Here is a 144,179-nt window from a genome sequence, read left to right as displayed (position 1 = left end):
GCGCTCGGCGAGTGCTCCGAGCCTTTGATCAAAGCCAGCTGCGCGGCAGGCCGGGTCCGGCTGCTCCGCGCCAGTCGCCCCACGCACTCCCGGTGCGCCACGTTCCTTGGTGTTTTGGGAACTTCTGGGAGGGTTTTGAGCTCAAATGAGCTCAACAGTGGTTTTTCTCCACCTCCAGGGAGGTGAGTTAGCCCGTTCCCATCTGCTCCCAGCTGACCCCTTTCCCCCAGGGAAATGATCCAGGTTGAGAAAATAATAGCTAGAGGAGCAAAGGGATTTTTCGCAGGGCTGGATCACGCCAGGGATCTGGTTCGCAACGCACCCTGCAGACTGTTTTGTCACCCAGGGAGGGTCGGCGGGGTAGGGGGGCACCGCATCTCAGCTTACATCCCTCTGAATTTTCTTACCCATAAATTCAGCCGTCGCCTGGCACCGTGCTGCTGAGCCGTGTTGCTTTGGCCGTGGGCTGCCAAGAGTGAAGCTGAGCAGACCTGGTTTCTCCCCTGCCCACCCAGGGGTGCCAGGCATGTGCTGTCCCCGAGAAACAAGGGCTTGTTAAAGGCCGTATAAAGGATTATATGGGAACAGCCCATTCCCACCCGGTCAAACCTCAGGGTATATGCAATGGTGCGACCAGGGGATAACGTTCATTTTAGCCGTTAACGTCAAACTCCTCTCTCTGCTGTGCTGCAATGTCAGGGCCTGTTAGAGCTGTGAGGACATCTCTGCCTGTGTATTAACAACAGATCTGTCAACTAATCTTTTTAACATTATATTTTCCAGCTTTTCTCGTCTTTTCTTCTCTACAACCTTATCGGGACCGCTTTTTTGCCCTATCATTTTTTATACATTTTAACCTCAACTATTTTTCTTTCACCTGTTATAAAACAACCGTAGCCTTAGGGTAGACAAAGAGAATGATCTGGCTTTTTGGATACAGGTCTGATCTACCCTAGGTGATTCCTGCAGGCTGATAGGAGAAAAAATTGTCCAAGGCTGGAAAACACCAGCATTTTCTGCAGAAACCTTTTTGAAAGTGGCAATGGCAATAACTCAAAGAAGTGGTTAGGAGTTTACAAGATCTCGGAAAAAATTACCTCCTTTTAGTAAGTGTTAATTATATGACTAATTAAATAGAGAGGCGGCTGAAACACTCTTCTAGTCATAACCTGTGTGCTTACAGGCTGGTCCTTGCGTGACAGAGAAAACAGGGAATGAATCCTGTTTGGTCTTCATGGCAGGAAGTGGCTACTAAACCAACTCTAACTTCTAATTTATTTATCGGGAGAGCTGTAAGGAACAGTTTTAAAATTGACCAACATCTCTGCTACTTAAAAAAAAAACAACAACAACAACAAAAACCCAGCCATTCAGTAAAACATATTTGGAACAGCCCAGGTTTTAGGAAAGAGATATAAAAGGCCACTGTGTTTATATTTTTCAGCAATGGTATGTTGGCTTCTTTTTTTAAGTGACGACGAAGAAAAAAACATTATGTTAAATCTCTTATCTTCACACAAAGTGGTTACGGCTATCATAAAACACACACATTGTGTCATTTCAAAACACAAATGGGCCCACTATCAAACATTCTCCAGATTACCTCTTTTTTCTCTCTCTTTTTTTTTTTTTTAATAATTTTGTAGACATTAATAAAGTTCAGTGAACTAAACTGAGGTGCTCTGCTCCTCCAGCCGGGTCTTAATGACATCCTTCTGGAGAAGCACAGAGAGGGTGGTAGCCTGGTCTGCGCTCCCTGTGCCCCGCAAGGGTGCCTGGTTTGACCTTGCCCCGGGCAAAACCACAGCCAGGGCCCTGTAGAAATGATGGCACACGCGGCAGGCATGGGGCCGCGATGCAAATAGCTGGGGTCAACACAGGACTCCTGACCCAGCACCTCTGCTGAGCTGCGGGCTACTTGTTGGACCTCACCATGCCTTGGGTCAGTAAAACAGGCCAACAAATGTCCTTCTACCAAAGATCTTCTCCGCCCTACCAGACTAGACTGCAAACGCTTCAGGCCCGGGTCTTCAGGACAAAGCAGAGTTTTGCACAATCCCAGGACTATCTGAGAAGGGGAATTTGCATGAACTCCCCATGCTTTCACGCACCCAGCTGCCAAAGCCAGGCTTGAGGGCTGGCTGCTTTCCATCCACCTGGGAAGGACCTGCTGTTTGAGGGCAGGGCGTAACGTGCTGAGCCGATTCCAGCCAGAAAGCATCAGATGGATCCGACACCAGGGAAGCCCAGCCAAAAATAAGCTCTAAATATAACAAATATGGAGGGGGAGTGGAAAACAAACAGTGCCTGTGAAGGTGTGCTGTGTCTCCTTAGGTTACTTGGAAGAGATGGCAACACAGCTGCAGGCTGACTTGATCCGTTGCATACGCCACAATTCGAGAATAAAGTGCTCCGGAGGCAGCCGGGAGGGTTGTTTTGGCAAGGCTAAGTGCTTCTGACAGGCACTCTTAATGACACCAGTGCCATCAGATACCTGCTGGCCACCTGATGAAAGGGAAGGACGCATCGTTTCCTCAGAGCATCTAGTGCTTCGCTTTGGCACCGCTGCCATGGAAAAAAGCAGATGCTGGAGAGCAGATTCACCTCTTGGTAAGCAAGGTCTTTGCCAAGAGGGCCAGCACTGAACACACAGCACCCTTCCAGCAAGTTTCCCTTGGAAAGATCATGTATTCCAGAGACTTCATCTGTCCCAGATTGCCTCCCAGAGGAGCTGGAGACCTGTTTGGCTACGAGGCTTCTGTGATCTCCAGAGAGCTGCGCTTGCCCATGGTGCATGCTGTGGTCCCCTGTTGGTTTTTCCTCCCACATCCTGCTGAGCCGGACAGAGCAAATTGCCGTATGACTCAAACAACCCCAAGATGTTTGATCCAAAGGATTGTGTTGTGCCTGCCAAAGCTACAGGTGGATTTCCCAGCCGTCCTTTGCAGTGGTTTCCACCTCCTCCCTTTTCCCTCTCCTGCTTGTTACCTTTTAAGGCTCGGCAGCTCGAGGCGGCTGGAAAGAGGCCTTGGTGAGGGGCCGTGACAATGGGTATTGTTGAAAGGGGAAGTGTCGGAAGGGAAAGCAGCAATGCCATTACACGGAGCCCGGCGTGCTCGCCGCAGCACCCGCCAACGGCAGCAGGTGCAGAGACAGGCTGCGTGGAGAACCATAAAAAAGGAGAGTCTGGTGAGGACGGAAGAAAAGGGTCAAGTTTGGAAAAAAACGAGGCTCTGCGGGGAGCTTCTTGCAGCCTGCACGAATATAAGGAGCAGGGGGAACAGGGTGAGAGCCATGGAGGGAGAATGGCCAAGTGTGGGCAGCACACACGTGCAGGTCTCTTTTTGCCTGGCCATCCTGCGCTATATTGGCCTTGGCCTTTCCAACCAGCACCAGGCGAACCTCTAATTAGCGATAGGCTAAGCTCTAATGCTTTAAGGAAGCCTCAAATATTAGGCTCATGGATTATATTTTGAAGATATCTCTGTCTAGAGTTGGCCAAATGAGAACATTCTGGACCAGGAATAGAGACCAGAGAAAGTCAGACACAGTTACTGAACAGAGCTGGCCAGCGTATGCCCTGAACTGCAGCGCCTGGTGGGCACGCACGCCCAGCCACCCACCACCGACACCTGCACCCCCTGCCCCGAGGAAGACCACGGACAGGGCAACCTGGGGCTGGTGCGATCATGGGCATCCAGGACCCAAATCCATGGGAAAGCAAGATTTGCATTTACAACAGCATCTAACCAGTGCCCTGACTGCATCCTCAGGGTTGTGCTTAGCTGTAGCAAAGTTGGAGGGGTGTTAACGAGCCACAGGGACATCTTAGAGATGCAAATGGAGACTGTGAAACCACATTTTGGTAAGGGAGAGGTACCTCTTTCTGCAGCGATGGGAGCTCAGGGGACGCCAGGAGCTGACCCCAAAGGTTGTACCCACCGGCTGCTCAGTCCCCAGGAGCCAGTTGCGGGATGCTGCTGCATTGAACGTGCCCTGGGCAAACTGCAGCCTCTCTATTTCTCCTCCTCCCACCACTGTTTGTGCTCTCGCTCTTCCAGACCCCTCATTAAACACGAGACATTGAGCACTGGTGGCATAAGGGAGTAAACGAATAATAGACGCTTGAATATTTGACATACAAAAGCTTAGAAGTAACGCAGAGTCTAAAACCAAGGGATGTCACTTCAAAACTGAATGCACAATTTCAGAGAAATTTCAGAAAGCATTTATTACTACTAGTGCACTGAAAACGATGGATTTAACAAGCTCGTGCAACCAGCGTGCTGAAAACAGCCCTTGCCGGAGCCCGTGAGTCACCCGCTCGGCGCGGACACCAGCCCACGGCTCACAGCCCGGTGCCTTCCCTGAGCGCCAGCAGGCAAACAAATGCCCCAAACAAAACAAAACACTGATAAAACTTTCGCAAGGCAAAAAAGTAAGGACCTTTCAGCAGCTATAACTAATCTATTTCCACTGTCACGCTGTATTACTTCAGAGACAAAGTGCAATTTTTTTTTTTTTTTTTTTTACTGTTAATTAACATTTGTTCGCACACAAAATGCAGAACTCGATGCCAACCGGACATACCTAGATATAGCCTAATATTAGATTTCACAAAAGCATTCATCCTGTCTGAACAAATATCCTCCATACAATATTAACCTTAAAATCTTTGCACAGTCTATGCTAACAGATGTTCGTTCTCCGCGGCACAGCTCTGCAGCGTTTCCCAGGACGAAGCAAACGCTCGACATCTACAACCGTACCTACACTCCAATTAACGGGGGACACCGGCATTGACAGCAAAGCACAATGTTATTTTAGGAAGCTTTACATAAAACTCGTTTTTGAATTTAAACCAGATCAATCATTATTTGTCTCTACCAGAGACTTCACATAAGGTTTCTTCCTTCAGCTTTACTGTAACGCAAAGTTACTCATTTTTTGCTGCAGCCAGAGACAAAGTCTGGCTTTTAATAGCTGAGAAAATTTGCAAAATTTTGAGCAAAAAAATTTGAGCAAAATTTCCGAATTTTGTTTGGATTCAGTAAACCCGTTAACTCTACAGGAGCTGGACAAGCAACTCACAGTGAGCAGCTCAGGCACCGAATGAACCCTTTTTTTCTCCTTTTGCTGAAATTGCCTGATAACAAACAGTGATTTTTGTACCTATTTGCCTGCTAAAGGTTATACGCAAGCAAATTCCAAACAGGGGGTGACCCATGCACTGGCTGCCAGCCTGCTGCACAAGATTAGCAATTTAATCTATGCAATTTGTCACCTAATTTTTTGTCTTCTTTTTCCCTTGTCCTCCCACGGAGGATCCACGATCCCCTGAACGATACGCTCATGAAATCACAAATCACAGCCCACTTCCGGCTCACTGAGCCCCTCACTTCCAAGGATCTTTGCTCCATGTTTCCCTCTCTCCACGTCCTGGATGCACTCTCCTGGCCTTGGGGCCAGTGAGGACCAGAGAAATCAACATTAACATCCCACGCGGGATCCTGCCGGTGCACTTCAGGGCCAAAACTGGGGCGTTGAGGCAGGGTAGGAGGCAAGGCTCAAGGGCAAGGAAAACTCTTGGCTCTTTGCAAGAAAACTCTTGGCTCTTTGTGGGTTAATTTTCATGGCCGGTTGGCATAGAGGGTTATGAATTTTGGCAGAAGCACGGAATAATTTTCTGGTTTTTGTTGAGCACAAGTCATACCAGCCTGAATGTAAGGAGGTCACTTGCAACAGCCAGAGCTTTACAAGGTAATCTGTGCCTCATTCCTTCTCCTCTTCTTTGTTTTTCTGCAAAGCCTGAGGAGTTTGGGCAAAAAGGTGGTGAAATTATACCCCTGTTAGCCCTCCCACCTTGTGCAAGCAGGGTGATGCAGGAGGCGGATTTGAAGGGCACCTGCAAGATCCTGCTGGAGAGTTACACCAAACTGCCCCCTACTCAGAGAAGAAATTCATATTTCAGCTGCCCTCTCTGTATGAGACTAGCCCCAGATGTTCCCACCTGGGAGCACTTCTTGGGGGCAAGCGCAGGGGAAGGTCTCTTGTGCTGCTACGAATGCAGAAATCTCAGCTGGGCCATGGGATGAAGAGTGCCTGTATCACACACCAAAAGCTCCCAAAGCCAAGACTTCCCACTTCAAATCCTGTCAAAACACAGACAGAGTGGATGCATCCAATTTATTCTCAATGGATTTTGCAGATTTTAATTCTGCTTTGCTTCTTTCCTGGAAGCAAAGGCAGAAGTCTCCAAGCTGCCAGATTGCTAAAACCTCTGATAAAGATTTGATCCTCAATGTGGGCTATGATTTTTTGCCTGTTGTCTGCTGATGTCTTCACCTGTGTCATCCACTTGCAACAAGCAAGACTGTTGCTGTGAACAGGAAAGGACGCTGTGAACAAAACCTTTTACAAGGGATTAAATTTCATCTAAAAGCATGTAATTCTACATAGCCAGAAGCAGTTTCTAATCTTCATATATAGGAACTTACAAGGCAAGGAATTCAAAGCCACCGGATTAAATGAAAAATGTGAATGAAAAGCTACATGCTGATACTCAGCTGACCCAGGCAAGTTACTGTACATTTTTCAAAGTTTTAAATTACCACTAATGGAAAACGTAGGGAGCAAGTGTGAGGTGCCCCTCTACATCATTACTTTAAAAAAAAGAAGGCCAAAACAATGAATGCATATTTACAGAGACGCCCACAACGCTTTCCAACACAGTTGGCCTCACTTTGCTCTTACTGTATAGATCAGCAGGTACCATCTGATCAGATTAAGACCAGCTGTTCGTTTCTAGTAAAGGAATTTCCGAAAAGGTAAAATATAATTCAGGCTTAGAAACCTAGATGCTTTGTAAGAATAAAACCTCTGCTTGTGACTGGTAAAGGTAGAGAAAAAGACATTATAAAGCATTTAAGAGCTTTGGTTTCAATTATTTTATATTAAAGGATAGGTAAGCCTAAATTGCTCAAACTCTTTAAAAAAATAAAAGGGATTGTAAATAAAATTGGAAACAGAGACACAACAACCAAGTTCCCACAGGTGCATTTTCTTACTGTGGAAATACCCGTGTGACTTTCCAGGTTCCCATCATGGAAGGGGAGACAGCAGATTCTGAAGTTACCCCTTTTGCTTTTGGGCTTCACCACAGAAAAAGTAACCTCTTGTCTGTTTAGACTGTCTGAGTATCCCAATGTCCCTCTGCACGTCTCACACCAAAGCGAAGGTTCCTGCTGCCCGCCGGGGTTTATCGCGAGATCAAAGCTTTGGGCCACTCACAATAAAACAAGAGGGTAAAGCCCAAAGAATCAAAGAAACAAAGGAAAGGTTTAAGAGATAAGGATCAGCCTCAGATATGATATTTCATCCAGATCAGATCCAGTGCAGAAGTTCAATACGAAGTTCATAAGACAAAAATACAAAGAGATCAGCTTTAAGGTTTTGTTGTTCTGCATCTCCCTATCTTCCCAGCATTATTCCCATCTTCCAGGCAACAAGGATTTCCCCCTTTGCTAAGGGCAACCATATCCTTTAGCTCATCTTTTCCTCAAGGCTTTGTAGCCACTCAAATATGCATTTTAGGCATTTCTAGTATCTTCACGGAGCCCTAAACAAACACCTCCAGACGCATCTCGCAAACAAGGTGTGAAGCTGCGCTGTAACCAGCAAAACAGGAAACACACTCCCTTCCTTGGAAAAGGAGACATCTGCATGCTGAAGCTCATTAGGAACAAGGTGGATTAAAGACAAAACCCAACCCAGTGTGCTGAAATGTCCACAGTTAAGTCTTTTAAAGACAAGGGAAAATGTAAGGCAAAAATTCTCCATCTTCAGATTTCTCCTTTGAAAATCTGGTGCATGCTATGCTAGCTTGTAAGGATCCAGAGGTAATTTTTCTTGGCTTACCGGGGGATTCTTGGAAATTATTTGGCTGCAAGAGTCTGTTTATCAACAATTTAAGGACAGGAGGGTGAACGGTGGAGATGTAGTGCAGGTGTTTCAAGGTGGGGAATGGAACTGGGAACAGAAATGCCATTGCTCTCTGGCAAGACAAACTCTTGGCATTGTCTCCCTTGGGAACACCTCCTTGAGATGACGCAAAAATATTATCACTGAGTCTCAATGAACTTCAGACAAGGTTATGGAGATTGCCAAACGAATAGTGCTGTACTTCAAAAAACCCTATAGCCCTTATTTATATTTATAAAAATACATAAAATACCATATATTCTTTATAATGCTGCAGGCACTTACTTTTTTTCAGCTCTGTTTTCGCTTCAGCCAGGTCCCCACCTCCTTCTTGCAGACACTGGCAGGTTCACCAAAGTGCAGCCAGAGCCACCTCGCGTCCCTAGGGACAGACAGATGCTTCTGGCATGCGACTCTCCTGCGACTTCCACAAACTGGAGAGCAGAGCACTGAACTGCCTTGCAGGAGATGAGGTTTCCACCCGAACTCTGCTCTAGTAAAGCCCAGTCTTGCAGCTTCACTCCCCTGTGTTCACTTTCATCACCTCCCTGTTCACTGTTCAAATGGACTAACACAAATATTCCCTTTGAAAGACCTGGGCTCCCTGCTGAACCAAGTTCTCTCCCAAGCAAGGATGGGCACCCACCCCATCTCTGGTGAAGAACAAGAGGGGTGAGATATCAGTGTGAGCCCGTCAAGAAGTTGCAAAGGGAATTGAACTCAGGAAGGGGGGGGGGATCTTCCTGCAATCGGACAAAACTTAAAAGTTTGGATAATAAAGGAGAAAGTGGGAAAACCCAGCAGTCTAAGCCTGAGGTTGAAGGAAAACCTTCCTGTGCTGAACATGGTCTGAGCCCCTGCTCCTGCTCAGGTCAACAGGAGCCCTTCCCTCTGCAAAGACCGTTGCAGAGAGCAGGATCGCCAGGTGCTCACCAGGCACCAACTTCCTCTCAGTCTGGTGGAGTCATCATCTAGCCCACTGGTGGCAGGGATGGCATTTTCTGCCTCCTCAGGGATGCTGTGGATGGAGTAGAAGCCCCCATCCAGCCAATGGATGTCCTACCTACATCACAGAGCCTGCGTCTCATCACCCCTCGAGGCCCACAGAGCTCCTGGAGGAAATGTTGATGTGGGGACCTGAGTGGAAGGAGAAATGTCAGCCGGATGAATATGTGTGGAGGCAGTCTGCCTTTGACAGTTCTTTCCTTGGAGTCATGAGTGGGATACCTGTGGGTCTCATGGGGTTTGAAGAGGTTATCTGTCCCCAGCAGGACTTTCTCAGCTCTAACTTCTACCCAGAAAGCAGCAGGTAGCCCCAAGCATCATCAGGCTGCAAGAGCCACACATCTCTGTCAAGATGTGGCAGCCACTCTCCTAGTGGCTTAACAGTCTCTGCATCTGCTGAGGAACAGCAACTAAATTAAAGGGCATACCTGGCACACAGCAGAGACAAGGCCAAAACCAGTCACAGGTGAACGTAGATGTTGAACTGCTGGACAGGAAACCAGTCCTCCAGGAGATAAGAGGTGCTCTGCTGTTTCTCACTTCCACAAGACGGTTCCCCATGTTTCCTAGAGACTCGTGTGTTACAGCGTGTAGAACTGACCGTGGCATTGCACATACTCACAATACATTATTATAAATTTCACTGCTGAAACCTTCTTGATGTCACAGCACTGACCTGTCTCCAGTAAGAGATATTTTCTATCCAGGTTTCAGTAAATCTGTTTTTTTAAGCTGCTCTTCCCCAGGGCAGAACATCCCTCCAAGGGATGTTCACCCGCAAGCTGCCATCAGGGCTCTATTATTTTCATCCGGTTGTGAATCTATGATAGAGAAACACTCTCTAACCTTGTTAAGCATAAAATCAGAGCCACCAAGCAGGTGCAATAAAGGAGGACCCAAACGGATCAAGGAAAGATTGCGAGGGGTGATGGGCACCACTCTCTATGCCCAGTGTGGTGCAGAAGTAATTGCTTCCACTGGTTCATCGGGAGGGCTATACAGCACCTCACTGCTCCAAAGCCACAGGGGAGAAAAGTTTGGGAAAGGAGTTTTTCAAAATTGCAAAGGAAAAAAAAAAAAGAAACAATTCTTCTTAAATCTGGTGAGTGTTGTAGTCTTGTAATTAAAGCCAATTAAATACATGCTACAGCTAGAGTTAATGTGTCAGGACATAAAACAGCCTCAATTTACTTACAGAGACACTTTTGGCACCAAGAGGTGGAAGTACATCAGCAGGCTTTAATTAATCCAAAGCAAGCTGCAGCCTTGCAGTGAAGGTCAACCTGATGGCACTTAGCAAAAGATCCATTTTCCAAACCAGCAGGGCCACGCCATGCTTTCCCAGGCACTAGGGTGGATCTGGAGGAAGCCAGCTGCTGTCTTCCCACTAAAAGTCTACCAGAGAAGACTCTGGGCCTATGACTCCTGCTCTCTCCAAAGGGGCTGGATTGCACTCATGGAGAGAACATGCTGAATGAGAAACCACGTGGCTAGGCTAGCACTTTCTGTTTTGAAAGCAACTTGCAAATAAATCAAACACAGTCCCCTGGCACGCAAAACCCCAAGAGAATTAAAGACAGATTGAAACATGAATGCTCACCCTACCGCTGTTTGTCTGTTGCAGCGCAAGCAGCTCCAGAGGCTTTATTTTGGCCATAGGGAACAATGGCTTCCTGTCAAGACCATGTACAAATCTACCTACTGTGGGGTTTTTTTTCATTTTGCCTCCAGAGATCACACACCTTCTGCAGCTTCTTTACAAGTTGTCTCATAAGGTGCTTTCACAACAGCAGCACCACGGATACATTAGTCAGCAAGAGTCAAGCATAATGCCAGTCACATAAATCTTCCAGTGATTACAAGACCTCATTCAGCCTCCCCGTGAGATAAAACAACCACTGCATCATGGCATCAGGATGATTTTTTTTCCTTTCCAACAAATCAAGCCTGCAAAATAAGTGCAAAGTGCTAGTCACTGACGCGGCTTCCATGTAGTCATGCCTGAGGTGCTCCAAGGATTTTGGTCCATATACGTGACAAGAACATCTTTGAATGGATTAAATGGGGAGATGTGGGGCTGGGGTGCAGGGAGACTCCATATCTGGCACTCGGGCCTCAGATTTGTTCATCCATTCCCTCAGAGCCAAATAGGAACCTATGAATGTCTGAAAGGCTCCCGTTGAGCTTGGCTGGGTTTGGGTCAAGGGCCGCGCTCAAATTCAAGCTGCAAACGTTTCCCAGTGAAAATTGCCTCATGCATTTCTGGTTGCACGTCCACTTGCTCCTTATCACTCCTTTTGCACCACCACTGAGCTGCAGGAGAGGGAAAACATGGTGCATTTTCCATGAGGAAACCGGCAGGAGGGATGAATGAGATGGACCATGCAGGGGAGCGGGACGCCGCATGGCCCCGTAGGGAAGTGGGACCGCAGCTGGCACTGGACACAACATGGTTACGTGGCTGAAATTCAATTAATCACCTCATTGCCACCATTAGACAAAGAATAAAACCCTTAAGAGGAGACCTCTATCAGAAGTAAAAATAACCGGTACATCAACATACCAATTATTATGACTATTATTATTCATTACTATAATTAATCAGGGCAATTCCTCAGTGGCAGATCCTATTGCAAGACAAAGAAGAAAAAAAAGAGAAGATGAAAGAAATAAATGCTCACATTTGCTTATGTATTAACTAGTCTTAAAGCTTTGATCTGAGGAAAATGCCAAAAGGAGAAACTCAAATGTCTGTTTCTACTGAGGGTCTTGTCACAGCGATATCACACTTGCTGAGTTTTAAAAAAAGCCTCAGAGCATCAGGTAGGCTTGAATAAAAGCCAGAATTTCTGTCCTCTGGACAATTCTGATATTGTGTCGTCTGTTTAGATGTTTGGCTAAAATTTAAAAGAGTTAAAATAACACCAAAAATGTAGAATGAGAAGTTTGGGGAAATTTTTGTATGCATGTCCACACTTTCAAATGAAAATAAAATTTTTAATTTTGAAATGAAACAATGCAGGCTTTCAGGATTTTTGAAAGATGAAGCAATACTTTTTACAGTTTTTTGTTTGACAAAAACCCCATCTTTTTCCAGAGAAAATGCTTATCACAAAAACTGCAACTGGGTCCATTCAACTGTGATTTGGGCCCCAAACAATAGAGTGAAACAGGTTCCTTATTCACAGTCCCATGGAGTTCACGGAAGTGACCAAAGCAGCATTTGTAGGCACATATGTGTAGCTCCTAAGTGATTTCAACCTTTTCAGCCAAGCAATACCAGCCTAGCCCGTCCATTCCTTTCTTTCTCTCAAAGAAACCATTTTAAGCATCGCTTTTTCCCAAAAATAACTTTGGACATTTATCCCTTCCTATTTGTCATTCTTCGGGGAGAGATGAGGGAGTTGGGTTCATCATGAGAAGGGGAAGGAACTCCATATGCTGAGAGCACAATGCCGTCTGCGTCGCAGGGTCATAGCCAGGCGAGCGCAGCCAAGCGGCAGCCTCTTTTGCAAGCCCTCTTACTGCAAACGCATTTTGACAAATTCCCATTGCTGGTTGCCCCATAAGTCTGGAATGTGCAAAGGAGCCAAATAGCCAGATTTCACTGCCTGATATGTTCTTCCCCTGCCAAGCATTATAAAAATGAAGTAATGGGTACCCTGCATTCATTGTGCGAGGCTCTCAGCCTTTCCTCTCTCCCCATAAGCAACGGAAAGTTGTTTGAATTCAACGGGCAAATCGCTTCCTTTTGAAAGCTCTTCCTTCTCCAAACACATTACTGCGCTACTGGAAACCGTTCAATTTAGCTAAGTCATTAAGTTAAGTCATCTGAGTACGTTTTTTGCAGTAAGAGGAGGCTGCATGGTGGGCTGGTTTTGGAGAACAGTTGTGTGTGAACCTCCCCAGGGGAAGCAGATGCTGAGGACATGCTGCTATCTAGCTAGTTTTTATGCAGAAAACTAGCTTCCAAGTGCTATTAGGGCCGTTTCATCCTAGCTGGGTGGTATAAAGCCATTTCTGCACCAGCCTTCTGCCCAGGCTCATCCCAGACACCCGGCATAGATGTCTCTCTACTGCCTGGTACAGAGCAGAACAGCTCTAAATTATGCCAGAGCAATGATGAGTAAAACACAGCGGCGGGTCGCAGTGGCTTTGCTCCCATCTGCAGTGTGAGTTTCTCGGCCCATGATTCAACAGCAGGCATTGTTTCTAGAAGAGACAGGCCTGATTTGGCCATGAGGGCAGCATCAAAACAGTATTGGATGAGGGCCCCATAACTGAAGCGAGTCCTTTTGTTCTCAGTATGAAGTTATTCAAACTGGTATTAAATTATCAGAATTTTGCAGAGAAGCTGAAGCACCTTCCCAGCCAGATGTTTGCACTATACATGCATGTGCTTGTGCTCGCTTACCTGATGCACGAAAATATACCCCAGACAAGATGCTCAGTAGAGTCAATATACTACAGTCTAAATAGCAGCCTTAATTACCACCTCACCTGTCCCCAAAGCAAGACATTTCCAGGAATTTCATGCATGTGTAGTACAGCTATGTTCGTTGAATAAACAGGAAACCCTTAGATCTGACGATGTTGCTCAAGAAAAGGACAGAAACAAAAATTCCACTTATTGGAGCATCCTTCCCAAGTTTGCTTCCCACACAACCTTTTGGGACAGCACGTTTGCATCAGTTTCTTCAATCACTTCTTCTATCACTAGGGCAATTCTTCAAGTGACCTCCCCTGGGTCCCGCAGAGGAGAGCTTTGGGGGTGGGAGGAAAGGGGGGTGTAATAACTCAGATCTTGATCTGTTGAGCAAACGCAAGGCAGCGAGCAGTGAGATTTCAGCTCGTGGCATGATTTAACTGGTTTGCCTGGAAAGACAGTTGCTCATCCTTTCATCCTACTCCTTCTTTCTAAACGCAACGTGATCAAGTTTCTCCCCAGGTAGGGTCCTAGCACAAGGCTGTACGCCACATAAGTCCTTAAAATGTGATATTATCAGGTCTGAAATGGCAAGTACAGGATTAGTATCATGGGGACTGGCACCCCAGGCCAGAAAGGCTTTGTGTTGCTTCTTGAATGGTTGGGAATGATCAGTGTGACATTAGTCTCCTTCAGGAGGTCTCTCAGGTCAACACAGGAGAGGACTTCAGCTCTCTGGTGCTTTCTATAAAACCTTATTTCCTGGTGTCTTGTGATTATTTAGAATTTCCCGCTTTTTGTAATGAGAAAGTCATTTGGCTTTTTTATTTAACTTCTGCCATAGAGAAAAAAAAGTAAATGCAACCAGACAAGCGTCCTGCAGACATAGAACCTGGCAGCCACCAAATAAAAAACCAAAGTCCACACATAGTACTTCCTAAAAGCTCATATTTTTTAAACCTACCTTGTGTCTTTAAAGGCTTGATTTCAAAAGCTTCAATTTGTCCGTATTGGCCACTTTGTATTTTTCACAGCACGTCAAGTATTTTTTCCTTTTCCCACGTATTCGCAGGGTAGGTGGGTAACACCAGCACCATCAGATTCAATTCACGCGAGGCAAATCGAAGGCCTCGTCTGCTCCTGTCCCAGGTGGATGGTGAGGTGGCTCATAGGGGTTTTCCATCCCTCTCTGCTGGGGATGCCGTGTCGGAGGAGAGCACTTCCACCTCCAGCGTCAGCCTCCACCAGCTGACAAAAACCTTCACCCTGAACTCAAGGGGGAGGAAACAACTACAGGCAAAGGAGAGAAAAATCAGTAAGCGGCTATAAACTGACTTCTGAGAGCTGCATGAGTGCTTTTGCCAGTAAGTAGCGCAGCACGGAAGACCTTACCAGGCTCTGCTTCCAAGGCATCTGCATTTAAAGCCCCGATATCTGGCGCTTTATCAAAGCACCGAGTTCTGCTTTCTCTTGGCCCTGAGCCTTTTACTATGGCCTGGTCCCCTGGTCCTCCCATGACACTTACCCCACGAACAGAGACGATGGCAAAATACCCAGTGGGGCACTTTTTTCCATCAGTGTTTGAACAACATTGACGTTTTCACTCTAAAAACCTCCATCTTCACCAAAAAAATCCTTCCGCACCTCCAAAGTCTCAATGAAAACAGGTGGAAGAAGAAACCTTGCATATAAAAGCTGAATGCAAAGGAGGAAATCTCTGCTGCCCCACTCCATACTGATGCATGCTGCAGCAGGTCAGGTCGGACGCACTGGGGAGCCTACCGAGAGCTGAGTTTGCTCCTCGTTGTGCTAATGGTGACAACAAGACCCCACTCTGGCCAGTGGAGCAGTGACAACATGAAACAGGAGCAGCGGATGGAGAATCACAGAGCACAGGCCCAGAAGAAAAGCTGAGAGCTGGCAGGGCCACGCGTAAGAGGCACAAGCATCAGAGAGGCTGAATATGCAGCTGCCCAGGAGCAGAGGAAATTTTCCCAATCCCAGCTGTGAGCAGTTTAGCTTTCCCATGGCATCAATATTCAGCTCACCCAGACTGCATCCCAATGAGTTGTAGCAATCCTGAAGGCTCTCACTCCTTCTCTTCTGCACGGTCACTCCTTGGGCACCAAAGCAGGGACACAGCTGCTGCAGGACTAACTCATGCCTGGAGCAGAGCACATCGCAAGGGAGCTGCTCGGTCATGAAAAGGGACAAACCTGTAGCTGGAGTCCAGCCTTCAGCCCCAAAGAGGTTGCAGAGCAACTGCACCACTCCCCATCGAGAAGCCTCGTGCATGCCATGCACCCAAGGAAACCAGAACATAGGGTGGCAAGACTGTTTGGAAACACTAACAGCTCATTACTGATCATCTGTTTAAAAAAACCCATAAATGTATACACACACATTCCCAAACAGCACATTTACCCCCAGCTAATGGCACTGAGTGGAAGCTGGACCAATCTGTGACTAAGGACTTCAGTGAACTTCCAGCCCTCCCTCATTTACAGTTTTCGTGCACAGGCTCCTCCTGACCTCTTCAAATCCCATCCCAGTTATAGCCTCCCACTTACCCTTCAACAATCCTTTGAACAAATCCTGCTTGATGGGGATCGCTGCTACGGGTGCAGATAAAAGCAATGATGTTGATGGAGGAAAAGTACAGTCTGCACAAGGTTCTGGAGAAGGGTGAGAAAGCAAAGCACTTGTGGGCTGCTGGAGGCTGAAGTGTGAGAGCAAATGTGTCACCCGTCAGGATGCTCAGAGCCTGGGCACCAGCTCAGCCCTCTGGGGAGATCCAGAGATCTTGCAAAGAGAAGCTCCAAAGTAGAGTGAAGCTTTCCACACCGAACAGAGGGATAGCCATGAAATCCCTGTGGGACATCTAAGCGTCTGGGACTTCTCCTCACTTGGATGTAGGGGAACTTTTGCTGAGGAGACTGACATTCCTAACTCCTCTGCTAAGAGATAGCCCATTTGAGATGCCCCCACACCACCGCGTGTTGGAGGACAGAAGTCCAAGGAGGACCTGCATGAGATACAGAATTTTCTTGAGTCAAAGGAAGTACTTTCAGCCAGTGCCTCAACAGATGTAGTCACTGCAGAGCCAGTGACTTCACTGGCGTTGGGACAGTTTTACATCAGTAGAGCATTTGACCTTTTTCCCTTGGGGAAAAAAAATGCCATTGCTCCAAATGTATTCAAGAGAGCCTCAGATCTCTCTGGAGAGAAAGAGCTAGATCTCTCCTGGCTTCTTGTAGCATCCCTAGGCTGCTGCTGAAGATAATAATTTTCTCTTTGGATTTGTGAAAGTGTAAGACCACTTCTGGACACAGGAGCAGGGTATGTGTCATATGGATATTCCTCCTAGCACAGGGAAATGAAGGAAATTAACCTGTTAAATCTGTCTGGGCTCTTTGCTCCTCCTGAATCTGACCTCTAAACACATCTTCCTCCTGTGGGTGCCTGACCCACATCCAACCTCACCAGCTCCCTGACCCAAACAGATCGCTTTCTACCACCAAAACAATTTGACAGTAAATCAAGCAGAGGCAGTGGTTTCTGTGCAAGTCATTGCTGCCTTTTCAATTCCATGCCACCAGGTGCAATAACAGGTGGGGCTGGTCTTGTTTTTTAGGATGCTGGAGTTTGGGGGTGGAGGAGAGGAGTTGGAGAGTATGTTTTGGGTTTTGGATTTTCTTTTCCTCAGTTGTGGGCTTAATGCGGGGCTCATCTACTAATCATTAAATAATTGCCCTGTGGTTTGAAATTGTTTTTAGTGAGAAAGGACTAAATGATCTTATAATGTCCTGGAACTGTCAACATGATATATGGGGCTGTATTCAGCATAAATTATAGGCAGTTTCCATGCCACAAAAGCCACACAAGTTCATGGATCCAGCCAAAATATTAAGCAGAAAGTTCTGCCAGGCCGCAGAGCCCATTTTGCCAAGACACGCAGGTGTACTTTGCTGAGAGCTGCCCCACCAGGGACCCTGGCAACTCCACATCTCCTCCCAGCCAGGCTCGCTCACGCTGCGTCCCCTGAGCCAAAACTTCATATGGTCTCACCAACTATGAAGGGATTTTCAAAGTGTTTCCAGCTCCAAGATGCCATGTCCTTTCATCTGCAGGTGCTGCAGATGGAGCCCTTTGCAGGCACTTTTGGAGAGGTGTCCACCACCTGCATGCTGTGCTCATAGACAGCCAGGGACACCCTGGACATCTCTGGAGCTTTTGCAGTTGTGGTGACCCAAAGCTGTCTGTTTCCTTCATGCTTTTGTGCTGTTGTTCACAAGGCAGCATCTCCCTGGAACTGTCCAAACTGTCAAGTGAGTAGGTAGTTTGGAGGCAGCAAGCAACGCTGGTCACGCTTTTGGTCTTGGATAAGGTTGTCCAGCTCATGTGCCTGGCCAAGCCAAGGCCCCAGCTGAGGCCACAGCTGCCCTCCCCAAAACACTGCTGCAGATTGTGGATGTGATTTCCTCAATCCTGAACACCACCAAATTTCCCAAGAGCTCAGGGGCTACGAACTGCCTGTGTGAGCCCATTCCTCTCCTCCCGGAAATGAGGAACTGCCCCAAAGGACATACAGAGCAGTAATGAGTGACCGCGGGCAGGTGATGCTGTCTTGTTGTGCTGCTTCTCGACACAAAAGTCTACTTCAGACCAGCTTGGAGAAATAGTGACCAAACGCTTGTGCACTTGTGGGTGCACAAGTGCGGTTTGGTTCTCCTCTTGGCCCAGCTGGTGGGCGCATGATATGGCCTAGCTGAGCTCTATGGCCAGTGGATCAGCATCCCTGGAGCCCAGGGCAGCTGGTGGCTCTATAAGACATCATCTCCTGCTCCACAGACACCCTAAGACAGTACGAGAGTGAGAATCCAGCCCAGGGAGGAGCAAAGACATGCTCTGGATGGGAGGTCCATGGAGCAGTCATGCTTGTGGAGAAGGCTTTTCCTCGCCCATTCGCTACTGATTTTAGTCTCACAAGCTGAGCTCCCTTCCCATCACAGCCCAGCACCAGTCTGCTAGCACCTTCTCCCAGCAGTGGGCTCAGACTCAGCCAACTCATCACATCTCCTACTCAGGCCAGAGCTTCCTAAATCCCCTCAGCTCCACACTGGCCACCCTGTTTGGCTCTGTGCCCTGGTGCACACATATGCACCCCTTCTCCAAGTCCCCCTTTGGATCAAATCGCTCTGCTGCTCCATCACTTCCCTCTTCTGAGCATGCTGCAGGGGCGGTGGACTCCAGACCTGGACCGAAGCCCTGTGATTTGGAGGTGTCTCACACCAAAAGTGCCCAGTAGATGGGGAAAGGGATCCTGCAGCCACTGAGCTTCAGGGGCCACAGGGGCACAATGGAGTCCCAACAGCCTTTCACGGCCAAGTTGTCCACCAAGTTGTGGTTCCTCCAGGTGGGGATGGAGGATTTAGGAGTATTTCATGGGTGACTTCTGCACTGCTTTGTCTGGCTGTGCTTTTTCCAGGGGGCAAAGGGAAGACTCTCATGTCATCATGCATTAACAAGATCAGGAAATACTTATTCCATCCCTGCTCCTGCTTTTGCTGAGTCTGAACGGAGTTGTTCAGAACAAGATAAGAAGCCATCAGCAACGGATGTGTGCTCAAGGCCTTGGGCTCCATGCAAAACATCCTGTTGGCCTCTGTTGTGGAGTAACAGGGCATAAACATGCAGTGCGTTGGAGCGGATGTTAAGTGAACACCGTCCCATTTCTGCAACCGCCACATCAGAGACCTCTTTTAGGATATAAAACTCTTTGTCCTGCAGTCTCTTTGGGGTCCCCATAGCCTTAATCACTGGATGGGCAGAGCTTGGCAGCTAGAGTCTTTTGGAAGAATTAACTCTGAAATAGAGACAATCCTCCTACTGCAACACCAATGACAGGGAGGGGAGGAACCAATCCGGAAGGCACAGGGACACAATAGACTCTTGTAGGTGTCCCATTTTGCTTCACGGATGACACTTTCCTATATAAAACACTTACCAGCCCTTTGCTTTTTCCCTGGAGATATTCAAAACCCGTCTGGATGTGATCCTGGGCAATATGCTCTAGGTGACCCTGCTTGAGCAGGGAGGTTGGACTAGATGATCTCCAGAGGTGCCTTCCAACCTAAACCATTCTGTGATTCTGTGATTCTGTGCTTTAGCACTATGAATCATCAGCAGCCTTTTCCATTTACTCTCCCGGCCTCTGGATCAGGCCCAAACCGATCACATCTGAGCCCAAAAAGAATACATCCACTTGTGTTTCATTTACTTTTATGGGAGCGTTAACACACTTCAGTCACATAAAACCTTCACCTTCAAAAGGGAAAGGCAGAAAGAAAAGCCTACCACATAAAGCATGCGGCTTAGCCCCAGTTACACACTGAGCGACACTGACCGGAGAGGAGCTGAGCCGGTGCAGGATGATTTCTTTGCATGGAGCTTCAAACCGCCAGGAGCAAGCAAGGGAGGCTAAGCAGCACAACGACAGGATGCGGGAGCAACGCCAGAGCCGTTGCACCCTGGCTGGGCCGTCCGGAGATGCTGCTACCGCTACAGCCACAAACATCACCACTAGCCTGCAGTTGCAGACAGGCATCATGGACTCATCTGTGGGGTCTGTCTTTGGTGGTTTTGTGGGGGGTTTTTTGGTTTTGAGGTTTTTTTTTTTTTTTTTTTTTTTTGCAGAAGATGCTCCTAACCAGAACCAGATTTGATTCCCAAATAGCCCCAAACTCCTTAAAAGCTTACAAATCTTCTACACCTGTGTTTGCTCATTCCTACTACTCAGCCCTGTCCTGGGAAGGATGGTGTTTATTCCGCTCCTCCACAGTTATTTACAGTGGGGTTTTCAGATGGAGATGCAGTGCATATTTGTCTAATGGCAACATGGCAGTGAACTTAATTCTCCTCATTAACAGTCATCAACTTAATGGGAAGCCATAAAAGATTTTTTAAATAATGGGTGCTCGAGAGAGGTTCTTTATCATCACATCATTACTATCAGTACATTTAGTGCATTCCTGGCCTGCAAGTGGGGAAACTGAGGCAAGAGGCCGCTAACTGACATGCCCAGGACCACACAGACAGAAGTGGGAACAAAACGCAGACCTCCTCGCTCCCTTCCACCTGCCCTGCTGCCCCAAGGCGACACGAGCTATCTTATTATTATAAGCCATTATTCAACCCACAGTGAACGCAACTTGTGAAGCGTGCCGTATAACGCTAGCTGTTACCAGTACCCAAGGGAGTTGCTGCAGGGCCCCCTCACCCCCTCCATCAGCCACCTCCAAGCCTCTCTGCCTGGCTGGGGATAGCACCAGCCCTGTCCTGTGTCCCTTCCTTTCTGGAAGGGGCATTTCTGCCACCATTCTGCTCATCAGAACCACTTTTGCATGAGGGTCACTGCTCCTCTCCTGCATCGGCAGCAGGAGCAAAGCTGCTCTTCTTTCAATCACAGCACAGCTGTGGTGGCATCTGGGAATGAAGGTCCACCCCGAGCACGTCTGGGAAGGTCTGAACCAACTTATCGTGAATGCGGTAATCAGAAACCTACTCAATATTTTAGCCTTGTCCTTAACATCTCTAGGGGAAGTCATCACTTTGTCTGACCTCGGTTCTGTCACTTGGGCTGTCTGAGTTGTTTCGTGATCAGCATATACTCCAGGCCTTTGTTTTGTGCCATGTCCAGAAGATGAGCTTCTCAGCTCACCACACAGCCCTTCTCACTGTGCTTTGCTGCTTGTACCATCAAATTTTGCTCCCAAATTGCATCCTGTCCCTGAGGCATATGTCGGTCTGTCTTGACTGATAGCATTAGTTAATTAAATTAAAAGTGTCTTTGCAAATGATCCTAGGGGACTGCCTTTTACTGGGAAACTGTCCAACTATATCAACTATCTTTCAAGGAACGCTGCAGTGATTATTTTTAGTACTTTTAAATAGCAAAACAAAAAGCAACTACTTAATCTATACGCCTTAAATCTCTCAAAATGATATCGAGAAATACCTATTACTGCTCCCCCAACGCCAGAAGCAGAAAGGATTGGCGTGTTTCATGGAACGTCTTGCTCAATGTCTCGTCCAGACCAGATTGTGACCTGAATGCCTTTGGATAAGAGTTTCAGTGAGCGCAATGCTGTGCTGGGATTGAGCTATTTTATTGAGATGCCCAAGCAGAGACCAATATCCCAGCAAGAAACTCTCCTCTATGACCAACTCATCAACATGGGGCCCCTCCATAGCTGATCCAGTGCACAGTCTCCCACCAACCCCCAGCCACACGAGCAGTCAGCACAGCATCGAGCGGCACGGAGACCTCATGGGTCCATGGGGCTTCCACCGACGTCACACCCGACCCACAGCGTCAGCCATTCGCCCCCTCACTCCTTCAGAGGGATTTTGCCTAGCTTGAGGAACATTTCACCTCTGCTCACCCCATATCCCACCGCGAAAGCTGCAGACTCTCTTCGCAGCGCCCTCACACAAAAAGTAGCAGGTTCACCAGAGTGATTGAGGTCAAAGCTGCAGCGGGTGACAGCAGTGTGGCTGGCAGGATGCCACATGGCATCTTCATCCCGTTGTGTGGGACCCAAGAGCTGCAAGATCCAAGGCAAAGGGCTGAGCTGCAGCTCCATCCCCCTTGTCTGCCGGTGGCAAGCACTCACTGTAGATTTCCACAACACACAGCAGGCATTCAGCAGGTAGGCAGCATATTTGAAGTACACACAGCACTGCAGCCATGTCCCCACCATGTACTCAGGATTGAAGGAGGGTTTAGGAGGAGACAGACTCGAAAACGCAGGGGAAACAAGGATACGAATGACTCCTCACTGAGATCCCCAGTCCTTCTTCCACTGAGATAATGGGTTCGTGAGGCATCTGAGTGGAGTGTTTGCTTCCACTAATTTAGTGCGCTGGTAAAAGTTAGGCATCCAGGGTCTCCCCTGGGTGGGAACAGGGCCTCAGCGTGGGGTGTGTTGGAGAGCAGGAGCAGCCCCTCTCCGAGCCCTCATGCATGTGCCTGGGCTGTCCAGCACTCAGCTGCCTTCACGCAGGCCTCCCCCAGCAAGGTGTATAATCAATTTACCATGTCTTAGCTAATCTTGGCATGGAGGATTTTACTTACTTTGGTATTAAATAGCAGGTGTGCATTACAGTGCAGACAAAATGAACAAAGCCAATAAAAGCAATGCAAAATGCCTACCGTCTTCCATATAATCTAATATGTAAAACAGTGCAGCCTGTTTCAAGCAATTACTTCATAACATCTGATCTCACGTTCCTGGAGGGAGAGGTGAGGGACAGGTGGATTATTGGGAAAAGCATTTGCTTTTTGCCTGCGAGACTCAGACTGAGCTGAGCCTTCAGCTTTCAGTGACAAGAAGCCTGTGGTCTCCATTCAACCGTAAGGCGTAATTCACGTTACCGAATGCATTCCCGAGGTGTGAGATTATCTAATCAGGAAGAGGCCAGAGCTAAAACATGCAGGAACTCAGAAGGGCTTTAAATCCCTGCCATAAAACCAACACAAAGGGAATTATCTGAGGCAGGTGCAGAAAGTCTGCTCCAGCCAGAACCCATCCCACACCATCACCTCCATGTGCAACTGGCATGGACGTCGACATGGGCTGGAGAGGGGAGTCTTTACAGATGCATTTTTGCAGTTGCTGCTTTCCTCAGCAGGTCAACTAGCTTCCTAAGGAGTCTTATCAGCATCCTCTCTCCTCTACGTCTGTTGCCTGAACCCTGCTAAACTCCTGGGGATGGACAGCTGGAAATGGCACTGAGGAGGGTGACCACCAGCAAGGAACAGCTTCCACAACAGGAAAGATTGAAGCTGAAGTCCTCTTCAGCCTGGCAAGAGCACAGCAGAGGAAGAATGTGATAGATGTGGGGGAGCAGGGGAGATGTGGTCCCTGCTATGGAGGAGGAGAGTAGCAAGCAGCTGTTCACCATGTCCAAAAATACAAGAGCTGCTAGGCAGGCGATTAGGTGATAGCTTCAAAACAAATAAAAGGAAATACTTAAAAAGGAATATATAGCTAAGCTGTGGAACTCACTGGCACAGGACATTGCTGATGTGAAAAATTTTATAAGTTTTATAAAGTTTCAATTCAAGAAATTTATGGAAGTAAAATTCATGTTGGCCTATTAAATACAGCAACATTAATTCTGGCTCAGGAGACCTTGACATATAAATGGCTGGAGGCTGGTGGGTTACACTGAAAAACATCATTATACGCTTGCCCTGCTCCTACATTCTCCCCGCAGCAACTTTGGAGATAGGGGACAGCACTATATGGACCTCCGGAGAAAATTAATACAAACATTTTTATGAATGTAGAATAGCATCAACATTTTGCCTGTCTACACTGTGCTAAAACTGTGAGCCAACCTCTCCTCCGGGAACTATGGTCTCCCTGGATCTGCACACTGTTGCCCTCTGTGACCTCCAGGAAAAGGGGGATCAGACCAAGAGTGGTAAAGAAAGTCTGCATCATAAACACGTCATGTGCCAGCACCTGAATGAATGGAAACCTGGAAGGAATGCTGAAGACATAAATACAGCCAGTGTGCTAAAGTGTACCAAAGGCAGGTGATCACATCCAAACGGGTCCAGGTCTGTCCGTCACGTAAGAAGAGATCAGAAACGTAGGGATGGATGTGAGTAAAGCTCTCCTTGCCTCTCTGACATCACTGGAGAGGCAGTACATCATGGCCTCTTTCTAGGGTGAAACTCCACTGGTGATGGCCTTCGGTTGCTCAAAGCTTCCAGACAGGTCTTGTGATCTCCCCTCCAAGCACACGTCCAGGAGTGGGGGGACGATTCCTTCATTAGACATGTGCAAGTCTCTCCCCTCAACTCTGCTCATACCACTCAGGCACTGGTGTCAGAGCAGCAGCTCCCCAAAGCATCCAAGGGTCCTGGGAGGCCACAAGAAGGGTCTGCAGGGTCAGTGGAGCCATGACCTCCTCAAAGCTCTTATTGTTTAAAACACGGCGCCAAGGCATAAGCATGATGCAGGGCATGAAAAACGCTAAGTGCTGACAGCATGCAGAACAGCACGGGACTCCAAGTTAGGTCAAATTTTGAACAGACTTTGCAGAACCTGAGTCCCAGCACATTCAGTCATCTGCTGGGTGGAACGAACAACCCATTCCACAAGTGACTGACCCAACAGAGCCAGAGTTTGCGGTGGCTTTGTGCCTCCTTTGGCTCTTCTAAGGCACAAGCTGTTATTGAAAATTTTCCCCTTTACAACTGCTTTTGTCTGGGCGGATCCTCCGACGTCATTCAAATAAGAAGCAGGTCTGAGGTGCCTTTTGGCCAGCAGAGCTTTTACCTTATTTTAAAGGTAGAGGTTTGTCCTCTACCTGGCTGGATCTCCCTGGCATGTTTTCAACACACTTTCCAAACAGCCTCAGGTTTTTGTGACTGCAAACCCTCAGTCACATTCAGCTAAAACCAGCCAGCTAGGTCTGAAAGTAAGGGAGAGGGAAAGGAGAACAGCAGAGGCAGTCACACAGAGTCATAAGAAGCCAGGTAAAAATAATATATTAGAAATCCTGTTTAAACCTTACAAACCAGAACATGGGATCCATAAAGAGAAGGAAATATCCAGTTTCTGGATCATTTCTGATACTCCCTACCACTATCCGCCTGCCCAAAGAATGACAGACACTGTAACCTCCTCTGTCTTTACATTACACGGGAATGTACCACTCTTTTGAGATTGTGATGGATCTTCAGAAGGACAGACCCAAGAACAAAGGACAGTTTTGTTGCTGAGTCACAAGACAGGGACATAGGTGGACAGACAGCACTTCTGGCTCTGCTAGCTCTCAGTTTGTGACTGCAACCAAGTCTCTGCACCTCTGTGTCCGAGATCCTCATTTAGACGGAGGCAATATCTCCTCGTACCTGCCTAGGTCCTGCTATTCCAGACAGGGTCATGTTTTATTACCTAGCACAGGGGAGGACCCTCAGGCCTGCTGTCATGCAATGAAACCCCAGAGTAGAGAGAACAAAGCATCTCTCAATGCCAATATCCAACAGTTTTTCAGGCCATCACAGCTAGGCTGTGCTAATCGTTGTAGTAGGAGAGGCGTTTGCCAGAGGTGTCCTAGTGCAGCCATCGACACAAGAAGGGCCTCCGTCTTCCTTTGCTGGCTCCGTAGCAAAGCCTCTGTGTTCCTCCCAGAATAGCAGCGTGCAAACCTCGGTGCTTCTCTTCCAAACCAATTTGCATTTTTAGAAACTAATTTGCAAAGCCTCGGACCCTGTGGCTACAAGCAAAGCCTGGCTGTCTGAGCAGCACTCCTCAATTACTGCATCTCTGGGACAGCAGCTTTTCTCAAAATGATGCTGTGAGCCTTGACTTGGGAGTGAATTTTCGCCTGCAAGAAAAAAGTCCTGGCAGCAGATTCCCGGGATCCTACAAGCCACAAGAACGTGACCCAAGGAGGTGTCGGGGTAGGATCAGGGCACAATGGGTATCCTGGGGGGAGTTACTGACACGCAGCAGAGCCTGGGACCCCAGGGTAAACCCCTCTCACCGAACTCCACTGGCTGGATGTTTCCTTCCATCTCCCCAGCACCAGGAGGGGCCCAGTGGGGTGGCCTCAGCATGCCTTCCCCTGGGCCCTCGCCGGCTCTTCAGGGCCGTGTTGCTGCACAACATCCCACAGACCTCATGGACAACCACCGTTAGCAATTCAGCTGGAAGCACCAGGGGTTACTAAAACCCAACTGGGCAATTTCTCCTTGCTTCCTATATCCATAAGCCGCACAGCCTGCTGTGATGAAGATGAGTGTTACAACAGTACTTTTTAGACACCAGAAGTCACAGCCAGCGGTGAGCACGAAGATGAAGCAGCATCATGGTGAGCCACGGAGCAGCAGCGGTCAGGCTGTCCTATCTTCGTGTGTAACATGGGGCATCCCGGCCGCCAAGGAGCACCCCCAAATGGTCACAAAGCGGCAGCACGCCTTCAATCCACTCCCCTCCTTTCACAATTCAGACTGAACCAGCCAAGCGGGGGATTAAATTGATATGCCTTATCTCAAACCGTCACGCTCTCCTCATCTCAGATTTAAGCGCGCTAGAGGTTCGGGACTTTCTGTGCCAGCCACCACAAACAAAGCATTCACTCACTCTGAAATAAGTAACATTCGCAAATAATACGTTCCATAGTCGGAGGAATTACTGCACTTTCAACAGATATATTTGTCATACTTTTAAACAAAGTTAAACATGGCTATCTGACACTAAGCTAACACTTCAGCTCTTCTCCGCTGCGCGAGTAAGGCAGTTTCTGACACAGATAAGCCAGTACAAAACCGAATCAGCACGTCTATGACAAGCAGCACTCAAAGAGGCAGTCCTGGTCATCGCCATCGTGATTTCAGAGCACACGGTTAAACCACACGACTGCCGCAACAACCGGCCAAAGCGATAGCCAAAAATACGTTATTGAACTCATGGGTCTTTGTGCACCAGAGCTTAACTCACGCCTTTCCGAAGCAAGCCCTCTCCCCTCCGCCGGGCAGCCTCCTTGGGCAGTGAAGAGCGCCCTGATTTTCACCAGCAAAACCCAGATCAGACTGAAGCGATGGGAAAAAAAAATGCCACCGGTTATCCGCTGTCTCAGACGGAAGCTGAAAAGGGACCTGATTCTGCTGTGGTTTCCCTGACAACGTTGCCTTATTTTCCTCTTTTTACACATACTGAGAATTTTCCAAATACCTGTTGTCCTCCGTGACACCGGGAAGCCACGCAGCAGCCCACCGGCCCCGCGGCGGACACACGTACGGAAAGGGAAATCCGCGGCCTCTGCAGCTCCGCTTGTGTTCAATACTAAAGCTTAGGTGCGCTCCACCAAAAAGACCGCTTAACGCATCCATGACTATTTCACACGATACACCGCTCTTACTGTCACATAGTTTATATCCATAGTTTAGACTCTCACAAAATTTACAAATTTGAAATGTTATGATTTAAAAACAAACAAACAGCAACAGCTGGGTTTTTTTTTTTTTTCCCCTACAGTTTCTGGGTAGAACAGCGCGCTGTAGGATCTCAGCACCCCGCAGCCGCAGTCCAGCGCTGGGGCAGGAAAAAACAAAGCAAAGCAAAGCCAAGCCTCCCAAAGGCCACGTGCGCTCCAGGAAAACGTCTCCCCTCTCTGCTCCTTGCAGCACCTACGGAAAAGCAGGTGCCTCTGCAGGGCTACACGACAAAACGATGCAAATGTCACCGTTTAAACGCAACACAAAACTAAACACCAAAACAAACACATCCATAAAGCAGCAGGAACACAGCAAAGCGGCTGGAGACTTTCCCTTGCGCCGGTAGAGCGAGAGCGACCTAAGTCCGCGAGCCGCTCCGGAGCACCGTCCCAGCCTCCAAGCGCCAGCATAACCCAGGACACGCCGGAGAGCAGGCAAGCAGACCGAGGAGAAGCTTCTTTATTTAATTCAACCTTTTTTTTAAGGCACAGTGGGGTGGGTTTTTTTGTTGGTTTTTTTTGTTTGTTTTTTCTCCTCGTTTTAAGGCACCCCCCCTCCGCCGGCGGGGCCGGAGAGCGCCGGGGCTGCTGCAGCCGGTCCCCGGCCCCCCTTGGCCGCCGGGGCGGACGGGCGGCGATGTGTGTAATTGCCCGGTCAGGCAGCTGAAAGGCGCTCGCCTTTAGCTGATGCCACTTCAAAATGAAATTCTTTCTTTGGCACGGCTATGTCTGATATGCAGGCATCAAAGGGGAGGCAGCAGGTCACCGATGCCCCGGGCCACGCATTTCCCTTCCAAAGGCGGGGATGAGAGCGGCAGCCCGGGGTGGGGGGGAGCCCGGGGGACGGAGCCAGCAGCCCCCCTCCCCGCGGGCACCCGGCGCTGGGGAGCCCGGCTGCCCCGGGTCGGGGAGGCACCAAGCCGGCGGTGGAGGGGGATGCTGCGGCCCGCTCGCCCGGTGGGACGGAGGGGTGGGAAAGCCCCTCTGGCACAGCCGAGTTCAGGGGTTGAGGGGTTTTTTGTTGTTTCCGAGAGAAACGTGGGGCCGTGCCTTACCCCCCCCCCGCCACCGTCCCCATCTCCTCTCTCCACCTGCGCTCTTCAGGCAGCCAAGGCTGTTGGCAACCTTTCCGCTCGGATTTTTATTGGTCTCAACTAAGCTGCCCCTTTCGGAGGGTCGGAGAGCTTCAGTCGTTAAGAAACCAAAAAAATAAGAGGGGGGAAAAAAAAAAAATGCATCGCCTCTCCCTCCCCCGGGGCTGCCCTCCCTTCCCGCTGCGGCGAGAGCGCGCACCCCGCCGCGCCGCTCAGCCCGCGGCCCGGCTCCCTCCTTTCCAAGCCAAACAGCGCCAGGCCAAGGCACTGGAGCCAAGGACTGCAGGCTCTAGCCACCTACAACCGTACCTGTTTAGCTCTGATCACCTTCCTGCTCGGAAGCAATTTGGAAAGGACACAGCACAGGTAGCTATTAGCTAACACAAATTTAACTGCTCCAGATATCTTTTGTTTTGGGTTTTTTTTTTTTTTTTTTGCATTGTAATGGGGTGATTTGATCTTCAAAGGACCCATGCAAACCTTTGAAGCTTCCCAAAGAAGCCAATCTCCACTGGGGGGGGGAGGAGGGGAGAAAATGTTAATAGTTTTAAAACCTGGGGAATCCCGAAGATGGACGAAGGGTATAAAACCCGGTGGGTTTAGCATAAAGCCCTCAGGTAAAGCCTTCACCTTCTTTTCAAATGCATTTTTGGAGGGTTGCTTTGCAAACGCTTGGGCCGGGTTAGCAAGGTCGGCTCTATTCCCATCGGCCGGGGGAGAAGCAGCTCTTAAATCTCCGGGGAGCCTCATCTCCCACGTGGCGCAGCCCGAGCACAGGGGGATCCGCGGTACCTCGGCGAGAAATAGAAAGACTAAAATTTGCAAAGCCTTTTTTTTGGGGGGAGGGGGGAAGGGGAGGGAAAGCAGGGTGGGTGGAAGAAGATGAGAAGGAGAGGGACATATTCCCAGCTGCGCTCCTGGCCAACACAGCCTCGGCAGCACCCTGAGAGGTGAGACACAAAAATGCGTTTACCTTTAAAATAATGACTCATTTTATTTTTTTCTTTTAATATGTAGTTATAAATATATTTTGTCAAAATATATGATCATTATTGTCAAAAACATTTGCACATAAAGTCATAAATAAGGTCAAGGTGAACGTTTAGTTTAGAGAAGAGTCCAGCTATAGCAAGCAGTTCGGGGGGGGGGGGTGGGACGGGAGGGAGAGAGAAGGGGGAGGAGAGGGCGGCGGGGAAGGGGGTCAGCGGCACCCGCACCCCTCCACCACCATCTCCTGGTAGTTTTTCAGGACCACTTTGTCATACTCATCCAGGTAGAGCATGGAGATGGCGCTCAGCTCCGTGGGCACGCAGCAAGCCTTGGGGATGCTGGAGTTCACGGAGTTCACCAGCGTCTGCACGATGGCGTGGTTGGTGGAGTTGAGGTGGTCGGCCAGAGGGAAGGGGCAGTCCCCGTGGCAGTAAAACGCCTGGTACCCCGGGGGCGCCACGATCCAGTCGTTCCAGCCCACGTCGCTGAAATCCACATAGAGGGCATGGCGGCGGCAGTTTTTTTTGTTCTTGCGGGAACGCTGGTGCTTGGGGCTCCGGCGGGCTCTGCGGGTCAGCGTGTGGCCTCGCCCGTCGTGCCCAAAAGTGACCAGGAGCGGCCTGAGCTGAGCCCAGTCCCCGCGCCCTTGAGGTAAAGATCGGCTAATCCTGACGTGTTTGCCCTGATGAGTCTGTGCGTGGTGGAGGTGGGTCACCTCGATCACCAGCCCGTGGTTCGGCTGCTTGTCCTTGGTCCACCGGATCACGGCCGGGCTCACATCAAAGGTCTCCCAGCGCGTCACGTTGTGGTGCACCAGACGCGTGTCCAACAGGCGCGTAATGGCCTGAGCGCGCTCCGACAGCGGCTTCATCACTTCGTAAATGTTTATCCGGTGGAAGCCCCTCTCCCACGCCGCGCTCGGCTCCTCCACCTGCTCCCGGTACAGCCGCAGCTCTGCCGAGGAGATCACCTCGTTTTCCGGCACGCTGCTGAGGTTGAAGACGAAGCGGATCCGGGGCGCCTCGCTGGGGCCCGGCACAGCCTCCAGGTGCTCTGGAGCGGAGCGGACGAGGAGCAGGGAGGGGGACGGGGAAAAAGCAGTACAAAAAGAAAGAGCGCGTCAACCTCGGGGCACTCAGCCGCGAGCCCCAGCGCGGCCGCGACACGCACACACCTGCCCGGCAGCCGCGGGCACCGCTCCGGCGCATCCCTCCCGGGCGGACCCGGCGCGGTCCCTGCCCCGGCGCCGCTGGCTCAGCCGCCGCGCGCGGGGAACCGGACCGGGTCACCCCTTCCCGCCTCGCTTTCCATTTCGGCCAGGCTTCACCCCCTTCGCCTCCTCCCCACCCCAAAAGCATCTCCGCGGCGAGGTGCGGCGCCGGGGAGCACAGAGGTGCCTTGTAACGCAGCGCAGGGGGCAGAGGGAGAAAGAGAAGCAAATTCCAACACAGTAATGATGCGGCTGGATTAATAATTCAGATTTACTTTGGAAAAGAAACATCCGCTAGGAAACATTTGGATCAGATTACAAGGGCCTATTGAATAAACCTTATAAACACACAGCTGTAAGTATTAAATTCGAGTAGTTTTTTTTTTTTTTTTTTTTTTTTAAGAGCAAAACCAGGCAGCAATCGCTTTGATAGTTCAAAAGAAACACACCAGGGGCGAGATCCCGCCCTCAACTTTACTCCCGCATCCGATCCAGAGCCATTAAATCCATACAAGCCCAGGGAGTGACCCCGTGGCAGAGGGACCAAAGGAAACTTGCTGTTGTCAACAGAAGCGAAAGCACCTCAAAATACAGTCAAGCTCGGGTTAAGCACAAGATGCTGGAAAAAACAGAGAGCAGCATGCTTGTCACCCACACGCAGCAGGCTTGGGGCAGGGGGGGTGGTTTTCCTCCCATAAATTTAGGGCCAGGCACATCCCGCTTCTGATGCGATCGCGAGCCTCCAAACACACCAAAATCCCCATCGCTACCGGCACTGGGAATTTACCTCCTCCCATCACTGACCTTCATGGTGGAAGCTCCTCACGGTGTTTGCCCGGCTGGTCGATCGCTCCGGGTATTGCAGGCTAATTTCCTGGAGACTTTCCTCCTCTTCTCCGGACTGGAGCCGATAGAGATCCAGCATGTAACCAGGAATGACGGCTGACTTGCTGGGCTGAGGCCGCCTTCGCAGCCCAAACATCTGGAGCAGAGTTGTTTCGAAACCCCGCAAGAGTTCATGGCTTTGGGCAGAGCGGCGTCCGGATCCGGCTTGTCCCTGAAGCTCTGCGACTTTCTTCCTGCCGGTCTCCGGTATCAGGCTAGCATGGTTAGTACCTCCTAGCAGGACTTGGCATAGTAGGATGACCATCAGCATTCGGTTACCAGGAATCATGGTGTCTCTGGGGTGTAAAAAACGCAACAACAAACAACAAGGAAAGTCAGGATGAAAAGCAACCCCCCTCCTCCTCCTCCTCCTCTTCCGAGGAAATTTAAAAGTAATAACAATAAATGGCCAAACGAGATCAGAAGAAGCCCCCGAGCGGCGGCAGGCGCGTCCCGAGGGCAGGGGATTAGCCGCTGGCCGCGGGTTGCTCGCAGCCCGGCAGCCGCCGCGGCCAGGCGGGTCCCCGCCGCATCGCGGCCCCGCTCGCCCCGCTGGGCCCGGCCGGGCCGGCCCGGGCCGAAGCTGCGGCGCCGCCGGGCTAAGAGAAGGGGAAGGGGCGCCCGGCTCGGCGGGCCGCGAGTTCGCGTCCCGCCGCCGGACTCCGGCGGGGGGGGGGGGGGGACAGGGAGGAGGATTAAAAAAAGTAATAATAATGATAATAACAATAATTAAAAAAAGGAAAAGAAAAGCGACGCCGAGGAAGAAGAGGGCTGTACTCACTGACAGCAAGCAAGGCATATCAGCACAGTCCATGATTCTGGAGAGCCAGCCCGGACCCAGCGCGCCGAAAGCCTCGGGGCAGCGGCTGCCGAGCGCCTCCCGCGATCGCCGCCCGGGCGCAGTGCGGCCGCCGCCGCCGCCGGCCCCGGTTTTCTCCCGGCCCCGCAGTCACGTGGAGCCGCGCACCCCGCCGGCCCCGGCCCCGGCCCGCCGCCCCCGGCCCGCCCCCGCCCCCGCCCGGCCCGGCCCGGCCCCGCGGGGGACGGCCCGGCCCGCCCCGCCGCCCGCGCCAGGCTCCCGGGCGGCGGCGGCGGCGGCGCCCGGCGCCCCGGGGGGGCGGCCCCGACGGCAGAGCCCCGGCCGCGCCTCAGGTGGGTTTTTCAGCGGGAGGTGCAAAAAAGCGAGGTGCCCTCGGGAGGTTTCTCCTCCTTCTTCTCGCCGTGCGCCGTCCCGGCTGCGCTCAGGTGCATCCCCCGGCGTCCCCTCCTGTCTCCGCACGGCCGGGGCGAGGGGCGCGCCGGGGCCGAGCGGACGGACCCTCGGCGAGGCCAGCTCGGATGGGGGAAACTCGGCAAGCGCCTCTGCCGTTACGAGAGGGGAGGGAGCGCTTGGGAATGAAAAGCAGCTGCACGCAGAAAAGGATGGAGGGGGAGACCTGGTTCCTCCCTTGCTCACACCACCCACCCGCGGCCGGGCCCGGTCAGGCTCCCCCAGGGCTGTGCTGCCGGGAAGCCCCTACGCGCTCCCGGCGACTGGGAGGCCGGTGCCAGGCTTGTGGATTATCCCCACTCCCTGCCCTTGGTTCCCACCCGCCCACTAGATTTTCTCTCCCTTCTCATCCCCCTTCCCTTTGCAGCCGTCAGGATAACTCGCGCTCCCCCTTTCCTGCCCGGCCGGGTTCCCAGACCCCTCCTGGAGGGGGCACCCCTCCTCCTGAGGGCAAGCACCACCACCGCCAGGCTGGGCTGTGCACGGGCACAGTCTGGTCACACTGGAGGGGTAGGATCAGGGGTTGCCCGGAGGAAGGATGCTCCCATCAGCCCCAGCATTCCCAAAGGTTGCCCTGCTCATGTGCCAGGGCCAGCTCTGGGGTCGGGAGCGAGAGGCTGGCTTTCCAGGCTCTTCCCGGGCGGGAGGAGCACTCTGCCGGCTAACACGCAGCACCAACTGGGCATGCTGGGGGTGGCGTACAAACACAGCGTGGAGAAGGTTGCTCCTGGGAGAGGGCCCTCCATAAAGAGTTATGTGATGTCCCCTCCTGAACAACCCCAACGAGGAGAACTCCAGCAGGGCTTCAAAACGTTGTCCCTTTGCCCTGCTGGCGTATCCCTTTGTGTTGGGCAAAGTATCACCCAAGGAGAGAAAAGTTTGTTAATTTATGAGACCGGAAGATACGGTCAGAGGAGCGTATGGCATCTCTAGATTCCTTGTTCTAAAAAAGCCATCACTGAAACCGTATTACCATCTTTTAGTTTTCATACGCGTGCCTCTTTCACTGCAGTCAATAAGGATTTTGCTGACTTAAGGCATGAAACTATAGGTTCAGCCACCTGGAAGAATCCAGATGTGCCCCATCTTCCTAAGTCTTTATACCAGGCTCTGCTCTTTGCTAAGATTTTGATGTGCAGGGCTAAAGTTCATAAATTAACCACAACCAACAGCAAGTTCAGAAATGACGACTGTAAACCAGCAGATTCCCACAAATCACCAGGCTGCTGTGCCCAAGTATACAACAGGCCTGAGGGAGCACACATCAGCTTCCCTACGGACCAGAAGTACTGCCCCAAAACTCAAACTCGACTATGACTTCTGCTAATATTTGAACTTTTTTGCTCAGACTGGACCCATGCATTAAAAAAGCCTAGGGATGTCACTGAAAGGACACATACAGATAAAAGGCAGTGCTGACGCTGTAATATCTCTGAGTTATTCCTATAGCACTCCGAGTTTAAAAGAAACATCTGTTAGCAAGGTATTTGGACTATGAATCCATCAAAATTTGTGAAATATTGCTATCACCATTTCAAATGTATCACACTGTGTGTTATTCTTAACAAGGGAAAACAATTTTTGGAGTAGCTGCCGTGCAACTTTTTAAAGTTAAATAACATTTTCATTGAAAATATTCCAGTCTATAAACAAAGTTTATGCAAGTGCCTGTATAGCACAGCTTTTAAAACAGACCTCTGGATTAGAAAAAGCAACTTGCGCTCTCATTGTGGGAGAAGCAGCAATATGTCTCTCCCTTTGTCTGAAGACCTCACTCAGATTTTGTCACGATCAGACAGTGTCCATGTTTAAAACGTTTGTCTCTGAGGAACGCAGTCCCGCGCTACCCAGTACCTTTTCTAGTAAGCCGGCCTATTAAATTCAGATCCAAAGTTACTTATGTAACGCTGGTTAACCATGCCTCTGTGCTAGGAGGTGGCCAGCTGGGGACAGAAACCCAGCGGAGAACAGTGTGGTTTAGGCTCTTGTAGGAGGCAATAGTGTATTTGAGTAGCTCATTGGTTACTAAGAAGTGTTAGTCATGGGGAAAGCTGTAGTATTTATTCCGTAAAATGTAAATACATAACCCAAACCACAAAGGAATAACCATGGATGGAAATAGTGTAGCATTTACAGAGGGAGCTGACATGCATTTCTACAGAAGCTGTATTTCCTTAGCCCCATAGAGAGTAATTCACCTTGAACGTAGCTTCTGCTAAAGCCCATGGAGTTACACATATGCTGAATTTGGTCCAGGCAGGCTAAATAACTGAGTGTGTTATATATTCCAACCAAAAGAGTGAATGCCAAAATGGAGCTAAAAATACAAATGTGGAAGGTTTGAAAAGCAAACACTGCTTAATTCAGTGGTAGATACACCATTGCGTTTTTTAAAGATCCAGCAAATCAAAAATAGAGAATATTATGTCTAAGCTCTACACAAGACACTCTTACCCCTGCATCACAGCTCGTGTGGATGAGAGGGGACATTGCTCAAATTCTTGCCTGTGGTTCAGTCCCAGCTGTATTTGGGACTCTGCAGCCAGGTTTTTTCCTCTGTGACCTCCTTGAAAAGCCTTCCTGGGCAGCTCTGCACCAGGACAGCAAGACTGTTGGCCTCCTCTTGAAGCTAAACACTGGGTCATTGGGGACGTCACCCTGCAAAGAACGAGCAGACAAAGAGGTGATTCATGCACATACAGACCTTGGCTGTGACAAACGTCTTGTTCTGGTGGTGGTAGCAAGAAGGCCAGGAGCTGGCAGGTCTCCTGGAGTCCGTGTGCCCAACTCTGCTTGCAGAGGTTACTGGCTGAGGGGCAATTATTTGCTCTCTTTGGTTGCACCCTTTACCCTGCTAATCGTGAATTTGCTCAGGCGTGTTTCTGATAAAATCCCAGCCACTAACATTTGTCCTGCTTCCAGATTTTGTGTGCTCAGGACCTACCAGCAACCACTGCAGGTCGATGTTCAGCACCTCTAGAAATTAGGCCAGCTCTGTTTACAAGGCAAGCATTTCCCCTAATGGCAGCATTTCAGGAGATGCCTCTGGACTCAGGCAGAGAGAGACCTTCCCAAACCAGTTCTTGCATCCTGTGTTATTTTTAGAGCAGCTGCACCTTTTGGGCTCCAAAGTTTGCAAACAACCTGCCCTGTGAAAAAACTCGTCCCACCAGATCCGTGCTTGAGCAGAAACAAGCCTAAAACCATAAATAAATAAATAAAGTCATATGTCAGAGACCTTTTAATGACATGAATTACAGGAGGAGATGCCCATAAGTGTGCTAAGACCTGTTCCCTCCTACCCTTTCCTTTCGACTGCCTAAGCTTGTCAATTAAGACAAAGGTAACTGGACAAACAACTCCAAGGGATTACATTTTCCAAAGTAGCTCTTCACTAAAGAGCCAGACTACAACTGGTGAAAACAAGTGCAGCTGCTTGAATGGTAAAAGGAACACTTTTTACAGCCACATTGAGATTTTCATTATTTCTCTAAAGTCTTCAGAGCTGGCCTATTCTACCAGCATTTTCTATGTTCTCTTGAAAAAGGAAATGCATACTTCTCCTGAAATACGGCATTGGTCCCAGCTTGGATCTTACTTTGCCTTTACATTAAAGTATCTCTGCTGAGGTACCAGGACCACTTCTAGCATTGCTTCTGAGTTAACAGGAGAATCAGGCTCAAGATTGCTATTTTATTCCAAACAGGTTTTTTACAAATAAAAACAATGTGCACGTACATTACAAAAATGCAGTTATAAAAAGACTGTCTTTAGTAATTAGATACACAGTAGCTGAAACAGTGGGATTGTTTGCTTTTTTCAGTTTTTAAGTTTTTAAGTTATGATAATTATTGCTTTGCAAATGCTATCAAAAGACTGACTGCGCCATGCAGGGAGAATTTTAGTTGTTTTACTTGACTTGCCACTTTTCAAAGATCCTACTTTGTACTCGGCATGCCTAGAAGTTTCTCATCTTACTTTTCATACATGCGTTGTCCATCTTCTCCAGGGAGAGCGTAAGGTCTCTGCTGCTAAAGATTGTCCCTTAAGAGATGCTTTGGTAGTGCATCAAAACTAGGAGGCCTGTGACTTGGGCAAGTGCTTCAGCAATGCAACTCATAAAATAAAACTAAAACCATTTTAATGGTCTGTTACTAAAATTCCCCTGAACTGTGTTAAAAACACCTCTTTAAGCCATCTGTTGTAAAATCATTTATACATCACTTGTTTCCTTGATCAATGTTACAAGACGAATATGCATTGATCTCATGCAGCTTGTTGAAAGAATGTTGCTTTTAACACACACTTGCTTCCGCACTGCATTAGTCCCTGCTCAATCAAAGCCTCAGCTCCGAGAAGCGAGAAGGACCTCCAGAAGATGAAGGACACATTCCTCAAGTTCTGAAATTGTAGCTGGTACTAATAAAGATCATTATTCTTCTAACAAACACCATAAGACCATATGGCTATCTAAGATAAGCAGATTCATTTTGGATGTGTTGAGTCATGAATACTTTTTAAGAATACCACAAGCATTGGCAGCTCCTTTAGCGTACATACCACTTCAGTGTGCCTCAAGCACTGATACGTGGCTGTGTCTGCGTTCGGCTCTGACTCTGATATTTCACATGCTTTGCTCTTCCTCGCTGTCTAGCAACACTGCCAAATTTGCCATTCCACACAACCACGTGGCACCTCCGGGGTGCTGACATTTGTCTTTGTCCTTTAATTGTATCTTGAGATCTGCCATCATCAGAAGTGTTAATGATTTCAGACGCTAGAACAAGGCATAAATAAGCAGAGCAGAACAACTGCTGCAAAGATAGAGGAGAACATGCTCAAATTCCTCAAAAGAGTTTGTTCTGAGCACGTTCTCACCAATTCTATTTGATTTTCAGCAATAGCAAAGGAGTTTATTGGCAGGCATTTTCACAAGTGCTGGGAAATATGGGCACGTGAATGAATTCTGAATTCATTAATGTGAACATCCACACCTAAAAGCAGAGTGGAAGAATTTGTGTTAGAGATTTGAGTGTGGTCCTGGTCAGGAAACACGGACGTACCATATGGCCTCCATCTCCAGTGAAAGCCAACTGGTGGGGCTCATTAGCACCAGATGCTTGGTGACAAAGTGCGTGCTTGCAACCGATCGACAGACCAAGGACCCATCTTAGAAACTGTTCACTGAATAACCTTACATAGTAAACATATAGGATGAACGCGGGAGCTTCCCACAGACAGGAAGAAGAGATCACTTCTGAGGGAAGGACTGCTCCTCCACATAGGTATATACAAGGCTGCAGGTTGTATGGGCTCCATAGGTATTCCTCCCGAGGCTGCTGTCCTACTTCCCACCCAGTGGCATATGTGCTTTTATAAGCAGGTATGTGCATATAAATCATGTACACACAAACACACATAGACACATACGTATCCATCACACTTGGCTACAACATACACAAAAAAATCTGTGTTAGTACTACCCCATTCACTGCAAATATCCTATGGGTTTACTCCTTGTGTAAGGGGTACTGCTCTGTACACTGGGAGGAAGGAGCTAAAAGAAGTCGCAGTCCTTCCAGACTGAGCTTACTGTAGGACCTAGTTCAGTGTATTGCAGCGAGGCTCTCTGTTTTATTATTGATAAAGTGAGCTAAGGAGTGAGGCGTTCGCTGGGTTTATTTTCAAGGTGCAGATGTTCTTGCTTAATGTTTCCTGCTCTGCTCTGGGGCAATGAAAGACTGGAAAGCAGAATCAAACCCCACCTCCTCTGCCAAACAGCTATGACGAAAAAGCATCTGAGTAGGGACACAGCTTGTGGCAGTAGCAGAGAAACCTGATTTCATTTTTGGCTTTTTTCTACATGAGCAATTATCTATTTTGCCCCTCACTGCCTCTGTCATGCACAGACACTGACTCAGCAGTCTAAAGCAGGCCCTTAGCTATCTGGGGAGTTCAAAGGCGATAGGTTCAGTTCAGTGCTGCAAGGACTGGGACGCCTAGAGGAACGTTGGCCTTATGGAGATGATTTGGACTTCAGAAGGTCTAGGTTCAGCTTTGTGCTTGTGTGACACTGGCTGAACCAGCAGGAACCTACTTTATCCAAGTGGCTAAACATATGCTTAACAGTGAAAAGTAATTAAAAACAAACAAACAAACAAAACAAAAGGGAAAGGAAGCAATTAGAATTAAAGGTGTGTCAGAACATCTACTCTGGAAGAACAAGAGCACTGTGAACAATCCTCAGAAATAAAGTAAAAATAATCATAAGTTCCCGAAAGGTCTCCAAATTCCAACTCCGCAAGTAGAAAGTTTTCCAACCATTTTAGCTAGGCTCATGCCCCCGGGAATATGGCACAGGGATGCTGCACAAGCTCCCTTTTACAGCATGTTCAGCAGAAGTTATGCTCCACCATCGTGGAGGGCAGACCAGTGATTCTCGACTCAGCTGCAGCAGAAAGAAGCTGACTCTCCCTGGTGTCGCACCACCTTGAGAGAAATAACAGACGGGAAACATTGCTGTGGGACATTTTGAAAACTCCAAAAGCAAAATCTCCTCCATAGGAAATAACAGATAGTGAATATGCCTGGAAAGGAGGGATTTAACACATTGTAGTCAGAGGTAGGTTTCCAGCATTTTCCAGAAGTACTCATCAGGGCTTTAGATTACTGGCTGGCAGCCACAAGGCCCGTGAACTGAAGGGAGGCCAATTTCTTGACCTGCAAGTTTCAATGCAAAGACAGTCTGTGCTCTCTGATACCTTATCCAAATGACGTGGGCAAACCAGCGTTGTATGTGTGTACCGTGCATGTCTACAACCCACAGGCAAACTAGGCTTCCTACTAGAGGTCATTTGCTGTACCTACTTATTTTATTTTTAAAAAATCAGTCATGAAACAGCTTACAGCAGGATAAAACTGTGGAACTGGCTCATAGGAGAGGAGAAAGGAGAGAGGCTCATAGAAAAGGGAAAGGAGAGACTTGTATAGAAGAGAGGGGAATAGCTAAAAAGCAGTTTGAAGAAGAAAAGAAATTGCAAAAAGTGAGCGAGTCTGAAGACATCCCATGTCTCACTCTCTCACTATGAAGTGACCTTCAAGGTCAGAGGTTGCTCACCCACAAGGAGGTCCACCTGGGCAGAAGGGTTTACAGCATCAGACCCCAGAGGATAAGCAGGAAGACAGAACAGAAGAGAAAACTGATATGGGAAAGAAGTGAAAACCAAGAAGGCAAATTCAGTCTGGGCAGATGGCCAAAGCAAGGCCAAGTGCAATTCTAGAAAACGGGACCAAAGCCAAAGGCACCAAGGTGTCACAACAGGCTAGCTCTGGTCTGCAAAGACAACCCAGAATGACGCAACTGGCAGGTGCACAGCATCACCCAGACGTGAAGAGAAACAGGCTGAAAACTAGGGATTTTTGAACAATAAGCTCAAGAAGAAGGGTCTGAGCCAGCAGTTTCTATTTGTGTCGTACTCAGGGTTAGGATAACACTGGTATCTCTCGGTACCAGCCCCGTGGGCACGCTGGTGTTACACTTTGAGTCACAGAAAGCAGAAAAACCAAGTTGCGGCAATTTCCCTGAGGACCTCTTTGTTCCCCTGGTCGCACCCTGCATTCCTGCTTGTTCCATCTCCCTCCTGCTGACTCTGCTGCCTTTTCCCACCCTCCGTACACATACCTGATAAGGCAACAAGTCTCAGAAGCAGGTATTGTATGCAAATGACACCACACCTAAATCCAAAGAAGTATTGCAGAGAGCAACTGTGCAATGCCATTTACGTAAGTGGCACCAGCTTATAAACACACTGCAGAAAGACTGAGCACCGAGCTAACTCCATGGCTGCCAAAACCGCAGAGAGTCATGCATCCCATCCCGAGAGTCTCTCAGCAAGTCACTTCACCTCCTGTCACTCTTTCCCCACATAACAGTTAGCTGCAAGGAGAAAGCAGGGCAGGAAATCGGTGATGCTCCCGCTGCCTGTCCACCTCCAGCGAGGCTGAGCATGGGAAGGACAGAGGAGCAGTCAAGTAGGGTGGGGGCTTGTGATACTGCAAGGAGAAGATGATGTGGATTAAGAATCAGATCACCAGAGAGAGGAGGATAACATGAGAAGGCCAAGAGGAACTACAGCCTGTGAGTATTGCCTAGAGTCAGGGACAGTGGGGACAAACCTCTGATTCAAAGCGAAATAGTGACTGTCCAAGGTGACCCTGACAGGATCTGTCTCACAGTGTAGTGCCATGAGGACAGCTCAGATTTGCAAGTTGTTGTGTAGTTCATTTCTTTCTTGGGACCATTGGCAGCCACCACTCCTTTCTCAGAGGTTTCCCTGTTGGTAAGCCACCAATAGCCCAGGATGACACAGCCACAGAAGAAGTACAATGGAATGGGATAGCAAAACTGGACCTTCTCCATCATGTTTTCTGGCAAGTAGAAGTACTCAAAGTAGCTGCCTGAATGTATCTACAGTGTTGGGAATGGTTATGGCCTGAGAGTTTAGCAAGAGTCAACAGAAAATTGGGTACTAACTGGTCTATGTATGCTTGCAAGAGATGCACAGCCCTGCGGGCTAAGAGGCAGATCCCAGCCCCTTCTCATCACTCTTCAGGATATAGAGAATTTATCTCACTCAGCATCATCCATTCCCTGTCCACAGAGGGTCACCCTGCCCTGCTGTACGAAAATTCCTTTCACCCAAACCAGCAAATTTCCTAAGTCCATCCAGTCTGTTAAAAAAAAAAAAAAAAGGCAGCTGGCTGAAAAATGAAGGCATTTTTAAAATTAAAAATAAATAAAGGCTGGGCTCTGTCCTGTGGATGGAGGCACGTAAATGCTGCTTTCATACATTTCAGACTCCTCCCAGCTACAGAGCTCCCAAAGGACTTTGTCTCCACAGGGTGAGCAGCTCCATGTCTCCCATGGCAGAGGGCACACATGGTGATCTGGCTCGCGTTACTGAGCAGGATCAGATGATAAGTGAAGATCCATGATGCTGAGCAGCAGGCACTGTTGGTCAGCGGCTCACTGGTCAAAGTCTTTTCCTTCTTCTTTCTGAAAGTGCTCCCGCACCTTTCTTTCCCTAGGGAAGTACTGAGGTTCTTCTTTCTCCAAAGACTTTGTCACTGCAAAGCTTTAGGCACTTACACTTCTCTGCATGGGTAACATTTTAGCATAAGGGTATTTGCACAGTATGTTTCAGCTCAATTGCATTTGTAATAATCAATTGGTCTGTAAAATCGCTCTTTTTACTGCCCCATGACAGATGAATAGTAAATGCAGCAAAAAACTGCTCCACAACCCTGAGTCTGAGGAAGTGTAGATCTGTCACCCTTCACTCACTTTGTATGCTGTTAGATTTCCTCCAAGTAATTTTATGCTGCTAGACACCTAATAACCTAAATGGTCCCAGGAAAGGGGAATTGGTTTCCTCTGTAAAAAGCCTGGTGTTTATTTGCAATTTAGCTTACCTGGCTTGTTTAAAGTCTTATCAGAATGCACCCACCTACTTTCTTTTATTCATTTTCACTTGATATCCAAGATTTGCTTGAATTGAGAATGTCTAAAGCCTCAGGCATGATCCTGGGTGTTCTCAAGACTTAAATGCCACTGCTTAAAGAGTTAAAGATCTAGATGGCTGCACTAAGAGGATGATAAACTAATCACTCAGTCACTGCTGGTGAGCCTGGTGTCATTTACTGAAACATGGAATGCATTTAACAATGTAAAAGAAACTCCATGCAGTGCAAAAGCCAAAGATGATTGTTAGATTGTCAAGGTTTACTTTGGAGAAAGTCCTCAATCTAATTACCTACGTTTAAGCAACAGAAAGATTTTTTCACTCACTCAAGAAGTTAACATTTTCCTTTCAAGCCAATAGGAATTCTTTTAATGTGACTAAGGACTGCAGATTCTGTTCAGAGGACTACAGAAATTTAAGACATGGGCTGGGCTGAAAAAATAACTCTTTTAGGGGACAAGTTAGAAATGTGTCCTATCGTCATAACCATAAGAAAAGTGAATTTAATAAAATAATTACAGTACTACTACTGCACACTTACTTATTGATTTGTATCTTCCAGTTCAAAATGGTTTAAAAGAAAAGGACCAATCTCAGCACTCTACCAGAATAATTTTCTCTTTATTAAAAAGCCAGGCTCTGTTTTGGTGTTAGAAGAATGGGATGCTTCAAATCATTTTCCCTGCAATTTCTCCCATAGGGGCCCTAAAACCTGAGATGCCATGAAGGAAGCAAGAGACTAGGTCCAACATTTTGTTTTCACATTTCAGAATCTGGAAAACACTGGCATTTTTCTTTATCCTTAAAATGGGGTCTGAGTTACAGATCGAGGTACCAAGCTATCGAATATGAATAACGTCAAAGGAATTTTGTTAGGCTCACCTGATGAGGGGCCAAGCTGCAAATAATACCCCTTTATTATCTATTATTCTATTAAGCCTTAATCAGAATGGTACATTAATTGTGAGTCCCATTCACTATAGCTGGTACAGGAACCTTGACCCACCATATTAACCCCAGAGCCAGTGGATACCACCACAAGTGGTAGAAATAAATTATTATTGTTATCACCCAAGTTGTTCATTGATGGGGAAGTAAGGCCCAGAGAGGCAGACGGTGTTCCTCCAGAGCGAAAGGAAGGTATGACCATAGCTCACCCTTGCAGACCAATGTCAATTTGACCTAGCAAAGATAGGCAATAATAGAAGATGAAGCACTATCGGTTTAGCAAGTGCTAACTGCTTACCAGTTCTCCAGAGACTCTAGATGGGCACTTGGCTGGCTAGCTTGGACAAAGTTTGTCCTGCAGCTCTGGTACTGTGACACAAAAGACTTCCTCTGAGGAGGCAGAATCACATATTGTACAATCACACCTACCTTCACGACATGCCTGACAAGATAGCGCATGATCACCTTCCCTGCTGGGTGACAGCTGATGGCTCAGGCAATTCTGCTCGTGTTGGAGACAGTCTCTGCAGAAGTAAGGAAAGCTTCAGCCTGAACCAGGAGATCAAAATCCAGCTCTTTGGGTGGAAATTCAGCCGATCAAAATGGAGGAATCTACAGTACCCCCTTATCCTGAAATGGACATCCAAAACAGATCAAATTGCTCCTTAAAGGTGGCTATTTCCCTCCTCATCTATAAAGGTAAACTAAATGAGTAACTCAGGTGTTGCTGTCTACACCATAGAGATCCGAAGGCAAAAAAAAAAAGAATGATATTCAAAGGAACTTGCTGTTCCTGTTGTGTAAACATTTCCTTTCACAAAGAGGCAACATTTACCCCAGGAACTGTCTCACTTTCACTTCACGAAAGAGAGCAAACACTTTAAGATCAATAGGACCAAGAAACTGTTCTACCAACAAAAACTGAGGAACTTCTGAAATGCTCCACAGACCTTAATCACTACGGCAGAGCAAATTGTTTTCTACCTCATCCGTATGTGCATGTATTTCAAGAGTTGAAAAAACTGCCGTGCTCATACTTCTCAGCAGCTAATAAAAATCCTTGTTAGCAACATCTGGATACAAGATAAGGGAACTTTGCAAAGAACGATGAGGTATTCAACAAGTTTCTCCAGCGGGTTCATCATCTGTCCTCTGAGGACTTTGTCCAACATCTACTGAGGTGTTGGGGTGTTTTTCCATTGACTTCATTGGGCTCGGAACCAAGCCCTAAAGCCTCCCTGCTGTGCTTGGACATTTGTGTTTGATCTGCAATAAGTTCTTTCATTTCTCTTATTACTGGAAAAATAAATAAAGGCACAATACAAGAAAGCAACTAAACACACGCTTACCTTTAAGCATATTCCTAAATCCATTCACTTTTAGTCCTTAAATCCTATGGACTCCTGGGAGAGAAAAGCACATGCTTCAAATTAAACACATACTCAGGGTCTTTACTAATTAGTGATGGCCCTATGTCTTACAGGGCCTTAAACACATCTTACAGCATCTCAGGTTTTAGGGCCCCTATGGGAGAAATTACATGGAAATCATCACAAAAGTGCAACTTTCAGTATTGTATCTAATGCTGGAAGCCTATCGTTAATGAGTCTGCTTTAACGGTGATTCTGTTACTGTATCATTTACAATTGGTTAAGTAAAGTATAGCTTCTTAGATATATGTAAAGATAAGAATCTCTTAAAACCAGAACATTGTCTTGGCTATTACTACAACATAGTCAGATCATGACCAAACTCACCAGAGCAAAACTGCTTTTTGGAATATACATTTTAACAGCATCTCAAGAGTAAATGTGTCTCACCCGCCAAAATATCGTCTCTGGCATCTTTGACCTTGCTTAGAGGAAGCGCTTGTGCATCCCCCTAGGACCTGCCTCCTCAGAGATAAGTAAGCCTTTACCATTGGATCAGACAGCAAAAGGAAGAGCATTCAGAGTAATCTGCACCAAGTGAAGAGCATTTGTTTTCACCATACCTTGTTTATTTTGGGCCTCTGCTAAAAAATTTTGGAAAAAAATCTCAGCTGTCTTGATCATAGGCAGGGACTCAGATTTAATAGTTTTTGACAGCTCAGCTCAGGGTTGTCTCTGGTGAGAGAACATTTGGAACTTTCTTTGCAAAACAGTCCTTCAATAAAGGAAGGAATAGGCTTTTGCCTATCTATCTGAGAACGACATGCACTTTCCAGTGATTTTTTGTCATTCATATAGATAGCACAAATGCCAGCTTACATGAAACCTCTCACCTTTTCAGCATCTCTTGTGCAAGGACTGAGGCTTGTCCTTCTGTGGCTACGTTCCATCTCTTTTTCTTTTAACATACCTTCCTGAACCTCCTTTTCAAGGTACCTCTTTGCACAGCACCTTAAGATACTCTTGGCCCTCCAGCTCTCTCTATAAAATTTCATGCTGTCCCACGTTTATAGGTTCATTGTTCTGCAGGGCGAACAATGAGGCCACATTTCCATGTCCATTAACGAGGAATCTGGATCAGATGTTAGCACACAACTGTATTTTTCTCAAGTTAGCCAAAGCACGCAGTCTTGTGCTCCTGCTGGCTTTACTATTTATACAGGCTGCAGACAGACAGGTGATATCTGAACTCAGCATAAAGCCTTCAGAAGAATTTTTTTTAAGAAGTGTGATTGTTTCAGTGCTTTACATCATGTGGCTTGCAGTGCCTTTGATCTGAAACTAGATTTACCATAGCTTCACACTTACCTTTGAGTAAAAGAGAAGTTCCAAGTCAATGCATCACTCATCTGAGCAACCAGAAGTGTGGAACAGACCCAAGTTAGTTTCTGTCTCCAGGACAAATTTTTGCTTCCATCCTTGCAGGCAACGAATGCATCAAGACACAAAGGAAGCTGTTGCTTTTAAAATGATATCGCCAGGTTTTTGGACCAATTTCGTTCTGAAGACTTACCTTCTTGTCCCATACGGTTAGCCAGTATCCAGGGCCTCAGTGAGCTGTGTTTGTTAAAAGGGACGCTGTTCAAATGTATTTGCCCTTCCAGCAGCCTTGGCATTTTCCCACTCCAGCTGAATACTGTTTGGGCACCAGAATTGCACTGAGCTCTCCCAGGCCCCTGGCCTTTCCCCTGCCATTCTCCTGCTGATGGATATTTGAAAGTGAACATACAAGATCAGTCTTTGTGCTCTGTGTGGCTCTCTTTGTTCTGGACTTCAACACAGACACATTAGGAGTATCTCCAGGCCTTCTTTTTAGCTTCTTACTGAAATATATTAGATCACTACAGGGGATCTTAATAGAGTTAGCATTAGAAAAAGCGTTTCACTTAGGAGAAGCAAGAACCATCAGTAGATATTTTGGCACTTTAGTTCTGCTCCTAGTTTTGTGCAGTGTATCCAGAGCCAAAAACGGTTCAGCTTGTCATCTCAGGGTGACTGTCTTGCTTTGAGGAAGGATATTCTCCTCCTACTGCTCCACAAAATCACACCAGAAGCAAAAGGATGCTGCAGGTTCCACTTGCCTGGAAGCATTAGCAGCATAGACCTCCACCATCCAGGATCTAGCAAAACATCCAAAATAGCTTCAGACCAGCTCATGATGCCTTAGAGGATAAAAATGAGATTTTCTTTGGACCCAATATCTTCTCCAGCCCCCAGTTTTTTTTAAGCTAACAATGTCTAAAAAGGGCTGGAAACCACAGGTCTAATGTCTAAAAGCCAGCCTCATATCCAGAAGCCAGGCCCATATCCAAGCAATGGCCTTGCTGTGGCACATCATGCATGTGATCCACGGGCGGCAGTCCCCTTGGCTTCTGATTCTTCTGTGCCACAGACCCAGCTCAAAAGTACTCTGCAGAAGAGATGAAACTTTTGCAAAAAGCATTAGATCCACCTTCTCTGAATCGCAGACTAGCAGGTCCAAAGCAAAAGAGCACAGGACGTCCTTTTCAGATGTTGGCTCTACATTGTGAGGCACTCTCCTACATGAGCTGTGCACAAACACGCTGTCCTGATCACAGAATCACAGAATCGTTGAGTTTGGCAGGGACCTCTGGAGATCGTCTAGTGCAACCCCACTGCTCGGAATAGGTTCAGCTAGAGCAGGCAACTCAGGATTTTGTCCAATCAGATTTTGAATATCTTGATCCAACACCTCCATGCACACTGAATCTGGGATAGTTATTATCTCTTCCTCAGGTTCAAGATCAGATCATTGGTCACGATGGCATGGAGAGCTAAACCTTTAAGAAGATCTCATCTAAGCCACTCGATAGTGAATGGGATATCATGCAGAGGCTAGTATTATATATGGCTGATGAAAAGAGCAGGGTTAGACTTCTGGGCTCTGGTGGACGGCTGAACATGGGAGCGATAAGAGTCTCTTTCTCCTTCTCTTCAGAGAAACCACTTTTCCAAGGAGAAACATGGTGACAATCCTTACGGCATTCCTTTCTACAACACGGATTTCCAGATGGAGTACAGCCTTGGCTGGTAGATGTTTCTGAAGCTGAAACAGTTGTGCTGGTATTTCCAATAACCTCATAGCAGCTCATGTAATAAACATTCCATCCAAAACAGAAGGTAAATACTTGTCAGCATCTTCTGCATGGAGTCTCAGATTGCATTAAATGTCCAAGAGCTGTGATCCAATTTTAAATTGCCTTTTGAAGACCACCTACATCAGTTGTTGGAGAGCAAGTGTTGATATCGCTGCAGGCAAGCGGATTTTAGAACGTTTGCATGGTGAAAATGCAATACAGTTAAAGATTCCCTCTCTCTGGTACCCTTCCCAATGGTTTCCAGGGACCGCTCTCTATACAACCTGTTAAGAGGAAATACAGTCTTCCTTCTGGGGGCAGATATGTAGAAGAGTTTCCCAAGTAAATTTAGGGAAAGAACATTTTGTTCAATATACTTCCTAATCCCAAAGAAGAATAGAAGTCTGTACTCTCATTAGACCTCAGAAAACTCACTTCTTTCACCACCAGATTCCTGTTCCCAATGCTAACTCTAACCTCTCTGTTTCCCGTCCTTTCTACACAAGATTGATTCACAGAACTTGATTTAAAGGATGTTTATTTCCATAACAAAAATGATCAGGGGTCTAGAAAACATGACCTATGAGGAAAGATTGAAAGAATTGGGTTTGTTTAGTCTAGAGAAGAAAAGACTGAGGGGGAGACATGATAACAGCCTTCAACTATGTAAAAGGTTGTTGCAGATAGGAAGGTAATAAATTGTTCTCCATGTCCACTGGGTATAAGACAAGAAATAATGGGTTTAAATTGCAGCAAGGAGGATTTAGGTCAAACATTAAGCATGTTTCCTATGCGTAAGGACAGGTGAGCACTGGAGCAGATTAGCCAGAGAGCTGCGGACTATCACTGCTGAGGCAAAGATTTGCCAGGAATGGCTCAGATCTGGCAAATCTTGCCTTGGGGTAGAGGGATGAATGACCTCCCAAGGTCCTCTCTGGCTCTTTTCCTACTAGTCTATATTTGTGTTAGTTAAACTCATCACAAGTATCTTTGTTCCACAGTAGTAAGAGAGAAAATCTTCCTTGAACACTGTCAGAGATTTTTGCTGCTAGCTTTATCCACAGTAGCAGTGCATTTGAGGGCATCCACGTTTACTTCTATGGGCAATAACACAATACCTTAGCAATGTTCAAGATACAGAAACTAGGAGATGGTTCTTCACACACTCACTGGTTCAAGAGGATCATCCTCCTGGGCATACAGCTAGAGGAGCAAAAAACCAACCTGTCAAACTAGTGAAGAAGAGACAAATACAATTGTTCAATCATTAAAGAAATCTCCACCTTATGGCCTCAAGCAACCAAGATTGCTTCACAACGTAACAGAACATGGCAAGGTTAAAAATATAGCTCCAAAGCAGAAGACATTCGTTCATTTTCAGATCTCTCTATACTCGTTCCCTCCATTTCCACTCTTTCAGAGAACTGGGCTTGAAGGAAATGAAGGAAACATTTTTGGGGGCACTAACATTTATGGAAGCCAAATGGTTCTGGTCCCACTCGTTACTTTGTTGACATCTGGCGAGCCAGGTTAGCCAACTTGAGGCAATTTTCTTCCACCATTTACACCTTAAGAAAGCTTTTGTCACTTAACTTCCATCACTATTGTGATTTCCTTTCAAATGACACTAAAATTAACTTATCTGTGTAAGTCTGAGATGCTTTCTTATTTGCGAGCAACACAACCTTCACAAGTAAGTCTGATTAAAATGTTTCAGATAGCTAGCCCTCTCACCAGAAAACATAGTTGCAGACCGGTCAAACCTAGATGTTTACTTGTGTCGTGCCCCGTGACAGTTTTCCCTCCACAAAAAGGAAAAAAATGTCAGAAAAAGTCAAGAATGTTCTGTGAATCTTTTTTAAATGTTCCAACTTTTCCTCTGAAAAAAGCTTTCAAAGTGCTAGCACAACTGATTTTTTCCGTTGAAAAGCAATGCATGCACACAAATGTACACATATCATATACATTCCCCCCCAAATAGATGAAACTCTATATTCCAGGTAAAATAAAGTATTTGGTAGGATACTAAGACTTTTTTTTTAATGAGAACCTCCTTTAGCCATAAGTTCATGCTGTCAAACATACCCAGACATTAATGGCACCAAATATCTCACATAAGGTGTTTTTCTTTCAGGTTTCCAATTAGGCTTCCTATGAGAAAAGCAGTGATTCCTCCAGGTCTTGTTAAACTGGGCCGATCTGATAACAGGGTTTGTCTCCCTCTACTGGTGTTGTTTTCACCTTTAGTACCTTGAATGGCTGGAAAATACTAATATTTTCCAAAAGATTTGAGAAATCTAGATATTCCTAACTCAGTTCTCTTACTAAAATCCTAATTATTATTACTGAGACCAAATACTGGCTGTAGGGCTAGGTACAATTAAATAAGATCATGATGATATATTGACGCTGACTAGAAATGATTTTTCACTACTTACACTGGCTTAAGAGTCTTTTTCTGCTAGTGTTTAACCTGCTTCCTGAATCAGATTCACTGGGGAGGCTAACGGGGTTATACCCTGGGGTATACCCTCTCTGCTATCACCACCCAAGTCACACAGTAACCCACCACTCATGCCAGAGCGTGCATGTGCCTCAGTCTGTTTAAATCAGGGCCTCATTGAATGAGGGCCTGAACTCAAGTTCATCTTGAAGTTTTTCCCACTCGCTCTATAACAGGCACTGCTGAACTCAGCTCTCAGTTTACCCATGATGGATAATGCTCTGCCTGTAGAACTTGCAGCCTCTGTTAGGTAGCACAAATAAATAGCAAAATAAAGATCAGCAAGGAAACACTGATCAGTTTAGGATAGGATATTCATGATCCTTAAGGTGGAAGGCCACTGTGGGTGATTCTATTGAATGTAGTTGAACCAGGTCTCATAGCCATGAAGCACAGGAACTCAAGTTCAAGTCCTGCTCCTCTGACAGGACCAATAACATCAGCGGGAAGAAGTCTTTAGACAGGACCGTTTCCCTCCACTAATGTCAAAGTGTGACAAGTGTAGGCGTAGATATCTACCATTTTGCCATCTAGAGCTAGGAGAGGTGAATCTTATCCTGTATTTCAGAGATATTAATCGCGCCCCATAGGCCTGTACCCTCAGATTCTCCCAATCCTGCTGTTCTCCAGGGTTATTTAGCAGGCAAAGAAGCTATCGTGAAGTCTCACACACAGAGGCCCAAGCATTTAAGTGATCTGGTAATGGACCTAGAAGTCAGGGGAGGCTGATACACAATACTGTGTATACATCACATGGTAGGATTCATCTTACCTAACCTTATCCATCTGAAAGACAAGCACCAAGTCTAAGCTGGTCATTTCAGCTCCCCGTATAGTCAACAGAGACGTGCATTTCCAGAGGGCAACTTATTCCATGACTTCAAGACACCTGTCTTCGGCAAGATAAACTCAGCCCTAAGAAAACATTATCACCTACATTTTTCACTTCAAAATAAAAGATCACTGTCAGCCTTCTCACCTGGCAAACAGCAGACCAGATCTGTGCTCATCATTCATCTGATGGACAAGCGAGCTGCTGGAGAAACTGATGGAAATGACCTGATTTATTTCAGCTGAAAAAAACTTTGCCCATGTCAGAACAACTACCAGCGGACCCCTGGCCTGATCCTGCAAAACCTTATTCACTTGAATACCTTCACCGAAGATATTTTAAGGAAAACTTACCTGAGTAAAGCTTTGATGATTCAAACCTATTGTTTTCAGCGTGCAGATAGACTCTTCCTTGGAGCAGCTCCAGCTAAATCTCTTTTGTGGGAAATGAAACGTTACAGTCGCACATTAAAGTAAGCGATCACTAGGATGTTCACATCCTGGGCAGAGGAAATAGACTTTCAGGCACTTTTCTTTAGAAAAGTCCTCTTGTTACTTGTTTCACTAGTGATTCTAAAGATGATAATGACCATTTAAGTCATGTGTCAGATCATAATATGGGCTGCATTTACTTCTACATTTAAATGCACACACACACTTAAAAGCAACCATCAGAGTACTATTACATCAAGAATATACCATTACATCAAGATTTATTTAACTGAATCCCCCATAATTAGGTCATAACATATGATTAAGCAGTTGTTAACTGTGTCGTAAGGAAATCTACAAAGGGAATGAAATATTTAAAACAGTAATAACATACCTATCCTGCTTTACTATTTATGCACAGTTAAACACATAAAAACAAAGGAGCAACTCTAATTACAAGGACAATTTATTTTCCTGACCTTCTTATTGGGACACATGCCAAACCCACTATGCACTGGGGAATCGGTTTGTTGGTCGGTTTGGTTGATTTTGCAGCAAAAATGTTGTGTCCCGTTGTTGGAGACTCCGCAGTTGCCTGCCTGGAGAAAGCAGAGCGTTTCGCAGTGCTAATTTACAACCATCACAACTGGTCAAGGGCAGCAATGAAGTATACAAATTACAGTTAAAAATAGAGATGGCTTTCTGGAAACTCGTTCTGGTGACTTTTAAAGGTGAGGGGCCGGAACACATACATCTCCTTCCACGCTGCCTCTAAGTCCATTTTCATCTTTTTACTTTTCCCCTCGGATCCTGAGCTCCACTTCAGTTTTGAACTTACATAGGAAGGCAGGAGGTTAAACCAAACTGCTAACTGTGTCTCTTCAAATCTGACATTTAATACAGGGTATAAATCACTGTGGGAGCCTGTTATTCCTTCAGGAATGCAATTACATAGGGTCAAATAAAACATGAAAGAACCCAACAAGTTTTAAAATGTAGTATGTTCTCAAAAGCAGGCAAGAAGGAATGCAAAGCAGTCCAAATATGCTAACATCCACATGTTGTCCTGTATGAGGGGGATTAGAAGGAAAGGTTTCTGTTCTTTAATGATTATGTTGTTAAGCATAGGTATGTATGCAGGTTCAGGGCTCTTGCCGAATACCACTCCATCCAGGGAGCTTTGGGCAGATTACTGTATTTATTTAAAGCAGGTGTCTTTTATGTATCTCATTATTTTAATTGCCACTGTAGCCCTATTTAAGATACCACTGCCATTTAGCACACAAATGGGATATGCAAAATGGACATTCACCTTTTCCTTCAAGGCTCTGGGCTCCGAATGCCCCCACCCCCTTAATGGGTACTGGAGGGAGCAACGTTGGCTGGAGAGAGACCACAGTACTGCAGAACTATCACTTTGATAAACTACCATCTGCCTCCGTCTGATTTAGGCCACCTCAGCCTCTCTCAGTCTCACTGATTGGTTTTTGAGACAACGCTGGAGAACAACAGGCAAATACACCAACAAAACTTCATGCAGCCAATTAAAAGCTGAACAAAAGAGAGAAGAAGCAGGTTCAGCAACTCCTGTGTAATCACTCACTGTCATCATTCACATTGCACTCACATTTCTTTGACTGTGCAGAGGAAAATCCCTCCGCTTTCATGTTTAAGCCATGTATTTAGATAGACTAGAAGGGAAAGTTGTGTGGCTAGAGAGTCTAGCAAATATTTAAGGGTCAAATTTTGCTACCCTCAGTTGCACTGAGCAGTAACACCTTGAAAAGTCCAGCTAGGCAAACTTTAAAGTTTCTTAACTGAAAATCTGGGGTTTATCAAAGGCAACTGTTTTATCTGAAAATTGCTTTTTCAGTCAAGTGTGATTTTTTTTAATTCAAAATTAAAGTTTTATGCAAAAATAAAATTTTGGACATCTTAATTTGAAAATTGTTGGAAATGTTCCCTTTTCTCATTTTAAAAAAGTGACTCCTCCCCAAGAAAGAGTGTTTTTTAAAAATACATGAGAGAGTGAGTACTTTGCTTTTTAAAAGCCTTAAACTTTTTAACTTGCTTTAACTTTGTTTTTAAAAGTTTTGCTTTTCACTTTTAAAAATAAAACTTTCACTTGTTAACCTTTCACTCTCTATGAAAATAACACAAATAATACTTTTTTAATTTTGCACTTAGAAACACTTAGAAACCAAAAAAGAAACCTACGAAATAACTCACTTTTCTTTTTCTCTTTTTTAATCACCCAGAAAAATTTTGAAAAGCTTAAGAAAATTGGAAAAAAAATAGGGTTTTCCTCCAGACCTTTTAAAAACTATTTTTCTATAGACATTTTCCTAATAGGGAAATTACAAGTCGGGATTTTTCCTACAAAGAGCCCACAGCTCCAGCTAGCTCTGCTGAGCAGACTCACCTCCACTAAGACTGCCAGAATAAAACCTTAGATTTCTCTTATTTGTTTTATGACAATCCACTGCACTGCAGTTACATGGGTCACCAGTCCTGCCAACAGTTAACATATACTCTCAAAATGAAGCCTGCAAATAAGGTTTAGCAGGAAAAAAGTTTTGTTATAGGTGGAGCTGGCACTACTGTCTATTATGAAGATTATTAAATACTTCCTATTGTAAGAATATGGCTTTGGTTGCTTAAAATCTTGTCATACTCTAGCCATGTGGGTGAAATAATGCACACTAATCTTGTGCCTCGGGGTTGGTTGCTGTGGGGGGAAGTTTTTTTTTATTTTTTAATATCAGCCAAAATGACTCACCTGTTTCAGAGAATGAGCTCTGGAGAAAAAAACACTGCTCAAGGTTTTTTTCAAACAACCTCTCAGCCCTTAGGTTTGACATGTTCTAGTGCCCTAATCCTTTGCAACAAGTGCTTTAAAACCGCTAGCAAGGGAGCCTTTGGATAAAAAGTAGACCTTTCACTTGCTTTGTGAAAACGTCCCCAAATGCAACCAAATTACAAGCGTTTGTAAAGCTGCACTTTGCACTTGCATGTAAATTGAATGGTGAGACTGCATAGAGCCAGTGATCTAGAGCTCCACTTCCCAGGAAGGGAAAAGATTTGCAATGAGTATCTCTGTAGAAGAAAGAGAGAACTAAACGAGCAGAGAGCAAAAGTTGAATTTCACTTCCTTTTTGATATCTTTCATGTTTAGAGGATGTCCTTTTCTTAGTATTGTGTTCTGGAAAAAAATTTACAGTGAGGGCAATCACACCCTCACGGAAAACACACAAAGAAGCTGAGGACAGGCCCTGTTTGTGGCAGCGCAGGGCCATTGCTGTGACAGCCATGGGGCTGCCACTGTGCCAATGGCCTCCAGCCCCATGCTTGCACCCGTTCCAGGTGCCTCTGGCACTCTCAGAGCCTGGCACTCTGCCACACTTCCAGGTGAAATTAGCCCAGAAGATGCTTAACAACCTGGCAACAGTTTAGACGTTGCTCACCTTCTTCAGAAGCGATCATTCCTTCAGCCGAGAAGGTTATCTCCTCCACATCTGGTTTTTTGAGCTTTCTTCTGGCCCTAGGGGAAGCCTTGTGGGTTTTAGCCGAGGCTCCCTCTAAAGAGATTCCGTTGCACATACTTTGTTGGTAGAGAAGAGTCAAATGTTGCCTCCTGTCCTGCCACCTTCACTGCTTCAGTGCAAATAGCATTGGCCAACTTTCATTGACCACAGTAACATGTTTAACGACCAACAGCAGCTTATCTGAGTGACAATAATGTCCTTAAGACACCACTGTCCAGGAATTCACCATTCCTATATCCAAGAAAAAAAACTACTTTCACTAATACATCAGACCGTTCTCCTGTTCAGAGGGAGCCAAATGCACTTTATTCCACTGCGAAGCACTCAAAGGCAGCTTTTACCCCTAGACGGTCCAGAGCTGGATACATCTAGGAAATAAAGATTCCTACCTGGAGGAGATGACAACATTCAGCCACTTTGATATACACCAGTTGACATGACACAGAGAAAAACTAAACCTCCGTACAAAGTTACAATGATTAAGTAGGGATAACATCCGTGCACTTCTGTGATAACTCCTGTATATTCACACTGGGTACAGACTCCTCCTCATGTCTGTCAAAGGGATGCCCTGGATCTTAGCCGTTCTGTCTGCTAGTTCATGACGACGAGTTCCTCCTTTCACAGCACAAAATGGTGGCAACTCCCACTTTATCATCCTGTAGACATAAGCCGATTTGAGTCACACTTTCAGTTAAAGTTTCCCTTCCTCATGCAGTACATTCTGTAAAGGTAATGGTCTCTTCATATACTTAACTAGCAACATACGAAAACCCCAGACATTAAAACCTTCCTTTAGCAGGAAAGTGAAGGGCTTCCTCCTTTAAACACAGAGCTAGTAGAATGGTGTCATATCCATTTTTTGCATATCTGCACCTGTTCTAGCAAAAACTCCACACACAAGCTCAGTGACAGTGAGCAAGTTGCTGAGATGCTATCTACTTGCAAAAATACCCATAGCCATGGCACTCCTGTATAGTCAAGAAAGAAGTCAAAAGCTGCATCAGTACAAAGTCAAAATTCCATCTTTTCAACTGCATTTCACACATCCCAGAACACAAAACATGCATTCGTCACTCAAGGAGAAACACCAGAAGTCATTTACCCAAGCAAACCTCAAATGCTGAATGTGCTTGAGTTGGGAAGAAGCAATAATGTCAATCCAGCTCCGAATACTGAGAGAAGTAGCACATGAAATTGCAAATTTGGTAGTAAGATTTATTATATTGAATGTGGTACCTTAGAGAAAAGAAAATGCAGCGTCTTTATTTTAGGAGGAAAAGTATAGGCTCATAACACCAATAACAATATTATGCAAAGCTTCAGAACAAACACTGGGTAAAGAAAGGCATGGCAAAGAGTGTTATACGGGACAAACTTCAGTCTTAGTTTAACAATGGCAAGCTATTGTGCTGGGCTATTCTATCTGAACCTCAGGTAAACCCTTGATATGTTGCCACACAACATTATTAAACTGGAGAAGGTAGAGATAAGACAAGTGTTGTAAGGAGGATAATAAATTGGCTAAACTGGAGATGATAGCAGGTTGTACTGACAGAACAACTGAACTGAGGGGAGGTTACTGGAGGAATTCTCAGTATCAGCCGTGGGATGACTGCATTTAACACTGCCTCTACCAGTGTTGCTACAAAATGTAGTTTTCCTAGTCAAATTTGCTGAGGCGCAGAGTTAAAAAACATTATCAATACCAGGAAGATGAGAACATCATACATAAGGAAACAGTATAAAATACAAGCCACAAGATCACTAAGGGACTAACACAAGTCTTTTCTACAACTGCAACAGTTTTCTAGCATGACTACAAGGGGGCAGAGCCACACTGGGTAGACCAAGACAGAGACACTCCAGTAAATCAGAAGGGACCTTTGCACCACCAAACTGGTCACACCATAAAACACAAATGCAATACAAAGACATATAAGTGAGGAATTCGCAGGAGAAATAAGAAGTGTCACTGCCAATAACAGGGCACTGGTTATTCCCCCTCAAGACTTCTCTGCTCGTTTGTATTCAGACGAGACTAATCCAGACTGGGACAAGAGTGGAAAGCAGATGAAAAGGTTGATCAGGGAACAGGAGAACCAACCAGGCAAAGTCCAGCTACAGCAGCCTGGCTTGGGGAATCACGTGAACCAAAGACTTGGAGGAGTCACCTCAGGGGACAGCACCAGTACGGTAGATGAATGGTGTGAAAGAAAGGACAATGCTGGCAAATGTGAGCAGGATTAAGGAAAAGAAGATTTCTAAGGATCGTGGTAGCAGAGATCACAAACAGTACCCAGGAGGTGCACCAAAGGTTTGAAGCTACACCCTGATTAGGTTAGGAACAGGACTATAAGATGAGGTTGCCTGCTCCTTATTTATGGGGAGCTGAGCTTGTATGAAGGGAGAGAGACTTAATCTCAAAAAACTGATAAAAGCAACATTAGATATGGGTTATTCAGCAGGAGGAGGAGAGTGTTGAAAGAAGGAACACAACTCAGCAAGCACGCAGAGCTGAATATCTGTGCTCTCTGCTGATAAAGTTATGACTCAAATTCTGTTGCCTATTTCTTAAACACCTTGAGTGAGTATACATTTCAGAATAACAATCAGATGGAAACGGTACTACACATTAGATAGATAGGATTTCCATCCCCTAGAAAGAAGCCACCTTTGAACTAGAACTGCCCCTGAGACCTGCAATTGTATGAATTACTAGGCACTGTTATCTTAAGATTTAAAATAAATTTCTGATTCGGAAAATCCCAGGTCAAATTCAGGATCTTCAGAGTAAATCACACATCACTTGCATTGGCAGTTACTGTGTATGCCATAAACACAAGGTCTGGGCTGCAGGGCCAGATTCTGAGGATCATATTCAGTTGGTGTTTGACCTGTCTTATCTAACTGGTGATACTGGATTTTGACTCAGTATTATGCTAGGGATCTTCATTCCATCCTAGGCACACACACACACACACACACACACACGCACACACGCATTCATACAGGCAGTCTCATAAACTTTAACTACATGCAGAAATTCCCATATTACCTCTTGGATATGATCCAATGCATGAAAGGGTGCACTGGTGGATGATCAGTACCTGCCAGGTACAAAGACTTCTCTATCCTCCCTGGGTTGAGTGCTGTCATGATCTGCCCTATTGTCTTTGCAATAAAACTCATCAAATTCCACTAGTATAAAGTAATGAGCTGTAACCCTTCTACCAACCTACATCTGCTATTTAAAACAGGCCAAGAAAACAACCAAGGATGTCAGCTCTCCACTCTGTTCCTCAGATCATCAGCTCTCTGAAAATAACAAAATCTGAAAGGCATATGGACCTTCTCATAAAAACAAACGCACAAACAAACCCTCAGATGAGTTTTCCGAGTCAGCAGGATTCGTCTGCTAGTTATTACTGTGCAGAGGGCCCAGCTATCCCATAGCCAGAAATTACCCGTCAAGAAGGCTGAGTGCTTCTCAGCCACTCTACAGCAGATCTCCCTAGCAGGACTGTTTGGGCAGGCAGAACTCCTTCACCTCTGAGGACTATGCAGCAGATGTAGCCCTCAAGACCAGCACAGCCACCAAGACCTGGAAGGACAGCAGGGGTCTTGTAGTGGCCAGTGGGGCTGGTTTTACCCTTACCTTCCTGCTGGTGCCTCTCACACATAGATAGCATGGGCTGTGCAGAGTCAGGAAACCCCTCGCTGGCTCAGGAGGGTGTTTGACCTGCACAGGGAGAAATACAGATAGATGGATGGTATCAAGTCTGGAATAATGCACCCTGGAAAAGAGAAGTCTGCAGACACAGACTTCTTTGGCTCTGAAATGCTATCTCCCTCTGCCAGCCTCAGAGCCTCCACGGAAAGGTTTCCATGGGGCATGGGGGAATAGAGACAGGAGCAACGAAGGGACACAGCATCCCACACAAACATGACCTTCCCCACAACCCCACCAGGGCCTGGTCTCCCCTCTTCGCAAAGGGCAGAGGGGAACAGCCTGAGAGCTATCTTCAGCAGGCAGGCCCCCATGCAGCCCCCAAGCTCCAGCTCAGAGCTGCTGCCCGCTGCTCCTTCCAGGGAGAGGAGGATACAGCTCACCTCCCCATCCAGAAACAAAGTAGCATCTGTGGGAGAAAGACATATGTCTGGCCTCCACGGTGAACCCTTTGCCTGGCAGGAGAATGCGATGCCGATTCCAGCCCCAGCTTTTCATTCCTGTTGTAACAGTCATAAACGCCTGCTGAAACCTAAGAAGAACAAGACTGTAATCCTAATAAAACAACATTCTGGAACCCTGAAAACTAGATGGAGGCTTCTCAGGCCAATTTTAAAATTATATTCCCCTTTCCAAAAGCTGCACTTTCTGTGTGCCGGCCGGTCAGACACTGTCGGGCTGACCCCAGGAAGCACTGTGATGTGATACTTCGGCCTGGGAGGTGCAGAAGGCAATCTCTGCAGCACAGCAGCCATCCTGTCCCCAACTGATAGAGAATCCCCAGAGCCGAGGCTCTCAACATTGCCCCCTAAAAGCCAGCTGAGATCTTTTGTCTCCAAAGCCAGTGTTTTTTTCCAGGTACCCTGAAAGCTTGACTCCAAAGAGCAGGCATAGGCTGTGCTTGTTTGATGCAAAAGTTGGTAGAAAGGCACAAGTTTTCCATGCTGAACTCTTTCCCTCCTTCTTTGGACTGCTCTGTCAAACAGAAGCCCCAGGACTTCCCTCTGCACACCAGCCGCCCCTAAAATGAAGGTGGGTAGGAATAAGAAGGGTTCAGCTTTCCCTCCTCCCCTACATGTGCAGGGCAGCTCTCTGGGGAGCTGGTTAATGGCTGCGTTTGCTAACTGGCTTGTGTCTCTAGCAAGGCACCAAATCAGCCAGTGCTTCTCTATGGTCCTCAAAACACCAGCGATGAGCCTGAGAATGGCAGATCCTCGGTGGCTGTAAATTTGCATCCTTCCCCTGGCGTCAGCAGAGCTGGAGCTGCACCAGTGAAGGAGCTGCTCTCTGGAACGTCTGCGTGTCGAGCCGTGCCAGCCCTTGCATAAGGAAAACCCCTCTGCTGCCAACTCTTGTGATTTTACTGTGAATCTTCCCTGATGTTACATGAAATCATAGCTCCTGATAGTTTGCTCTATCCCACACGTTCACCTTAAGGAAAAGTCTGTGGTCCTTATGATTCGTTATGATCTTAAAGGAAAAACTTTTTAGGAGATGGCCTAAACACATGCTAAAAGCTGAAAGTAGCATGAAAAGAATAAAACCATCTCATGATTTTTAAGACTCTTGCAATTCTGGAGGCCTGACTTGTGATCTGGGGACTGGCAACTCAGAGCCCAAAAACTGCTTGGGAAAGTGCATCATCTGATAACGAGTCATGGTTTTCGGTGGGGGGAAAGCATTTGGCGGGCGTTTAAGGAACGCTACAGCAACAACACTACTGCTACAGGGGAACAGCGCATTTGAACTGCAGATGCTCACAGAGCACTAGCAATATTTAGCTGGCAAACAGCATTTTCTTTCTTCACATTTGTCTTAGAAGCATCAGTTAATTAACTCACCTAATTCCCTAGTGAAATAGGATTTTTTTTTTTTCCAAGTGGTGGCTGGGGAAGCTTTGAAGGTGTAAAGAGGCTCCATGACCAGCCCCAGGCCGGAGAGGAGCACAGTGTCAGGGCTGCCTTCTCAAGAGCTCGGCACTTCGGCAGAGGGCCAGCTTCTCCAAGTAACTCTGTTCCTGCTGAGACACCACAGAAAGCAGCCACATTTTCAGAAGAGCTCAGCACGCCCGTGTGCACTGATCTCTCGAAAATCTGATCACAACTGTCCCAGGGAACGAGGCTTTGAACATCTGCTGCCAAGTCTGAGCATTGGGCTCTTGAAACCATACTCTGAAATGCTAATCTTGGTGCCGACACCGAGTGTCTCTTTAGCCTTGGGTGAATCATTTAACACCCACATAGACATACGCACATACATGCTTCCTCCCCATGCCACAAGCCCTTACCTATTCATTATATTAAGATTACTCTTGTCTTCCTTATTTGGCCCTGACTGTGGGTGCTGAATTCTTAGAAATCTGGCCCTGAGCTATTTTGGATCAGCCCTGCAGAGCACAGCAGGAAAGACAAACCTCAGCTCATGCGTGCAGTTAGCACTGCACCAGAGGGGGCAGATCCCGACTGACTCACATGAGCCTGGACGGTGGAAGAAAAGGGAAAAGATCTGCCTGCATTAATGTACTGTTTCTGGTTTATTTTGAATCTTTGCTGACTGGAGCCTTTAATCTCTGCTGAGTGGAGCTTTCGTGAAGGGGGTCTTAAAGATTTGGAAAGGAATCAACAGACATAGGCAACATCGCAGATCAGAATAATAGCATGTATTATTGCTGGCCATAAAAGAGTGAACGTTTCTGAGTGCGATACTCAGATGGAGGAGATTCAGCTATCAGTGCCTTTAACGCACTACATTTTTCCCACTTCAGCCAATATAGGCATCTCCCCTGTGCTGCTTTCTCAGGATCTCTTCTGCAATGGAAAATAAGCCGTATAAGTCACATTTCCCTTATTGATTTAAATAACTGAGTAGAATGTTGCATGATATTTCAGTCCACAGAGAGGGAAGAGAGAGCGAACAATTTACACTTAAATAACTAAAAGCTTCTAGAGTGACACAAAGGCAAACTTCACTAACCTTTAATTTTCCCCACTTCTTAACTGTACACAGATCCAATGAAATCAAATGAGATAATCCCAGCCTGGTGCAGCCTGGAAGCAGAGGTGAAAACCTCCCAGAGCTCATGCAATCAGACTAGAGCTTGGACATTGTCGACTTTCCCCTCAACTATTTCCAAATAAAACACTTTTGTTGCTTGGCTGCTCCTGCCAAATGAGCTAACAATAAAAGAAGGAACTTGTAAAGCTTCTATCCACAGGAAAAAAAAGGCAGGGGGGGAGTTAAGGATCTTTAGTAAAAAACAAAAAGAAAAAAACCCAAAAAACGATAGGCCAGATCCTCTTACTGGAGTAAATCAGCACAGGCCCAGGTCTGTCGCCTTACCCCAGGCAAATTGTGGGCCTGGTGCTATTCTGCATTTCTCAGGGGTAGGGGGTGGTCTCCACTGGAAGATTGCGACACTGCAGGATACTTTTCCATATTAAAAAGGCGCTTTTTAGCGTTTTGTCTATTGCCAGGTTTTGGGTTTATTGAGGACTCATTTGGCAGAGCCATCCTGGAAGAACAATACAGATGTTTTTATGGAGAAATAAACTGGGGCTTGGGCTGGATTCTTTCAGTGCTGGATTCCACCTAATTTGGAGGGAGGAATGGCTCTTTTAATGAAGGGTGCAATCATAACCTGTACGACAAGCCAATATGCCCTGGGCAGAAGGAGCAGTAGATATACTGCCCCTCTCAGCTTCAGAAGGCCAGTAAATACTGGTCCCTTTAGCAAAGCAAAAGCCTTCCTTCTCACACACCTCTGCACACAGGGAATCGGAGAGTCACCACTTTACCTCCATACTCTCAACTGAGTCTCTCAGAGGCAGGCAGCAGCCTCTCAGCAATGAAAGGTCTCTACAGATTAGATCTGTCACATCTTTAAAAGGAGCTGCTCCAGTGACCTGCGGAGACAACAGGTCTTTGTGAGCTCTCCCCTGACAGGGACCCCAGGCATCATCTTGATTAGCAGTATTTTTCCTGTGGCAGCTCCTGGAGCATCTAGGGATGATGTAGGACCTTCAGTCATGAGAGACGGTAAGGGAAGGGTTGAAAAGCTTTGAATCTCCCCTCACAGCTGACCGCAGTGGGCCAGGCTGGGCTCACTTCCTTGCAAGGAAGGCAATGCTAAACCAGTGAAAAATCCAGGTTTCTCTCTGTTTATTGTCTACTTCTTTATTTCATTACTTCTGCCATGAACTGTGCCTAAGGAAAGCATCCAGCATGATTCACCATGCAGTGCATTTTGTTTAGTCACCATTCAACATACACTGAAAAGAACATAGTGTGAGCACCCATTAAACTGTGGCAGTTGCCTTCTGCAGCAAGAACTGTTTGCCTGTCTTCACAGTAATGCTAGGTACTCATTGCACTTCAGGAAAGATCAAGTGAGAAGAAAGCTGTAGGTTAAAAAGCCTTCTCTGGCTTTTCTTTGGCTTCTTCCTTCCTTCACATTAAGCAAACTGCTCTTTGTAGCGACCATCTCTTCACATCTTTTTGTGGAGCTCAACACTTTGGTTAGCAAAGCAAAGTAAGAGAGAACTGAGTGTTAAGCAGACATGCTTTCCCCAGGGTTATTAAAAATGGCCAGATGTGCTGGGCTATGTTATAGAAACATCCACAGTGGAGGACTCCAAGAGCGGAATATTGGAACAGAATTTACACAAGCTCCTAATCACAGTATTACAGGAAACTGCAAGGTACCAGAAAATAACATACAGGCTAAGCAGCTCCAAGTACTTGATAGTTTACAAGTCAAAGAGTTGGCTGATGGATAGAAGAAGTTTTCAGGAATCACTTTGGGCCAGCATCTTGCAAGGTAGAGTAGGCTGGCTCTGACCCAGCAAATCCCTCAAGCGCATGCTTAACCTTAACCCTGCAAGAGTTACAAAATCAATGGAAGAGCTCAGCGCTAAGATAGGCACAGATATTCAAGTGCCTGCTGATCTGGGAAATGCTTGTTGGGCACTTTTTAACCCTGAGCCACAGCAGTGAAATGAGCTCAGCTTACCAGGTAAAGGCTTGTGTGTCCAGAACCTACGCAGGATACATAGGGTCAGTGGTTAAGGCTGCATGCAGGACACCAATCTCCTTTTCTGAAACTTCTCTAACTACTCATTTATTTTCCCCTCTTTGGAAGTCAACAGCCAACTTTTCAAAAGTGTGGGTGACACTTACCCCTGCTGGAGTGGCTGGAGATGTTCCTGCTGGCTCCTCCAGAGCCTGGATTTCACCAACATCTCTTTCAGTTTCTCTCTGCTTGTTTTTTGCACAGCATGGGTTTTTTGAGCCATCTTGGGAAATTCAGTTTAGAGGATAGATATCGGGTATGTTAAAGCTGGAGTTTCCCAGCTCTGCAGTAGAAAGAGCTACATTTAAGGCAAGAGTGGAAGGTCCCCTCGGGCCCCCTGGAAAACTGGCTGGACACTGCTTAAGGGATACAACAATTCCTTAAAGTTGCCTTTGCCTAGCCGTTGAAAACAGTAATACTGTTATTTATCTGTTACTGCTACGCCAGACCAAAATACTTATTTGTTAGCAACCAATGACAAGATTAACAAGTGCACTCATTATTGGGTTAATATATTTCATTTCCTATTTATCTAACAAACACAGTGATAGCCAGTTATATGCTGTACAATATGCAATTTTTGGCCAGGCCTTCTCTTGCGGTCTTTGTTTGCATTTGCATTAACCTGGGAGTATTAATCAGGTCATGTAGACACCCAGGAACATAAACCAACTCAAACACCCAAAAGATACACACCACACTCAGAATCAACACACAGAAACCACAGAACACAGCACAGCATCCATTAACTGAACCAGACTAATCTCATACACACTAAGGGAGTCCAAACATGAAACATCTGATTCCCACCAACCTCTAACTACACAAACCTGAGTAAATACTAAAGCATCCTGAGACATGACTGGTTTACTGCCTCTACCTAATCTGGTGAGCTTTTTGCCCCTCGAAAATAAGGTCCTGTCCAGGTAGAGAAATTAACAGTGGTAAAAAGACTTGTGCTATGATCACTGGTCTGAATTCCACTGAAAGCCCAGTCATCCTCAAGGCTCAGCACACCCCAGGAAACAACCTCCAAGCTCTGTATCCTCCAAACCCAGGTGTCATAATCCTTTCTGCAAGCATGCCAAGTTTGTTCTTATAACAAGGTGTCATTTGTCTCCAGCTCCCACTGGGAGACTGCTTCAGAGCCTTCCTCCTCTGCCTAGTTAGAAACCTTCCTCTGATTGGATTCCACTGTGTATTCACAGCCAATTTGTACCCATTTCACCTTGTATCCTTCACTTTAAATGGCTCATTTTCCTCTATGATGTTTACCATCCTGATGTATATATATATCAGTAGTAATCACCCTTCTTCTCAGCTTTCATTTCTCTATGTCGAAAACTCAACTCATGTTCTCTCAAAATACAAGATCTCCATTCTCCCAGCATCCTCACCATCCGCACACAGCCCAGGTCAAACTCGCTCTTCAAGAATTTGGGGACCAGAGTCGTTCATAGCATGCCACACGAGGCATTACCAGTTTCTAGGAAATGCAGACCTACCTTCTCCACGAAGAAATACCTCCTAAGAGATACCTGAAGTTGTGCATACCCTTTTCAGAGACACATCCTGTGACTGAGTAATCCGCACATGCATTTCTTCTCCTTTGTTATCTACAGCTGACGAGTCTCCAGTTTATAGTGGAAATTCTTATTACTCCCTAAACTCATGACTTTGCATTCTGCACTACTGGATTTCATCTCATTCCTATTACTCCAGTTTTCAAGGTCATCCAGTTCTTTCTGTATGGCATGCCTCCCAAGCTTGTGTCATCAACAGACTTCAGCAACACGCTCCTATGTTTTGTGCCAAGGTCATTCATGAAATTATTAAATAAGATCCGTCCCCAAGACAAATACTTGAAGAACTCTGCTCACATACCTAGCCAGACACTTTCCCTTTTTATGCTACTTGCTGTTGTCTCTCAGTCAGTTCTTCCAAGCGTCTTAGGGCACATGTTCTCATCTCCAACCTATGTGACAAATATACAAGCAGCAAAACATCAAACGTTTTACTAATGTCCAGATAGGTGAGGCCCATTCCATTCCTCTTGCCCAGAAAACTTAGCTATCTAACCCAAGAAAGCCGCCAGGTTTGGCACCACTTCTCCCTGAACTCACACAGATTATTCAGGTTGCCACCTCACTCTTTCTGACTGTGACTTCTCTTGACATGTGTTTTCCTCCACAATGAAAGGTCCATCAGTCTCAGGAGAGAGTGCCCCATGCAGGAGAGGTGGCACGTTCCTGCTGGCTCACTCATGGCTGCAGAGCTTTTTTCTAGTAGGAACAAAAGGACCACGAACCTCAGTGCTACCAGCATGAAAGGAAAACAAAATCCACATTAAGCCTGGCCCTAACATAGAAAGACTTCTTGAACTCTCCCAGACCAACACTCCCAAGTAAACCATTTAAAAGTTGGCCAGTTCTCGTATGGCATTGAGATAGGATCAGTGAAGGCTGGTAGGACAAGATCTTACACCTGTCCAGCCTATTGCACAGTGGCAGGTTTCCAGCAATCATTATACCACTGTGCATTAAAATTAACACAGCTGAATTAAAGCTGTTATAGGGTGAAGCAAGTACCACTAATGAAAGAGGTGTCAGCTGAGTTATTGTAATTTTACCCAATGTAATGACACTGTTACAAAGGACGCATGTGGTTTGATGCTTATACACATAGCTGGCTTTATGTACTAGCATTTTATTATTAATAAAATCCACTGGCTGCAGTACAAATCCGCACCTATTTTTGTCTCATGGAGACATCTTGAGCAGAGAGGAAGAGAAAATGACATCAACCCAAAGGGAATAAAAACACAGGGGAAGGTTATGTTACTTTCCTTTGATAACACTGGGAAATAAGCAGCTTGCTATTCAGGGATTCATTGGTATTTGCTGTAATAAACACACTTCCTGATGTATGTATGTGATTATAATGAGCACTGTACAAAAATGACACTGTAATTTAGGAATAAGACAAACACAAGTGATGTAGTTCAAAGCTCCGCTGCACTCCCTGGATTTTTGCTTGGTTTTCTGTTTTTGTTTTTAACTGGCTCTCCATGCCCACAAAAGCAAGGATAGCCTCAAGGGTTACCCCAGCTGAAAAGCATCTGAAGTGATCCCCGCTGACCTTTCTTTCTGATAGCACCCCGCCTGCCTTTTAATGGAGCCCTGAACCAAGTCAGAGGTGAAACAGATAAATGACTGAAGATCCAAATGTTTTCTCAGCGGGCAAGTTCCCACATGCTCAATTTTCCTTTCCTCCATGAAGAACAAGAGGGGAAAAAATTGCAAGTGATTAGCTAATGAACATCTGGTTTGCTTTATTTGTGCTTCCTTGCAGCCAGAGGTTGCATTTACTAATTTTTATTTCCTATTAAAAACAAAAAAAGAGCACTTTTTTCCAAAGCATGCAGAGGAGTAGGACTCACAAGTGTGGCCATGCTTTCCACCACCGCGATTACCTGGCCCACATGCCACGTCCTGTGTGGTTACTTTCTGTCCTGAACTTTTCATGTGGTTTGACATGTCTTTAATTTAGACAATCAGACCACATCTAACCGGAAACAAAAACACTCTTTGGAGATCCTGAACCCTTTTCAAATTCTACAGATGTCAACCCAGTGTGACGCGATGTCAAACTGTTAATTATACGTGTAAACAGGGTCAATGATAATTACATACTAAACACAAATATTATCTGATGCAAATATCGACCGGTTGTGCTCTTGCACTAATGACTGTTAAAAATAGCTCATCTAAGGCCAAGCTTTGCACTAACTTCAGATTTGGGCAATGCCGTTGATTCACGTTGGCCTGTGTGCACTCACTTCAGCGCCCGAATTTATCTCTCTGCTTGTTTATATTTAGGTTTTTTTCACAGAACTGAACATTTGACTTTGCACAGGATTAATTGGAGCTGGCGTTTATGAATGCACCTCAGAAGGGTACAACGATTTGGAGATCTGTTCTCCCTCCACCTCACAGGTGCCCAGTTTTCTAAGTGGGCTCCAGCACTCACCTAAACCCCTCCTGGCCCCTTCAGAGTGTTTCAAGCAGGTTCCCAAAATCATTTGCCACTTTGGGGAACTATTGCCTTTCTTTGCAAGGTCGATTCAATTTCAGAGGCAACCTTGGCTCCTTCATTTTTAACTGTTGTCCAGCACTGAACTAGGGGTTAAGGGAATAAATTGCTAGCCTCAAATCCTTTAAAAACGTATTTTAGCTTCTTCTCCCCTGGATTTACCTGCCATTTACTTTGCTAGTGAGTTACTCACTCCAGTCTGTCTTCTCTGCAATCAAAAAGGCATCCAGCCCTCAATGAAACATTTGTATTCAACAAACTAAGCCCCAGTGATATGGAAATCACAGTCATTCATGGCAAATCTTGGAGCCAGATCCAGAACAAAGTTGCAGAACTGTAAATCTGGAGGGACACTCATTTGACACTTGTAACTGATATAATACTCTGTGCCGTTTTATCACCCCCATCTTTCTTTATCGTCAGACTGTCCAACCAACTTGCTCTCTAGAGAAGGATCATAAACCCACAGGTAATTGCAGGATGGCCACACAGACAGTAAAAAGAAAAAGCCTGCAGATGGACAGTTCAAAGAGAGATTTCTCAAAAAGCACTAAACCACTGAAAAGAGCCAAGCTATGTCTGATTTGCGGATGTACCAAGCATCTATAACGTTATTTAAAATCAGCAATAGCTGCAATACACAACACCTATCAAAATCAGGCATTTACCTGCAACTATGGCTTTTGAAAGACATGATTTACATCAGAACTGAAGAAAAAATAGCAGGGCTTTTAGACAGGCTAATAAATGTATGGTCCAAATACTTCTCCAGTAGCATATTTATTGTCTGAGGTCTCCAGTCAGCAGCACACTTAATTTTAAGCATATGCTTAAGTGCTTTACTGAACAAAGCCTAGATGTGGACCTACCTGGCAGCTCAATGAAAGTACTTTCCCATGAATTATCTGTCATGCACAATGATCAACAACTGCATTTTTTACCATTACACGGGCAATCCAAGCTTAGGACTGGCTTTGCTCCTTGGAGCCAAAGGCTAGCAGAGAAAGTAGCAACCCTGGAGAGTAAGAAGGGCTTTCCTTCTTCTTAGGCAACCCCATGTGGCAACTAGAGGATCCAGCATGGAGCCCTGGAAAGGCATCATCCAGCCTTGCAGGGGACAAGCGGCTGGTGCTCAGGTTTCAGAGCAGATGTCGGTACTGACTTACACAAAGGTGAAGGAGGGAGGATTAAGCAAAGCTACGGTATTCATGCTGCTAAGCATAATGATGCCATGCCCCAGCAGTGTTAATACACATGTGACAATGTTAGAGGCCCACTAACAACTGAATACTGCTTAGCTTCCCACCCATCCTGCCTATTCAGGTTGGGAGCCAAGGAAAGGACCCACAAGAGTTTGCACAATGATGGACGACTACTGGCACAAGTAGTCCCACAGATGTAAGCAGCAACAGCTTGCTCTGCTACGTATGGAGATCCCCAGACCAGCGCTCAGAGTCTGTAAACTGCTGCTCTTCATGTGAGGTGCACCCATCATATAACGAGCAGCCACGTGAGCCCTGGGACACACAAAGCCAGGGCCCCTTTAGATTTGTTCTTTGTGGACAGTTGGCTGTTTACCTGAACCATACTTACAGTGTGAGCTGCCCCTTCATTAGACACCACAGGATCCTCATGGGAGAGGGACAAGTGCTCCAGCTGAAAGAAAATAGTCAACCAGTGTGCATCATATTAAATACTAGAGAATGTGCACAAAATCACCTCTTTAATTCACAAGTGAATTCTCTGGTGCCTGCTTAGATTGCACGGGGCTCTAACCTCTTCCTGCTTTTCGTGCTGATTGCTCTCTTCCATTTCAGTTTTCTGATGCCTAATAAGGGTTGAACATAGCTTTCTCTAAGCCAAGGAGGAATAATTAGGTCCCTCTCCAATGTCTGACCACATAATTGCATAAGATTTGTTAAAACTGAATATTTTTGATACTCTCAGATTTGGGTGAAATCAGCCTATGGGTAGAAAGTGAGAGGAGGGACAGAGACCCATATACCTAAATAGTCACACGACTGCATAAACCCTTTTTTCCCCTCTTAGGAAATTGAGTTAAAAACAATTACCACAAATGCAGATGAAGCCAGTGCCACACTGCAAACCCTAACTCATTTAACGCAACACTCTGTGACACATACGAACTGTGGTCACGCTTGGAGGAGTTGGCTGAGACAAAGTTCAGGCCAGGTCTGTGCATACACACTGAGAAATCAGTTCTTATTCTCACAATTTTTTAGTCTAAATAAACTAGACAGGTAGAGAGTTGGAGAGATACTGTCCCCATTTTCAGATCCAAAAAAAGGTGTTCAGACCCTTCTTTCCTATCTTTTTCAATAGGAATACAGCTACAAAATATTTTTTTGCACATCTGTGCTTAAGTAACTTCTCTAGTGCTGTTCTAGAAATCTGACAGACTCAGCCCATGTGCATGCTAGTTAGAGCCTTAACTGCAAGAGCAGATCACCTTTTTTCTGGGCAAGTAACGTTACCAGGACTGCAGAAACCCTAAATACTCAGTGCTAGCACAGACTCCTGCAGAGTGAATGTGAGACCTCGGACAATTTTCTCCATTAACTTTTAGAGACCCTTTAGGAGCAGTTTGTGAGTCCCAAAGGAGCCTCCCATTATAAAACACTGTTCTTTGTGCTCCAGAGCCCCTCTACAGCTGCCTCTGGTCTGCCCTGGTTTTTGAAAGCCTCATAGGACCTGCCGGCTGCTCAGCGTGTCTGGGAGGCACCAGGCTCAAATACTTCTGGCTGAGCTGGCTTTTGAGCCTTCTTCCCACAGGTGAGCAGTTATCACAGGGAACAAATTCCCTAGGGCTAGTCATGGGTGTAAGATGGGATGGTGAGGTCAGGCCTTTCCAGTCTAACTGGGAGCTCCAGAGCGCAAGGTTTGCATGCTGTTCCCATCCTCCCTCTCTTTGCAGTGTTAAGCCAAGGGGCTCATAGCTCCCCCCTCCCCGCCCCAGTCGCCTACAGCTGCTGTAAGAGATAAGGAGAAAGTTGGTGTTTTCAGTGGCCGTTTAAAATGTCATCTGCCACTCCTCAGTACCCAGTTTGTTTCCATGCAGAACTAGGATAGCCCAAATAGGCTATCCTATTATGCACAGACTTGATAAGGCGATTGACCAGATAAATGTAGGTGAAATTAGATTATTAAGAGAAGTAACAAAAGAACTCAGTTTTCATTTGTTATATACCTGACGATCCTCTCTCCCCTTCCCAGTGTGCATGGGCCAGGACTCCACCGTGCTGGTGCTGAAGCACACAGGACTAAAAACCTGTTTTTTCCATCAAAATCTTACAGCCTAAGTAATTTTTCCCTAGCAAAGAAAACTACTATCCATAGAAGCCTCTGTTTTCCTTGGCTGCAGTGGGGAAACCTTGTGTCTGTGTGATTTTCCAGGGCACTTTTCTACGCTCCCCATACACCTCTGAACCACAGGGAAAGGGACTGAGACACACCGAGCTCCACAAACATCACTTCCCAGCACCAAGGAGATGGCTACTGTCCTCAGGGAGTCAATGAAACCCCAAGCACAGAGGTTCCAGGACTGATCCAAAGTGAAGTAAATAAAAATCTTCCTGCTGGTTCTGATATCTTGTGGATCAGACCCTTTTGGCGCTATCCCGGCGCCTCCACTCCCGGACAGCAGGGCCGACGAGGGAACCCAGAACTCCCAGCCTCCATTAATGCCTGCAAAACTTAAAGATTTGCAGAGTTTACTTGCAAAGCCTTTTAGAAGCACAGACGAGTAAACAAGAGTGAAAAGTTAAACAAAGGAAATACATTTATGCTTGTACTGTTTTCAAGTTTATGCAAACAATCCATTTCTAAAGCTGTCACTGACACTCCTGGCACGTTCTCATTCCCCGGCTCAGAGTCATGTTGGAAACTGAAATCACAAGCATTTCTGAGATGCTTTGGGCGAAATACCTCCCTCAGCTCCACCACTCGAAAATTAGGGACTGTGCTGCAGCCATGGAGCTGCTGCAACATCCACGTGCACTGATCTGCTCTGGAATAACCAGGGAAAAAATCTGGACTTCTCTATCCAAAGTGACCATGGGCTAAATTGGTACAGAGTTAGTCGAATTATCAAAATCAGTTGATGAAATAACAGCAGGAAATCATCAGGCAGTGCAGAAATTACTAAATTTTATTTTCTAGCTGGTCAGGCAGTAGGTAGATCTGCCATAAATGTAGCCTTTTGCTCAGGGATTGAGCCGGGCGGGAGAGATGTGAACGGCCTGCTTGCCACCAGCAACGTTCACAGCACTCCAGGTGGGAATGGAGGGCACCCTGCTGCACCAAAACGCTACAGCAAGAGCCAGTGCAGTGTGTTCATTTTTCTGGTAGTCATTAAGAGGCATTTTCTTGCTCTCATTAATTGACCTCTGGCTGTTGGCTTCTGCAAATTGCCCAGCACACAGGACAGGGGGTGTGGAGCGCTGGGGTTCCCTTGGAAAGGCAGAGTCCCTCCCACAGCAACCCCAAGTGCCACAAGGGAGCTGTGTTTCTGCCCTTCAATGGCAGGACTGGCAGCAAGTGGTCCAGGAGAGCAGCCGGGGCCCAGCTCCTCCTCAGCTTCCCAATATAACCTTAAGAAATACAGAGGGAGCATCCCTCCGCCAGGTTTCAAAGCAAAAATAATGGGTCCCACTCTGCGGTGTCCACTGAGGTCAGCAAAGCCACAATCTTTTAAAAGGAATTTCCCAATCTACACCTCAAAAAGTGCCATCAGTTTTATTCGAAGTGAACACATGCACATTCACAATAGGCTAGCAGTAACAGCAGCACAAGCTCCACTTCAGCTACAATACCAGTACATGCACCAGGACAGGCTGGGGGTTGACCTGCTGGAGAGCAGCTCTGCCGAGAAGGACCTGGGAGTCCTGGCGGACGACAAGGTGACCACGAGCCAGCAAGGTGCCCTCGTGGCCCAGAAGGCCAATGGTCTCCTGGGGTGCATCAGGCAGAGCGTTGCCAGCAGGTGGAGGGAGGGGATCCTGCCCCTCTCCTCAGCCCTGCTGAGGCCTCGCCTGGACTACTGGGTCCACTTCTGGGCTCCCCTGTACAAGGGAGACATGGAGAGACTGGAGCGAGTCCAGCGGAGGGCGACAAAGATGAGGAAGGGACTGGAGCATCTCTCCTAGGAGGAAAGGGCTGCCAGAGCTGGGCCTCTTCCACCTGGGCAAGAGAAGGCTCAGGGGGGATCTCATCAACGGGTAGAAGTACCTGAAGGGAGGGTGGCAGGAGGATGGGGCCAGACTCTTCTCACAGGTGCCCAGCAACAGGACAAGAGGCAACGGGCACAAACTGAAACACAGGAAGGTTCGTCTGAACCTGAGGAAAAACAGCTTTCCTGTGAGGGTGACAGAGCCCTGGAGCAGGTTGCCCAGAGAGGTGGTGGAGTCTCCTTCCTTGGAGATATTCAAAAGCCGCCTGGACACGATCCCGGGCAATGTGCTCTAGGTGACCCTGCTTGATTAAGCGGAGTTGGACTAGATGATCTCCAGAGGTCTCTTCCAACCTCAGCCATGCTGTGATTCTGTGAACAGCACAGTTGCTGTTCAGACATCTCTTCCTCCTTTTTCCTCCTCTCCATTCAGCTGCACGAGACAGCACGTTTAACAGCTGATCCATCTGGACAAGAGCCTACAAAGTTAATTTCTAGCTTTGAGATGGTTACTGGTAATTGTAGGTAATTTCAAATATAATTGCAATTGAGTTGAAAAAGCTCTGTTTGCAATGTTTATGCTCATCACTCTAATTTAAGACCTAGAATGTTGGATACGCTGCTCTTCAATACACACCCATTTTTCATCTTCCTGATTTTACCACTAGTGATTATAAAAACAGCCCCAGCAAACCACAGTCTACAATGCAAGACAAATGTTTGAAACGTTGCATCTAAAGTTTCAAGCAAAGCTGCTTGAAGGTTAACGATGGAACATGTTAATGATTATCAAATAGACAAGGCAAGCCACAAAGCGCTTCGAACACAGAAATGCAAGAGCCCCTCAAAATAAATGGTGGCTAACCTTGTTTAGGATAATACTTCTCTTCAAAGAAATGGAACTGTTGCATGTCGCAAATATGTTCACATGTCGTTTTAATACAGGAATAATTACCCATGGCATGTTTGTTAGTGGAAAAAAAGCAAAGGTCTCCTGTTACTTACACATAATAAAACCTGCATTGTTTACCATGAATGAGTTATATGAGGCTGGTAATAAATAAGTGCTGTAACAAACTTTGGTACCCAGGCCCACAAACTGTTCTTAATATCTCCGGTTTGGTAGCACCTAGAGGCCCCTGGTAAGATTAGGGCACTGCGATGCTGGGCCTGCTACAGAGTAAGAAATTGTTCCTCCTCTGAAACACTTAAAACAGTTTGGGCAGAGTAAAAGAAAGTAAAGCCCCAGAGGAAGGTGACTCAAGACATGCCAGTTCTTCTAACGAGCACAGCAGCGAGGCCACGCTGCAGCAAAGCTACAGGCTGCAATCCCAGCACCATGAAGATATTATCAAAGAGACTGCAATATGCAAAGTTATTCAGAAAAGTCCAACTGTTCACAGCCTTGGGACGATTTTAACGTGACCATTTTAAAAGTTAGCTTACACCCTTGAAGGTAAAATCAACAGCTGTGTGCTGGCTTATGCATGCTTAAAATAACTGATTTTTCAGAAATGCATTTGGCTTTCTATAGTTAACAAAACTGCTTTGTAGTTTTAAACTCCTTAGTGGCTGCAGTTGCATCTGCCAAATCTCTGCATATATCACAGTATCTCTAGCCATATCTCCATCCATAGCTAATCTCTGTGAACATGTGCCTGCTTAAAAAAAACAAACAAACCAAAAACCTTAGCTCGCTATATTCTTGACTCAACAAACTAAGACAGCTAAAGGAACTATTTAAAGCTGGAGCTACTCAGGAAATGATTTGTTTTCCCATGAAAAATTTAGAGGAAAATGAAAAAATCCTTTTCCTCAACATTTTCCTACTTTTTGTTTTAAAATGAAAAACTGTCTTTTTTTAAACTGTTTTTGTTGGGTTTTGGCAACCATTGAAACACTTGAAAACTGTTGCAACAGAAAATTTTCCAGCCAACTCTACTGAGAGCATCAGTTCTGCAAAGATTTGAGTACTCGCTTATTTTAATGCAACCCAGAACTAGAGCTGAAATGCAGTGCCTTACGTACAGTTTTTTAAAGAATCTGAAGCTAGCTTTAAACCCTGCTTTAGTAATGGATCAGACTCATTTTAATTTCTCAATAAGTTGCTTTATACAGAGCAGCTGTGGATAACTGGCGGAGGCTACACATAGCGTTGTAGCTCTGCACCACTAGACTCAAGACAGACAGTGCTCCAAGCAGTGTTACTGCTCCTCCGTCCACCCCAGGAAATGTAGGCCTATTTTACTATCTAGTTCTATTTCTAGGATTTGAAGGATAAAGAATCTAAGACAGACCTGAAACAGGACAAAATGAACAGAAGAGGCCAGGTCTCCCTCACCTGAGTCTCTCCAATTGTCCCAGTTAATCCCTGTTGGGTGGGAGTTTATGCCTTTTTTGCTGGGGCTCTTTCCCTTATAGGACTGTGTCCCGAGGGTGGTGAAATTTTTCAGCCTTGAAGCACCAGCAACACTGAGAGTCCCAAAATCACTCATCAGGCCTCAGAAGAGTATTTGGTTTCATTGAGATAATTCATTTCAGTTCTTTCTATTTTACTTTGGTTTTTCTTTTCAGGTTCATATTTTCAAGCTTTTATGCATGAAAACTGAAGTTTTCCGGCAGGGTCTGCTCAAGCCGAGGGGTTTTAAGGAAAAAGAAATGAATGAACCAGAGGAAAAAAATTCAAATGCATGAACTTCATGTTAACCTTGCAAGTCAGCAAGGCTTCTCCAGCTTTATGCAGTGGAAAGCCCAAATGTAAGCTCCTAAATGAGGCCCTGATCTCGCAGGCACCAAATCTGTCCCAGCTCGTGAGATGGGACTTGAGCACGGGACTCACCTCTGCCTCCACCATGTCCCTGTTCTCCTCACCGCTTCTCTACGACCCCGAGCACCAAATGCAGCTCTTTGGCCGGCCCATGCTCTGCCAACCAGCTGTGTCCAGCACTCGGGGTCTCCAAGCGGGTGAGGGAGGCTGCAGTGCTGCGGGGGAGATGGGCAAATGCTGGTTACTGCTGGAAAGCTCCAGTACGTCCTCTACATGAGACGTACTGGGGGCCTCAGAGGGGCCTCAGAAACATGGTAATCAAAGGCAGCTGCATGTAAGAGACTACGGACTAGCTCTACAAATAACCATTAATTGTTTGCGTGGGTCCAAAATATTAGCTCCCATTAAAAATGAATATCAATCTACACCTAATAAGAGGCTGGTTAAACATAGCAGAGAAATAGAGAGGGAGGAAAATTCAGGACCCTGGTTCCGAGTGCATGCAGCAACCAAAATTGATGGTGAAACTGTCTGACACAATGAAGACTGATCCTCAGGTGCTCAGTTAATTCTGCTTATTAGTTCAATTTGTGGGTCACCTTCACATTTAGCACATTATTTGAGGGTGTCTGAAAACCCTGCAGTGTTATTCCAGTAGGGAAGGACACAAGCCCCACTGAGGTAAATGAGTTTCCCTGGGATTGCAGAGGACTTTGGAATAGGTAGGAAAAAATTTAGAAAAGGGGTTTTCTCACCAGCATTATGTATCCTGAGTGTCCCCAAAATACCCCTTTGAGAACACAGAGAGCAGTGCTTTGAGCCATCAGAGAAGTGTCTTCAGCTTACCGATTTGTCTTCCCTCCTTTATAGTACAGACAGTCATTTCATCCAGTTACCACTTCTGCATAAACTAGTGATCCAAAAAACAACCTCTATCCAGCCACAAGGGTCTAAGTAAGGCAGAACAAAAACAGTTAGAGCTAACCCCCCACCTCAGTTCACATCTTGGCCCTGGCTAGCATTGTGTTTAGTCCACAATCATAAATGGCAGAACTGTCACCACAAATTTGAAGATAGTTTGCTGTCACCTCCCAGCCAGCCAAGGGCTCACAAGTACATCAGGAAGACAGAAGGGGTCAAAATTAGAAGCATAAAATGCACCCACTCAAATGGGTATATTCCCTCCGCTTCTAAGCTATGGCAGCACACTGAAATGCAAGGTAAATGCATCCCCCCATCCACCTGTACGGACGGAACTGCTGCTATTTCTGCCAAAGGCTGGTACACCAGCAAATAAAAGCCTAAGACCCTTGTTCTCTGGGTAGTGATCAGATCTGAAAGACGGTCTCATGTTATGTCCTTTACCACCGCACCACAGTTCAGACAGCTAAGGAAGCCCGATGTACCTTGCTAAGCAGTGACTTGCTTTAGTACCACCAGATGGGTAATGGCCTCCTGTATTGGTGCCTAAGTTAACATCGGCTAGCCATATGCCTGGGAGGAAGACAGCAGAGGAAAATCTGATATCAGGCAGCATTTGAGCAAAATGTTACTCTCTCTCAGTGGAGAAGTATGAAAGCAGCCAGAGAACATGCCCTTCTCATGAAAACTTCCCATTTCAATTCTGCCATTTGGTCTTTAAAAAGAGAGAATGGGTAATGGATGGGTAATCCCCAAAGAGCACCAGCCAAGTTCCCAGACTTATTTTTCAAATGCTTTGCATTTCACTGTGCAAATTGGAATACCAGGAAAATGACCTTTCTTGGTAGCTGTTCTTCTATTCCTGGAACTTGGCAAAGACACACTCAGTGATGCTAGAGATGCTCTAGTGTTCCAGAAGCTAACAGGCAATGCAAAATATTTGGAAAAAATGCAGCAAATGCAGGGCCAAGGAAAAATATTTCTGGCCACGAAAATCAACCCTAACCTTTGTAAAATGCATGTCAACAACAGCATTGTTTATTACTACCAACTACAGCCCTGCTGATACTTTTCAGCTAAGAGCTCGTTCTGATTCATCTCTCTTCTATGTTGTTCTGCATCATAAACCTCCATCCTTTTGCCTGCTGCTCCAGTGTGAAAACCTAGCTCTAGCGTTTAACAATTGATCCATTGTATTTGTCATGAAAAGAAGAAAACTTTACTCTTATTAGCTTGCACTCAGATTTTTCACTTTATGAAATACTGGAATTATCCAGTATACTGAATAAATACTCTTGAATTATAGATTTCATTTTAGCTGATCCTTGTATCTATTAATCCAAATATTTGTATTTTTTGTAGACTCTGAGTCACCAGATGTAGTTACTGTTTTTGATTCAGTTATTGAAATTATACAAACAGAAGACTTTTCCCTAAATTCCTGCAATTTGGTTCTTTTTCTCAAGCCATATTAGCACCTGTATAGGCAAGCATTTCATTTCCGAGCACAGTCTTCTCTCTAAGAATTCATTCATTTAAAAGACTGAAAAGCAAAAAGAGATGCAATTCCTGGCTAATCAAATTAAAGACTTTTATCCGAATAAAAGCTTTCTGCCCTGAGAAACTATATTTAAAATGACATTTGAAAACAGCTGCATTATTCAGGTTTCCAAATCAAACACTACCAATGCAGGAAAACAGATATATCACTACAGGTCCCTTGTGCTTATGCCTCATGATATGGTCTTTAATTACAGCATCATTACAGACCATTCTTACATAACCTTATGCATGCACAGGGAACAGTGATGAATGAATGAACACCTATTCAATATTTTGCTTCTCTCTCACTGTGCACTATGTCTCTCTATGCCTTTTTTTGCCATCCAAACCCTGTTCTGGAGGGAGGATTAATAATGTCTCTCTAGGTCTTTTTAAAGTGCATTTCAGTGAAATATGTGAGCCCTTGCCCAATATTAATCAATTACTCTTCATCCTGCAAAATGAGAAACGTGTACACTTCCCATTTTATGGGCAATGAGCTGAGGCACAGAAGGGAGGTCAAAAGTGCCCATTAATTTTCAGATCCCAATTTGATATGCCTTGGACATGATTATTCGCGGTACTTAGCACTATACACCATTTTACGCGTTCAACATACTGTTCATGTTGAATAAAGTTGCTGCTGGCAGTCCTTCACACCTCTGCATGTCAGATCTGCAGGATCCTGTGACAGGCTCCCCAAAGACAAGCAGCATACGAGGAGGGATCCCGAGGAAACAGTTAGTGAGGGGATGGCACCACCTGGGAAGAGAGGATCCCCTTCTTCCAGGCACCATTCCAGCACTGTAATTTTGGAAACATCCAGGCCCTCGTTCCGCATACAGTTCCCACTTGCTGCACCAGCAGAGAAAGGAGACTTACAGACAACCATGCTAATAGGAGAACAGGAATAGTTCATGCAGACATTTCTCCCATTTACGAAATAAGGCAGTGGTCCAAGGGCAAAATAGCACATAGTGGTACAATTAAAGACCTCTATGTCAGGGGACATGGACAAGGGAGGGCACATCAAGGTGCTGTGGGAGCTTTATTCTGAAATTTCCTCTACAGTCCAGAGGAGCTGATACAAGGGAAGTCTTGGTCAGGCCCTTCAGGTCTGCAATAAGACATTCTTGATTTCCCTGCAGGGAAAAGTCTGTGTGTAGTCTCCAAGACAGTTCAGCAATGCACACTGCTGACATCTTTGAGCAACCACATACCCAGACTTGTGCCAGTGACTACCAAGAACAAGCCAAGTGTGAGATGATATTTTTCCAGAAGCTTGTAAAGCGGCAAAACATTCATAAACTTTTCCGGGGGAAAAAAAAAGCTTCTCCCCTTCTTCCCCCTACCAAGCCAAATTTGAAGGACATTCTCTGAAGTGTGGGTATTTCAAAGCCTCATGGAAGTTAGAAACAGTAACAGTGAAATGATAAACGTCAGGTAACACTGCTGCAACACAGTGCTCAGATAGGGCCTGACAAGCTCAATTCATCCAATCCACATGGAAACGCTAGATCGCACCATCAGCTCAGGGCATGAGGGTTAAAAGCCCATAGCAACATTTACATTTACTTCCTGCAGCACCACAAGAATCAAAGACACATTGGTTAGACAGGGCCTCTAGATCAGGTCAGCTGGTTTTTGTTTGGCTGAGTCTTAAAAGCCTCCAAGGATGAAGATTTCCCTCCTCCCCTGCTCCACCAGTAACCTATTGCTGCACTCCCTTCCTAGGGAAAAAGTTTTCCCTAATGTTCAACTTGAACCTCCTAAGCTGCAATTTGTGGCCGTGGCCACTTATTATATCATCCGCACTATCAAGAAGAGTTTGGTCCCATCCTCTTTGTAACTGCCTTTAAGCAGCTGTAGGATCTATTAGATCTCTCCTCAGTTTCCTCCTCACTGGGCTAAATGAGCCCTGCTCCTTCAACTTTTCCAGATAAGATACATACTCTGGACCCCGAGCAGAAGGTCCTACTTCTTCCAAGGTCATGAACAAGCACCTGTAGGGCCATCTCAGAGTTCACATCTCAGCTACAAGCTGGAGTTTCCCTTCCAACACAGCCAGCTCAGAGAGGGATGGTTAGTGATCTCTTTGATATGGACATGGCCAGGGTCTGTATTAACAGGGTCAGAAGGAAAAATTCACACTAGGGATCTCTTTGACAGCAAAAAAGGTGGAATTGGTTTCCGACCTGTAATTTAAGTGCATTGCCATGCTGTAGGACGTTTCAAGCTCTAGCATGCAGGCAGAGCAATGGAGACCCACAGTGGGTTCCCAAGACTGCAAACACAGATACCACCTTCATCATCCAGTTAACCCTTGAAAAAGCGGAAAAAGTTAAAGAAACTCCTTTTTTCAGGTACTGTTACACTCTGGGGAACATAACAAGAGGCATCCAGGCAGGGAGGGAGTTGACACCAGGTACAAGGGAAAAGGTTGAGCTGGCTGCGGCAGTTAACCCTTGACAGACAGTGTGTAATATACCTGACACCGAAAACAAACCAGGTGGTGCCACTGCTCGGCAAATACAGACACGCAGTGGGGGGACTGGGAGCCGAGGAGGGGGAAAGAGGGAAAACATGAGCAGGGGAAAACAGAGAGGGCAAGAGTCGTTAACCCCTGATAGCAAGTATAAAGTATTTTACTCCCCATCTCATTCATTAGGCTGCGTCAACTCCAGAAGGACTACATCCATTCCCGCACATAAATCTAGCAAGTTTCTCCTTTAAAAAGGCCAGACACTGTCTTTGCCATGGCAATCCAGCTGTCTGGCCGGCTGCCTGCCCTGCAAACGCGACCATGAAAGCTCATTTTCTAAGATGTGGGCAGCCCTCTCCCAGAGGCTCCCGAAGCCCTCTGCTCACCACTGCCGCCTGCTCGCCGCCTGCTCCCTTCGTGCAGCCCTGGGCAGCAGCATGTCCCACGGGGGACGGCGTGGTCCTCTCAGTCTGGCTGGCGATGCCAGCCCAAAGGCAAGAGCCTGGCTCTCACCCCCACGTGGCAGAGTTCTCGGTGAGGCAGACACATGTAGGCTGCGCAGCAGGAAGAAAGCACTAGTTCATAGGAGCCTGGGAGAGCTCCAGAGCTCCTTTTGGACGACCAGTTTCATCAGCTGTCCAGCATCAGGAGTCCAGTGTGGTCCTCGCCAGCATCTGATCACAGGAGACAAGATACAGGACAAAATGAAGCTCTGATCTGCTCTGTATAGCCACCTTCTTAACAATCGCACGGAAGAAATCACATTTCTAGTCCACGCTTAAAAAAGGGTGCACCCTTGAGAGGAAGAAGTTGTGCTGAGCACCTTGCCTCTGCTGTGGGTCTGGAGCTAACAGAGTTACCTCTGGGCTCCCAGCTCAGGGGGCTCACAAACACAGCAACCGAGGGCTCCCATCCTGTCCCATGTTTAAAAGTCACTCAAATGCCTCAGCAAAGCTTTGAAAAATGTAAAAAAACAGTTCTGTCCCGAAACTCTGATCTGAGTTTGTGACAGAAAAGCTAATGATTCCAATAAAAGAATAGGGGCACAAAATCTGGCCATTTTTAACAAATCTGTCTGTGGTTCAGCAACACTGTTTTTCTTTGTTAGGACTTAGTAACATCAGGAAAGTTGGATAGCCTTCCTCGAGCTGAGGTATTACAAGGCATCTTGTATACCTTGGCATTGTGTGGCTTTCCAGGGCATCATTTTAACACTTCACAAATCAGGCTTTATGGGCATTCTTCTATCATAAACCCAGGGCAAAGTAAACAGAAAAATGACAAGTTACACGCAGCCAGGTAAACTGCATGAAAGATCACCAGGGAGCACAGTATTTTTTTTTCTAAAGCATGAACCATAAAGGATTTGTTTTGTGATGGCAACATTTCTTGTAGGGCCTGATTCAGTCCTCTTTGAAGTCAAAAGGAGTCTTTCCATTGACATCAGAGGGTGTGGGATTTGTCTCACAGCAACCTGTACCAATGAGAACAACATTTTGCTCTGAAGTCATTTCTTTCTGCCGTAGATGTTTTGAAAACAGCCTGTCACCTGACAATACACCCTCAAGGTACTGACGGTCTACGTGGTTTCATTATTTTAAAATGAGACTTAGTAACGGGCTCAGCTGTTTAGGGAAGGTAATATTTTTCTTAAGCACGCCTACTATAAAGTAAATTAGCAAAATCTTCTTCGAGCTGTAACTAAAACATAAGGGCACAGCTGCCCTGGAGGAGTACAAGGGCTCCCAATGTAAACTCCACTGATATCATCACCATCACAAGGTCATAAAATTGATTGATTATAAATACAGTCCTCATTTGTTTACAGCTTGCATTTTTGGGTCCTGGGTAATTAGCACATTAGCAATCTCTCAAAGTGAGCACTTACAGGTGCCGCTGCGAGATAGCCAAAGTCGAAAAGCTGCATAAGAGGAGACTAATTTTCCTTAAACAATTGCAGGATGGATGCATTAACATCGAGGGGAGAAATGTCAGTTATGTAAGTGTTTAGCTACTTGATCGCACCTACCCAGGAGCCAAGGGCGTAAGAGGGCATTAAAATGACCTGTTAATTTCCTTCAACGGTAAGGTAGCACCCAAAAAATGAGAGACATGTCAGCAATGTGAGGGAGATATCCTCTCTGTGAAGCCCGCAGCCGCGTAAGTCTTTTAGGATTCTTTCCCCTCTGTGCAAGCCAACAAAGGAAGATAAAGATCACCCTATTTGTGGTAACTGGTACTTAGTTCCTTTTAGTTACACTTAAAATAAACTCTCTTTCAGTTCTCCAAAGGTTTCAGCCTTCAGACACACAACTACCGAGCTGTAAGCCAGCCACCTTCCCTTCAGCTAGTCTTGGCTCCAAGTTCACAGCTATTCAGTGTGTGCAGGACATGAAACTTTAAAGCCACATTTTATTTGTACAGCTGGATGCATCAGGTTTATGCTTATTCTCTAACTAAACCACTTTTGAAAGGGTTTTAATTCTTTACCCTCAGTGAGATATCTGTAGTGAGTGCGTGTTGAAATGCTAATGGAGACCAAGAATCCCTCTTTTGTAAGAATTCATAGTATTTTGGACACATCCTGTGGGCCAAATCTTCAGCTGCTATGGCTTTGCTGGAGTGGATCAGTCTGTTCCCAGGTACAGACAACGAAGGACTCCTGAAATTTAAGAGGACACTAGAGAAGCTATTTGCTAAACGTTCTCATTTTAGGATGGTTTAAAACTCCACGGACTGCTTCAAGATTTTTGCTACCTTCCACAAAGGTTTGTTTGAAATGCCTCCTATAGTTAGAACAAGATAACTGCCAAGAGATTCACCAACCCATTAACTCATAAATCAAAGCATGCAATGAATGCCCTGGCTTTTACACGATTTTACAGATTGTTTAATTCTTTCAAAACAGTTCTGCCGACATTACTTCCTGTAGAAGTAATTTAGAAATCTCATACCAGCATTGTTTTTTTCATCCATGAAACATGAGTGGCAAGTGAACATTAGGTTAAGTTGTTGGCATATCCTGAGTAGCTGCTAGTATCTGTTCATTAGAAAAAGAGATCTTACTTTATCTTTTAGGGGATTTCTCTTACGATAACAGTGTTCTCAAAACAAAAATATTTTGGAGAAGAACTATCTCTTCTAACATATTTGTATAATATAGCAAAAGGCAACTCGAGAAGGGCCTCTAAAACATTGCAGCAGCACTGGTAATAAATAACACTAATCCCACTTAACTATATGCCTTATTTAACTTCTGTTTCCATGTGACATGAATATGACATGCTAAACCATGGCAAATTAGCTTTAAAAAGTTAATAGAAAGTTGCTCAGTGCTGAAGGATGTTCTTTGCCACTGACAGGAGAGAAACTTCTCCATTGAGATTAATCTGCAGCCCAATTGAATCCAAAGGTCACTTGTTCACTTCTGAGACACGCACACCTCCACGCACCCAGAGATCACCACCGCCCATTTTTAACGACATTTTAGATGCTTTACCCTTCAGATTTGTTTCATCTGGATGGCTGAATCCTCCTTACAAACTTGCTTGATTTAGCACTAGCTCTACACTCATTAGTATTAACATCAGCTAAACTCTGAGCTTGGTTCATTTTGAGTCTGCTTTGAGGTCAAGGAGGTACGATTTACCCATAATGTTTATCTGAAGATCAATATGACAAATTAAAAAACAACAGCAGCACTATGTAGAAGCAGAATACTGCACAATATCCACTTGGTCTGAAGAGTTTACTTTTTTGCAGTGTTCCCACCTTGGGCCCAATGCCTCCTTACACACCTGTGCACATGCATAACCAAACTAGAGAAGACAAGATCAAGCGAATGATTCAACTTCAAACATTTGAATTTGCTGGGATTTTTACATTCAAGCATTGCTAAGCCAAGAAATGCAACTTCTGTGGAAAATCTAATGTATTTGATCAGTTAATGTTGCTGTAACTGTGATGATCCAGCAACATGAGCACAGCAACATTGGTAGCTGGTAGTGATACTCCTTATTGGACCAACTGACATAAAGGAGGGGAAAAATTGCCACGAGGAAGAGCCTTTATTCTTAAATTGTCCATTTCCCCCCAGCTGCATCATTTGTGCCTGCATTATCCCTCCTTACAAGTTTTGCTTCACATTTGATCTTTGCTAGCACTAAGCAAAATAGGAGATAAGAGATAAGAAAGATAAAATCTGATCTTTGCAAAAAAACAGGCCATATCTGTCAGAGTCAGAGAAAGCTCTCTGGCTATTCTGAAATGTTTTGCTACTATTCCTACCCACACCCCCTCCCTGTTTGATTTTTTCACATTGATATCTTGCTGCACTTTTGGGGCTGAATGATCACTTGATGTAAATTGCCACCTCCACACTGAAGTCAATGAGATGAGTTGGTTTATAGCAGTTAAGGATCTAGTTCCTGACAGCTAGACTTTGGCAAAGAAAGGGCTGAACTGTGTATTGCAAACAAGCAATTTAGTAAGCTTCATTCTTTTTCTCTCTTCATGAACCAGCACTGGTTCGGTAAGAGATATTTGTTATTCAAGTACTTGCTGGACAGCCTGGATCAACAACGGCTCCTTCCAGAAACAGTTCGTTTCAGTTTCTTGCTGCTCATGGGGTGAGAACTGTCACCTAAATCAGATGGAGCTGATCCTAATCTTTGAGGGGATGAGTAAGACTTTTAAAAATAGGAGAACAAAGGCTGTTGAGGAACAAATATTCTTGTTCACATGTAAATACAAGCACACATATAAAGACCAACCATTTCCCAAACTAGCATGCAAGTAAAAATCTGTCCAGGCATACGCAGGCAGAGAATCGTCAAGGACCTCAACATGCTCAGTTTGGCCAGCCCAGCTGGAACAAAAATTTTCAGGGGTAGTAGGGATTGTTATAAACCTTCTGATCCAACCTCTGTCCCAATAGCAACGGGATTTTCAACCTCTACGCCACTAAACCATGGCTGAATTAGAGTATCCTCGCTAAAAAGCTATAAAGGCTTTCAGTGACGACACATTCAAGGCATCCCTTAGTACAACTCATCAACGTTTAATTACCCCGTGTTGATATTTGCTTACATTTTCCTGTTCAGAAATGTCTATCTTCAAGTTCCTACCTACAATTTCATGCTATTTCTTCAGCTGCTAGATTAAAAATCCCTGTTGATAGCCTTTTGTGATGGGCACTTTGTAATCAAGTTCACGCTTCACTTCCTTTTTCAATGCTTACAGTTACTGTCTTGCAATATACTTGACTGGCACCCATTTATAAACTTTGGATAATTCAGAAAAATTATAAAATAAAGCTCAAATTTCCTCTGAACTTCTTAAGGAGCATCAGGATGAATCTAAGACTGTCTCTAGACTGTACAGTGTTGTGTGCAGTTTTCTTAGATGTTTTCAAGTACGTAGACACAGTTAGAAAAACAAGGACCTTCACATAGCTCTGCCACTTTAACTGCCTTTTTAAAACGGCACTTCAGATCCTGCGACCTCCTTTACTACTATGTATTGCTTCTCTGCTTACACCACTCTCAGGACAGTCTCTTTGGCTTGAACATCTGAATGGCGAGCCAAACCAAACTGCTCTCAGAACATTTTATGAAAATGTTAATATTGCTTTGTTACATTAGCAGGCAGATGTGAAGTCTTTCCCACTCGAATTTCGACATAATAGTATTGGTGTGTCAGTGCATACGGCCACATGGAACCTTATGGAGCTCCTCATAAGACTGCATTGTTAGAATTGTGTTATTGTAAACAAGAGTTCCCACATGCCAACACCGCAACTCTCACCTCATCAAGAATCAAACGAAGAAACAAGGAAAAATAGTAAAAGAAGAAACTAAATGTGATCTGGGATTAATTTCATTGAAATAAACATTGATTTTGTAAAATCAGCTGCACAAGCTTAACTATTACTGCATCATCCAGGAATGAAGAAATACTTCTTCAAGCTGCAGATTGTTTCTGTGGATTTTTCTGAACGGATCAGCATACTACATCCTCACCACGCTTTCTCTTTAAAAATAAGATGTAATGAAAAAATTTTATTCCAGAGCTGGGGCCAGATATAAAAGCACCTGACACATTAGGGTCATGCAAAACTAGAAATCCAAGTTTCAGAAATGTCTCATCAGATATGTAAACCAGATAACCACAAGATGCTCAAAGTTCCCTTTGAGTTCAATAGCAGGTACTTCCCTTAAACTACCCAAAATTCTTAGGACCAAGACAAAGTCTCACAAGCAACTGAAACCCAGGTCTGCTCCTAGAGAGCATCCTTTAGCCAATATGAATCAGTCTATCTGCACAGACAGCAAACAGCTACACCAGTTTATAGCGCTAGCAGATCTATACTGCCCAGGCACAAGCACTCCTAGTGCACAGCTCTCACGCTGCCTGGCAGCAGAGTGTAAAACACAGCTTTCAGGAAGCCATCTGGGAATTCCCCACTGTGCCCCTCAGCCACGAGGGTTACCCTGTTTTGGCTTAATTTAGCCAACTCTGGTCTCCTCCATGCAGGGAGAGGACATCCTTCTAAATATATTAGTGACTCACCCCCAGTCATAACTTACCATTGTAGAGAAAATGGGTTGTTTATGTCTAGGGAAGCCGAAAAAGTTTTGCCAAGTGCTTGCTTTGGTAATATCTTATACATTTTAATGTCACAGCTGTTGCCAAGCCACGGGCCCTAATGGCTCCATAATGATGCATCCCTCGCTAAGTGCATGCAAATTACAAGTGTGCCATTGAACTGTTCCGAGGAGCTGCTGCCTCACCATCCCTTCTGCAAGCAAATAAGTCACAGAATCACAGAATCACAGCACGGTTAAGGTTGGAAGGGACCTCTGGAGATCATCTAGTCCAACACCGCTTAATCAAGCAGGGTCACCTAGAGCACATTGCCCGGGATCGTGTCCAGGCGGCTTTTGAATATCTCCAAGGAAGGAGACTCCACCACCTCTCTGGGCAACCTGCTCCAGGGCTCTGTCACCCTCACAGGAAAGAGGTTTTTCCTCAGGTTCAGACGAACCTTCCTGTGTTTCAGTTTCTGCCCGTTGCCTCTTGTCCTGTTGCTGGGCACCTGTGAGAAGAGTCTGGCCCCATCCTCCTGCCACCCTCCCTTCAGGTACTTCTACCCGTTGATGAGATCCCCCCTGAGCCTTCTCTTGCCCAGGCGGAAGAGGCCCAGCTCTCGCCTAGGAGAGATGCTCCAGTCCCTTCCTCATCTTTGTCGCCCTCCGCTGGACTCGCTCCAGTCTCTCCATGTCTCCCTTGTACAGGGGAGCCCAGAAGTGGACCCAGTAGTCCAGGTGAGGCCTCAGCAGGGCTGAGGAGAGGGGCAGGATCCCCTCCCTCCACCTGCTGGCAACGCTCTGCCTGATGCACCCCAGGAGACCATTGGCCTTCTGGGCCACGAGGGCACCTTGCTGGCTCGTGGTCACCTTGTCGTCCGCCAGGACTCCCAGGTCCTTCTCGGCAGAGCTGCTCTCCAGCAGGTCAGCCCCCAGACTGTCCTGGTGCGTGGGATTATTCCTGCCCAGGTGCAGGACCCTGCACTTGCCTTTGTCGAACTTCATGAGGTTCCTCTCCGCCCATCTCCCCAGCCTGTCCAGGTCCCTCTCAATGGCAGCACAGCCCTCTGGGGTATCAGCCACTCCTCCTAGTTTTGTACGGTCAGCAAACTTGCTGCGCAGAGAGTGCGCTCTGTCCCTTCGGTCAGGTCACTGAGGAATACATTGAAGAAGACTGGACCCAGTATTGATCCCTGGGGGGGACATCGCTAGCTACAGGCCTCCAACTAGACTTTGCGCCACTGACCACAACCCTCTGAGCTCTGTCATCCAGCCAGTTCTCAATCCACCTCACCGTCCTCTGCAGTGCTTCCCCACATGCACCCATGACTGATCACGTGCTGCCATATTTATTCCACATCTGACAAATGCAACCTAGCAAGTGGCAGGACCAAGCTCTTCACAGGAGAAGGCTCGGGAAAGCCTAGAGGCTCTGGCAATTGTTAATTGTCATATGTGTTTTTTCCTACACTTTTTTTTTTTAAATACAACTGAAAATAATTAATGGTTTCAAGACAAAGAGGAAAGAAATGATATTTTCCTGGACATAAATTATCACGGCCTCACAGGAGAGCTAAATAAACAAAATCTACCATGCACGGCTGTAGAAGTGAGTGCACCCAGGCTTGTCTGTGGGAGAAGCAAACAACACCGAGGTCTGTTTCTCCCAGAGCCCCTTCTCTCCCAGGGGCTGCTGTTTACACAGGGCATGTTCGCATAACTCAGCATTGCTCAGAAAGTGTGAGATTTGGCTGCATCAAGTTACTCACCTGTGCTGAGGCACAAGCATAAAGAAAGTGCAATTCTGCAAAGTTGCTAAGAGGAACAGATATTTAACTCTGCTATACAGATCTACTCTGCTATCGATTGCCAGTCAGCCCATCATCATGGAATACAGCCACCAGGGATAATTACTCATATAACTCATTTTCTTCCTAAAGAGCATGCATTTTACATTTCTCTATGTCTGAACAATTGCCCCATCCTCTGAGGAAAAGGGGTGTTACTGTTCTGCACTTCCGTCTGGCCACCATAAACTGCCTTGATCATCTCAAAGTGAATGATCCTGCGTGAGGTTTGCAACCCAGAGGAACCATAGCTCTGCTTTTCAAATTGCCCACTAGAGCACCTAACATCAGCATCACCACGGCTTCTCTGGCTTCTCCGTGTCGGGGCCCTGAGGGCACTAATGGGCCTTAATGGCCCTGACCAGCCTGACTTGGGGCCTCCCCCCACCTGTGCTCATGGGTCCAGGAGCACATTTAGCTCAGCTTGGGGTCTTCAGTCCCAGCCTGAGTTACGTCATCAGGGATCAAATCATTCTAAATAGAAGAGCGCCTACAATGCTCCTTATGCTGCTGAGCTGAGCACTGAAGCAGTCGTGATGCCCATAGTAGGCAGCTGGAAGAAGATGCTCAGATGATAGTGCTCAGGTCTAGGGATGTATCTCCCAGGAATGCCTTCTACAGCCACTTTCCCAGAAAGCTCTCTGTTTACAGAACACACATGAGAAACTGCTTCTTAGAACAATCCCATTTTGATAACTTTAGAAAGGCAATCAAAATTATAGAAAAACAATCACAGATGCAGTTTCCCAGACTTGCACATATACCATTCACAACTTGCTCTGACATTAGGCTTGAGTTTCTCAGAAGTAATCACCGATGTCCCAGGTTTCTATTTTTCATTGCTCAGTTTGGGGCCTGACTTTCAAAGAACAAAGAACTTCCTGAAAATCAGTTCCTGACATTATCGGCTAGTTGTTAATTAGGGATGCAGGTGCCTACACGAGGCATCCAATTTGAACATTTTTACTTCCCCACACTAAGCTATCGACTTCCTCCTCGCTAATCAGCTGCCTAATACAGAGAACTAACATGATAATCAGCCAGTAGTTAAAAGTAGTTCCCAAAATGAAAATAAAACTTAGGAAATGATTTTCCGGCAAGTGCAATGAAAGTACGCCTGCCTCTTATGCAGACGAGATTTATTTTATTTTTTCGTGGGCAAGATGAGTTCTGAAAGAGCAACTCTTACTAAAATCGCATTGGCATTTAAGTGACGTTTTGGCAAAACACCATGGAAACATTTGGTCACATCCTCTCAACCCTTAATTTCTTCCTTAAATGTGCTTTTTAATATGTCACAGTTGTTAAATTTGTAACAATAATTCCCTTGAGACTAAACAACAGTGCTTGGTATGTGAAAAATGAACAATACATTTACATCAGTAAACCAAGAGGAAATTTTAAATAAACGTCTAATTGAGCACAAATAGTCCAAATGTTACTTTTATGAAATTTGACCATTCTGTAGGCTGATTTTAGCAGCAGGATGTTCTAAATAAACTCAACTAAAACATATGCTGTCATACTCTTTTTCAGTTGTGACATAACTAACCAGATTCACTTCTGATTGCTTTATTGCTACTAGACAAACATTGCTGTACTGAAAGCCAAATAAGCAGCACTTAAATTAATTTGAAAACTTTCATTTTTAAAATGACCATCGAAATCCTAGGAACAAATCTGGTAAGGTAATTGGCACTTTCAGATTTTTTTGATTGGAGGGAAGAAGACTCAAGATTTGTATACAAAAAGACTCATATAAATTCCTGTTAAATCTAGTATGGAATTTGACTGCACAAACATTGGGTAAAATCAATGCCCTAGGAGCAAGGGGCTGGTCTGGGTAGGAACAACACAAAGCTGGTGTGTTCCCGGGTATAACAGCCTGCATACGTTCAGCAATCAACGCTTCTGTTCGTGCTGTCCCAACTTTACTAATACTGCATTATATAAATCTTCAGGACAAGTAATTAACAACTTTTTTATTTGTTGTGTAAAGCATTGAGGACATTGCAGGGTCCTGTGTAAATGCTAAAACTGCTATTAACCTGTGTATTTCTTAGCCAATATAAACAGCTTTCAGTATGCCTGCATCTCCCAACAGGGCTCAGGCCTGTAGTCTTGCTCATTTTAATGAGATTTCACCTTTCCTTACAGAGCGTTCAGTGTGTATTTTGGTGGCAGCAGCACCACTCAGAATAGGCTCTGATCCATTTGCTTTTTTCTTTACTTTTCTTTTAATAAAATCAACCCATTTTGGATTCTGGTTTCTAGGGCAGAAATCCCATAGTGCTTTTAGTCTTGAACATTTATTCAGACCTCCTTTTGGCTTCATTACAAGCCCAAACAGCAGTACAATTTAACAGACACATCACTGCACTGAGATTCAGAAGTTCAGTGATGAGCTTTGCTGCTAACCATTGCCACCTGCTTTACCTCTCAGTGCTCTTGCTCCTTTCCTGCTCTGTGCCCGCCTTCTCTATAGGCTGTAGGCTTCTCAATGCAAACACCATCTTCCTGGAGAAGGATCTCTTCTGGGACTCTCAAACATTCCTATTATAGAAAATAAGAACACAGAGATAGTCCTTCTCTTTCGGTTTTACTAATAAACACAGCTATTTCAGCCATGATGGATCAGATGGGCTCTCCACTTTTTTTATCTCCAATTACTTATCTGCTCACGTTCTTCCCTGCTGAACAGCATAAACCTTCCCTGCCTCCTTAACCTGCTGCTCTATATTATTGACCAAGACTACGTTCAGAGAATGTTACTACAGTTGCAAAGTCAATCATTCCAGACTTAGAAAACATGCAGATCAAGACTGCCTATGCCTTGAGTCCGTGGACTACAGGCAATGATGCACAAGCCTTCTCTCTACTCTCAGCCCACTTTTTTTCTCCATCAGCTTTAGGCATTCTCCACTACAGATGATACTTGATTCCTGAGCATCTATTCATTATTTTATTCTCCTTACTCTTTCACATGTTGTGAAGTTCTTCCAGCATAGCTGGCTTCATGTTGCACTTTCTAGATTTCTGAATAAGCACACTGAAAAAACAAAATATCCAGCACATTGATAACATACAGTTAATGAGCAGAGAAGTATTCTGTCACCTGCATACCTCATCCCTTTGAGCAAACAGAGCACTGACTCCCACAGCTGCTTGCCATCCTCTCTGCAGAACAGCAGTACAGGCTTGGAAAAGACATATTTCACTTTCAGAGGTCAGAGGAATTCAGATATATTTGCTGACAGTGATGGGATGGTGTGCCCCTGGCTCCAGGTTTCATTCCAGCTTGGAGACAAATGGCTGCTGTTGTCCCAAAGCCTGACTGGTTCAACATATCCTTTTCAAATTCATCTTGCTTGAGATCCACCTCTAGATTTCGTGCCAGCACTGGTCTCCTCCCAGGGTCATCTCTTTGAGGTCTCAATTTCACACCCAGTCTCACTTCTCTTCATAAAACTTTGTCTGCATTTTGCCTGGCCAGCTAGTCCCCACTCTATTTATATATCTCTCCCATAAACATTGGTTCTCTAGCCCTGCTTCCCCCTCTACATTCAACCTTCTCTACTTCCCTTCTCTGCCATGGACAACGCTTTCAGTCCAATGCATTCCTGCTTTTATTACCCTCATCCAGTTTCTTGTCTCCACCTCTTTGCGTCCTTTCTCAGCCAACAGGGTCCATCTTGTTACCCCTACCCAGACTCAGTTTCCTGTGGCTTTTTAGTCTCCACCTCTCCTGCTCACCCCACTGCCTCACACATAATCTTGGAAGACTGCTTGCTCCCATCTTCTCCTTCCCCCATCCTTTCTGCTATCTCTGGTCTTCTCTGAACAAGTCATAGATTCCTCCTCTACATTTTCTGACTTTTGATGTGGCAAGAAACAAGGGCATAGAAGGAATAAGCTCTAAAGCCAGCTTCCAGTTCCTTCCTAGAGCAGCCATCTCTACAGTCCTGCTCTCAGACCCCTTCAGGCACCATGGCGGGAGGCTGTGGCAACAGCCTGTGCAGCAGTAACATTTGGGGCAGGCTAACCCCTTGAGGATTTCAGCTAAATCTCCACTGATCACATATAAACTGAGAATTTTCAGTCTTGTGATTTGCCCAGGTGCAGGCAGATTTTCATTGGTACAGCAAAAATACCATGTCCTTGGAAGCAGCAGCACATATACACCATGAAGAAACGATGTAAAAAAAGCTTTTTGCATGTCAGTCTTCTGAATGAAATTCTTGTACTCAGTCACCAAAAGAGTATCTGCTGCTTCTGGACAGATGTTTTTAAGGCACTTGATTCATTAATTGCACTACACCTGATAAGTTTCTGGGACAGTACCAAAAATAACTGTATTCTCCACTCAGACATATTTTGGGTGGTGTCATATGACGATGCGGGGAAGGGAGACTATGCAGCCACATAGCCCTCAAAGCTCACAGTTCTCAGAGTTAAACTACAACAAATGTCAGTCAAAGTCCTTCTAGCTGAAGCTGGCAAAGTTATCAAGAGAGCTTCATACTACGATTCGTATAAACCCACCTAATTTTTGCTCACATCATCTCTGCTGGCCATGTACACCATGTCTTCGATTTATTTCTGTGAATGCAATAAAAGGCAGTATATCCTTCAAGCAAAGCAGCATTTTTCATGAGTGGAGGGCGACAAAGATGATTAGGGGACTGGAGCATCTCTCCTAGGAGGAAAGGCTGCGAGAGCTGGGCCTCTTCCACCTGGGCAAGAGAAGGCTCAGGGGGGAACTCATCAACGGGTAGAAGTACCTGAAGGGAGGGTGGCAGGAGGATGGGGCCAGACTCTTCTCACAGGTGCCCAGCAACAGGACAAGAGGCAACGGGCAGAAACTGAAACACAGGAAGTTCCATCTAAACCTGAGGAAAAACTTCTTTCCTGAGAGGGTGACAGAGCCCTGGAGCAGGTTGCCCAGAGAGGTTGTAGAGTCTCCTTCCTTGGAGATATGCAAAAGTCGCCTGGATGTGATCCTGGGAAATATGCTCTAGAGGACCCTGCTTGAACAGGGAGGTTGGACTAGATGATCTCCAGAGGTCCCTTCCAACCTAAACCATTCTGTCATTCTGTGATTTCCAATATTCCATAATTACATGACAGCTAATAGCCTAATCAGATTTTGCCTAATTTCCCCAGACAGAAATACACCAGCCCCTTTTCCTCACTTTACCTGTTCACAAGACAGTGGATAACATCTCTAGAAAATAATGCATCAAAAGAAATCCAGCTGCAAGAGCCCAGCCCAACAGCTATGCAGGTAGCAAATTCCCCCAGGAGTCAGTTAGACAATGCTAGTGCTCATTAAGGCTGGGTGGGACAGCAGAAATGGGAATACACATTTCCCTTCATTCATCAAACTGGAACAAGAATGAGGGTTCAGAAAAAAAACAAGCACTTTGCAGAGTCAATGACTGGGGACAAATCAGGAGAAAAAGAGACTTTGATCATTAAAACTGCAAAGAATGAAGCTTAAAAAAAAGTTGTTACATAAAGAGGATTCTTTAGTTACAAGAATGTTTGATCCGATTCACAGTTAAGGATGTGCACCCATTTTAAACGGAAAATCCTTTAGCTTTGGTATGAATTTATCTAGCCTGCCAGACAAATTGCTCATATCAAACTGTCATTTGGATGTTCAGCCATTGAAAACATAGTTAAAGCATGTCCCTTAATTAGAAATCCCATGGAAATGAAAACAATCCTCTCTGGCATCTCGTTCCCCTGGATGGTAACTTGGACTTATCATCTGGCACGGCCCCCTTCCTGTTTGCGTGGGTGGACCCAGGCAGACGTGGAATTCTGCTCCCCTTCCAGCCGCCCTAGGAGACAGGCAACTTCCCATGCCAAGGTTTTGTCTCCTGCAAGCGGCTCACTACAAACAGATCCAGTAGATGCAATGAGCTTCTCCAATTAGAGGTGCATGGTATAGTCGTCTGCTGCCCATTAGGGACCAAGAGAAGCTTAGCACAATATTGTAAAGGATAAACAGATTTTAAATCTGTTTCATTTTGCCAGATAGGAGTCTCTTTGATCAGACTGCACTCTTTTCCAGAAAATTGTAAGAGATAATCTTCAGTTATCTGCTAGTAAAAACAATAAAGCTCAGTCATTGCCTATTCCTATTGGGAGGACTAGGTAATTCGGCAGGATCAGTCTTTCTAGCTCTATTCATTTTATCACCGGTCTTGCATTATTAAATGTTTTGTTCAAAGCCTCATTTCCCAACAGCTTGTTATTATATAAGAATTCCAGGCTCATTAAAAATTAAAAAAGATCTCAAAACTTCACAGTTATGAAGACATTTTTAAAAGATTAATCCCAAAGTTTAAAAAGTAAAAGGTGCATTTTTAGCAGGGAAGAGAGTTAACCACTGGAATAAGCTGTTTTGGGATATGGTAAATTCTTTCTCATTTGAAGTCTGTAAGTCAAGATGGGATAACTTCCTCTTCTACCAGGTAGAGTCTGACATGTAAGCTTTTGACATGTAAGCAGGAATGACACAGTGAAATTCTCTGGCTCATGTTTCACTGATGAGATTAGAGAGGTACAATCACTCCTTGAGACCTTGAAGACTATTAACTGACTGGGAAGGGAACCCAAACTGTGCTGGTTTCATGCTGATGAAGACAAATTCATGAGCTTTGAGTGTTATGCTCCGGCAGTGTAGATACATTGCATTTGATTTGTTTGAAAACCCTCATCCTCATAGGGAGGCTCAGGAAGGCTGGGCTGGATGAGTGGACGGTGAGGTGGATTGAGAACTGGCTGGATGACAGAGCTCAGAGGGTTGTGGTCAGTGGCGCAAAGTCTAGTTGGAGGCCTGTAGCTAGTGATGTCCCCCCAGGGATCAGTACTGGGTCCAGTCTTCTTCAATGTATTCCTCAGTGACCTGACCGAAGGGACAGAGCGCACTCTCTGCGCAGCAAGTTTGCTGACCGTACAAAACTAGGAGGAGTGGCTGATACCCCAGAGGGCTGTGCTGCCATTGAGAGGGACCTGGACAGGCTGGAGAGGTGGGCGGAGAGGAACCTCATGAAGTTCGACAAAGGCAAGTGCAGGGTCCTGCACCTGGGCAGGAATAACCCCACGCACCAGGACAGGCTGGGGGTTGACCTGCTGGAGAGCAGCTCTGCCGAGAAGGACCTGGGAGTCCTGGCGGACGACAAGGTGACCACGAGCCAGCAAGGTGCCCTCGTGGCCCAGAAGGCCAATGGTCTCCTGGGGTGCATCAGGCAGAGCGTTGCCAGCAGGTGGAGGGAGGGGATCCTGCCCCTCTCCTCAGCCCTGCTGAGGCCTCACCTGGACTACTGGGTCCACTTCTGGGCTCCCCTGTACAAGGGAGACATGGAGAGACTGGAGCGAGTCCAGCGGAGGGCGACAAAGATGAGGAAGGGACTGGAGCATCTCTCCTAGGAGGAAAGGCTGCCAGAGCTGGGCCTCTTCCGCCTGGGCAAGAGAAGGCTCAGGGGGGATCTCATCAACGGGTAGAAGTACCTGAAGGGAGGGTGGCAGGAGGATGGGGCCAGACTCTTCTCACAGGTGCCCAGCAACAGGACAAGAGGCAACGGGCACAAACTGAAACACAGGAAGGTTCGTCTGAACCTGAGGAAAAACTTCTTTCCTGAGAGGGTGACAGAGCCCTGGAGCAGGTTGCCCAGAGAGGTGGTGGAGTCTCCTTCCTTGGAGATATTCAAAAGCCGCCAGGACACGATCCCAGGCAATGTGCTCTAGGTGACCCTGCTAGGGGGGATAGACTAGATGATCTCCAGAGGTCCCTTCCAACCTCAACCGTGCTGTGATTCTATGAAAACTAGCTTTTTTTACAGTCCTTGTTTACAGGAGGCCTGGGACGTTGCTCACTTGTAGGAGAGAGGTTCACTTTTGTCAGCCAGCACAGCCTGGTTGATTTAAGCAGAACTCTATCAGTTTTCCACCAAATGGAGGACTAGCAATTTCTCCCCTGCTTCAGGAATAAGCCCAGAAACGGTTACCAGAATCGAGCATGTTTGCTAGAAAATCTCATCCCTCAGAATTCCCAGTTTTTCTGTAGGCGGCAGAACAGTTTCCCAGCGGCTTGGCAGGAGTTTCCTCTTATCCCACAAAGGGTCTAAGGAGACTGCAGAAGTGACATTATCTTGTCCTACATAGACTCCACATAGGCGGGATCAGGAATATGAAGACAGAAGGAGAATGAGGGGAATCTTCCCTCTGTCAATCTTTCTCTGGGAAAATTACTCCCGCTGTGAGACTAATATAACACATTTTGAGTGGTTCTGCTCCTTACCCATCCATTTCCCCACCAAGAAGTTCCCTGTTGCTTGGCTAAACTTCCCAGGACAGAGGCCGAGGAGGGGAGAATGACTGCAACAAGTAATAAAAATAGAAGTAGGGCATTAAATAGGACATTGCTGCAGAGTAATAGGAAGGGAGGAAAGGAACAGGCTTATGCATATTACAGTCCTATAAAAGAGAAAGAATTCTTAAATGAGTATTAAAGATGGCTAACTCTGTTACAGCGTGAGAAAATCAGTTTAATCACCTATTGTGTGCAGCTGTAGTTAATTTTGTACAGATTTCACAGACATCCCAGCTCCATATAATCACTGCGGGTGACACTGCACTTTTATCATGGGTGCTGTTAATGATGCTATTACTTGGGCAAATCTTCCATCAATCTCAGTAAGACATCTCCTTAAGTAGGACCTGGGGTCAGATATACATGGACGAGTATACATGGAAGAAGAAGGAATCTACTTCCTGGCTGCATGGAAGAGAAACACAGAGTGTGTTGGGATACATAAATACACACACATGCTTTCCACCCAGGCAACATCAGCCTGATAGCTCCAACCCGCTTTGCTACATCAGTTTGATGAGCTCCAACCCTCTCGGCAACAAACCTTTAAAGACCTCCTGATGAGAGATGTCTCCTTGAGAAAGTCATATAATAGCCATAAATTAGTTAGACTCCTAGTCCTTGTTTGGGGAACCTGAACTATTTTCTCCATATTAGGTTTGAAAATATGCTACTAAAGTACCTCAGCTGGTTCATTTCAACATACATCCGAGTCACATTTGAGTGATGGGAAGGTTGATTACTTCAGGTGGTCATTCAAACATCTAACAGACAAGTAACTGGCTAGTCAAATAAGCAGTTGCCAGACAGATTAGATGGTCAGTTATCAATTAGCTCAGCTGCTGATGCTCATCAGACACCCAAAAGACTAGCAAAAATCTAACCGGTAAATTGTCAGTCAGCGTTTAACAGCTTGTTGAATCACTGGTAGTCAAATAACCTCAACAAGTTGTCCCTTAAATCCTAAGCTTACATGATCTCTTTTCACAATGCTTTTAAATTTCCTGAAGTCATGTGAAGTGTGTATTAAAGCATTTCACTTTATATCCTCAGAGAGACATCTCCAGAACGTGTAGGAATGAAAAAAAGGATGAAAGTCATATTTAGCGTGACTCACTGAAAAGATTATTTTCACTTGTAAAATCCACTTGCCTGATAGCTCACCCCCTTAGATACAAATCCTCAGATAATTCATATGCCCAGATCACCTGTCACAGGCTCATCAGCACTGACGGTTATACAGGAGTAGAAGGAATACAAAGAGCCTCTGGCAGGGCAAATATATACAGATCTTCTTAGGATATCACGGATTTGTGCCATCTCCTCCTGCCTAAAGGGAGAAGAGGGAGGGGATCAGAGCTTTCCATGAGACTGCGGAGACTGAGGGGGGGGTAGCTTGATGCTTTGGTTCAGGCAGCCCTAGCTTGTCCCTAGATCCTGAAGAGAAAGCGGGAGCTACAGCAAATGCAGACATGGGCCAATCCGTACCCTCCCCAGTGATCCACACCCTTCACGTTATCCACATTGGGATATATCCCGCACGAATAAATTGCAGGCTGCACACTTAAAAATACAGTCCTTCCTGCTTAATTTGGAACCGACCATGAACGGTTCTTCTGTCACAAATACTACTGATATATAACCTTTGCTTTCTGTTGCTACTGGGCAACAACATGTTAATCATCAACAAACCCCAAGAAATAAAGAGTAATCCTCTGGTATAGGCGAAGCATTGTGGTAGCTCCTGCAACTTTCCGTGTCTTTAATGTCTAGTAGGAGTACTAGCACTGCAGTGTCTTAGAGCCCGTGCTACCCCCAGACCTCAGCGTGAGCAACCAAAGGAAGGCCAGCCCTGTCCCTGGGGTACTGGTGGGAAATTGCAAGAGGAATCACTGATGTCACTATTTCTGATGTGGGAGCCTACTGTAAACATGCTCCTTTGCAAACGTTCTCCAGAAGAAAGGAAATTCTGCTGTTTGGGAAAAAATGTCAGATTACTTAAGATACAATACTTAATTTTCCTCATGGCTGTAAGGGAAAACAATTCCTAAATCAAGCTGACTTGACTGGAATTGTCCATATGAGTTGATGCATGTGTTAATCCTAAATCACTGGTTGGCTTAGCCTTCTCTGATATCCTGGGGTAACGGTGGAAACTATTTTGACTCTTTCTTGGTTTCAGTGGCGTTCTAGCATGGTTTGCTCTAAATGTTTCATATGTAGAGCCAGGCCTATGCTAGCCTGCAGATGCACCACTGTAGCTACTATTTTTCACCAGTTGCTTAAGAATTAGGAAGAAAATAGCTAAGGTTTAGAAGCAGTGGTAGTTGCAATATCTCTGTATACTTACTCCTAGCTTTGGGCTCCTGGTTACCCATGCCTTTTGTTTATGTGACCTTTGATTTGTTGAGCAAATATTTGTCAAATTAACGGTATTTCAGTCCCTGTGTGTTTGAAGTGTCCCGGTCCTGACCACTGTGCAGCCAATGGGATAAGCGACACAGCAATGTGCTGCAACCGCTAAAGAAATGAAAATATTAATTTTATTTGACATCAAAATGAGAAAAAATCATTTTGAAAATAATTAAACACAAGCTTTCACAGCTATTTTGATGCAATTCTGCAAGAGATGTGCTTTTCATGACTCAAGGCCTTGTTTGTGTTCTTGGGTAAAAAGCTCTCCTTAGGAAACAAATGAGCACTTTCAACGTCAGATTTTATGTTCTTTCATCACTCCATGATGACTCCCCTCACCCTTGTAGTGAGTTTCCCAAACATATATAACTGATTAAGGATCACAAGTCTGTTAGTGCAACACATACCTCTAATCTCATAGGCACTTCTGAAAATGCTGTTTGCATACTTAATTTTCACTCACTCTTCCAGTCTCTATTTCCTCTCCCTTTCTCTTTCCCTGACTGTATGTGCTATTCTGTATTTAAGAAGTGCAGTGATCGCAGCCTCTTTGGTTAGCACCTACAGACTCCATTTCTGCCTTGAAAAAGTTTTTTCAGCCTGCTCAGTAGTGGAGTGGAAAAACTTTTCCACTCCACTACTGAGCAAGATAGGGTTTGCTTGGCTTCAGCAATCTTCTAGCCTTTGGGAGTTATTTAGGTGTTGACAGTACAGCTGTATCACAGAGCTGCAAACATGGAGAGGAAACAGTTAGACAATTTTGTAAGTAAGATTTGCCAATGAACCAAAAATATCTGGTGAGTAGTTAAAAACAAGACCCATGAGATCAGCTGATTCCACTGTGTCTTTGGAAAGCCTCCTAAACAGAGGGATGAGCCTCCTAAATTTTATCATTACCGTTACACTGAGACTAAATGCAAATTAACAAATTAAAGTCAATCATAAGAATTATGGAATTTCTCCTGAGTAATTAGAGAAATAGGAGAGACTCCTTAAAGGGATTTTTTAAATTAAGTTAACCAAAGAGTCAAAAAGATGTACAAACAGTAAACCTTCATATATCAGTAAGCATGCTACAAAAACCTCACGGATCTTTTCTATCCACTGAAAAAAAAAGACCTGGGTGAAATTTATTCACATTCCAGAAGTATGAAAACACCAGGATCATGATAACTGAACATTTCTTGCTCCCAGATTCAGCGTCTTGAAATTCTCACCTACCTGTGTTATTAATAATTATTTCTTACTAAAGTTGCATGTAGAATTTCCCACCAACCTTTCGAGTCACATTGTTCTAACCACAATACAAACATGGAGCAAACCAAAAAGTATCTAGCACAAGGGCTCTTAAGTGCCCAGGTAGCACACGCAAAGAAGATGATAGCTCCTGTGCCCCACCTTCCCTCTAAGACCTCGCGATCATGTCGGTGTAGGTGAACAGCCCAGAAGCCATATAGTTTTATTTGTTCAATATTGCACATGTAAAATCAGGAGGATCTCTCTTTGTCCCTTCTTCTGTCCTTCTCACTCTTCTAGTAAAGACTGACTTCATTTTGTAGGATGAATGGTCACAGGACAATGCTGTGCTGAATCGGGATGAGCAGCACCAACATACCAGCTCTGACATCTCTATGACAATCCAACAGTGGGAGAGGGAAGAGCCCTGGAAGTTTGACTGATTCTAAAGGCTGTCATCTCGACTTTCCTTTCCAAGCCAGAACCCAATGAGAAAGAAGGAAGAGAGAAGGAAAACACTGATACACCTGGACTAGGCACTCTGCAAACGCATGGCCAGAGACAACTGTCCACAGACAGAACAGATGAGATATGACTCGATCTACCTGGGGACAAGGATCACTTAACTCACAAGTAAACATTTGCTAATACAAGTGTGCCTAAAGAAGCACAGGCCCTCTACACCTCTGTCCCCTGCTACCCCCATCCTTTACAGAGTCAACCTGAGCTAATAAAGCTCTCCAGACGATCAAGACCCAGCCAACCTCCATCACCCAAGAGGAGCAAGCTGCAGCTAGCTGGGAAGCCCATTACATGTGTGTGGTCAGGCTTGCAAATATAACATTGCTGTAAGACTATAAAAGATATAATGAACTAAATTTTTCCAAGGATGATGTAACTGGGTGGGGGCACTACCAGGCTCGCGATAAGCTAAGTATAATGATAGCTGAAATAAAACATTTGCATATAAATTTTAGCTCCTAAAATTTATTAACAGCAGAGAGATAATGGTGTAACAAGTTGACGAAGGGCTGCGGTGAGATCATATTTAAATTAATCTGAAGCTTGTAGGGTTTGTTTCTTGGAGGAAGTACTCATTGTGTGTAGTACAGTAAAAACTATTTTAAAACAAAGAGATAAAATAGTTGCTTCAACACAGCAGCAGCACTGTCATTGTAAATCTGCTGTGCCACATATTTTATTACATTTTCATAGCAGAAGAGGGAATTTACGATGTGATACTACAAGCTCAGCCAGCCTTCTTCTGTCAGTGGGGTACCTCTCTTAACTCATACCTAAAATATTTGCTGATACTGAATTGTGACTGTGAGATACAGAAACAGTCTTTTACCACTCAAGAGAACATTATATTCATCTAGCTTAGAGCAAAAAAGAAGAAAAACAAATAGCCTGAGCATCTGTTTCCGCAAAAAGTGGACTCTGTTCTGCAAACACGTCTTCTGTTATACGGAAAGAACAAAGAGAGAGGTGACCACTGCTGAGCTTAGGCTGCTTTCGTAGATGAAGTAGTAACACAAAGATGTTACTACTGTTATTACCATATATGAAATTGATGACAGAGCGTACGTCACATCCTCACCTTTGATTCTTACCTTTTGAGATAGGATTCAACCAATGTAATATAATAAAGTTTTTGGGCTTGGATCTCCCATAGCCAAATATCAATAATATGGCGTCAGGGCATAACATTCTTCTTTTTGGCTTATACTAAGCAGCAACTTTCTCCACACAATTAAGGATTGATCATCTATTCTACTTTCTTTCAGGGACCAATTACAGTATATTTAGAATATGCTCACCTCGGTACTGCTGTTACTGAGGTATAACAGAAACAAGTCCATTCTAAGCGCAAGCTAAGTGTTATGATGATGAAGAATTCAGTATGAAGAATTCCTATTGACATATTAGAAGAAGGTACAGGTCACAATGTAAATTTAATTTGATTGAAGTATTTGGCAGATTTCTGTTCACTTTAGTGGATACAGAATTTGGTGTCAAGAAAATTCTCTGTGGGCAAAATGGGCAAAAGAACTAAGAAAAAGAGCAGCTTGGTGCATAGCTTAAGAATAAGACAATAGCAACAAAAATCTAGTAGGTTGTTTTAAATCAAGAGGGAAATAATAGGAAAAAGAACTTCAAAAGCATTCGCAGGGAGGAACATTCCACCAAGACAAAGTCATCTGTCCTTACTTTCCCAAAAGCAGCATGATCAAAGCTGATTATGGGATTTGAAGCCTGAATGTTTCTTTGTATTGCCCAAGCAGAGAGTGAAAATGCTTTATGATACCAAAAGGAAGATCCTCAGATATTACAAAGCAGGGACCAAGATTCAATGTCTTTAAAAAATACCAGTGTCTCCATCTCACCCATATGATGACGTGAGACATTGTCCATCAGAGTTCTGACTGGCTGAGCAGTTTTAGGTAATACACTGATATAATACTAAACAACAACATATGCATTGCATTTGTAATGAGATTGGACTTTTAACCTCCTAAAGCAGTGGGAAACAATGCGGCTTTTAAAAATACCAGCTCAGAGGTAAGGAGAGGGTCAGCCCAATACAATTTATAAATATAAAACCAGTTGCATAGTTCAGTTTCACTTTAAAAGTAAATTATTTGAAAGAGTAAGGACGAAACCAGACAAAGAGGGAGAAAACGAAAGCTGGTGCAGGGGGAAGAACTAGGAGACAAGGCAAGAGACGGGAGAGGAGGAATATATAGCCCGACCTCAAACTGTCCCATTACCTAGGGAATTACACTGCTCTACGGCTCCTGCCATGTAACTAGCACAAAGACGTTTTCCATCAGGCAAGAGGTATATCACAGGATAGGTCAAGCAAGCCGCTTCCATCCTGTGACTCAGAGCATGCACACTCCTCTGATGGGACTGTTCATTCTCTCTTTAGATGACCTGCATTTTCGTTACACGATGGGCCATATTTGGTACCTTAAACATACCATGGGCCTTTGGAGACCATGGAGAAAATGTTAGCAGGCAGTGAACCACTACGACAGCTGATATAGTCTGATACTCACTTCCTGCACCAAACAATCCTGGGAGAAAAGGAGCGCAGGGAACAAGAAGATCAGTGGGTTGGGTCTGAGCAGTGGACCATGCTTCAGCACCAGTGCACACCAAAACTAGAGCTCCTTTGAGGCAAGGAGACATCAGTCAAGACTTCCCTTCTAATCCTTCTCTTCCCCTTGTGTTCTTGCTCTGTCTGCCTGTCCTGAGCCCCTCTCTCTTATTCAATCCAGTACAATCCTGAAACCAGCGGGTTTAAGTGAACACCATTGCCTTTAACAGTGTTTTCACTTGCTAGGCTAGGGGTCTTTTTGCCATGTTTCTCTCACACTAAAACAAATAATAAGTTCAAACAGCGGCCAAGCCAGGGATGGCTAAAGAAAAGGACTACTGCTGGACATGAGGATACAAGATGGCCAAATTCTGGCCCCACTTTTGGTAGAAACATGGTACTAGACAGGATCATGCTGAGCAAAGATCTCAAGAACAGGCCACTCAACACCATTACTCATTACCCTACTGAACCAACTTCAGTCCTTTAGGACCAACAGCTGTAACTCTAATCTGCTGCAGGAAGAGCAGAAGAGATCACCGATGCCCCAGGGTAATGCAGTCATGCGAATCAGTTACATCAAGGAACCCAGGAAACAGATCATCTCCTGTTTCACAGGCGACAGCAAAAAGAAACCCCAAGTTGTCTGTCCAGGAAAGGGAAGGGGGCTTAGGGAAGGCCAGGCTTCTCCAGTCCCCATTCAAGAACTCTAGTATATCCCCAGTAGTATGATAAATGTTCTCCTACAATGCCACATTGCCTTATCGATTACTGATAAATCTAGCATCTTTGCTCCAAGGGTATTAGACACTGGGGGAAGGGGCAGTTGGTTTGTAGTAGCAACCAGATTTCCTAGCTGTCAGCCTTGCCACATCAAACATATTTCCATCTTGGGGCTGTTTCAGAAGTCGGTGGTTTTACCCAGGAAAGGTCCAGTTCTCCAAGACTTACCCACTCATTTCAGGATACATGTCCAGAAGCCTTTTTTCTTCCACTAGGCCTGATTTAGCATTTTCCTCTGCTCAGATCTTCCACTTCCCTTTCTTAGGCCCTTTCTTTAAGGGCTCTTTTTTGCTTCCAAATTATGGCAGCTCCAAAGGCCCTTTGGTAGGCAATCCGCCTCCAGCTCTCCACCAAGAAATTATCCATGTCACTGCTATGGGATTCAGAAGATGGCACTCGGAGATGGCTCACAAGGTCAAGTGGCACTGGGAGTAGCAAAGCATCGTTGTCCCTCATCAATCAGAATGACTCAGGGAGGATTTGGCAGGAAGAAGAGCTTCAAAATCTCACCTGAATCAAATGCAGCGCCACAAAAAAATTCCTTTTCACTTGCAAGCTACATGCAGGCTTGAATGACTTACCAAGACCCTCCTGCAAGGCAACGTAAGAAAGAAGCCTGTCATCCAGTGATGTTTTTGAATAATAATTCATGTCCTCTTTTACTGTCTTTTTTTTAAGCCTGTTCCAAACTCCATTCCCTTTGCTCCCAACTCAGATCAGACTAATAAGAACATCACCTCAGGGAAAAGACTTGTACACAGACAGACTTCCTCTTCAGAGGATCAAACAGACCAGACTGTTCCTTTTCAAGTTTTATTAATCCTGGTTCATAATTTCCACCACATCATTAGTCATTTCCTATTATTGAATAGCTGGTAGCAGCATCATTGCACAGTAAATAGCAAGATAACCATGCCACCTGCAATTTCTTGGCTGATACCTACCCACAACCACATCTGGGTAAAAGACGAAGAGGTAAAATTAAAAGCCAAACCACGTAGACGTTTTTGATCTGTGGCTCATTTCTTTTAGTCACATCATCTGCGCAGCTGGCTATATAAGCTGCAGCAGACCTTGTTTAAAAACAGCTCCAGAAGATTAACACTAAAAACAGCAAAGTTTGGAAATGTGGTGATTTTTACTGGAATTCCCCTTCATGAGAAGGACAGGGTCTTAGAGAGCTTGCTGGTTATCATGGTTTATTTTTTGTTTGGTTTCCTAAGCTTTTCTTAGTTTGTCAGCATCCTTTAGGTAATTTTGCCACCAAAAATGGGCAGAGAATTCAAGTGCCTTGAAGCAATCTGTTTTCTATTCAGTTTTTCTTGGCCTACCTTATAAAGCTTATTTTTCTAATAATATCTTTTTCTTTCTACCGTCTGGCTCCAGAGACTAATTGGGGGAGAGTACCCTAGTCTTTTCAGTTCCAGTGCAATATCTATATACCTGAATTTCTGGAGTATCCTCTTGAATGTTTCATTCTTCCCACGCCAAAAGGGTTCCCACATGCAAGGTCTGGGTAAGAGTTTCTATTTGCTTCACAGGTCAGAGCCTCGAGTCTAAAGTCTGAGTCAGAAGCGTGTTAGCTGAGAAGCCTAACGGGGAGCCGCTAGAAGAACAGTAAGTGCTGTTCTCAACCCAAACTGCAATGCTTCCCTCTTTCCTTCTTTCCCATTATCTCAGCAAATTTTCCTGAGAAATTTCCTGAGGGTGCTCCCTCTGGCCTGGAGTTTCCACACACGCTCTGCAGGAGCACCTCGCATAGGCTGCACGCCAACTTCACTGAAGACAATGAGGTTTTCCACCATCTCCAAAGAAAGGGCAGTGGATGGAGCCCACAGTTCCCAGGACTGGGAAAGGATTTCCTCCTTTTCACTTGCCTTCATGAATGCAGACTGGTGAACAGAGCATAATCACTCGGGCTGGAGCGTGACTCTAGCAGGAAGGAATGGCTTTGGGTTTACAGCAGAGGAGGTTTCTGCCACAAACTTCCTGCATGACCTCAGGCAAGAAGTCACTTGCTATTACACTTCTCAGTGCTTGTTTCAATCCATCTCTGAACACAAATATTGTTCATTAGAGGTCAGCTGAGTCCTAGGTGAAAAGAGATAATTAAACGCCTCATGACTAATGTGTTTAACGGCCTGTCACTGAGCATAGCACTGTGCCTGCAGCAGGACTGCTTTTATCAGGGGTCTCTAAGAGCATGATCTACAAACCCTGCTCAGCAGAGCACGCAGGCCCACAGGCTACCTCCTCTGCAATCCCTGTGGCACTTCCAGGTGGAGCAGGATTATGTGACTTTGCTACGCAAGGCTGTAGTAACACGTACTACAATGTACAACCTCCCTGAGTATCTTCTGTCACTCTTCCGGCAGCTTACAGGTCTCTGACTGTCACCTGCCACCACTTGCGCTTGGTGCTTCCAACTGCCACCAAGAGTTGCATGAGCTGGGGATGCCTGGCCATGTTTGCCCATTTGTGCTCCCTCCACAGGGCACCCAGGGCAGTAGCTTCTTTACCCGGATCTCATGACTGAGTTTGCCTGCAAGATGAGAGAACTGGATTTCACAGTCCAAGAGGTCCCCCTCAAGCATATATTTCCATACACTTTTATATATTTTTTATATTTTATATATATATATTTACCTCTTTAATTTTCCTAATTATTCATAAATGTATACTTTAAATATATACACCTATAAATATATTTATATAGAATAAGCATATATGTGTATGTGTATATATGCATATGTATATTTTTATATATGCATATATACACACACACACACACACACATATAAAAATAAAACACACCTTTTTGTAAGGAAAAATGAATTGCTCAGTTTCTTTGATATCCCCATCAATGAGCATGTGGTTCCTTACTTGTTGCAAACCTTTCAAATTCTCATTTTCTTTCTTTCTGACCCATCATCCTAATTCCACACAAGCTTTTTGTGCCCCTATATCCACTGTGATGCAAGTAGACACAATTATTCCCCTTTTGAAAAGAGAAAGGAGAGGACGACATCACCACAAGTCAAAAATATTGCATATCAAGGGCCTAATATTTCAAAGTATTTTGCATTTTATAGCATTTTTCATGTACACAGTTTGGAGCACTAAGCTTACCTGCAACTCAAACGAAGATCAGACCCAGAAACAGAAAGACATGCCTCTAGGGCTTCCTGCCAAAAGGCTGAAAAAAGCATTTCGCCTCTGGCAAGACCACTATGGCAGCATCAGAGATGCGTCTCACTGCCTAAATCCCAGAACTACCTTTTCCTTTCCCACTCCAGTATGTCTCGTTCAAATTGCCTTGCACACCCTCAACTTGGCCAGTACATCCCCACCCCAGGTCATTCTTCTCCTCAGCTCTCATGGGTCCCTCATAGCTCAGAAAGCAGGATTAGAGTGAGGTAGCTATGGGTCCGCCTCACCTCATCAAACTTAAGGAACTTGACAGCAACACCTTATTTAGGGTCCCCAAAACTTTCTTTTAGTGAGTGGAGGTGTGGGTGTTTAGTAGGTTGAGTTGCTCTCTGGAGGTGCCTATTTTTCCACTCTTCCAAGGGAGCCTGGAGCAGTGATGCTAACCATGGCATTTTGAATAGGTCAGGGTGGGGTGAATCAGGCAACAGAGCCAAGGGAGAGTCCCCCAGCTCCACAGCTGTTAGGACAGACTTTTCAGTATCACATAGGCAAGCTACCTAACTCCCTACTCCCGTCCTAGCCAATGCGAGCTGATACTGCACAGTAATACTCACCTGCCTTCCAGAAGTGTTGAGAAGCTCTAATTAGTGTTCAGGAAGTGTCTTGAGACCTCGGACTATAAAAGTGGCTTGTCTTCTTAATAATAGCAATGAAATTCTGGAATCAGTAACAACCGTAATTGCTACATGGGTATAATAAACTGCTTTTGCCTCCTCACAATGAATTTTCATGAATTAGGGCCTTTGTTCAAGCAAGCCATTTTTTGCCCTTCTGATGAAATTCCTGCAGTAACAACGAGGGAAGCATATAATGCAGAACGAAGGACATCTCTATAGACAAAGCTAGTCGCATAAGCCATAGGTCAGAGGAATAGGATTTCTGGTACAGTAACATTGCAATACCTTAGCTCAGATGGGGAAACCCTGTTGATCTTCATGTTCTGTACAGCTGACAGAGCCTTTACCTCAGGACCTGATAATCCTAGCAGCTGGCCAAAAGGAGGAATTGTTTCCATTTACATTTTATGAATACGAAACTGAGGCAGTGAATGGCTGATCGAAACTCACACCAAGAGGGCTGGAATCTGAGCCAGTTCTCCTGAGACCCAGATCAGGGCTTGAACTACAAGACCACCTTTACTTTAATCCCCAAGGCAATCTCTGCCTTTGCCAGGATCCCAGTCACAAAGCCGCTCTTGTGCTTCCTGCATGATGCTGAGCGCTGTTCAGCTCCTGTGCACAGTATCCAAAGGTTTGACTCCATCCACAGTCATTCAGCACCTTGCAGGATCAAGCCCTGACATGCCAGGTTTGAAAGCCCAAGATTTCACATTCCCTCAGAGATACTAACAACAAAGGGTCCTAATTTAATGGAAGATCAAGCTGTAGCTCTGTATGAAAAGCAGGGGGAAGGGAAAGGTTTATAGAGGAGCATAATTATTTATCATAATTATTTACTGAACAGTTGCCTGGCATAGTCCGCCCTTGCAGACAGCGTTTCCTCCTCTAATAGCTATCCTGACAACTGGAGCTGTCCTGACTTTTATCAGCAGGGCAGCCTTGCACTCTGCTCGGACCCAAATGATCAAGTGGCCTTCACAGCTGCCATCACTTCCTATTAAAAGACTACAAGAGGCCGGTGTGATTAGGGAAAGGATAAAAACAAGTACTTATCATTTGGGAACTAATGTTGAGGGTCATCTCAAGCAATGTAATTATATCATACACTTTATCTGTGAGTGGCTTTTCCCTTCCAGGGGGTAGGAATAGAATAACTTTTCACTTCATAACGAATCCTATTGAAACTCCATTTTGCCCTTGGCAAAAGGCCATTATCCAGCAGAAACATGTAATCATCCTAAAAATGCATAACGGCACAGAAAAGAGACAAGTAGTTTCTTGAAATATTGTTTGTAAAAGGCCTAATTTATAATGGGGATTGTTTGTGTTAGGGCCTTTTGGCATGTATGGTTAACAAGAACTTGCTGTTCTGCTGCCAGTGCATTTAATCAAGAGGGCCTTGTGTAGGCCTCAGTTGATATGGCCTAGGAAACAATGGAGGCTTTTTCCCCGCAACTGCCCCAGCATGATAGAGAGAGCACCCGGCTATTTAATTTGTCATTGTTCTTCTTGATAGACATTGCCGCTGTCAATGCACCACATCAAAACATACATACTATCAGATTCATTGCACTGCTGGGTCTGTCCAAAAAAATATTAGGAATGATCCGGCAGCACCATTAATTGAGGACAATCATGCAACTATAGTCTCTTTGACACAGTGCAATTGTACAGAGAGTGCCTTCCCTCCGGAAATGCAGCAGTTTGCACACACGCTATGAATGAAACCTCTGGGTCTGGCGCTCACCTGTACAAAGAGCTGGATCATCTACAAGGGAAGGCATTCTCCAAAGGGAAATGAGAAAAGCTGCAGGGAATACTCTTCACCCACTTGGTTATCAGGGTAGCAGTGCACCTTGATTGCATTTTGCATCCCCATGGGTAGAAAAGGCCCCATTAGATCCAGTTATACTTTTTTTCTGGGGAATTCACATATACTAATAAACATGTAGGCATGCCAGGCATCCTGGTCCAGGCTGCACAGAAAGCTTTCTCTGATGCAGAATATCTTTTTAATGCCTCCAAGCTTCTTCCCTTCTGTTAGGAGAAACCTATGTTCAAATTCAATGAGCAAGGTGGAGGGCAAGGGTAAAACACGGATTTTAGTATTTACAGTGCCATGATCTAGACCTGCAAAGCTGTATCTCGTTACGCTAACCAGCCATTTACCATACGTATGGCGGTATGTATCGGTGCCTCATGGCCTTAGGCACAGATGAGGCCTCCTGTGCCTGGCACCATATATACGTTTATTTTTAAAGACAGTCCTTGCTACAGAGTGCTTAGAATTGACGCAGAATGGTATTTTTAACAAAAGCACAATAACTGCCATAACTAAAATGAAAACAAAGCTATAATTTGGATAGCTTGACAGTGTGTGAAGCCCTTATGTAGAAAGATGCAATGCAAAGGACTTTTTCTTGGAGGGGGGGTAGATTCTGCTGAATCTAGCTGTATCTCCCTAACATATAGAAATAAGAACCCTTCTTTATTCGCTCCAAAGCTGTGTTTGTACAGTAACTGCAGTTACTGAAGAAAGACTTTCTTCCTTCCATAACCAAATAAAATGATCCCTTTGGTTATTTATAGTCCTCATGGCCCAAAGACATCACTTGGCTCTCTACCACAAGCCCAGCCGTGTGTTACTATATTAAAAAGTGCAAAAATGTAATTATGGGGTACTCAAGCCAGTGTCTGCAGACAAAACCTGCCAGAAGTAAAGAGACAGGAAACGTGTGCCCTTCGGAGCTGCACACGGCCTTCCCAGCTTCAACGCGCCACCAGAACCAAGAGAGGAGACATGGGGGGCTGGCTTCGCAGGACAGCTCAGTCACATCTGCCTTTGCAAACTGCAAGTGCAATCCTGACCCAAAAAAAAAAAGGAATGCCAATTCCCAGCAGCACTTACCTCCCCTGCACAAGCCTCTTGCATCTCCAGTTGGGTAGCTTTGCCCTCTGCGGCAGAGCCATTTCTTATGCACTCACGTGGAGAGGAGAGCACAGAGCCTGGCTTATGTCCCCCTTGAGGCAGAGCTCTCTGCCAGGTAAAGGGCTGATGCTTCAGGGCCAAAACTCTTATCTTCATGCCTTTGCCCAGCTTTCATGTATCTTCCTTTCCCATTTTGCAAGTCACTCCTCTCCAACTGCTTATTACTGCCCCTGGGCTGGCAGCTACCATCCACCGCAGGGTGGCAGAAGGAAAACCTGCTGCTCTTCATAGTTTAATCCGGCTAGTCCCTATGAGGTGCGAGCTCTGAGCACCCCCGTGCCAGCCCTGCTCTGCTCCTGGGCCAAGCCCTATCCCCAGGCACAAATCCTGAACTCAGCCCCGAGTGACTGTTCCCAATGGTTAGCTGGTTCAGGACCCAGAGAACCTCACTCTCCTGTCACTTGTATCAGTGTCCGCACACGGTGGTAGAAGGGGGGAGCAGCTGAGAGATGCTGTGGAGAAGGCTAAAGCCATCCAACCCATCCAACACACGTGTTTGGCAAGTCTGTCCATGAGCACATCACCGTTGACTTTAGCATGTGAATCCGGATTCACGCAAGGGTGGGTGGAAACAGAGTGGAGCTAAGCTGAGACAAACCTGTTCACAGCACCACTTTCCCTAGGACTTCAGGCCACCCACACAAGTAGCTAGTGAGACGTGAAGGAATGAAAAAAGAAAAAAAAAACTATTCCTTGGGGCACATGAGCTCTGACAAGAGACTTTGGAGAAACTTTGGGGGAGGGATAAGTCATTCAGAGGGTGACTCACCTGCTGGTCTTCCAGAATCCTTTCCAATTAAATTGTCTTTAAGAGGGTTTCCCTTTGAGACCAGTACAAAACCCTCTTCAAAATACACACAGAGTCTCAGGGTGAAGATGCCAAGCCTATAACCCCGACGGTGAGCTCTGCTCTGGCCAAGAATTCACAGCAAGTTGTTCATCTGCTCCTTCCTTCTGATGTCCATCTCCTATTTTAGCAACTAAAGTCCATCAGTCTGTCCCTCATTACTGAGCATTGATGGACCAAAAGCTGATGCTTTGCTGACAGAAAGAAATGCAAGAGCTAGGAGTGGTTCTCCCAACCCAGCACTGCCAATTCAGCCACAGAAGGGACGAAAAGCAGAGGTTTTGCCCGTTTTCAGCTCATAACAACCATCTTCCATACTGCCCAGGCAAAGCCAAGAGCCCCTCTGCAAAGCTCAGTCTGTAAACCTCCTGCCAAAGCTCATGCCTTTTGGGAGCTTGCAGTAAAACTATGGGTTTCAACATTTTGCACAGTTTGATTCTGTGATTAATAGGATAAAAGCCTTGTGAGTGGAAGATTAAATACTAGGATGTTCCCTGTACCCTTACATTCACATCCCAACCGCGGCTTTGCTCATTCATGCTGCTTGCTTTAAGCTCTCTCAGACGTCTGCTACCCTTCCACGTAAACCAGCTTTTAGTGTCTTACTACTGCAGTATTTCCCTCACTTTCATCTTTGACCGGGAGCACATGGGACCTCTCCAATGCAGTATCCGCAGTGCCACCTTCTGGCCTGCGACACGAATCCCAGCCACCCGGCCGAGGCCCTGCTACCGAAAGGGTTGCCAATGCGTCTGTCCCCAGTGTGGCTTGCTCTCATGGCCGCTTGCAGGATCGCGTTTTCACATGGTCCCCAAGGAATGGCAGCCACACAGTTTTAGTTTACCATACCGAAGAGCTCAGACCACTTTGGTCCTTACATCATGCCCAACGCAAGCAATGCGACATGGGCCACTCCTCCAACACACTCCACTCCTCCCCGCAGCATAGCCAAGTGCCACTCTTTCCTCCAGCTCCGCACAGACCAGCTTGGGAATCCTCATACTGTTTTCTTCCGCAGGAAGATACATAAGCGGAGGAGTAACTGCCAATTCCCTGCACTCTTATTCTCTTGGCCAGGAGTCCCAGGATCTAGAAATATGATGCTTCTATTGCTCTAAGCAGCAGTATGTGAATTATGCTGTAGCATCAGCTCATTGAATCCTGAAAGTAGCAACCACTCTGCAAACAGCAACGGCTTTGCAGTCATTTTAAATGCTTAAGGCTATTGCCCAGCTTGCATGAGCTCTTCAAGCACTTCACACCCTTTGTGTACCAACAGGTGCATTTCTATCGAGGAGAATCTCAGATTTGTATCCTGAAGTGCTGCAAGAACCATTGCATAGCAAGATGAAAACATGTTGTCAAAAGCATGTGTGTAAGATGTTCACTGGCCTTCGGTCTTAATTCTCTGCAACGTTATTTATAACCACACTGAAAAATTAAGTGTTTCATGGAGCTTGTCTGTGGGTTTTGGCCACATGGAACAAATGCGATTTCCTGATGCTCGTATCACATTGGCAGCATTTCAGCAATTTCAATGCATCTCTCTAAATAAGGGCTTAATTTTCATCTGTTACAGGCCCCTTTACACTGCTGTCAGTGGCCAAAGGGGCCTTGACTTTTGGCAGAAATATAATTTACACTCACCTTAAGTCCTTTCCACAGCATTCTCATCTGGTATAAAAGAGAGAGAGACAGTTAGTGTATTGTACAGCTCCAGTTTGCATCCTGAAAGCCAGCAGCTTTTCACTGCCACCAGCTCCGGTGAACTGGGAAGACATTTCAAATCAAGAGCCTGGGCTCCTCTAATACACTTAGTTCTCATTTCCTTGCTTCTGTCAAGTCCCTTATAACGTTATATTAGGATAACAGGGGAAAGCGAGCCAGCCCAGCAGAACGGTGGCTCAAAAGGACGGCCCTCATCCTCTGCCCAGGGAGGTGCGCTCCAGCAGCCTCAAGAGGGCTGGGGGATTCCCACAGCTCAGAGGTCTTTCACCCCTGAGCAGCCTGTCCAGGGCAGCTGGGGGATGCAGCTGGGAAATCCTGCCTGGAGAAGTTCTGTTCAAGGACAAGCACTTCTCCATCTACGGAACTACATTATGAAGGGGAAGCGTGCAAAAATCCTATGTTTGCAAAGGGATTGCCTCCTACATGCATGAACCATGCCTGGCACAGTGGGCTCTGATCTTGGCTGGCCGCTACTGCAATACACAATAATATTTGGATGAGGAGAGCTTACACATATGGGAAGTCCCACTGGCTTCTCGAATAAGTCTCCCGGCTTAGCCTGGGAACTACGATTGGGAGATGTAATCATAACAAAACACGGCCTTTATCTCTCAGTGGGAATTCTTCCAACTTCTATTTTTCTTAAACTTTATCCTTTTCTTAAACCTTTGTAAAATTCATACATTTTAAAAATGAGGAATTTTTCAAATGAATGCACATCGCTAAAATGATTTTGAAATTGATATACACTATTCTGGGGATAAATTGGCAAAATTCCAATCAACCTATCACCACTGCAATTAAAGTGATTTTTCCATCTGAATATATTCCTGACATGGAAAGAAATTACACTATCACTGTATAAAGCTGTTTTGATAGATCAGTTCCCTCACTGAGCATATTTTATACTCATCAAAACTATTTATACATCCTCACATATCAGAGCTATTCTAGGAATTTCAGATCTGAAAAATAATATGAGTCATTCTTGAAAGAACAAATATATGTGGTATCCTTATTAATGCAAAGCACAAATACCTAAGAAGAAACAGATTCCCTCTTTTTGCCCGCTCTTGTATACACATGCACATACACGCTTGCATCCATGCATCATGCATCCCAGTGTAACAAGATTGTATGTAAGATTGTATTAAGCTTAATTAAACAGCAACAAAAAGAAGCAATTTTAGTCTATTTTTAAACTAGTATGCTTTTAAACTAGTATGCAGTTTTAGTCTGTTTTTAAACTAGCATGTCTTAAACATGCACCACATTGAAACTCCTTAACGTATGCTCCTAAGAGCTTTTGTAAAATCCAGCCTAAGGGAATTAGGCGCTCAGATCTAATTGAATTTCAGTGGGACATACACACCTAAGTCCCTGAAGGTCCTTTGGAAACCTCTGTCTTATCCAATATAGGATTCACTTTCCAGCTGAGAAATACCTTAGTAATGGTACACTTAACACTCAACAGTCATTTGACCTATTTTACTAATGTGTTTGGGAAGGAGGTTAATTAACAGTGGATAGCTATATCCTTAAGCTTAATTTTTCCAACAACCCTGCTCATAAAAGGAAAAATTGAGTACATATTAAAGGAAGCAAGCAATTAAGTTGCACAAATAGTGAGCTCATTGAACTGCAGCTGACTTCTATCATGTCAAAGAACAACTAAACACAGAAGCAATGAAAAGATTGTTGCCACGACCACCACTGAGAACTGCCTGGCAATAAAGATGAATAACTTCCTACTTGAAGATTACTGATTAAAGCTCTTAGAAACCAAAAGGTTAGACATAGGCATATCTGGAGCAAAATATTTTAATGCATATTTGGCAGATTTTGTAACGTATTTACAGTGGATTTAAAGCAAAGATTTATACAACTCTGGTAAACTCTGCTTTAAGAAGCCTTTAAAATCACTGCAGCTCCAAACATCACAAGAACAGGGGTAACTGGTTCATTCTGACGCTTTAGCAAAGGAGCTACCCCTACCCTTTCCTAAAGACAGAGGTGGGGAAACAGAAGGCTGAGTACTCATAGGCCTGAGCACACCGTGGGAGGGAACTGGGCTCGGCTGGATGAACAGGCTACATAAAAAGTCAAGTCAGCACTGCCCAGCACCCAGACATCCCCGAACGGGACCGCACAGCAGCTTCAAAGAGAGCGGCCGAGAAGGTTGTCTCACAGCAGAGCTCACCACTATTTATGTCAGAAAATATTGTCACCGAACGGGGGATGATCGGGGCATTGCGGAGGCATCACAAAGCTCTTGTGCTAATCTCCTGCTGAGAGCAGCAGGTAGCAGGCACAGTAACTGGGGATATGTTGCTCCTGGAGCCTTCAGCAACTGGAAGGGCCATTTCAGACAGCCGGGACAACATAATGTTCTCTAAAACGACCTAGTATACAAATGAAGGCTGAATGGTCAGGTGTAGTGGACGCAGCACATCAGTATCTTGCATTGCGTCTTTGCAAAGCAGCAGCAGAGCCCATAGCCAAAAGATAAGGAGACTTCTTCGAAGATCTCTCCCTTAGCTGATGAAACTTCTGCTCCAAAATACGCATAAATACAGTTAAGCAAGATCAGCAAGGGGTGTCCTCATTCCCCTCTTGTCTATACCCACAAGATCAGTAACTTGGAAAGCGAATTTCTCCTGAGCATTGCTTCAGAGCCAAATTTGTTCTGCTTCTTGCTACACTCCTACTTCTTGCAGCATTTGTCCAGAAAGAAAGGCTGGCTGTTTGAAAGTAAACTTTGTTTTTAAAGCTGATTTTCCACAGCGCGTCCCTGATGTAAATGTTTAGCCACATGTCTCTGCTTCACCTGGCCCACAAAGGCTGCAGCTCACTAGCATAAGCTGTAGCAGCTGGTAGAGACTACAAACTGAGTGCCCCACAACAACCACCCTGACAGCTATGTTAGTACATTAGCAAATTTGCCATCTTGGTAATTTCTAAATGAATAATGAACAAAACAGCCACTTCAGGAGAAAGTCTGACGCACTCCTGGTTGGGAGGAACGTGTCTCCATATCCCGGAAGAGCTCTTCTGGGAAATGCCCATGGGGCAGAAGCCGGGCAGCGTGGAGAAGTGCTCCTCCTCTGCCGCCACGGTGCCACTCGCAGCAATGCTTTTGGGATTTCCAGCCCTTTAAAGTTTTCATATGGGAGTGCAGGCCATGCACTAGCCAGTCTAAACTTAACGACAATAACTGCGCTTTCTTAGTGACGCCTTATAGATTCGTAGAGGTAAACTATGGCAATCTCCTCTTCCCACACGCTAAGACATCCTGTATCATACTTCGAAAACCACTGGTCTAAATAGAAGTGCAAGAGAAAGAGAAAGACACTGACACTGAATAAAAATTGTCAGGCTTCCGTGGTGGAATCAGGGCAATGAACTAGACAGAAAGGTAGAGAAAAGAACTGGAAAGGCAGTTTGGCTGGGAACAGACAGTGAGAACATTCAGGCAGAAGACTCAGGAAAATTTTATTCAGATAAAGTCTCATTATTTGCAGTCTGTGACTAAATAGGAGGCACCTGCAAATGCAATAGAGCAAAAATCTACAAAGCAGAAAGCAACTTCATCCCGTGTCCAGGGAACAACTGCCTTTGTCCAACAAAAGACACTTCATTTTAGGTACACCAGGTAGGGAAACTATATACAGTTATATGACAAATTAAATTAAATGTGGCTATTACTCTTTTAGCCCTCACTGTAAAAATCTTCTGTGCATTAACATGAATATTGAGCTCACATTTTTACCATCAGATCCAAACAGGGAGAAAGAAATGTGTGCGTTCAAAAAACAATTAGCCCCACTGGCTTTAAAGTGCTCAACCTCTATTTCTCTCACACATTCCTCCTCCTGCAAGCTCCTTGAAGTGAATTGGCATCTTCTCCTGAGTTTAGGGGGCTTTGGATAAGGCCCCAAGAACAAATATCTTATCACTGCCAATCACTGCATGATTAGGTTTGCTCTTGTAGTTCTTTGAAATGTGGCTTGCAAATAAAATATTTGGAATAAGACCTCCATTTCTACCTACTCGCTCCTCTGGTTTGTATCTTCTTTTTGCCCTGCAAAATCTTCTGAATCCTTTCTCCCTGCAGTGAACCATGTGAGGAAGTAAAAATCTTAATTGTAACGTATCGATTAAACAGCAAGACATGACTTCATCACAGTAGAGATAACAGGGCAAGGGATCGCTGGCATTTCCACCTCATCCTAATTCATGGGGCTTCTTGCGATTAACACAATACAAGCACATGTGAGTGCGGGGAAGTTTTTTTCTTAAACGCTTTTATCTGTCTACTCTGTGCACGCTCAGTGCCTTTCCCTGTCTCACCCTCCTCAAACAAAACTTTGCAAACACCTGGTTACAGTCACACTAAGTTACTAACACAAAGCACAGAAATGAAATGTCATGTTAGTTCACCATAGGTAAGACTTGCACATCCAACGTGCCCACTTACCTGTACTAAGGTAACAAGCGTTTAACTGGCTAAGTACTACTACATTAGCATGAAGGTGATAGTGAGACACGGAAACACGAAAGAGAGGCAAGATAAAAGCACAGCAGTGGGAAATAGATGAACTCTAATTACATTAGCAGCAGGAAAAAGACTGGTTTGCAGTGAATGTGTAACGCACTGACGAGCATGTGTTACACGTTCCCATCACCGTCCACTCCAGACAGCCGATTGTAGTCATGCCACTGCCCATCCAGCTCAAGCTATAGGTTTTCCTATGTCTAATTTCAGAAATCCCCAACATGGATTGGGGAAATGGCCAACATGCTACATGTTAGAAAAAGCACATTCCCTGATTATTCCTTCTGGCCTTATGATCTTTGTATCCTTCCCACGTTTATAGGGAGGAAATAGTTCTTCAAGAGTTAAGGCTTCCTCTGATAAGGCTAATTTACAATCTCCCCTCACAAAATTTCATTAATTTGTTTAAGAAAAATTCTGCTTTGAATTCAGCATCTGCATTCAGTGGCTAGTGGGATATGTCAGACAATATAAAGTCAACTTATACAAGGAATTTTCGTACCTGTGAACATTTAAAAAAAAAGTAGCCGTAGTATTTCACATAGCTTTTGCATTTTCTTTCATAAATAGTTTAGCCTAGAAACTTCAAATATGCTTTATCCTTGTGGTTTTTTGCAGAATATCAAGGCTCAAATCTTCAGATGATACATATCAGCAATTTTCAAGCCTATTCATGTTTGTCCATATATTAAACTGCATTCGTCTACGAAGCATTCAGCTATGTTGCAACAATTCACTCAGCATGTTCTTGCAAAAGTATTGGAGCAAATCGATGCCCTGGGATACACCTACCGCAACAAGAAGAGCTGGGAGGAAATAAAAGCATTCAGCCTCATGCATGCATACACACTTGCACACACAAACACACCATTTCCCAGTTCTTCTGGGAAAATTCATGACATCTCAGACCTATGGATACCCTTCACTTTGAGTCGTAAGGGACTGAATAGCCACTATCACGCAGAATCTTCTGATTAAGAAATGCCATACCATTATAGAAAGAAGGCAGGAAAGTCAAAAAGACAGACTGGAGAGTACTTCCAAGGGAGGTGTTGAAGCTACTTAAATCATGCAGGCATTAAGTCTGCTTGGGTAGGCTCAGTTTTTCATACCATACTAGTCTGACAATGTTGTGAAACCTACTTGGGCCAGATAAAAATTCAGGAGAGAACCATCAAACATTGACAGATATTCTAATAAATGAAAGAAAAAATGCTGCATACTACCTCAACCAATTGTGTTGACACAAACAGCGTTTCTGGAGACACCGCATGACGATGGAAGCTCTGCAAAGTCAGACCAGGACAGCTCTCAGCCATTTCAATTTAGCAACAGGCTATTATTGGTGTTGAAGTTTAAGCTAAAGCTTTCAGCCAAGGATCAGGGTTCTAGGACTAAAGTACAAACTATTTCATCCATCACAATGCTGCAACAATTTGGTGAAAGAAAGAAAGATGAAGAGAGGTCTCTTAGGTGTTCAGTATCCAGCTGATGACAAAGCCAGTCCAAAGTCCGTACGAGTGAAAGCGCTACTTTTGTGGTTATTCCGTACAGCTGGTTTAATCAATGGCATCTGCAGAAATGACACAAGTAAATGAAAATTATTTTATTGCTGAAAAGACTAATTCCATGCTGAGATAGGAGGTCATGACTGGCTTCCCAGCAGACAAGATTTCTACAAGAAAAACTGAAAAGGTGCCGCGCAGAGAGAGAGGGCCTTCTGCTACCGGTACCAAGTGTTTGCTTTACCCAAAATAACGCTTCAGATGAAAGATTTGGTTTTCTGCTGGAGACTAGCGCTAGATCTTGTTGTTTTCCCTGTAACAGTCCTCACATTATGGAACAGAAAGGAGTGAAAGCATACAGCACAGTATACGGGGAAAAAATGATACCCTCCTGAAAACTGTGTCTGACTCTTTGGCATTGGGAAACTCAGTGGCAAAAGCCCTGCTTAATGAGCAAGCCCAGCTAATTCAGATAGAATCTGGAACAGCAGATGCAATTTTTTAGGACATAATTTAAACAGTTTTTATATAGTTATCCTCAACATCAACATTCCTGGCCAACAAAGACCATTAATCCTGCCTTCCTCGCCAGCGCACTCTTGGAGAGGGATGAGAGAGGAGAGGGCTCTCTGCGCTGGTGCTTCTCACCTCCAGGAAAACAGAATGGAAAGAAATGCACAGTATCTGCTCATCACACTAAAAACTGGAGGGAAAAATCAAACTCGGGAGATTACTGAAAAACAACTCTTTTTGGTATAGGCATTAGTCCCGGGCTCATTATGAGGAACTATGAACTTAGTTTGACCACTGTGTTGGCGGGAGTTTGTGCAGGAGTGGGGGAAGCTGAAGGGGAAAAAGGATATTAAATATACAGGATTATGATAATAAACAATAGGCTATTTTAATGCTGTTCTAGGATGTTTTTTCAAGCAATTTTAAAATTCGTATGAAAAATACATGCACATAAGGAATTTAGAGTTAGATTTCTCATTCCTCCACCTCCTGCCTGCAGCTACTCAGTGTCTCCTAGCCTGCACCGTTTGCTGAGCAATGTTAGTTGTAAGTAGTTTATCTTCATAGCTGTTTTGCTGGTTTGTTTGTGTTTAGCTGAAGTTTTGATCCTTTCTGGTTAGCGTCTTTCACTGGTAATTACAGGCAGTGTACCGTGAAAAGGTTAGTTTGGTCAGTGGAGCAGAGGTTTGGGCAGGGGGGAGAGGGTTAGGAGAGTTTATCAAACGATCAGAGATGCCTTGTTGGCGCTCATCCTTTGTAAACAATAAGAAATGTCAGCGTTGCTGGTTGCTGTCACTGCTGACAGTATAAAGAGCAGAGAGTGTAGCATTCTTTTGGAAAGCTGGTTTACTGGGAGAGGAAACAAGGCTATGGGATGAAGGCACTTCGTGGATATCCGAGTACCTTGGGAAAAGAGAGGAGTTTGGGCTTCTCACTCAGCAACCTAATGAAAACTAGACAAATAGTCTTGCATTTAATATATAGTTTCCACCAATTCATGCTTCTTTTGTTAGGAACAATTCTGGTCTGTATTGGAAACAGACAGTTAAATATAAAGAAATCATTTCCCATTGACAAGCAAGTTTCAGATTAAGAAGCCAAAGGAAGTTTATGAAAGAAAAGAGAGCTGCATTCGGATAGGTGAATTTCCATTCCCTGACCTTGCATTCCTTCAGCTGTGCAACAAAAAGGGAAAAAAACTGATGCCTGAACAAATAATCAAATGGTAATCAGAAAAACTAAATAAGCCATCTGAGATAGGAAATGTTGTGATATAAACAGCTCTGAGTAAAACAGAAACTTTTAAATCTCTGTGAAAGGGAAACTGCAGCAGAAATAGGACCGACATGAAACAATTTACAAACACAAAGCTATACCTGCAGGCAAACATTTATCTAAAGGAACAGAATGTTCTGCTATTTAGGATAGCATAAGAGAACATGTCTTATAAAAACATAGATGCATTTCCAGGATTCAACTGGATCAGTAAACCCAATCCACTGTATTATGGAGCATTTCTAATACACGGCTGATGTTCTAAACTAAAAAAAAACAATGTAAAATAAAGGCAGATTTCCTCCAAGAAAACCAGTTACACGTGTTGAATTGTAATAAACAACACACTGTCAAAACAGCACTATTTAAAACAACTGACAACACACTATATTCACTGTTGACTTGACACACAAAGTACTGAATGGATTTTGAGAGTTATCAGTCTATCAGTCACCCTGGGAGATTTATTGCACTCCAGTCAAATAAAACTCACAGAACGGTTTAACTCTTGATCTCCTAGACTCTGCAGAAGGAAAAGGAGAATGAAATTAGTCTGGGAAAACAGGTAGACTCTCTGAAGCAGAACGCTAGCGGGTGTTAACTGTCACAGCTCCATTGCGCTCCACTCGTTACACATCCATCTGCCCAGAGAGACAGCACTGACACATACACGTGCATGCAAAGCCATACAGTAAATACATTTGTATACCCCAAATACACATGCACATTTTTAGAGATACAGACAGAAGTAATGACCTTTGGAAGTTTAGTAAATCCGAACTGCAAACTTGGGAAACCTGGGGCCAGAAAAGAAGAGACACCATCCTCCGAAAATCACAGCTCCTTCCCGCGCGCCCCAGTTGACATTGCTAGTCACTGTGGAAATGATGGCCTTGTGTCTGCCACACGGAAGGGACACTGGCACCGCGTCTCAGAGATCCCGGCAGCCTGGGATTTTCTCCTTTCATTCAGAAATGGTGCTCTGACTCACAGTGGCAAGAGTATGCTTAAACGCAGACACCAGTGAGGCCTCTGAGCTTCCATTTATGCTGGTTTAGGGTACAGCCGAAGTCAGTGAGCACGCCATGAACTTCACTGAGCAAAGGATCAGGCCCATACCTCACATAGCAAAAAACTGCTTTTTTTTTTTTATGTGAAATCCTATAGCCAGGGAAATCAACAGGAGTTTTGCCTAAAACCTGTAACAACTCATTTTAGATCTTTTATTCCTCTGTGATAATCTCCAAACAAAGCGAGTATTATCAATGATCTAGCACTGCATGGGGGTAAGTGGAACTCCTAAAATATTTCTTTTCCCTTTCTTTTCTTGTTCTTTTTCAACTGTAAAGTAACTATAGGGACTCTCGCTGTTTGGATCACTTTCACGAAGAGCAGTAAATCTACAGACCCAGTCTTAAGAAACAATTGTTCTCAAGCTGCTTTCTAAAACTAACGAACAGTAAAAATAAAATAAAATAAAATAAAAAAGATTTGCCTGTCATGGGAGTTGGTCAATAAAATGCAACAGTGTTTATTACAACATTTAAAGTCTGTGATTAAGAACACCAAAAGGCCTAAACTAGAAAGGGTTTCAGCCTGTAATTTCCCTACAGTCCTGGCCTGTACTTCCTTATGAGCTAGCTCAGCAGGGCTTTTCTTCCATGTCCATCATCAGCTTGTAATTATTGCCATTCTCAAAGCTATGCCAGATGGGCTCTTTAGAAGCCGGCATGCAGCTTGTTTATGAGAGAGCGAGCTGTAATATTACTCTACACAGAGACCTATCTGGTCCTAGTCAAAGAACCATCGCATTCCCCCCTCCCCATCCCTCCTCACTCTCCCTGCTCCTCTAGACAAGCCGCTCGGTTTCAGCTTGCTTCCCCCACCGAATGGCGCTGGGGACGGCATGGGGGATACTGCAACCCAGACCACGGCGGCTGATCTCCACCTCTCACTCTACTCACTCCTCCAAAACATTATACGGAAACCGTGCAAACCAGAGAGCCGGGCAAGACGCTAACTTTGGGGAGGTTTCCTTCTTTCTCCCACTTCCTTCCTCCTCCCTGAGCTTGCATTTCCTCCTTTGAGCGCTGAAGTTTAGGGGCTGAATCTCCCATTGCTGCACCTAGCGGAGAGGATAAACATTCGCGGAGAGGTTGAGGTTAAGCAGTTGTGCACAGCAACACAGTGAACAGCAAGAGGGAATAACCCAGAGTTCATCTTGTTTTAGGCGGTCAGCGTTAGATATCTTGGAAGGCCAAGACAGTGCTTCTATCAGTAGTTAATGAGGCAGGACTTGCAACAGATAGCCACTTTTAACTTACAAAAGCTTTTAGATGTCTCTGTTTACTTTGATCCATTTCAGTTCATTTGAGCCTTTTTTCTTTTCCTTTTTTTAAACCTTCCCCCCTCCCCACAGCCACCCCAGACAAACTGCCTTCCCCCTTTCTTCCCTCCCCACCCTTAACTCAAACAATAGTATCATTTACCAACTTTTATACTTAACAAGTTTGAAGATCTTTGGTCAAGTTCTGCTACAATGGCATAAAGAAAAAACATGGCTCTTGAGAACACCACCATAAAGAGAGAGGGAGGGGAATCTGGCTGCAGGAACGTAATTAAAAAATCCGACTGCCGAAAGATAAATGAAAGGAAGGGGGTGGGGGGAATAACAGGAAGGCTGCATTTTCAGGAGAGATTTAAAGTTATTTGTTCCTGATTGGGGGAACTGCTCATTCTTTTATCCCTTGTTATTTTATCCATGTGATGCCAAAAGAACTTTCTTTGTTAAAATGTTCTCAGAACGGATAAAACTAATTTGCTGGAATGTGAAATAATCCAGAAAGTAAGAGGACTGTGCCTAATGTTCACAGACTGAGAATGGCAAATTAACCGGCCACGGTTTCCAGTCCCTGGGGCACAGGACTGGAATTTAAAGCTTCCGAAGAGAGCCCTGGTGCTAATGGATTTGCATGAAACTTGGCATGCTAATGGAGATTGTCTCTTGTAATGAGCTTTTAATTAGGTCTGCTTGGTGCTTGACCTTCTTGTAATATGGGGCCACTCCTCAGACGACAGCATTTCTAACCCACAGGTGTGGATAAACGGAGCTTGTAAACACGCAGGACTTCCCCAGGATTCTCCAAATGTAGCCACTTCTTTCTCTCAGATTGTCTGCTTCTTCATCGGTTATTATTCCTTCCCTCCTGCAAACATCCTTGCCTCCTTGATTATTATTTTTAAAGAGAATTTAGGTCAGCTGTTTTCATTTTCTTGTCTGTTTAAAGATAATATTCCCACCCAATTAAAAAAAAAAAAAAGAAAGGCAACAGGACCCTGACATTTTCAGTACACGCGGGCAGGCGCAGCATGGCACAAGCACAGGATGGATCACGGGCTTTAAGAGTTCATCTGATTCCCACTGTTCTTCCAGAGAATAAACATGGGGGGGAAACCTCCTTTGCTAAACTGACAGCCAAAATAGACATTTCTAGACATATATGCATTAGCCCAATTAATGAGGACAGTGCCTCCTCTGATATTCTGAATAGCCCTTAACACAAGCAGTATATGTTTTCATACTCCACCAGAAAGGGTTTCTTCCCCTCCACTGTGGCTCTCTGAAAGTGTTGCTTCTGCCTTTCATGCTTGCAGGGTGCCCTTCAAACGCTGCCAAGATGTGGTAACGTGCTGGAAGGCAGTGCCTTTTGGGAGCCATATGAACATCTTTCTCACAGCACCAAATTCTCACAGTGGAGGCTATCAGAGACCAGGCTTTCCCAGTCTCCTCTCTCAGAACCTCACAGACCTTAGGGAAAAAAAAAAAAAAAGAAAGACAGAAAGAAAGAAAGAAAAAACAAGAAAGGAAAGAGGCTGGGTGTGAACTATGTGAATATGTAGCCAAAGAACAATGGATACCAGTAAATAAATTTAAATTCTTCTTTTGAAGCAGCCTCTTCCCCTTTTAGAAATATAATTAGCAGCCAACCTCAGAGGATACATATTCATAGATTCATAGGGTGTGAGGCCAGAAGAAACCATTAGATCATCTAGTGTGATTTCCTATATATCACAGGTCATTAACTTTCACTGGGTTACCCCTGTGCTGAACCCAATAATTTGTGTTTGACTGGAATATCATTTGTAGCTGGCTGACACATACCTTTCACAAAGGCAACCAGTCTTGATGTGAAGACATCAAAAGATGGAGAATCCATCAGTTCTTTTGCTACAATCTTTGGATTGCCTTAATGATTAAGTGCTACTTTTGTTAAAAAATGTCTCATTTTTAGTTCAAATTTATCTATCTTTGGCTTCTAGCCAGCACGTCTCAGTATATATTTCTCCAGTAGATTAAAAAACACTACCTCATTAAGTATTTTATACCTGTGAAGGCATTTATACTTCTAGACAATTTACCTATCAATCTTCTTTAGACACGCTGAACTAACTGAAATTAGGAAGTCTTTCACAGGAAGGTATAAATTAAACAAGGACTACAGACCTATACTCCCAGCAATGAAAGTGATGAGGCTCCAATGTACAAGACCTACAGAACTCCATAACAGAGGAAGGTCACTAAAGTCTCTTTAGATATCTATATTGGACACATCTACCTCTAAGCTGGCCAGCCATGGCTCCTTTTATAGGAAAACAATAAAACAGCCATTCTAGGGAACAAACCACCTGAGCTGTTTTAGGCAACTATTATGGGAAGAGACCGATACATTTGATTTCTTTTGACTCACTACTGGGGAATCTAGGTAAGTAGTTCAGATGCAGACAATTGTGCTGGTAACATCTGCGTGCGGTGAGACGGGCCCCAATCTTATCATTAATATGCAAGTGAAAAATATATCCTTCATGCAGAAGCTAATTCATATCAAACTGAAACTGAATTAACATTTATTCCCCTTTAAATCTCATGCATAAAGGTACAAAAACTTGAAGTGCCTTCCTAAATACCTTGGCTCTACCCAAAATAACTCTCAAAAGCCTATTATTGCCAAAATACGATGCTTTCCTTCTCTTTCTGGACTCAAAGGCTTAAGATGGAAAAATTGAAAATGAATATTAAAATTTGAGTAGAACTGAGACACTCCTCTTGGCAAATGCTTTGGATGAACATAAAGGAGAAGGGTATAAGACAAGTTTGTCTTTGTGGAATGAGTCATGGGGAGATCAGCTGTCAAGGCCTACAACTCATTCAGCTCTTCTCCCAGATGTTTTTACAATTAAGAAAAGTGACTTGAGTGTCAAGTGGGAAAAGGGTATTCCCCCAAGATTCATCCATTAACTCTGTCAGCAATATCCCAAGCTTCCACAACAGAGCAGGTTCCTTGACTGTTGACAAGACTATAAAGAATGACTATTTACCATATGGTAATTATAGTTCAAGATGTGTTGTCCACATGGATTCCACTTTTGCTTTTCATGTATCCATGCAGGCAGTTGTGTTCTCTTGAATAGCAGTGCCTATGGAAACATCTTTTGTGGCTGGATTTGTATTTCTTGTCTCTTCAGATGAGCTACCATGGCCACAAAATACTTGGTGAATGCCCCAGGGCCATGAAAAGGTCAAAGAGAAAAACCCATACTAGAATCTGAGTGAGATATCCTTACAGAGAACGTGAGGTACTTTCTGTAAAGTAAATCAATGAGCAGATGAAAGAAAGTATCTTGCCACCAACTATATAATGAGGTATTAGGGAGGAGTGTTGAAAAGACATGGAAAGTTGTTGAGATATTCAAAGCCCAGAAGGGGGTAAATCTTCTTTCTCTGGATAAAAAAAATAGTGGGAACAAAAAAAAATAGTGGCCTGATCCTAAATTCCAAAGGCACCTCCTCTAGATCTGTAAATGACAGTAGAATCTACAGTGGAGAGAACTGAGAGCAAGCTACGGAGTGATTTTGTCCAGTACATTGCTAAGAGTCACAGGTACTGTACAAGTAAGAAATAGTTTCTTCTTTTTCCAGTGATTATAAATCATAAATATATTCTTCTCCGTACTCCCATCTGTTCCAACGGCTGTAAAACTTTCTTCTCAAGTCTGTAGCCGCTTGAATGTTTTTGATGATGATATGACACGTGCAAATGTATTAATGTTGACAAATGACCAAAATTAGAATTTTCTTCCAGAATTTTTTTCCTGAGATGGCGTAAGACCTTCTAGTGAAACAAGCAGCAATTTTTCCCGAATGTTTGGAAGTCTGACAGGTGATATCCACTTTAAATACACATGTAAGTCACAATTAAGATTCTTAGTACTGAAAGAGCTTGACCTCTCTTCATTACAATAAAGAGAGGATCTAAACTGCATAACCTGGTCAATGAAAAGTGATGGTGTCCCGCACAAATCCAGTTTACAGACCTTGCTTTTGTCCCTGGTGTTGCATAGGTCCAGCCAAAATAACTGACACCCGTATTACTTTAATCCTTTAGATGCAAATCTGCTAATTCCTTGTATGGGAATTCAGAATGAGTCTTAATAAAATGTCTTCCCTGTAAAAACGTGTCTACAAGAGAACAGCCAGTAGCGATTGTCCCTCTATCATTATTATCAATGGTTATTGCTCATAAGAAATTTGTATTGCTGGACAACTGCAAAAGAGAACAGAAGGCTAACAGATAAAAAAGGGTCTTATGAGTATTGCCAGAAGTCAATTAAGGCTCAGAAAAGAACAATCCTTTTGTAGATGGTAAGTCCTCTTTAAGCCTTTTACTGACCTTTCCGCCACTGAGTATGAGAATACAGAGCATTTCTCCAGGAGCTGCCAGATGAAACCATAGTAAATTCACCAAAAGCTCATTACAGTTTCAGTAGGTATTCTCAAATGTTTTCAGCCTGCATTCTAGGAGACAGCAGACAACAGGCCCAGGCAGAAAGTTTCTTCTATTTTGCATCAAGGCATACTGTTCTAATCTTTCCAGCTAAGGAGGATATTTTTGGCACTTCAAAAGCAGGCTCACTTTGTCTAATGAAATTAGCCACTTACAGGCTAAACGGTGAGGTAGAAACAGTGCAAATGGGGATGCAAAGTCCAGCTTTGTTATGACGGTATCATATCCTGAATGAGCAGCACTATCTTTAACTAGATGGACCACCAGTTCTTGCAGATCGGAAAACCTGTACTGCTTTGGCTAACAGGGACCTTCCAAATCTTCTTAGCACGTTCTTGTGCCAGCTTTCTGATGACCTTAGGAATTAAGAGGATTGGAGGGAATGTGGATATCATTTCCAGTCTCCAGAGGGAGAAGACATAGACTGGTGAAAGAGGCCAGGATATAACCAGCTACAAGTTTAGTCCTGAAACAAAAGCAGTGGTATTTCCTGTCAACTCCAATTGCAAACAGAAGTGCATCAAGAAATCAAGAAATATTTCAGGAATACTGACCATACTGTCTAGAATCTAAGGGACAATATCCTTTAAACTTCTTTCTGATGTGAGACATTCTCCCCAGGAAAGGTGAAAAACAAGAGATTAAGCTGTTTTGAATTTAAGACCCTGAGCTACACTGCCTCATCACAAAAGAGATTAGGCTCTGCTCCGCCAAGACGACTAAAGTAAAACACTATATGTGAACCTGAACGTCCACTGGAGGTTTGACAAATTCAAGCACATGTAGGTGAGAACACAAGAACTGTCATACTGGGTCAGAGCAAGCATCTATCTAGATCAGTATTTTGTTTCCAATAATGCTACTAACGAGACATCCAAGAAAGAGTAAGAACAGGGCAATTATTTATGATACTTGCCTAAATACTCTTCCAGCTTTCAACGTTTCTTAGCTCTGGATTTCACAGTTCTTCTGTTTACAAACACATCACAGATCTCTCTTCCAAGTACTTGTCCAGTCTCCCTTAAAGCCTATGCAAATTTTTCTGCATCCATCTATACATCCTTCGACAAGGAGCTCCAGAGTTGAGCTACCCATCTCTTTTGTCTGGCTTGAACATGACTCTCATTAGCTGAATTAGCTCCCACTGGCCCCTAGTTCTTATACTGATACATGAACAGCCAATCTCTATTGATACTCTCCAGGTCAGTCTTCATAGTTTTTCCAGGCTAACGAGTCCCAGCTTCACAACCATTCCTCACACGGAAATCATCCCACACATTGATCAGCCTTCTCTGTCCTTCTCTGAAGCATTTCTAGTTCAAGAACATACTTTTTGAGATGAGGGCACCAGAACAACATACCATGCTCAAGGAGTGGGCAAAAAATGGATTTACATAACAGCGTAAGTATATTTTCTGTTTTGTCTCTACTCCTTTCCTAACAATTCCTAATGCAGGATTTGTTTTTCTGAGTGCTACTGAGCACTGAACTGACATTTTCATGGAACTATCCCAGAAAACTAGTCATCATAATGTCTTTCTCCTGAGTAGCAATGGTCAACTTAAAGCCTCTCATTTTAAATGTGAAGCCTAAATCACTTTTCCAAATGTGCATCTGTTCATATTTATGTCTGTTGAATTTCACCTTTCATTTTGTTGACCAGGCAGTCATTCTCACAAGCTCTTTTACATTCCTTCACTGTTTGCCACCTACCTTGTTCCTCTGAATAACTTCTGCACCATCACCAGATTCCTCATTGCTTGTTCCTTCCTCCCAAAACCACTTATGAATACGTTCAACAGCACAGGCCCCAGCTAAGGATTCCAGTAGTAAACGTCCCTTCTTGCAAGAACTGATCAGTTACTTCTACTCTCCGTATCCTGTTTTTTTAAGCTCCTTATTTATCCATGCAGGGAGCTTCCCTCTTACCCCATGGCTGTTAAGTTTCCTTAAAAGCCTTTGGTGAGGGATTTTGTGTAAAGCCTTTTGGAAAGCACAAGCAGATTATATTAGTCAGATCACTCTTATTCACAGGTTTATTGATCCCTTCAAAGAACTCCCAAGACCTCTGTAAGACAGGACTTCCCTTTTCAGAAAGCACGTTGCCTCTTCCCAAGGTCATATTACATATGTACCTGTCCACTATGTTTTACTAATTTGCCCATACATACATTTGTATTACTGTTCCGTAGTTCCCTGGATCCCAGCTAGAGTCATTTTGAAAGACTAGTATTACATTTGAGACTCCCTGTGTTGGAAAAGACTGGTAAAGTTGCAAGCTGCAAAGTTAGTACAAGTGATCCACGGAGCACTTGGTAACAGGCTGTCTTGTCTTTACGGCCCACAGAGATGGCCAGTGCTCAGCCAAACCAGTCAGTCCAGGCGCTGGAGATCTTAATTGTCCTGATTGCTATTGCTGTCTGTATTGTAACTGTATTTATAAACACTGCACAACATTCAAAACTGTAAACCCACTGCACTACACAGACACTGCCAGTATAAGCCCCCAAATATTTAGATTTTGTAAAAGCAGACAATTAGGATTTTTTTCAGGAAAAAATGCAAATAAACCAATGAATAAACAAGACAAAGAGAGACCCCAGGGACAAACAGTCTAGCTGGAGAAGTTTACAGCATCATTTCAGTTTATGAGCCCAAATGCCCTGATAGGGCAGGGCAGGAAGGCTTCCTGCAGCCACCTCGGGTGCATAAAGGGCAGCCACCAAGCCCAGAGCACCCTACTCTTCTTCATGGGTTTCTAGTCCAGGAGCTCAAAACAGCATTCTCGTGTGATGCAGTTTCTCCTCAAGAAACATGTGTTAGATGTCTACCAGTTTCTCCTCAAGAAACTCCACTGCAGGGTTTTTCCACTAGGGAAACACCTCCCACTCTCCCACTCATTCCCCTTCTCATGACTCTAGCTTCAACACCTTCATGTTCCTTCTGTCTCTTCCAAATCTTTTTCAGCACCCCTGTCTGTACATCTCCCCCTTTCATCTCCAAATCCATTCTAAACTCCCTCATCCATTTAGTCCAGTCATTCCCATCTAGTTCATCTCCTCACGGTAGATATTCCTCTCACCTGAGCCCTCTATATTAGAATGACTGATGCCTACATTTCTTAATTCATTATCTTCTGTGTGCATTTGTGATGAAAGGTCAGGCTACTACCACCATTTCACACATGACTCTAAATCACAGAGGGGCTAAGTGACTTATTGAGGTTCCCACAGAAAATCTGCAACAGAAGAAAAAACTGAACCCACGTCTCCCAAGTCCAAAGGATGTGCTCTTATCACAGGACCAGCCCCCCCCTCAGGCGGTGACTCCACTGTGGGAGTGGTGGTGCTACATGACAGAAAGAAATGCATTATTCTAAATTCACATACTTCACCTCTGCAACACCCTGGTCCACATTCAGAGCTCTGTAGATAGTGGTCATATCCCAGATCTCTTCCGACATGCAAAAAAGTAGCAAAAATTGAGAGGCTACAGTACCATCCTGAGAAAAAACAGCTATTGGTACTCTGTAGCTCCGCTAAATGAGATGGTGGAGTTCAGGATCCTACGAGGAGGGAGCAGGGCAATGAGTAGGATTGCAACCCTGGACTTCAGGAGAGCTGACTTTGGCCTCTTCAGGGACCTACTTAGGGGAATCTCATGGGGTAGGGCCCTAGAGGGAAGAGGGGTCCAAGAAAGCTGGTTAATATTCAAGCGTCACTTCCTCCAGGCTCAAGACGGGTGCATCCCTCTGAGGAAGAAGTCCAGCAAAGCGGGCAGGAGACCTGCATGGATGAGCAAGGAACTCCTGGCCAAACTCCAGCAGAAGAAGAAAGTGTACAGAATGTGGAAAAGGGGACAGGCCACTTGGGAGGAATACAGGGACGTTGTCAGAGCGTGCAGGGATGCGACAAGGAAGGCTAAGGCCCAATTGGAATTAAATCTGGCAAGGGATGTCAAGGACAACAAGAAGGCCTTCTTCAAATACATCAATAGCAAAAGGAAGACTAGGGAAAACGTGGGCCCGCTGCTGAATGGGGCGGGTGCCCTGGTGACAAAGGATACAGAGAAGGCAGAGTTATTGAATGCTGCCTTTGCTTCCGTCTTCACTGCTAAGGCCAGTCCTGAGGAATTCCAGACCTTGGAGACAAGAGAGGAAGGCTGGAGAAAGGAAGACTCTCCCTTGATCGAGGAGGATCAGGTTAGAGATCTTTTGTCCAAACTTGACATCCATAAATCCATGGGCCCCGATGGGATGCACCCACGAGTGCTGAGGGAGCTGGCGGATGTTATCGCTAGGCCACTCTCCATCCTCTTGGAAAGGTCCTGGAGATCAGGAGAGGTGCCTGAGGACTGGAAGAAAGCCAATGTCACGCCAGTCTTCAAAAAGGGCAAGAAGGAGGAGCCAGGAAACTACAGGCCTGTCAGCCTCACCTCCATCCCTGGAAAGGTGATGGAACAGCTCCTCCTGAAGGTCATCACTAAGCATCTGGAGGACAAGAAGGTGATCAGGAGTAGTCAGCATGGATTCACCAAAGGGAAATCATGCTTGACCAATCTGATAGCCTTCTATGACGGAATGACTGGCTGGGTAGATGAGGGCAGAGCAGTGGATGTTGTCTACCTGGACTTCAGCAAGGCTTTTGACACTGTCTCCCATCACATCCTCCTAGGTAAGCTCAGGAAGTGTGGGCTAGATGAGTGGACGGTGAGGTGGATTGAGAACTGGCTGGATGGCCGAGCTCAGAGGGTTGTGGTGAATGGCGCAGAGTCAAGTTGGAGGCCTGTGGCTAGCGGTGTCCCCCAGGGGTCAGTCCTGGGTCCAGTCTTGTTCAATATATTCATCAATGACCCGGAGGAAGGGACAGAGTGCCCCCTCAGCAAGTTTGCTGATGATACTAAACTGGGGGGAGAGGCTAACACCCCAGAAGACTGTGCTGCCATTCAGAGGGACCTGGACAGGCTGGAGAGGTGGGCGGAGAGGAACCTCATGAAGTTCAACAAAGGCAAGTGCAAGGTCCTGCACCTAGGCAGGAATAATCCCATGCACCAGGACAGGCTGGGGGTTGACCTGCTGGAAAGTAGCTCTGCCGAGAAGGACCTGGGAGTGCTGGTGGACAACAAGTTAAGCATGAGCCAGCAGTGTGCCCTTGTGGCCAAGAAGGCCAATGGTCTCCTGGGGTGCATTAGGCAGAGTGTTGCCAGCAGGTCGAGGGAGGTGATCCTGCCCCTCTCCTCAGCCCTGGTGAAGCCTCCCCTGGAGTACTGTGTCCAGTTCTGGGCTCCCCAGGACAAGAGAGACATGGCACTCCTGGAGAGAGTCCAGCGGAGGGCTACCAAGATGATTAGAGGGCTGGAGCATCTCTCCTATGAAGAAAGACTGCAAGAGCTGGGCCTGTTCAGCCTGGAGAAGAGAAGATTGAGAGGGGATCTCATCAACGTGTACAAGTATCTGAAGGGGGATTGTCAAGAGGATGAGGCCAGCCTCTTCTCCGTGGTGCCCAGCAACAGGACAAGAGGCAATGGGCAGAACCTGAACCACAGGAAGTTCCATCTGAACCTGAGAAAAAGCTTCTTCACTGTGAGGGTGCCAGAGCATTGGAACAGGTTGCCCAGAGAGATGGTGGAGTCTCCTTCCCTGGAGATATTCAAAACCCGTCTGGATGTGATCCTGGGCAATATGCTCTAGGTGACCCTGCTTGAACAGGGAGGTTGGACTAGATGATCTCCAGAGGTCCCTTCCAACCTAAACGATTCTGTGATTCTGTGATTCTGTAAATGAAGGCATCCAAAAGAAATACATTTGCCAGTAGAGCTAGACAGTATTTTGGTTAAAATGACTGAGCAGCGGGTAGCACAGCAGCTCTGGCAGCACCAGTTTGTTTGTGCTAATGATGACAGCTGCAGAGGAGAACTGGGAAAGTTTTTTACTTTGCATGTTTCCAGCTTGTCTAGTTGCCCTTTTCAGGAGCGCTGTCCAACTGGAATGGCCTGAGGCCTCGGCTCACCCCTCCCTGAAAATGGAAAGGCAGTTGGTATACTCCATATTATGTACCAACGGCCTGCATGAACAGGACGACTTTCTGGAGCTAGAGTCACACTCTGGGACTAGTGCATTTGTCTCAAATCCCAGTGCCTATGCAATGAGAGGAAGATGGATCTCAGCCTCAGGACTCTGCTCACGCTCATGCCCTGGGCACCACTTCTCATGCGAACATTCCCAGCCAGATCAGGAAACAGGGTGTCATAAACACTGGAACGACTTCCTTAGATTACACACATGAGCAAAGCAAGCAGGATTTGGCCTGAATACAGCAATCAGTCAGTTATCCACTGCTAAAACATAGTGGATAATTGGAGATGAAAGGCAGCAGTAAACAAGCAATGGACCAGAATATTACACTACTCAACAGCGTTAGGACTGAGCAGCACATGCAAAAGGAAGTTTCTATCCACTGAAATAGCCGGCGAAACTTTGATAAACAGGATGTCATTATCAAATTATGAGTCAGATAAAGTCTCCTCTGTCACATAGACAAGAGTGAATATTGTCACCCACAGAAGAGGCCACACCAGGCCACACCAGGGTTGGCCGCCCTTGCCTGGGAAGAGAGGCAAGACTGAAAGCCAGGGAAAGGGAAGCTGAGCCAGGGAAAGGGAAGCTGAGCAAGGGAAAGGGAAGCTGAGCAAGGGAAAGGGAAGACAGCTGTGAAGAATCAGGTTTGCTGCTCCTGCTGCTTGGGAAAGAGGAGAGGAGAGCAAGGTAACTGCTGCTGCTGCTGGGAAAGGCCACTTCCTCCACGCACCCTAGCTTCTCTGTTGGGGCAGCAGTGAAGAGCTGACTTTTCAGAGATCTGGCAGGTAGATACCAAGTAGGTATACCAAGTAGGCAGCAGGGCCCCCAACAGTTTGTCAGTTCCAAGGCAGCTGCCTACTCTGCAACTAGAGCCTGCTCTGGTCCAATTCAATATTCAGACAAGATGTTCGGGTATGCTGAGGAAGATGTCCTGCCCTGGGTTTTTCATTTCACCAACAGAGAGCCAGAACCCACATTAGATGCAGGGGGATCCCTCCCTCTCCATTCTCCCATTCACACTGGTGTCACAGCCTGTTATCCAACACCATGGCCCCAGACAATCGCTGTGGCTACTTGCCCTTACAGTATGCCCATCAGCAGAGAGAGAGCTGACGTCCCGTGACAGCATTCCTGTGCTGACCCACAGCACTGAGCGTCTGCTAAAAACCACCATCCTGCCACATGAACATCTCCCAGCCAGGCAGCCCTGTCAGATCCTGCACTGTCCTGGCTACAGTTCAGCTGATCTGAACAGGAAGAAAGCAAGCGGCAGTCTCATTTACTATGAATGACACAGCCAGTAGAGTGAGACTGAGTTTTGGATCAAAGCCTTGAGTGCGGTCATTCTTGCACCATCCCCAAGGAGCTGAGAGGATAAAGTCGGACCCCTTCCCTGCTCACCACTTGTTGCAGAGCAGAGGGTAACGTATAACTTGCTTCTCCCCTCATTCCAGCTCAGCTCCACTGGCTGGGACGCTATGGGAGAAATGAAGCAGCCTGAGGGGCTTCATGACCTTCTCCACCACTTGCCTGCTCAGCAGGAGAACAGTGAAAGCACCATCTCTACTGTTCGCTTATGTCAAGGTGCAGTGGGGAACCTGAGACTGACATGCTGGATGGGAACACTTCACCTCCTCGTGCAGCTGTACTGTGGTTGGTCCAGCAGAGCACATGCTACAGAGATGATTCAGTCGCACTAGACTCACCATATTCTGTGACTTTTCCTTTTTTAAATATTATCCTTCAGTTTTCAAGGATAGATCAATAGCTTTTATAACGCCTACAAAAATTCACCTTTAAAATATGCTCCTTCTTTCTAGAAAAATTATTTTTATGTCTATTTTTAAAGTACAAAGGAGCTGTGGTTCTCCGTGCGGTTTTACAGTTTATGGTCCCACACATTTGGCAAACTGTAAAATACGGATGTTTCCCTAGTGGAAAAAGTTCACTATAAAAAATTCATGGAGTTTCCTGTTTTCACATGGGGTTTCAGTATTTTCTCTTCAAAAAAATACCACTCCTATGGAAGAATCTTGTAGAGCTCAATAGCAAAGAAGAAGCATTCCAGTGATGCGGTAAGTGTCCTGCAGAATGTAACAGAAAATGATAAGCCCTGTTTAGAAAGCCACGAAGTAATTCAGAAGTCCCTATTACTGGTTTCATTAACTCGTCTGTATATTTCTATATAAGGCTACTTTTTACTATAAATTAATTGTTTTCAACATTGTTACATCTTGTTTCCCACTGGGGTAGAACAGGGTAACATAACACCAAACAGAATAACACAGTCCAGGAATGACCAGCGTACACATGCCACGGGAGCCGAGAGATCATCTCAAACGCTGCTACGCACTGGGATGCTGGCGCGCACAGGATGTAGGGACAGCGCCTCCACTGGGATGCTGGTGTGCCCAGGACGTAGGGACAGCGATTCCACAGACTTGATAAGAGGGACAGGGACAGTCCCTAGCTCTCCCCACCTGCCCCGGAGTCAGCTGAATGCTAAGTGCATGGGGGTCGTTTGACCCAGAGCACATGCTGCATGGGCCTGAGTTTACAGAGGGACTGAAACGTCTTTGCCCTGCCCTCTCCCTTCCTCAGGAAATCACCCCTCATTAATACTGGATGGAGGAGCCTCTGAGGGCCAAAGGAAGAAAATGTGCCAAAGGGGAGTCTTCAGCAGCCTGAGGTCTCCCTGGATGCCTGGCTGGCTGATAAATCTTAGATATCACACCTTACTCAGGGCTTAAAGCGTTTAAAGGCAAAACCTCTCTTTCCTCTACTGCTACCTTCTATCCTTCACGCTTCACTTGCATGCAAGTGATATTTCCATTTGTGGTAGCAGCAGGGTGGCTCCCGATGGCCACTCTGTGTGAGAGTGGGAGCATTACCTGCAAGATGAGGACTGCTCCCCGTAGGCAAGGAAGAGAGAGAGAGAGACAGGACTAGTCTGCCTGCTCTCTGGGGTGAGAACTGGCCACCTCTCCTCCTCCTAGAAAGTAAACTGCTAGATTACCGTAGTGACAGCGATAACAGTAATAAGTTGATTGTTTGTCCGTTTTTTTCTAGCTGTACAAGTGGGTCTATTGTCAGATATTACTGCTTCGCACAAATATTGCTTCCCATGTATCACTAATTCGTCATAGCTGCAACAAATATTTGTCTCACAATACTTAAGCTACGGTAATGTGCTGAGCTCTCACAGTAGCCTTTTTCACTCTGTGGGTAATCTTCTCTTTCTTTATTTTAATTTCAGTAATGCAGTGATACCTGTATGAAACTATGACCTTGCTTAGCCTGTAAGTAATACCTATCATATAGTGCTGTGGGCATTTTCAGTGTAACTTGCAGGGGAAGCCTGCCAGCTACTTAAGAAATCCTTTCCAGAAATTCTTGGCCTTTGGAAGAATATCTCAAAACTCTACAAAACACTGGGAAATGGATACTTTTGTCATAGAAAGAACAATTTTCTGGCCTATCACCTCTATCATCCCAGATGAATTTGGCAAATCAGAAAATCCAATGTTGTCGATGGAGATCTTTCCAGTTAACTTCAAGATTTTCAATCTAGAATCAGCTGTTCAGCTTTGCAAATAACATGAAGCTGCCTGCAGTATCTCAAGAGATCCATGAGCCGCGCTGGAAGATGTTCCTTAGCTACGCAACAGCCCTGGAAATGTAGATAAGGACAAACATAAGCAAGTTCAGAAATTTACTACAGACGACGCAGCCAGGCGACGCATAGCCATCAACGTGCCAAAGTGAGGAGAAAAGAAAACTGGGAACAAAAACATAGATATTATGTCATGACCTAATAAGTCATCCTTTTCTTTTTTTAAAAAGCATCATACAATTCTCTGCATTTTCCTACGGGCTCAAAGACTGAGCAGAGCTGGGGACAGTCATTGCTCTGTAGGTTCAGGCGTATACACCTATGCTATACACACAGGTGTATACACACACACACACACACGGCCAGGCTGAATGGGAGCTTGGTGCAGGAGCTGAGAACAGAGATCCCTCAAGACCCAAAGCCTCTACAAGCTTCTCTCCTTGTGCTGAGAAACACCATGGCTTCAAACCCCAGAACATCCAAGCCCAACTCACTTCCTCCCCCCCTCCGCTTTTTTTTTTTAAACTGAATTTTTTGACTGAATGGCCATAAACTTCACCAACATGTTCAGTACGGGTTAGGTTACACCACCATCCAACACCAAATCAATTACAGTCCAAAGGGATAGAGCTGCAGAGAGTGTGTGAAGCCCAGACCTGGGGTTTCCATGAGGGACAGAGAGACTCAGAGCGAAGAACAGAGCCTGGAGATCCAGCTGACAAAATGGAGTGGTTTTATGATGAAAGCATAGGACTGCAAGGCAGAAGGTTGAGGCTCATGTGCCAGCTCTGCTGCAGATTGCCTATGTGAGCTCGATCTATTTATTTCATACCTCGGTGTACAGCACCTTGCACACCAAAGTCCTCATCTTGCAGAGCCTCTGTGCTCTCATAATACTGATGTTTCATGATAAAGATGCAGAATGTTTCCTGGGAGACTAAGGCACGGTGAGGGTCTGGGATTCTGTTTCAGCACAGCACTAGATGCTTCCACTGCAGCTCCAAGAAATATGAGCGTGCTGATCTGTGCAAGCTACCAGAATAAAGCGTATTCTTCTCTGACAGTGTCGTTAGGAGGGAAATCACAGGAACTTGAGGATGGAAGGGACTTAATTCACAAAGTTCTGTTTCCTGCTATTTCAAGCAACCGTGTCACACAATCCTTTTGATAAATCACATACATTTCTCAGGTGCACTTTATGGGGCTGAACTTAGGGTGTAACATAAGAAAGCAAAGTAATCAAACAAACTAGCAACACTTCCTCTGCAAGCAATGACTGTGAGGGATACAATCCCAGAGATAAGAGGTTAGGCAGGCTGGGGCTGCCGCAGATCTCACAAATGAGGCACTCCACCACCTACACGGGACCGCAAGCTCGTTTGTGTACCCCTCTAGCAAAAAGACACAGACAGAGGGCAGAGGGCACATGGTTTTGCCCCTTATACACAGGCAACGCTGAGCACAAAGATCACTCATTTCCCTTTCTCCTGATCATCTCAAGAGAGACAGGCAAAGGTACAGAAAAGATGGCATTTCTTCCTACCCTGGTACACATGATGCACAGCACAGCATCATGCAATGCCATGCTGAGATACCAACGATAGCTCTGAAAGAGAAGCAGAATCTGTTTAGCCTAGGCAGAGCCCTCCTGTGACAGGTAACACGGCCACCAGGGTCCAAGCCAGCTCACTGAAAGCGCTCTGGGTATCTCCACGCAGTACAGCACCGAAAGAATACTTTGAAGGCTACTGCACAACAGGGACCAATAAACAGCTGTTTTATGGTGTCTGAAGACATGTGCTAGCTAGCCGTGTTTGGGCAGAGGTACTTCCAGTGCAGAGACTGTACCTTTTAAAAAGCGGTCTTGAGAGGTCACGTTGTGCAGTGAACGCCTTGTGACACTGCTGAAGCCTGCTGCCTGTCAGCGCAGGTCTGAAAGCTTTGGGGCTCACTTGTCTTCTGCTGATCTCAGCAGAGGCTAGAAGAGTGTTCATGAAATGAAGTTCAGCTCCTTAACACTGAAGCCCTCTTCAGCCACTGCAGCTTAAGGTTGAATTTACCAAAGTCATCCCTGAGACTTGCAGCTCTTTACCCTTAATTTATCTCACTGCACTGAGAAAAACAGCAAGCACTAGGCACTGTCATAAGTAAGAAGTAGATACAGGGCCTAGTAAAACGTGCTGTGTACCTGCATGTCCCAGTGGGGCACAGCCTGAAGTCTTGGCTCAGTTTTTAATTCAGCACAGCTTGGCAGGCTATTAAAGAAAGCATAACGAAAGAAACAAGTGAAGACTTCTGGATAAACCAGTGGAAGATGCTGTTGCTAAGCACCTGTTCGATAAGCTAAATAAAGAAACATGACACACTGCCTTAAAGCCTGAAGCCACATTTCTCTCTGGCGTAACTCTACTAAATCAATCAAATTACACAAGGAATGAACGGAGTTCAACACACCTCTGCCTAGCAGCCACTCAGGATTTGCTCGTCCCAGTTTTAGCACCGTGTTTCCATCCGAACCGTGATGTAGACGAGGGAGTTCACCGCAAAGTCAGCCTTTGTGGATGGGGAGGAGAAGGGGGGGGGGTTCTGTCCCTCTCCTGCCTAACCTGCCTTGACCTTCTCTGCTACAGGAACTCAGAGATCAGCACATATGTTAGCGCCTTTCAGTGCATTCATACTAACATAAGCGCAGAAAGAAAAAAAATCTTCACTCGCCAGCTTTTGATACAACCTAGAAAACAAACAGCTCCGAAGAGTTCCTTTTTCCTCAGCAGTGAAAATCGTGGTAAAGCACCATCTTGATAGTTCCCAAAGAGATTCATTTACAAAGATCAGTATAGGGGAGGCTCGTTTGGTCTCCCGAGATGTATCTCATCCCCTGACAATTCACTGAGACCTTTGCTGTATCTAGCTATATGTGTATAATTATCTGCTCTGATACCTGAGCTTCTATGCAACAGCCTTACTCCAAGTAACCCAAACTATCCCCAAGGCATGGCGCACACACAGCCGTCGGGGAGAGGGTGGAGGAGGGGCTGCGGACTTCCCTCGTTTGCCTCTGGAAATCAGCATTTTAGGGCCTTGTAGTCATTTCCTTGCTAGTGTGAGGAAACTTTTTGTACATTTATATAAAATAGGAGGCCAGAAGTGCACACCCCCATCTTACTTCCTAATATATTATGTCCTCCCCTGCCGAGTCCTGGGACTTAGTCTGGATTTGGTAACTGAAGTAATATAAATGTTAGCTAAGAAGTATTCCAGCAATATGGTTCCAATTTAAGCTTGTTTTGAAGTCTAAAGGACCAATATGTCTCCGAGATTCTTCACTGGACGTTCAGCCCTAATGCAATTTGTGCAGGAGCGCGCACTGCTCTCCAGATCCCTTCCGTGACGCTCCAGAAAGCAGGTTCATTCCCAGGCAGGACACAGAGCAATGGCGAGCCCCGTGCCCTGGCTGATGCAGCTCGCCTGCCTCTTCTGTATTTTGGGGCTCCGCTCAGGAAACGGTGCCGTATTTGCCAGGCCTTGCCGATAAATGAAGGAGCGCAGGCACGGCGTCCTGCCCCCGCTTTCACTGCCTTTTTCCTCTGGCTTTTCGGAGGCAAAGCGAGCCACCTCTGAAGGAAGCCATTCCCGGCAAGCTGTTTGCACTTTACTTCAATAACATGCTTCTCGCAATGCTGGCTTTATTTGTGTAGACATGCATTCTCGAGGTTTGCCTGCCCCCTTTTCCTCCCTCACACCCCTACGGAGCCCCTGCCTGAATCCAAGTAATGAGCTAACCCATGGAACTCATTGCCCTTTATCTTGCTGGGGAACGTGCACCTTTTGAACTGCCATCTGCAGATTGTGTTGATGCACTGACTTGTTAACTGTGCCATACTGTGAAGGAAATGGCATGATTTAGATCAAGTGCTCTGGACGGCTGTTCATAAGAAACACTTGAGCCAAGCTGTTACTGCTCAGGATGTGCCCTGGGGAGAGGGGTTTCGTTTCGGGTCATGCTCTTGCCTTGTATGAGGGCAGGCGCAAAGTACTGAAATCACAGTCCTTCCCTGAAGCTGAGGGGAGGGGGGAGGAGAAACATTATGAAACCATAGAAGCGAAGCTGCCAAATTAACTTCTCACCCTTTCAATCACACTCCAGAGGATAAAAGCCTAACATTTCTGCCTCAGAAACAGGCTCAGTTTACACCAAACAAGTTATTTCTCTAATTTATCAGACTTGCCAGCTATCATTCTAATTATTGGAAACCTCAGACTTTTTATGAAGTCAGATGCACAGCGTATTTGCATGGTTGTAACATATCACTAGATAAATAGGTCTTGGGGAAAGAAAGGCTTTTTAGAAAGGAACCCGCAGGTTTCTTTACACAGTTAGGGGTTTAAGAATACTGTCACTGAAAAAAAAAGGTTCTGGATTTAATTTTCTAAAAAAAAAAAAATTCAGCTTCCAACATAATGTAACACAGCTAAAGTCAACACGAGAGGAGGAGGCTATGATGGAAAGCTCATCAAAAGACTCCCATTGACTTTCACTGGCTTTGGATCAGCCCTTAATTCTTTATCTTCACTTGTATAGTAGTATAATCAGGGAAACAAACACCCAGCAGCCAGGCCAGGCTGGAGGAGTAGTCAGAGAGAACCATCTAGACAGCCTGCTCACCCAGCCTTTCAAAACTCAAACACTGATTTGTCCATTATATGTAAATGGATGATTAGAGTCATTCTCTAAGACAAATTTACTTTTCTGCACACTCTAAATCTGTTTAGTCACTTTAAAGGTGTCAATTATTGGAGCATGCTAAGACTATGAATTTCTTAGTAATAGCTTTAATAACATTTTGAAATGAAAAGCAGATACCTTGAAGTTGGCTTACTTTGAAAAGACATATGAGTAGATCTGGTTTTAATTTATGTCCTATTCTACATCTGGAATCCCTTATAATTAAAACTAAAAGCTGGACTACTACTTCCACCTGTCAAATGATGAAAAGATGAATGCACTAATAGCTTACTAAATAGCCCAACATGATAGAGTTTACTTTCCCGTTCTATACAGTAAAAAAGGATTT

General features: G+C 45.2%; 1 protein-coding gene across 4 annotated transcripts; it reads right to left on the bottom strand.

Moving 5' to 3' along the window:
• Positions 1-29,494: 29,494 nt before the first annotated feature.
• Positions 29,495-91,961, bottom strand: BMP4 (bone morphogenetic protein 4). 4 transcript variants are annotated; one of them, XM_068947528.1, is made up of 6 exons: positions 46,292-48,043; positions 44,698-44,751; positions 43,778-43,978; positions 35,334-35,537; positions 31,529-31,905; positions 29,495-30,567 (listed from the first exon to the last, which is right to left on the bottom strand). In XM_068947528.1, exons 4-6 carry the CDS (start codon positions 35,522-35,524, stop codon positions 29,726-29,728), a joined length of 1,410 nt encoding a protein of 469 aa, XP_068803629.1. In that variant the 5' UTR covers positions 35,525-35,537; positions 43,778-43,978; positions 44,698-44,751; positions 46,292-48,043; the 3' UTR covers positions 29,495-29,725. The 4 variants fall into 4 exon arrangements, with proteins under 4 accessions (XP_068803629.1, XP_068803627.1, XP_068803626.1 ...); XM_068947526.1 differs by having other exon boundaries at positions 29,496-30,567; positions 43,778-43,872; positions 46,292-46,380; XM_068947525.1 differs by lacking the exons at positions 43,778-43,978; positions 44,698-44,751; positions 46,292-48,043 and adding exons at positions 69,671-69,733; positions 91,848-91,961 and having other exon boundaries at positions 29,496-30,567.
• Positions 91,962-144,179: the final 52,218 nt, after the last annotated feature.

The sequence above is a fragment of the Struthio camelus genome, chromosome 5 (genome assembly GCF_040807025.1).
Source record: "Struthio camelus isolate bStrCam1 chromosome 5, bStrCam1.hap1, whole genome shotgun sequence".
Classification (NCBI taxonomy): domain Eukaryota; kingdom Metazoa; phylum Chordata; class Aves; order Struthioniformes; family Struthionidae; genus Struthio; species Struthio camelus.
Note: the sequence above shows the minus strand (reverse complement) of the source record. Positions and strands in the feature narration are given on the sequence as shown.

What these genes read in the sequence shown, in the direction of transcription:
- BMP4 (XM_068947525.1), bottom strand. Translation starts at nt 91,924, where the DNA reads ATGGTGTTTGCATTGAGAAGCCTACAGCCTATAGAGAAGGCGGGCACA. An exon ending in ATGAAGGGGCAGCTCACACT is followed by an intron (nt 35,538 to 69,670) that starts GTAAGTATGGTT and finishes CGTTCTTTGCAG; the next exon opens with GGTGACGTCCCCAATGACCC. An exon ending in ACACGAGCTGTGATGCAGGG is followed by an intron (nt 31,906 to 35,333) that starts GTAAGAGTGTCT and finishes TTTACACCCCAG; the next exon opens with AGACACCATGATTCCTGGTA.